The sequence below is a fragment of the Punica granatum genome, chromosome 1 (assembly GCF_007655135.1).
Source record: "Punica granatum isolate Tunisia-2019 chromosome 1, ASM765513v2, whole genome shotgun sequence".
NCBI classification, from domain to species: domain Eukaryota; kingdom Viridiplantae; phylum Streptophyta; class Magnoliopsida; order Myrtales; family Lythraceae; genus Punica; species Punica granatum.
This window is the reverse complement of record NC_045127.1, coordinates 2509180-2645094: the sequence shown is the minus strand read 5'-3', so window position 1 is coordinate 2645094 and position 135915 is coordinate 2509180. Positions and strand designations below refer to the sequence as shown.

General features: G+C 39.9%; 21 protein-coding genes and 3 pseudogenes across 32 annotated transcripts in view; 12 read left to right on the top strand and 12 right to left on the bottom strand.

Annotated features, from left to right (window-relative positions):
• Window positions 1-1824, top strand: part of LOC116211076 (transmembrane 9 superfamily member 12-like) — a 3028-nt gene extending 1204 nt beyond the window's left edge. For both annotated transcript variants that reach the window (XM_031545287.1, XM_031545279.1), the window contains exon 2: window positions 1-1824. This exon is cut by the window's left edge. In XM_031545287.1, the coding sequence (XP_031401147.1) occupies window positions 1-1652 (1652 nt within the window). In that variant the 3' untranslated portion in view covers window positions 1653-1824.
• A 151-nt stretch (window positions 1825-1975) lies between these two features.
• On the top strand, window positions 1976-4689 carry LOC116211084 (probable serine/threonine-protein kinase PIX13). The gene is made up of 6 exons (XM_031545297.1): window positions 1976-2892; window positions 2982-3298; window positions 3391-3538; window positions 3653-3816; window positions 3998-4106; window positions 4234-4689. The coding sequence occupies exons 1-6, from the start codon at window positions 2706-2708 to the stop codon at window positions 4560-4562; spliced, it is 1254 nt and encodes a 417-aa protein (XP_031401157.1). The 5' UTR covers window positions 1976-2705; the 3' UTR covers window positions 4563-4689.
• A 7370-nt stretch (window positions 4690-12059) lies between these two features.
• LOC116193193 (probable 2-oxoglutarate-dependent dioxygenase ANS) lies at window positions 12060-14250 on the bottom strand. 2 transcript variants are annotated; one of them, XM_031521988.1, is made up of 3 exons: window positions 13700-14249; window positions 12726-13047; window positions 12060-12535 (listed from the first exon to the last, which is right to left on the bottom strand). In XM_031521988.1, the coding sequence occupies exons 1-3, from the start codon at window positions 14203-14205 to the stop codon at window positions 12293-12295; spliced, it is 1071 nt and encodes a 356-aa protein (XP_031377848.1). In that variant the 5' UTR covers window positions 14206-14249; the 3' UTR covers window positions 12060-12292. The 2 variants fall into 2 exon arrangements, with proteins under 2 accessions (XP_031377848.1, XP_031377850.1); XM_031521990.1 differs by having other exon boundaries at window positions 12432-12512; window positions 13700-14250.
• A 119-nt stretch (window positions 14251-14369) lies between these two features.
• Window positions 14370-16838, top strand: LOC116193192 (protein GRAVITROPIC IN THE LIGHT 1). Of its 3 annotated transcripts, none has more exons than XM_031521985.1 (2): window positions 14370-14469; window positions 15312-16838. In XM_031521985.1, the coding sequence occupies exon 2, from the start codon at window positions 15349-15351 to the stop codon at window positions 16618-16620; it is 1272 nt and encodes a 423-aa protein (XP_031377845.1). In that variant the 5' UTR covers window positions 14370-14469; window positions 15312-15348; the 3' UTR covers window positions 16621-16838. The 3 variants fall into 3 exon arrangements, with proteins under 3 accessions (XP_031377845.1, XP_031377846.1, XP_031377847.1); XM_031521986.1 differs by lacking the exon at window positions 14370-14469 and adding an exon at window positions 14499-14674; XM_031521987.1 differs by lacking the exon at window positions 14370-14469 and adding an exon at window positions 14983-15007.
• A 77-nt stretch (window positions 16839-16915) lies between these two features.
• Window positions 16916-19322, bottom strand: LOC116193190 (ATPase WRNIP1). The gene is made up of 2 exons (XM_031521984.1): window positions 18986-19322; window positions 16916-18874 (listed from the first exon to the last, which is right to left on the bottom strand). Exon 2 carries the CDS (start codon window positions 18839-18841, stop codon window positions 17132-17134), a length of 1710 nt encoding a protein of 569 aa, XP_031377844.1. The 5' UTR covers window positions 18842-18874; window positions 18986-19322; the 3' UTR covers window positions 16916-17131.
• A 4036-nt stretch (window positions 19323-23358) lies between these two features.
• Window positions 23359-25400, top strand: LOC116188780 (zinc transporter 5-like). Its single transcript, XM_031518274.1, has 3 exons — window positions 23359-24176; window positions 24281-24430; window positions 24707-25400. The coding sequence occupies exons 1-3, from the start codon at window positions 23550-23552 to the stop codon at window positions 25010-25012; spliced, it is 1083 nt and encodes a 360-aa protein (XP_031374134.1). The 5' UTR covers window positions 23359-23549; the 3' UTR covers window positions 25013-25400.
• A 1039-nt stretch (window positions 25401-26439) lies between these two features.
• Window positions 26440-27977, bottom strand: LOC116188861 (leucine-rich repeat extensin-like protein 3). The gene is made up of 4 exons (XM_031518347.1): window positions 27829-27977; window positions 27634-27736; window positions 26888-27535; window positions 26440-26762 (listed from the first exon to the last, which is right to left on the bottom strand). Exons 1-4 carry the CDS (start codon window positions 27880-27882, stop codon window positions 26731-26733), a joined length of 837 nt encoding a protein of 278 aa, XP_031374207.1. The 5' UTR covers window positions 27883-27977; the 3' UTR covers window positions 26440-26730.
• A 1226-nt stretch (window positions 27978-29203) lies between these two features.
• LOC116187281 lies at window positions 29204-30261 on the top strand. The gene is made up of 2 exons (XM_031515937.1): window positions 29204-29712; window positions 29897-30261. The coding sequence occupies exons 1-2, from the start codon at window positions 29296-29298 to the stop codon at window positions 30005-30007; spliced, it is 528 nt and encodes a 175-aa protein (XP_031371797.1). The 5' UTR covers window positions 29204-29295; the 3' UTR covers window positions 30008-30261.
• A 970-nt stretch (window positions 30262-31231) lies between these two features.
• LOC116187272 (anthocyanidin 3-O-glucosyltransferase 2-like) lies at window positions 31232-33303 on the top strand. The gene is made up of 2 exons (XM_031515928.1): window positions 31232-31738; window positions 31897-33303. The coding sequence occupies exons 1-2, from the start codon at window positions 31285-31287 to the stop codon at window positions 33096-33098; spliced, it is 1656 nt and encodes a 551-aa protein (XP_031371788.1). The 5' UTR covers window positions 31232-31284; the 3' UTR covers window positions 33099-33303.
• A 1543-nt stretch (window positions 33304-34846) lies between these two features.
• Window positions 34847-36696, top strand: LOC116214894 (anthocyanidin 3-O-glucosyltransferase 2-like). Its single transcript, XM_031550388.1, has one exon. It carries the CDS (start codon window positions 34967-34969, stop codon window positions 36425-36427), a length of 1461 nt encoding a protein of 486 aa, XP_031406248.1. The 5' UTR covers window positions 34847-34966; the 3' UTR covers window positions 36428-36696.
• A 161-nt stretch (window positions 36697-36857) lies between these two features.
• On the top strand, window positions 36858-39933 carry LOC116193295 (annotated as a pseudogene).
• A 4997-nt stretch (window positions 39934-44930) lies between these two features.
• LOC116193293 lies at window positions 44931-46608 on the top strand (annotated as a pseudogene).
• Window positions 46609-49122: 2514 nt separating this feature from the next.
• Window positions 49123-51809, bottom strand: LOC116192595 (zinc transporter 5-like). Its single transcript, XM_031521183.1, has 3 exons — window positions 50841-51809; window positions 50122-50271; window positions 49123-49709 (listed from the first exon to the last, which is right to left on the bottom strand). Exons 1-3 carry the CDS (start codon window positions 51462-51464, stop codon window positions 49404-49406), a joined length of 1080 nt encoding a protein of 359 aa, XP_031377043.1. The 5' UTR covers window positions 51465-51809; the 3' UTR covers window positions 49123-49403.
• Window positions 51810-56105: 4296 nt separating this feature from the next.
• On the bottom strand, window positions 56106-58962 carry LOC116192217 (zinc transporter 8-like). Of its 2 annotated transcripts, XM_031520696.1 has the most exons (3): window positions 58010-58962; window positions 57419-57916; window positions 56106-56776 (listed from the first exon to the last, which is right to left on the bottom strand). In XM_031520696.1, exons 1-2 carry the CDS (start codon window positions 58592-58594, stop codon window positions 57461-57463), a joined length of 1041 nt encoding a protein of 346 aa, XP_031376556.1. In that variant the 5' UTR covers window positions 58595-58962; the 3' UTR covers window positions 56106-56776; window positions 57419-57460. The 2 variants fall into 2 exon arrangements, with proteins under 2 accessions (XP_031376556.1, XP_031376555.1); XM_031520695.1 differs by lacking the exon at window positions 56106-56776 and having other exon boundaries at window positions 57186-57916; window positions 58010-58961.
• Window positions 58963-66753: 7791 nt separating this feature from the next.
• Window positions 66754-70862, bottom strand: LOC116192216 (zinc transporter 8-like). Its single transcript, XM_031520694.1, has 2 exons — window positions 70100-70862; window positions 66754-67519 (listed from the first exon to the last, which is right to left on the bottom strand). The coding sequence occupies exons 1-2, from the start codon at window positions 70721-70723 to the stop codon at window positions 67064-67066; spliced, it is 1080 nt and encodes a 359-aa protein (XP_031376554.1). The 5' UTR covers window positions 70724-70862; the 3' UTR covers window positions 66754-67063.
• Window positions 70863-75945: 5083 nt separating this feature from the next.
• LOC116192668 (choline-phosphate cytidylyltransferase 1-like) lies at window positions 75946-78975 on the bottom strand. Of its 2 annotated transcripts, none has more exons than XM_031521277.1 (8): window positions 78697-78975; window positions 78064-78177; window positions 77630-77725; window positions 77342-77384; window positions 77103-77258; window positions 76924-77004; window positions 76529-76639; window positions 75946-76456 (listed from the first exon to the last, which is right to left on the bottom strand). In XM_031521277.1, the coding sequence occupies exons 1-8, from the start codon at window positions 78834-78836 to the stop codon at window positions 76238-76240; spliced, it is 960 nt and encodes a 319-aa protein (XP_031377137.1). In that variant the 5' UTR covers window positions 78837-78975; the 3' UTR covers window positions 75946-76237. The 2 variants fall into 2 exon arrangements, with proteins under 2 accessions (XP_031377137.1, XP_031377138.1); XM_031521278.1 differs by having other exon boundaries at window positions 76936-77004.
• Window positions 78976-80326: 1351 nt separating this feature from the next.
• LOC116193292 lies at window positions 80327-81648 on the bottom strand (annotated as a pseudogene).
• A 620-nt stretch (window positions 81649-82268) lies between these two features.
• Window positions 82269-90700, top strand: LOC116212186 (Fanconi anemia group D2 protein homolog). Of its 5 annotated transcripts, none has more exons than XM_031546762.1 (30): window positions 82270-82699; window positions 82801-83251; window positions 83389-83646; window positions 83718-83930; window positions 84035-84166; window positions 84249-84378; window positions 84479-84627; window positions 84755-84856; window positions 84983-85125; window positions 85205-85299; window positions 85399-85477; window positions 85563-85611; window positions 85696-85776; window positions 85914-86009; window positions 86114-86217; window positions 86455-86929; window positions 87138-87173; window positions 87335-87524; window positions 87608-87741; window positions 87858-88038; window positions 88166-88365; window positions 88498-88593; window positions 88866-88952; window positions 89040-89072; window positions 89166-89297; window positions 89479-89539; window positions 89620-89675; window positions 89762-89818; window positions 89913-90033; window positions 90171-90700. In XM_031546762.1, the coding sequence occupies exons 1-30, from the start codon at window positions 82344-82346 to the stop codon at window positions 90326-90328; spliced, it is 4455 nt and encodes a 1484-aa protein (XP_031402622.1). In that variant the 5' UTR covers window positions 82270-82343; the 3' UTR covers window positions 90329-90700. The 5 variants fall into 5 exon arrangements, 4 of the variants coding, with proteins under 4 accessions (XP_031402622.1, XP_031402628.1, XP_031402633.1 ...); XM_031546758.1 differs by having other exon boundaries at window positions 82271-82699; window positions 88136-88365; XM_031546768.1 differs by lacking the exon at window positions 87138-87173 and having other exon boundaries at window positions 88136-88365.
• A 67-nt stretch (window positions 90701-90767) lies between these two features.
• Window positions 90768-93366, bottom strand: LOC116212209 (pentatricopeptide repeat-containing protein At2g35030, mitochondrial-like). Its single transcript, XM_031546780.1, has one exon. It carries the CDS (start codon window positions 93073-93075, stop codon window positions 90862-90864), a length of 2214 nt encoding a protein of 737 aa, XP_031402640.1. The 5' UTR covers window positions 93076-93366; the 3' UTR covers window positions 90768-90861.
• Window positions 93367-93630: 264 nt separating this feature from the next.
• Window positions 93631-95091, bottom strand: LOC116193286 (UDP-glycosyltransferase 74F2-like). The gene is made up of 3 exons (XM_031522106.1): window positions 94939-95091; window positions 94789-94846; window positions 93631-93983 (listed from the first exon to the last, which is right to left on the bottom strand). The coding sequence occupies exons 1-3, from the start codon at window positions 95089-95091 to the stop codon at window positions 93631-93633; spliced, it is 564 nt and encodes a 187-aa protein (XP_031377966.1).
• Window positions 95092-96620: 1529 nt separating this feature from the next.
• LOC116193751 (UDP-glycosyltransferase 82A1) lies at window positions 96621-101460 on the bottom strand. 2 transcript variants are annotated; one of them, XR_004154332.1, is made up of 3 exons: window positions 100503-101460; window positions 97085-98128; window positions 96621-96988 (listed from the first exon to the last, which is right to left on the bottom strand). XR_004154332.1 is itself a non-coding variant. In XM_031522500.1 (2 exons), exons 1-2 carry the CDS (start codon window positions 100975-100977, stop codon window positions 97170-97172), a joined length of 1434 nt encoding a protein of 477 aa, XP_031378360.1. In that variant the 5' UTR covers window positions 100978-101460; the 3' UTR covers window positions 97051-97169. The 2 variants fall into 2 exon arrangements, 1 of the variants encoding a protein (XP_031378360.1); XM_031522500.1 differs by lacking the exon at window positions 96621-96988 and having other exon boundaries at window positions 97051-98128.
• A 5783-nt stretch (window positions 101461-107243) lies between these two features.
• On the top strand, window positions 107244-108677 carry LOC116192927 (cysteine-rich and transmembrane domain-containing protein WIH2). Its single transcript, XM_031521633.1, has 3 exons — window positions 107244-107499; window positions 107910-108057; window positions 108433-108677. Exons 1-3 carry the CDS (start codon window positions 107460-107462, stop codon window positions 108476-108478), a joined length of 234 nt encoding a protein of 77 aa, XP_031377493.1. The 5' UTR covers window positions 107244-107459; the 3' UTR covers window positions 108479-108677.
• A 4809-nt stretch (window positions 108678-113486) lies between these two features.
• On the top strand, window positions 113487-115532 carry LOC116192682 (scarecrow-like protein 23). The gene has a single exon (XM_031521295.1). It carries the CDS (start codon window positions 113792-113794, stop codon window positions 115154-115156), a length of 1365 nt encoding a protein of 454 aa, XP_031377155.1. The 5' UTR covers window positions 113487-113791; the 3' UTR covers window positions 115157-115532.
• Window positions 115533-123097: 7565 nt separating this feature from the next.
• On the bottom strand, window positions 123098-131674 carry LOC116193199 (myosin-9). Its single transcript, XM_031522000.1, has 6 exons — window positions 131491-131674; window positions 127908-128024; window positions 124535-127789; window positions 124206-124442; window positions 123856-124017; window positions 123098-123748 (listed from the first exon to the last, which is right to left on the bottom strand). The coding sequence occupies exons 2-6, from the start codon at window positions 127971-127973 to the stop codon at window positions 123506-123508; spliced, it is 3963 nt and encodes a 1320-aa protein (XP_031377860.1). The 5' UTR covers window positions 127974-128024; window positions 131491-131674; the 3' UTR covers window positions 123098-123505.
• Window positions 131675-135915: the final 4241 nt, after the last annotated feature.

The following is a 135915-nucleotide window of genomic DNA, read 5'->3' as shown; positions in this document are numbered from 1 at the left end:
ACCAAGTCAACATTCTTCTTGATACTTTGCCCGTGCGAAGGTATTTAAACCAGCACGGTATGAGTTTCCGGTGGAATAGATTCCCAGTGGGCTATTACTTCTCTTCGATTGGCGAGGACAGTTTTTTTTACTCGTTTTCAATTGGCGAGGGCAGTTATTACATCGTTAATCACCTTAAGTTCCGTGTCTTGATCCACAAACACGAACCTTTTGAAAAGGGGCAAGCTACTGCATTCGAGATTGTCGGCTTCGAAGTGAGCCCGTGCAGCATCAAACACGACCTGAAAAGGGTGGAAAAGGCTTTGGTGTACTCCAATGATATTGGTCCTATAACTTGTCCTGTCGGCGTCGAGCTTGAGAAGGCGCAGATTATAGAGGAGGGACAAAAGGTGTCCTTCAGTTATGAGGTCGAGTTTGTGAAGAGCGATCTCCGGTGGTCTTCATGGTGGGATCCTTATCTGAAGATGGAAGGCTCTGAGGTCCACTCGTATTCGATAATTAACTCAGCAATCACAGTCCTTTTCCTGATGGGTGTCATCTCTAGAATATTTATTAGGAACATGAGGGAGCGTGCAGGTTACCAAACTGTGAATTCGGACAAAGAGGCTCAACCTGCAAAGCTGAGCGATGAGATTCTCACCTCAAAGATAGGCTATAGCAATTCGTTTAATGGACCGAGACTCGAGAAGCTTCTGTGTGTGATGGTTGGTAGTGGGATTCAAATCATGGGAACGGCGATCATTACTGTAACATTTGCAGCTCTTGGTTTCATTTCACCAGCTTCCCGAGGATCACTACTTGTGGGAATCATAACCTTCTATCTCTTCCTTGGAATCCTTGGTGGGTTTGTCGGTGTCTATCTGTGGAAGGTCATAAAGGGAACTTCTGAAGGTTGGAAGTCCATTTCCTGGTCTATCGCGTCAGGCTTCCCTGGGATCGTTATTGCCATTCATTCCGTGCTGAATTACGTACTCTGGCACCAGAACAGCACAGGCGCTATTCCCCTTTTTGTCCACCTTGAGATCTTCTCCTTGTGGCTGGGCATATTAGTCCCACTCACTCTCCTAGGAGGATACCTGGGAGCTCAGGCTGAGGATCTTAAGTGTCCTAATGTTGTTCAATGGATCCCCAAAAAAGCTGGTGCCAGTACACTCCTAGTATGGTTCCTTGCCCTTGGTGTCGGAACCCTGCCCTTTGGGACGATCTTCATTGAGCTCTTCTACATCCTCTCAAGCCTCTTCCTTGGGAGGTACTATTACTCCTACGGGTTCCTCCTGATGGTTCTATTGCTGTTGATAATCATCTGTGTCCTAGCCTCGATGATCGTCACCTACATGAGCCTCCGAGCTGAGGACTCCGGGTGGTGGTGGAAGGCTTTCTGGGCATCTGGGTCAGTTGGCGCTTACGTGTTCCTCTACTGTGCCAGTTACTTGATTTACGATCTCCAGGGACTGAGCGGACCCGAGTCAGTTGTCATATATCTTGGCTACTCCGTCATCCTAGCAACGTTGACCATACTTGCAGGGGGAAGCGTTGGATTCCTCGGTTCCTTTTACTGGGTTAAAGTCCTCTCCACTTCCAAGGAGATCATTAGTTTTTCAAAGACCTTCAACGAGTTGATTCCTCGGTGCATAAGAAGTTCTGCTGCTTAACTAGATGCATATATGTAATGTGTGTTTGCGTGCGCTTCTAAAACATAGTAAAATGCACTGACTGCACGATGTGGTGTCTGTTTTTCCTCCACTTTCACACCAAAATCTTTGCAGATTGCGTGAGCATGTCATGTGTCAGTGCATAATATATATGGTGTCTATTGTTATTAAAGAGATTACGTTTTTGAATAATCTCAGCATTTACAGTGACTGGCCAAACTTTATCTGTAACATAAAAATTGAAAACTCATTGAAAGTACTTTATCATTAATATATATTGTGCCTATTGTTATTAAAGAGATTACGTGTTTGAATAATGTCAGCATTTACAGCGATTGGCCAAACTTTATCTATAACATTAAAATTGAAAACTCATTAAAAGTACTTTATCATTGAATCAAAGCTGACAATCTCTAATTAGTTGTATTGAATTTTCATTGGGCTTAAACGGGCTTGAGCCCATTTTTACTGAAAAGCTCAAGCTAATAAATGGTCGTACCCAAGTTTCACATAAACCAATGGATATCCATTTATTTTTTCATGTGGAATTAAACAAGTTGCAGCTAATAAGTTGGGAAGTCTTTATTACCGAGTGAAACAAAGGTTGAGGTTTCTTTTAAAAAAAAAAAGGAAAGGAAAAGCTCAATTTTGGTCATCAAACTTTACAGTTTTGTTCGATTTTATCCTACACGTATTTTTCAGCAAGAATATGTCCTCAACTTTATCGTATAGGATTAGTTTTAGTCCTTCCATTTCCATCCAAAATTCTCAGTTGTACGATGTTAGAACCATATTGCGTACTTTCTCAGTCAACTTAATTAGCAAAATTATGCTCACGAGGGTTTACGAGGGGCATCATCAGCATTTGAAAACATTATAGGGGTGAGACTTGAACTATTATCGAAATTCAGGGGCAACACCGACATGTAAATTGACTGCACTCACCATGGAAGGAAGTTTACTCGGGAGAGTCGTTGGGAGTCGTTGGAGAAATGTCGTCTAATAACAATGTCATTTCATAGAAACAAACGTGAAACTTTGAATTGTGCATAGATGGATTCCAGCCTTGTCGGTGAACCCTGTCACCAGATACTTTCTCCAGCCTTATGGCTTCGTAGGGATGATTCAGAAGAACTGATTAATGATACCAACTTCTCATTGAGACGAGGTAGAGAGATGGGAATCTGTTGGGGTTCTACCGATTTCCCGACTCCAAGCTCCCGCCCAGCTTTTCATCACGGTAAATGCCTAGTATTGATCACTCTTCCTCTGCTACTTCATTCACGCACGCGCACACATTGAATTGTGTGGGAAACCGCATGTTGTCAGGGAACGATCTGATGCTGAGCAGCACAATCAGCGCCGCAGCATCCTCTGCTGTGGTCTCTAATAACACATTCTCGGCTGCTCTCTCTGGAAACTCCCAATCCCAGGCCCAGGGCACTACTGTGACTACCCTAGTAGATCCGGTCCATGAGCTGAAGGTATTTGAGTATGGGGAGCTCGAGGTCTTGACCAAGAATTTCGCCCATCAAATTTCTGATTGCTGGGAGGGAGTTTACAGGGGCTGGCTCGATGGGAAGAAGTCGGAGATAGCCGTCCATTTGTTGGGGTTGCCAAGTGGATCCTCTCAGCTGCCAAGCTTGGTAAGTGATGGAGGATAGGGAAAGAGGAGAGGGAAGAGGAAATGAATAATGAATGTCTACTGATCTATTCGTTGAATACTTTTGATCAATAGATAATGGTAGCCAAGATTCAACTGTTTGGCAGCTTATCCCATCCCAACCTCATACCGTTGTTGGGATACTGCTTGAACCACAGTGAAATGCTCCTTGTTTACGAGTTTTCAGAAAGCTACACCAGTTTGGAATATCACCTGTTCAACAGTAAGACGAGCATGCATTAATATTTGAACACAAAAAGAGGAGAAAGGATAATTCTCAAGGTGCACATTCCGACACGTCAAGCTCACTCGAGAGTGTCTTCCTAAACATGTGTAGGTCCACTTGACACACGAGACAAGAAAAAAGACGCACTTCCACCACTTTCGTGGGACAAAAGACTTAAAATAGCAGTCGAAGCAGCTCGAGGCCTAGACTTCTTGCATTTGATGGATGTTGTGTTTCTGAGATACTTTCAGGCCTCTTCTATACTTCTTGACAAGGTTCTGTTGTCCCTCTCTCTCTCTTTCTCTCTCTCATAATTGTTTCATCAAATTATAGAATTTCTACGAGTTTCTTTCATTCTAATACTTGTTTTAAGCACACCAAAGCATATGTGAAAAGCTTTTTAGCGTATGCACAACATACGTGAAACGTGTACTATCCTTTCCTGATTGACTGCAGTCTTTTGGGGTCAAGATAGCTGGCTTTAACTTTCTCATAACTGATTCGGAAGCTAATCAAAAAACAGCAAAAGAGAACGTTGCAGATTTCGAGGATATGAAGGCAGCAGGTAATCTTGTGCAGTGAAAGCATTATTTTCAGTCCTTAAAAGGGCTTTGGACAGAACGAAGAGCCACTTTCCTCGTCCCGATAGTATATCGTTCATAACTCCAATGAATCTGTTTTGATTGTGACAGAGCATCAGAGGCAGCAAGACGTGTACGACTTTGGAGTTGTCTTGCTGGAGTTGCTGACAGGTCTACCACTTGGAAGGAGTAGGCAGCAACCACAGTACAGTGTGAGGGTTGAGTGGATCAAACAGCGCATATTGAGTCGAGACGGGATATACATTTTGATGGACTCACGGTTGAAGGTCTCTCGTGATGCTGCATTTCCAGTAGCTCGAGTTGCCCTGTGCTGCCTGGAATTGAATCCCCTACATCGCCCACATATTGGACAAGTCTTGCAGACACTAAATCGGATTAAAGAGTTGCAAGAATCCAGCCAATTCTGCACCAATTCTTGATTCATGTGGCAGGGGACACTAAATAAAATAAATCAAAAAACTGATCGTTTGATCTGTTTAGCAATGGGTTACTGTAAATAATCAACTCGTTATCCAACATGATATCTTCCTTGTGCATTTTCTGGGACATGTTTTCTGCCCACTTTCATCTTCCGTGAAAGCTTTAGGCACAGCTGCTCTACCGGACAAACTAAGCGGTGAATTCACAGGTTCAACGAGACAGACACAGATGCAAGTGGGGGCAGTGGAATCCTTCCCTGGCTATGGCATCATCATGTGAAATTACTTGACATTCATCGACCGTGTTATATTCATCCACCTTTCTGAATGGAAAGAGACCAAGAGAGGAAAACCAGCAACACTGATTTACTGGGCAATACTATAGCACAGTGTAATAAAGCTTTATAAACAAAGAGATTCCCACCGGCTACATATATTTAATCAATTTGATTAATAAAATCCGCCATTAAGTCTAATAAAGAGTATTGCTTACGGATTAAAGAAAATGTCCGATTCTACTGTCTCACTTGTCTCCTAGTCCAAGTGATTAGTCTGATGCATGGCATCAAAGTCAACCCTTGTCCCACCCTCCCCTAGACCGATGCGTGATAATTTGATCACACCCTTTTAATCTTACTACTTGGTAGTCTTACAGTCGGATTGGTTAATTTATAATGCCTGTAAAGTAAATAACAGTCCATAAATTCTACAAACGCGCGCATCAAGCATCTTATCAATGACAGCACAATCGAAATCCCGTCGAGAACCGAAGAGTGGACATATTCATAAACTAGAATTTCTTGCACTCAGGTTCCTTGGATTTGGGGTTTATTCCTGTCATTGCGGTTTAATGATAGGGGAACGCATCCTATTCGTTCAGCAAACTTGTGAAGCTATGTACACCACGAATCCGAATGTAGACTTTAAGTAGTTGAAGCATGTTTTCCTTGTTCTTTGCCAGGGGCCGAAGTTAAGTGCAGGACTAAAGATCATATCACTATGTGCACCACGAATCAGAATGTCAACTTTAAGTAGTTGAAGCATGTGTCTTTGTTCTTTGCCAAGTGCCGAAGTTAAGTATATGATGAATAAGATCATCGTGCTTTACACTGGATTTTTATTCGCGACAAAAGTTTATATATTTTACTATTTAAATGTGTCTTCAAAATATTAAATAGTTTATGATTGTAAAAATAACTCTTTAATAATCATCCAGTTAAAGATGAACAAAAATATTAAAGTCACCATATTGAGTTAGTTCTATTAAGTGCTATTTCATTTACTGAAAAAGCATTGATTTATATATTTTATAAATAAGCTTACTAAAATCAAATAAATAAAATTATTTGAATCAAAGTGAAGGATATTGATGAAAATCTTTTAATTTATAAAACAAACTTTTAATTTTTTTTAATATTGAAATGGTAGAAGATACTTCAATTTTGTTAATTTTACATCTTTTCTACAAAAATAAATCACTCTTTAAATTTAATTATTTCAACTTAAAATCATAAAAGTTTATCTTATACATTGTGCCATTTACTTAATGTTTTTACTAATGTAACTAGTTTTGAAAACCTGAATATATAATTGTATTTATTAATTCTCTTGTGGCATTTTGTCTTTTATTTATTTACTAATATTTTTATTTTTATTCAAGCAAAGCATTTTGATCAAATTATTACAGATTCAATGATAAAACTTATAAATTATAGATAGCAGTTCAATTTATTTTCAAATTTAAATTATGATATTTTGCTAGGAATCTGATTCTACATGTTATTAATGACCCATCAAATAAATTTTATCTCTCGAGTTTGAGCCTTGTGAATGGAAAAAATCTATGATGAAAGAGATCTATCTCTTAGTAGACCGATCCGGATCGAACAAGATTAATCAGGGCCTATTGAGCTTATGTATACCATTATTGGCATGCGAAATTTTTTTCATCTCACTAAGAATTAACAAAATTCGGACTTGTATAATCAAATCTAAGATAAATTAAAGGGTTAATGACCCAAAAAAGTATGAACTTTGTGTCATTTTTCAATTTTGGCATGAACTTTATTTTTTGACAAGAAAAGGCACGAAATTTGATTTTCTTGTCACATTAGGCATCTTTGTCATTTTCCATCCATTTTGCTAATGTGATGAAAAATGGTGCGTAAGTGGCGAACGATGTCATGCCATGTTAGCAAAAAATAATAAAAAATTATAAACGAAAAAATAGAAATGCATTGGGATCGCCGGTGACCCCAGAGGGCGCCGGCGACCCCAACTGAGGTTGGAGGAAGGGGTTAGGATCAAGGCCTCACCCACTAGAATCGGGAGAACCTCTAATTCTAGCGATCCCAATCGGGAGGCAGTGGTCAGCGGTGGGCGGCCGGGGCTCCTATCCTTTCTCTGAACAAAGTCTATCTTTTTTTAAAAAAAAATTTGTAAAAAAATATTTTTTTTTCTCTCGTGGCATGACGCCATTTACGCACTGTTTTTCGCCACGTCAGCAAAATGGTTGGAAAATGGCAAAAATGCCTAATGTGACAAGACAATTAAAGTTTGTGCCTTTCCTTGCCAAAAAATAAAGTTCGTGCCAAAATTGTAAAAGGGCACAAAATTCATGTTTTTTTTATTAACCGTAAATTAAGCTCAATAAAATTACAGTACCTTTTAAATATTATATACTTCATTCTGAGGTACTTATTTTTTATTTTTAATGAAAATTATTAGTTTTCTTTTGTTAGGAAAATGCATTTAAAATGTAATATTTTCGTATAATTAGTGGATGTTAATGGTTACGAATGCCCGATGAGATTCTATTTCGTCGAATGGAAAAAAGTGGCCAAGTCTATGGCATTGTTCTAGGGATTATGTATTATACATAGATGTATAAATTTACTACAAGTATTTCTTTTACCAATGTAGTTTGGTTCGGGGTTTGTTCCCCATATATAAGGTCTTGCGTATAAGTCTTGTGAATGAAGAAAATCCATACTGCAAGAATTTTTTACGCCTTAATGGGCCGACTCAGTAACTGAATTAGTGGCCCCAATAATTCCGGATACCAAGGGGCACATCGGAGGCAAAAAAATAAAAATAAGTAAATTTTCATTTAAATTATCTCATACGAAGGGAGTGACTGATTTACTGCTGTAAGAAGATGAATCGTCGCAAAAGTAGTCACTGCAACTAGTATAAATACCCTTCCCCACACAGTGCTCGCGCACACGCCATCATCACTTACAAATTAATAGATAGATTGTCCTGGCTACTGGTTACTCATTTTTCAGCCCGACAGAGCAGAAAAGAATGGCCACGTTCAGCAAGAGATGGTCGGGGCCTCTGCTCGACCGCACCAATTATCCCTACTGGAAGAAGCGGATAGCGGTTTTCGTTCAGGCGCTGGACTACGAATTGTGGAGTGTAATCACAGAAGGAAAACCCTCAGAAAGTAGTTGCAAGCTGGGTGCATTGGATCAGACAGATGCCCAGCTGAAAGCTAGGGCCCTGAACTTGCTGTATAGCACGATCGGTGAGGATGTGTTTAAGGATATGTTCAGTTGCACAACAGCTAAAGAGATATGGGACCTGCTCGAGTCAAAGTATAAGCGTTTAGAGGATGAAGCGTATAAATTTTCATTGAAAAACAAGCTTTAGCGCATGCGTTCTTCTTATATGTTCTCCAATTACCAGCTGCCGATCTTTCATTCTATCTTCTGCATATGCTTGGTTATATATGTCCTTGGAGATTCCTGATATATGTTCTTTTAATTTCAATGATCAATTTGCAACAAATGATTCTAGTTGAAACTCAAATCTATGCTCCACGCAGGATTTAAGCAAATCAATCATTCTCTTGTCCAGAAATTTTTAAGGAGCACGCTGGTGTTTGGTCAGTCTCGAAAAATATCTGAAAACAATGTAATAACTTCACATGATCAATGTCTTTTCCATTATGATTAGACTATGACAATGATATTTTGACCTCAAAGTACATAAATTTTGATACTCAAATAATGTGAAAATACCATGATTTTTCTTTATAGGTGGTAAAAAATATCATGATAACGGATGGAGATGTTTATACTTAGTTTTATTTCAATAAACTTGCTACGTCAACTTCCTGATCCTGAGACAGACAGATGAGAGAGTTCTTTTCGTGTTTTCTGAGTTTTTTTTTTTTTTAGGAAGTGAGATGAGTCGGATATTCTTCCGATTTTATTTGATATCTTATCTTTAGGTAATTTAGGTAGGTTAGGTAGTCAATTTCTCTTTTAATTAAGATCTTCATATCGCGTTTTATAGGCATATCTGATTTTGATAGATCTCTTAGGGTTTCATGTAACACCTATAAATACGTGATTCAGAGCCCCTTCTGCACATCAATCAATTAAACTTGCACTTTTCCGATTTTTCGTTTATTGCACTTTCAATTATTCATAGTTTCGTTTATTGCACCTTCCAATACTCGCATCTTTCAATATCCTCACTTTCAATTCCCTTACCTCTACCTTTAGCCGATTGCTCGTGAATCAAATCTATCATAGTTTTTGGAGCTTTCGGGCACCAAGGCGAGATCCTATCATCCTTCGACACCACTTGCCGAAGCTTGCTCAAGGTTCGGGTTCACTTGTATGAGTGAATTTGTTCCGTCTTCGTCTCAGCTTCCTGAGACTGAGTTTTTGGCCGAATTTTATCAAGCCGGCTCCACAGCCGCTTGGTGGTTTCGAACTCTCGTTTGAGTTTATTTAGGTGAAGAACCCTAAACGGCTAAATCCCCTAGCCGTGAATCGTCCGAGGTGCACTTCGACTTTAAATTTAAAATCTAGCCGCCGTTCAATCCCATGGACTTCTAAAGTCGTGTTACGATACTTTGCATCGGTGGAGCCAGCTAGTGACACGTCAATTCTTGGAACTGCTTCGTGGTACGCCTGCAATCACCACAAGCATGGCCAAATTTGTGTTTGACGTGATAAACACCCGCCAACATCGTCTTGTATCAGAAGTGTGACTGCCCCCATGTCTGACTGTGCTTGAAGACCTAGACTAAGGTTGGGTTGAGGGCGTGGCGGGTAAAAGCTATGATGGTTATGTTCTGTTAGAATTCTCCAACGGGTCCTCTATGAACGCAATGAGAAGTCCTAAGAGCAAGTCCAATGGTGGGCTCTCGTTTGGATGCACAAATTATAGGAAGTCCTAAACTCTCCGAGATGAGCTCCAACAGCTTATGAGCCAGCAAACCCATCTGATCACTGTATCCTGCCACCACTTTGGCTACCGAGACATTCATCACGAGTTACAATCCATCACTTTTGCACTTCCCAGCAAAACTCCCGACTAGTTGAAACAGCTACTGTAACAGACAAACTTCGCTATAAAACATTTTAAGCCCGATGATCAGGTCAGGCTTTATCGAGCTGTTTCTCCGTTTTTTGTATGATTTATTTGTTACAATTAAATCTTTCATTCCTATATTACTTAAACTTATCATCTATTTTAAACGCATATGAAAATTGTAAAAAAAAAAATACCATGCAATACGCGGGATCCCTTTTTGATAATACTTAGTTTAAGTTTTATTCTATGTTTTTATTTATTTTATTCTTAATGGAATTGTAATATCTAATCTAATATTATCTTTAAAATCCGCAAATGAGAATTAATCATTTTAAAATGAAAGTTTTTTTCAATTCATGAATGTAATAAAAGTTCTCCGAAAAAATTTAAAATTATATCACCTAAATAATTTCTCCTATCCGGACAACGCGCGGGTCTGTTCGTTCGGGGTCCTTGGACGTGGTGTTTGTTCCGGTCGTTGTGGTTTAATGATAGGGCAATGCTTCCTATTTGTTCAGCAAATTTGTGAAGCTATGCGCACCACGAATCCGATCGACTTTAAGTAGAGCCTGCTATTACCTTGTACTTTGCCAAGTGCAGAAGCAAAGTATATGACGAATAAGATCATATATATCTTTCTTGATATTATTTACTTTTAGAAATCATTAATTGTTTCACCTACATGTTGCACAGGATTATTGTTCACGACAAAGTTTGTACATTTTATTATTTAACTGTGTCTTTAAAATTTTTTATTTATGAGCTTTTTAAAATATTAAATAATTTATTATTGTAAAAATAACTCTTTAATCACACCCTCCTGATAATACTACTTGCTAATCTTATATAATTCGAAAGGTTTCAAAAAAAAAATTGGTCAAAAAGGAGGCCTACGCATTTAATAAAAGGATAGGAATCCAATTTACCTGTTCCATGAACTTGTAAGGTGTTTATATGAACCGTTGGATTAGTTAGGCGAAGCTGAATCCCCTCGTTATATAAGAATAATAATAAAGAAAAATAAAGTGAGTACATAAATTCCACTCGGGACCTTGTGCCACTACAGTCTAAAGACCCCCTTCCTCGATTTCAAATGCTTTTTAACACCCGCGAAAGCCGGATAACCTATATTCTGTATCAAGCATCTGAAAAGTCGAGGAGTCCAAGCAATTTTTCCGGTGCAGACCGTTTAAATGCCAGATAATTGGGACATTCATCTACGTCTACTTGGGAGTCACTTACCACTTAATCCAATACTAACTAATGACAGTAGAAAAAAAGTCCCACCGTTTAATTTAATGCCATATTTAACGTTTTCAGGAAGGAGAGGAGAGGCCAGTCAAAAGTCGAAGAGTCGAATTGTTCATCACTTGGCCATCAGTGGGAGTGTCTACCGCTAAAATAAATGTCCTTCCCCATGCACCCCTTTGTAAGTTCAGATCGGTTTGGTTCTTCTTCGTCTTCGATGGCCATGTTCAGCGAGAGATGACCATAGCCTCTGCTGGACGGCTCCAATTACTCCTACTGGAAGGCACGGATCAGGGTATTCGTCCAGGCGCTGGACTATGATCAGTGGAGCATAATCTCAGAAGGGAAACCCTCCAGCAGCAGTACAGCGGCCATGAACTTCGCTGTGTCAAGCCAGACCGAAAACCAGCGGATGCAGAGCACGAGCGCCATGAACTTGCTGTACCGCTCGATTGATGAGAGCGTCTTTAGGATGGTATACGCTTGCAAGACAGCTGAAGAGTTATGGGACAGGCTCAGTTTCTTATATGGCAGCACAGAGGAGAAGAAAACCATTTTGATGTGCGAGTATGAATCCTTCAGCAGGAGCACGGGTGAGTTACTGGGAGATGCGGTTGACCGGTGCTCTCTGTTCGTAAATAACCTAGAGTCCTTGGCGTGCAGATCCCCGATGGTGATAAGGTGAAGAAGGTGATGGAACGCTTGCCAGCAGTTTTGAAGGAAAGAATTGAGAAAAATGAAAAATACCGAAGTGGGGTAACCTTTGATGAGTTTCTTAGACTGCTGCGTCTTTATGGTATAGCACTGAGGGCGTAGAGGGCTGTTGCATTCCATGAAAATATGAATCTAAGCTGCATGCCCATTTCACCAAACTTCTTTAAATCGTTTGCACCATCTTTACTTCTGTTAACGAGCTGAGAGAATATTATCGACTTGATTGGCAGACTTAAATACAGAAGTTTGAAATTTACATGGAAAAACAGAAAAACACCATCTACCAATGGAAATGTTTGTGCTTTCGGTTTTATTTAAATGATCTTGTGATATCAAACACCCCGAGACAGAGACAACAGATAAGTTCCTTTCATTCGTGTGCTGCCTGTGTTAAGACCAGACCAGACCAGACCAGACCAGGAAGGGTGTAGGAATTAGAGGAGAAGCCCATCTAAATTCCGTTTTCCCTTGGGGCCCTTTGTGTACCATGAAGAAACATAGTCCCCGTAAACAACATCACGATAGCGGGGAGGGGAAGATCCGCTCGCAAGCCCAGAAGCTGGGGATATTCTCTTGGACTTTGCAGGGTCGTGGAATGTAGCCACTGAGAGCCTCGCTCTGCTACCGTTTGTTATGGCCCGATGTTCTGCACTCCTGTATGCTCCATTGGTTATGATCTGAAAAACAAATTCTCCAACTCAATTGGAACAGGACTATCCGTTTATTTTTGAAGTGAATAGCTTCGTAACCAACACAGGTAACAGCAAATTATAACAAACGACCAAAACAACAAAAATTTCAGCCTATTATGTCAGTGGCTCTTGCATCGTGTCCTTACAACAACTCCAAGAATTTGTCTGAAAATACCTCGGTCTGGTCAGCTAGAATGACAACAATTGCATCGGTTACAGGCTGCACCATAACCCATTCGCCGTCCTTCAAGACCTGGAGCCCACCAACATCGTCTTGTATCAGAAGTGTGACTGCTCCCATGTCTGAATGTGCTTGAAGACCCAGCGTAAGGTCGGGTTGAGGGCACGGCGGGTAAAAGCTAATGGTAATGTTCTGGTAGAATTCTCCGACAGAATCCTCAATGCACGAAGTGGGAAGTCCTAAACTCTCCGAGATGAGACCCAACAGCTTCGAAGCCAGCAAAGCCATCTGGTCGCTATACTCTGCCACGACTTGCCTACGGACAATCATCACAACCAATCACTTGTCTTGCATTTACATCAAAACTCCCAACTAGTTATTACGTGACACAGGTACCATAACAAAAGAACCCCAACACAAAACCTCCCCAGCTTGATGCTCGGGAGGTATCGAGCTGTTTCATCATGTAAATTCCGTCGTATTATAAAATTATCAGTATATATCTATACTCTGAACCAGACACTAGCACATCAAAATTTGACGGATTTTTCCCCCAAAAGAATTGCATTTCGATCACTTCATTTCATTTGGCACAGGCGTGACTCGACTAATAATTCAATTTAACAAGCTAACTGATCGAATTAAGCTTAGTTTGCGTCTACATACACTTCAATCAACAATAAAAAAGAAGGCATTTGGGGAACTGTTACTTTTAATTCGGTATTCCTACACGAACTATGGCTGGCTCTACCAACATTCATACTACTGAAGAACAGTCTCGTCTTTAACCTCGAATCCTAGTTCCGAGTTCCACCACTGCGATTCGAGCGAACCGAACTTTCTAAGTTCATTCTTTTCAGGCAAAATATTACAGATATTCCAACAAGAAGACAAGTACGATTAGCAGAACCAGTATCATTAAAAATCTCATCTTTGGACCAAAAACAAGCAAAGACAAAGGATCACACCGGTAGTCCGGAGGGTGGTGAGGCCACCGAGATGGGTTCCGGCGGCTGAGGGGCAAACTGTGGTGGTCGAAGTAGTCTCTCCAGTCGAGCACCACGTCGTCGTTTTCCAGCATCCTGCTCCCGTACCCCTCCGTGGCCGCCGAGCTTGCGTCGCACGCGTACTTGACCTTCTCCTCCATCGGGAACTCCTCGAAGAAGGCCCTCCCCACGGCCCTCACCCGCTCCAGTAGCGCCGGCGGCACGCCATGGCCGATGACGTGGAACGCCCCCCAGTCCCTGCAGGCGGGCCCGATCTCCTCTCGAACCCTGTCCCTGCTGGCCGGGTTGAACTCCGAGAGGTCGACCGAGGGGATGTTGTCGAAGCCGGGGGCGCGATTGCCGGGCCGGGTCTGGACGGGCTGCACGTACTGGGGAGGTACCCGGGATTGACCCGATTGGGAAATGCTTTGCACTCTCATGGCGGCGCCGGCAGTGGAGCCGGCCGCTGCTGCTGCCACTTCCGCCATGGATTCCGATCTAACCTCCCTTGAATTCTCTCTGAGGTCCAACCATAACATTAACATTTATTTATCTCGGTTCGAGCTCGACCCGGTAACTGAAACGGGTCGGACCATCGCGGAGAACAGTCCAATGGGCCTGTCGGCCCGTAGACGCGCCCGACCAATAGAGGAAAGAGAAATTAGGGCACAATAAAGTAGACAGACGATGGCATCTGAAAATGGAAGGCTCTTCCTTGTCTTCCTCTGAGCTCGCTCGCAGGGAAGCGAAAGGTACTGTCTTTCTCGCTCTGTAACTGTCTTTACCTTCCATAGATCGCAGATTGAGCTTCGATCTCCTCATTGGGATCGGTTCTTCCGGCGATTTAGATTCTTCGCACTATTTTTAGAAATCGGCGCCGTTTGGTGGATTATGAAATAGTTGGTCTCTGTGAATGACAATTCCTACTTTTCCGGCTTAGCTGAAGGAACTAGTGTGGTAAAGTCTGCTGCATTGTGTGTGTCGAGAGTTACTTCATGTTTGTCCAACTGCTTAAATTCTGCATTTCCATGGCGGTAGCTGGGCATTCTTGATTTTATGTTTACAATTTCGCTCATTTACTATGTATTACTTGACCTTTTCTTTTAAATTGAAATGCAAAAGTGTGACCTAGGACCCAGATTTCTTCTTGTTGCTAAAACCAAAAGTTTCTTCTTTACCGTAAAAAAGAAAGGTTCTGTTCTTCGCAGTTTAGCTTTAATTTGTTTGAAGGAATGCGTTGTAGAGTTCGGGGTGTATTGTTATGCAATTGAAGATCTGCTGTAAAATCAGGCGAGCCTTTTGCTTATTTCTTGTAAATACTGGTGTTTTATTATTGAAGTCGTGTTTCCATTGATGGATTTGGAGTAGAATTCCGGTAGTTTATGATTTACTTCAGTTGATGTTCTATGTTACATCAGAGTCCTGTCTATGTCATCGAGAGTAGAATTGCAAGAATGCAAGCTTATACTTCTGGAAAGTGAACTTCATTCCCATTTTCTATCATTTATTTCTTTCTAATGAAATTTTTTAAATAATATTTCATAAGAAGTAAAGTGATGTTAAAATTGATTTTTTACTGATTTTTCTTCTGAAGGAGACCCAGCTGAACTCCTTCTCCTTTGGAAGTAGCTATGCTACCCACTGGAGCTAAAGATAGTCAATCCCGAGAGAACAACAATCAAAAGGTCCACCCCCAACCCATGGAAGAGGCCAGGAATCAGAACCCAGAAGCCGTGGAATCCCTTATCTCCAATATCTTCACGAATATTTCTTCCTTGAAATCAGCTTATATCCAGCTCCAGTCTGCTCACACTCCCTACGACCCTGATAAAATCCAGGCAGCTGATAAGCTTGTGGTCTCCGAGCTTAAGAACCTCTCTGAACTTAAGCACGCTTACAGGGAGAACAACCCGAAACCACTCTGTGTCTCTCCCCAGGACTCTCGCTTGGCTGCTGAAATCCAAGAACAGCAGAGCCTTCTGAAAACCTATGAGGTCATGGTGAAGAAGTTCCAGTCTGAGATTCAGAATAAAGACTCAGAGATTCTCCAGCTGCAGCAGCAGATTGAGGAAGCAAATGTGAAGAAGGCGAAGCTCGAAAAGAACCTCAAGCTCAGGGGCCTGTCGAGCAAAGAATCGGATGCTCCGGGCCATGTAAATGGGTTCTTTCCTGTGGATCTAACCCCTGATCTCTTTCTCTCAGCTGTTGAAGCTGCTTCCAAAGCCATTCATGATTTTTCCAAACCACTGATCAATATGATGAAAGCGGCGGGCTGGGACCTTGATGCTGCAGCGAATTCTATCGAACCGAATGTTATCTATGCAAAGAGAGCTCACAAGAAGTATGCATTTGAGTCGCACATATGCCAGAGAATGTTCAGCAGTTTCCAGCAGGAAAGTTATGGGATCGACTCAGATGCCCATTTGGTCGATAAGGAGAGCTTCTTCCACCAATTTCTTGCCTTGAGGGAGATGGATCCACTGGATGTTCTTGGGCAGAGCCCAGATTCAAATTTTGGGAAGTTTTGCAGAAGCAAGTACCTCTTGGTGGTACATCCAAAGATGGAGGCTTCATTCTTCGGAAACTTGGATCAGAGGAATTTCGTGACTGGCGGGGGCCACCCTAGGACTCCCTTCTATCAGGCCTTCTTGAAACTGGCCAAATCAATCTGGCTCTTGCACAGGCTGGCCTATTCCTTTGATCCAAATGTCGTGGTCTTCCAGGTGAAGAGCGGGAGCGAGTTCTCAGAAGTTTACATGGAGAGTGTGGTGAAGAATCTGGTAATGGATGAAACTGATGAGAGGCCAAAGGTGGGCCTGATGATTATGCCTGGTTTCTCAATTGGGGGAAATGTGATTCAGAGTCAGGTTTACCTCTCAGGCGTGAGGTTTCTGAATGAGTGAGGTGTTCGCCCTACATGGTGACATTGTGCATATTGTATGTTTTCCTTGAATGTTGTCTGTTATGATATAAAATGTCTTATGTAATTGCTATATCAGCTCATTTTCTATTTAATGCGGGTTCACGGGGTTGCAGGACAGGTTTATGGATCCACTCTCTGTAATTGAACCTGTTGTTTGAGATTGTGCAGTAAGATACATTATATTAGTCTTGGCATCAATATGCCTTGATTCATGTCTATCTATCGCAAATATCTCCTGTTCGTAGTCTAATGCACATAAAATAGAGAAAAGTGGATGAGAGAAACCAGCATATATATTCGATACCTTGTCATCAAAATTTCAGAACGAACCAACTATGCATAATCTCACATCCTACATATGCACCTGTTTCTTTTGAGCTCATAATTTTCAATAGAGGAGCCTCGGGACGAACATCTAACCCCCCCAAAATCGCACACAAAAAGAAGCGAACGATCAAAGCCAGAGACTCCTGCAGAAACCGAACTGCGCCTCATCTACCATTGTTCTTATTCTCTGGCCAGTCGAGGAACTTGTACCCCTGAATTGATGGAGGCAGAAAACTCTGTGCTGCAGAGGGATCATCGGGTGTATAAATATACCCTTTTCCATAATCGAGCTCCTTCATCAGCTTCGTGGGTGCATTTCTAAGATGAAGTGGGACCCCCTCGTTCTGCCCAACAGAGTCTCTCACCACCTTCTGGGCACCCCCAATCGCCCGGTATACAGCAATTGATTTCGGAGCCAGAGCAAGGTAGGCTACACACTGGGCAAGAATCACGTTGCACTCGGGCATTCCTATAAAGTGGCAAGCTTGATAGCACGAGACTGCCTGGGTCAGTGCAGCAGGGTCTGCTAACCCGACATCTTCACTTGCAAACCGGACCAGCCTCCGAGCGATGTACAGTGGCTCTTCCCCTCCTTCCAGCATTCTCGCGAGCCAATAAATAGCAGCATCAGGATTGCTTCCTCTCATAGATTTGTGAAGAGCGCTGATCAAGTTATAGTGCTCTTCCCCAGCTTTATCGTATGCAATATGCTTGCACTGAAGCGCCTCCTTCACATCATCTGTCGTCACGGTTGCTCCTTCCTCCAGAGAATCACTGTCAGACAGCTCAATGGAAACGTCCGGCTCCCTCAACAAGACCCGGGCAGCTGCAGTAGTGGCAGAAATCTCCAGGGCATTCAAAGCCACCCGGGCATCCCCGTCACAGTTATTGGCCAGAAATTCGATTGCATCCTCATTGACTTTAACATTTACATCGATGGTCCTCAATAAGCCTCTCTCCAGATCATCAATTGCCCGTTTAAGGAGTGTGCAGACTTGATCCGGCTTCAGTGGATTAAGAGTGAGAACCCGACACCGGGATAATAAGGGCGTGATCAAATGGAAGGATGGGTTCTCTGTTGTGGCTCCGATAAAGACAATACTCCCATCCTCGATCACGGGCAAGAACGAGTCCTGCTGTGACTTATTAAACCTGTGGACCTCATCAATGAACAAGACAGTCCTCTTACTGCTCTTCGCCCTCATCTTCCTCGCATCATCGACTGCGTCCCTAACATCCTTAACCCCAGAGGTGACAGCAGAGAGGGAGACAAACCGATACAAGGCACGCTGTGTTGAGGAGCTAACTATGGCCTTTGCAATGGAGGTCTTGCCAGTCCCCGGGGGACCCCACAGCACAATCGAAGGGAGGCGGTTGCACTCGATGGCCGAGCGGAGGAGGGACTTGTGGGCGAGGAGATGGTCCTGCCCCACCACGTCGTCTATGGTGCGTGGCCGCATCCGCTCTGATAAGGGCTCGTGAGGGGGCCTCCGTTCTCCGTCCCTCCCAGACGAAATCGAGAGAGTGGATTGCGAGTTCTGCGAGGAAATGAGCATCCTGGGACGCTTAGGAAGAGGCGGCGTCGGAAAGTGAACATCCTTTTCGTGCTCTTCTTGCTGCTGCTGCTGTTCTTGTTCTTGATTATGGAGTTTGGGGGCAGAGGGATTCGACCGGAATTGGAAGAACCGGTCGAGCTTGGGCTGGTGTGGGGATTGACTCAGGTTAGGGTTAGGGTTAGGATTAGGATTTGGGGAGGAGCGGTGGGTGAGGATCCATTCCGTGGCTTCCAGGGTGGACTTGCCGCCGGTAGCGGCCAAGGCCTCGGCGGCGAGCTCGTTGGAGAATCCCATGCTGAGCAGCTGCTCCATCTCCATTTCTTCTCCCCGCCCGACCACTGCTAGTGAAACCTAACTCCGATCAACCAAACAAAATCGTCACTTTTTCGGATCAATCCACGGAAATTACACCGACAAATTCTGGGTTCGATTCGATTTCGACTGCAGAACATGAAACGTTACCTGGGCAATGGAAGGGCTCTGTGCTCTGTGATCTTCACAACAGCTACGGCTGCATCACAGCAGACCCAAGAACCAATGTCCTCAAATGGAACACCGCAAGGGGATTGATTCGCTCAATCCGATGGTTCAATTCTTGAACTGGGGACTAGCGAAGCTCTGTCTGTTGTCGTCTGAGGGTGCGTAACAGCAAATATTTCGATCTCGCCGATGTATTTCCCTCCATTTTTGTATTGTCGTTTTGGTAATTCGGTCGTATTTTCCCTCCTAAAGGCGACACTTTCCACTCGTTCCCTCCAAACCTCTGGAAGTGGAAGTCCCTGATTGAGAATTTCGTGTTATGCGTCCCTTTTTTTGGAACTTAATTATCCTTAGCCATTTTTAAGGAATTTATCGATTGATAATTCATTAAAATACTTGTAAATTGACTCAATTCTTATTTTATTAATTATTATTCAATCAAAATATATTTTAAAATTAAAAGTACTTGACCTTTAAGAAGTTAAGGTTAAATCGTTCGATAAATATTTTAACTAAATTAAAGCTACTTCTAGTGATGGAGTTTTGTTTAAGTTTTTGAAAATTTGCATTATTTAATTTTAATGTTATATTTTAAGAGTCATATTTTTAAATAATATTACGAAAAATTATTTTAGAAACTCATAAATTTAAGATTTGTTAATAATTTATGAGTAATCCCTGCTTGTCACTTCGTTTTTTAGAGCCCTTGCATGCATTGAGTTATTCAATTAAAATCAAAATCTAAGAATATCTTTTATACGTTAAATAAAAGAATAGACATATACGAGGCTGGAATACGATATTATTTTAACATTTCCATTAAGATAAGTAAAAATGCGTATAGAAAATCTTCTCTTCATTAGAAAAATCACATCCAAACGGTGTTATTTTTTATTAGCTCTCTCAACATATTATAATACATTTAAAACATAAAAATAAATTAAATGTAAGTATATCAAGCATTTGTTAGTCTCAGAAAAAACAAGTATAAAGAAATTACTTTCAAATCATGAGTGAGTCGGTCATGCTGTGTACTTTCTATTTGTAATGAAGTGATAAACCCAGTTAATGAATCATACAAAATACTTTGTCGATACTATATCATATATATATATATCAAAATATTATTCAAATTTAAAATTTGAAAATTAAACTTAAAAAAATCTTCCAAATAATTGTACATTTGGCAAATTTGAGGTTGGCCGATTCACCAGTGATCATAATTTTATATTCATTTGATTTAGGAGGATCGAATCATACTTCCCGTGAGCATCAATAGCAACTTATCCATGCCCGTATAAAGTTATGATTCTCACCACTTATAATTTCTTAATTTAATCCCAAAATATCTTTCGTGAAATTCGATAGTGTGTTTGGTTTTACAGTTAAGTTGAGTTGAGTTTTGATTTTAATTGGGTTGTCATGATTGTGTTGTTGATTATAAGAAAAAGTGTGACAAAATAATGAATAATGAATAATTAAGGAAATTTAGTATTAAAAATTGAATTGAGTATAATGGAGTTGTATGTGGGTTTATGTATGGGGCTCACTTTTTTTACTTTAAAGAGTTGATTTTTGTTGTGTAGTGAGTATAGTTAAAGTTAAAATTAAAATCTTAAAATATAATTGAGAAACCAAACGGAGTATTTAAAAATCGAAAGTTTTTTGCGTCAAGAGTTCTAGTTCGATAAAAATGATTACAGCTGAGAAAAGTCACTCTGAAACTTAAAAAGATTAGTATATACAAAATATAGGGATGGACTCAGATTCGAACCGTGAGAGCAGGTACTTTGAGGGGACGAATAGGATGGTAATTTTTCTCGTCAAAGAGGACGAACATAAGAAACTTCACGAAAAATTGAACAATTATATAAATTATCTTTAAACGTCAACATTTTAGGGGGACGACTGTCTTTCTCAGCCCTGGGTCCATCCCGGTATGCAAAGTGAAATCGTCAGCTTGATATCTGTCCATATATATTTGTTTATACTCAACAACGCTAAAAACATTGAGCGTGGCGTAGGGTAGAAATAACAATAGGTCGTCTTGGAAAAATACTAAATGAGATATACATTACTTTTATCTGCGTAATTATTAATTGACCCAATCGGAAATTTGCAGAGTTTAATTATAATTATTTCATTTATTTATTTCACCTTACAGTTATTTTCCTTTTGCCCTTGCTAGTTGTAAACATGAAGTGTCTAATTAAATCGCCCATCTTTTTCTGATAACTATTGTAATAGCACGTGCGTTGCACATGTGTTCTTTGTGCTTGTTCATTGTTGGTAATATCATAGCTATATTAAATAGTATGAAATTTAAGTCATATATATATTTGTATTTATATATAAATATAGACCATCAGTATATATAATTGTCTTTTGGTGAATTGAGGTCCTTTCATGCTATTCAATGTCAGTAAATATGATTAGATATTATCAAATATGATATGAAGCCAACTATTCTTTGATCGTCTCACTTTTGTATTCCAAATTTTACTCTTTACAACAAATCATCCTTAGATACTATGCAAAAATGAGAGAATACCTACGATAGCCTAGACCGTGAAATCTCAAAAGATGAATCACTGAGGAAAGATCGAAATGCACCAAAGAGCACACGATAATGCAAAGAATGCCAACAAACAAACGAAAGAAACAAGGTGATGAGCATAATATGACTTCTATATCAATCCGTCAATCACATATTCTCAAAGCAGCTCTTATCTCGAATCAGGTAGGTTGCATTGTTTCCTAGCGTTTATAAGCTAGCAAATTCAACCTTAGGAATTACCTCGTTTTCATGGAATATCGAACAACAGGATAGGTCGGAACACAATGCTCATTGTACTCTTGAGATGCGAAAGAAAATACGGAAACCTTAACAAGATTTATCCTATGTTCTCTTTCGAGATCGCAGGGACCACCCCATCAATGATCCCTTTCTCTCAATGGTCTCTTTATCTCTCTATCTGCGTAACCATCAAACCAGAAAAATAGCATCATTCCCTGCAATAAGGCCACCTCGTCCGGTATCTACATCCACTGGTGCCAGGAATTCCCCCTTTAGTCGATACTTCTGATCAACTTCTGAGTTTCATCCGCCAGATCACATTGATCCGTTGCATCATGCAAGTCTGCAAGTATCGCATAAAAAGTCTAATATGTCTGGTCGGCCTCTATACCTCGCCTTGCCATATCTTCCCCTAAAGGCACGTTCTAGTACAACTTCCATGCATTGAGCAATTTCCTGTAAATTGTCCCATCTTGCCTTAAAAGCATTACCCTTAATCAGCTCTTTGGCTTCCTCTAATTGCACAGCGCCAAAAAGATCAAAACGTAGTGCTCAAGCTCCGTCTCCATATTATGTGTTTTGGTAAATGAATGGAAGAACTCGAGATTGAGATCGACCAAACCACCGCGACTGCAGGCAGAGAGAATGACAAGAAGATAATTATCGGGATTTACTCCAGGCAGCCTTATGTCTTCGAAAGTAGAGAGTGCGGAGGAGACAAACCAATTCAATGCCAGTCCCAAGATTAACACATTCCATGAGGCAACATTTGGGCTCGGGGTATGTCCTCAAAGGCCTTGTAGGCATCGTCAATAGATTTGCATTTCCCATGTAAATTGACCAGCCGAGTTCAGACTGAAACTGGCGAGGCTTATACAAGAACACACAGAATATACACGGAAAAATGAAGGGAAAAAAAGAAATCCAGTGGCAAAAGGCACGGTACATTTCCATCGCTAAACAAAGCAACTTTGTGCCTGGAATAACAAACAGTTGGGAGACCAGTTTGGCCGCCAGACACTCACATATTTCATCCCCTTTATTAAGATAAGAAAAATGTGCCCCCACAAACCACGACCCCTCCCAAATCTATTTTCGTATCAACACCAAAATGTTTCAAATTAAATTAGTCGGAGTCCACTAGACTTCCGAATAGAGGGTGCATACAGAAAAAAAAATTAAAAATCAGACGAAAGGCACATTTTTGGATGGGGATCGCATGGAATCTCATTGAATATGACCAATGCAATATTCTTCTTCTGAGGTTTGGCTCTGAAAACACGGTTTTCCTTTTTTAAGCCGTGAGCACAGAAGGTGAAAAATTAAGGGAGGCCGGGGATAGACTTTGATTCTCCCAATCGATCAATTAAGGCAATCGTCTATATATAAATATAATGTCGACATTTCTTCAACATCTTCTTGATTTCAACCCGTCCTAAAATTCCAGCTATGCTTCCGATTAGAAACCTGCTAGCTGCTGCTTACACAATTGTTTTACCATTTATAAAATAATGCATATATAGTCTCGAGGGAATGACCTCATCTTCATCTCCGCACATATTCATAATTTAATATGATACAGTGAGCTTCTCATATAAAGAAGAGAGCAGAGCGCGCAGTCCCCCGCCCTCCCTCTGTACACCATACACAAAACAGCTATAGCTACCTAGCTGACCTGAGCTTTTCCAAAACAATTTTTCGCGTTAATCTTCTCATTTGATTTGTACGTCCCAATCGGCAGATCAAGAAATGAGTCTCCCACGCGACCGCCAGGCCCTCCTTGGTCTCTCCCTTTGCTTCCTCCTCCTGCCGGTATTGGCCTTCGGGGACTGCACCTGTGAGGGAGACAGCCCCGACCAGGAAAACAGCCACGGCGCCCTCAGTTATAAGCTCGGTGCGATCGCTTGCATCCTCATTGGTGGCACTCTTGGCGTATGTCTTCCCATACTGGGAAAGGCTGTGCCTGCTCTCAGCCCGGGAAGCGACCTGTTCTTTATGGTGAAGGCTTTTGCTGCCGGGGTCATCCTAGCCACGGGATACATTCATGTCTTCCCGGACGCATATGAGAGTTTAACGTCCCCCTGCCTAACTTCCGAAGTGTGGGGGAGCTTTCCCTTTGCCGGTTTCATCGCGATGATGGCAGCAATCGCAACGCTTCAAGTCGATATGATCGCAACCTCGCACTACACCAGGAGACAATTGAAGGAGGCCGCCAGCTTGGGAGGAGCCAAAAACAAGGACACCGAGGCAGGTGGTGCCAATGCCGCAGACAACGACGTTAAGCTCTCGATCCACCACGTCCACGGCCCAGCTGCTGCTCCACCGGACTCCTCTGCGTCCTCTTTGGAAATTCTCCGGCACAAAGTCGTCTCTCAGGTAAACTATTATTTCTTTTAGGGAAGTTTTTTATCTTTTTATTTTCTTTCTTGGATCCACAGTATCGATTTACTGACTGATTGCTTTGTGGTGATCGACCACAGGTGTTAGAGGTGGGGATCGTGGTGCACTCAGTCATTATCGGTATTTCTCTCGGGGCCTCGCAGAGTACCAGTACAATTAGGCCCCTCATAGCTGCCCTAACGTTTCATCAGTTCTTCGAGGGAATGGGCCTGGGCGGTTGCATCACTCAGGTAACTCTTTTAATTTGTTCGTGAGCTTGATTTTAATAAATTAAACATCTCGAGTTAAGCGCACTCGGACAATGCCTTCGGCCACAATTCTCATCCTATATAGTATGTATATATGGGATGCAGTTCTCCTTCCTTTGCTTAATCTATCACCAATTGAGTCATTATCAGAAAAAAAAAACATGTACATTAATTGTGTATATATGATATGATGATCATCACTTGATGGTACGTATATATAATCATGTCCACTGCTGTCCTTTCCGCTCGATCTCACAGGCAAACTTTAAGTCCCGTGCAGTAATCGTGATGGCCTTGTTCTTCTCCCTAACAACACCAGTGGGGATCGGCATTGGAATTGGCGTATCCAACACCTACAATGAGAACAGCCCCACTGCGTTGATCATCCAGGGGATCCTCAATTCTGCTTCAGCGGGGATTCTCGTGTACATGGCGCTGGTCGACCTGTTGGCTGCTGACTTCATGAGCCCCAGGATGCTGAATAGCGGGAAGTTGCAAGTGTTGGCCAACGCGTCTCTCCTCATAGGGGCGGGTTTCATGTCCCTCTTGGCCAAATGGGCTTGAATTATTTAGGGAGATCAGATGAGACCAGGCGGAACTCCCACAGAAGCAATCAGAAAAGTACATGTTTCGTACTCCTCTCTCTTTTTCTCATTTTTTAGCTTCACCAAAAACAGGGAACTTCTCTTTCACTCTCGTCGATCTCGTGATATCGTGATATTAAAACTGTCAATGGTGGAGTGGAGTGGCGTGGCGTAGTGTTGATATACCTTACTTATGTCAATCTTATATAAAATCGAGTAAGAAGAAGAAAGAAGATATATGTAGCCTCTATAGTCGTTGGGTGATTTATTTATTTTTCCCGCCGGTTAGACATTTGAGTGATAATTTAATGACTTTCATCATCAAACAAGTTCCTCCCCTGCTCATGGAATATATTTTTCTTGAAGCATCACAATTAAAACGCCCAACCGCTCGATGAGACGAACAGCTATCCCTCCACCGATGCCTCCGTACTCCTTTCACTCATCTGCCTCACCTTCTGCTTCTTCTCCTCGTGCTCCACCCCATTCCATCACAGATGCATTGAACTGCTGTGTTGCTCCATGTACGTACATCAGGCAGTCGGGGTGGAGACTTTCCACCCACGGTGCGTTATGGAGCTGCCGACCGACTGGTGGGCCGGCACCTCTAGCTGTGGTGGAGCCCATATCCAATCCAATCACTTTACCCTTCCAGGAGGTCCTTCCGAGGAACCCCTCGATATGCTCCTGCATTTACCCAAGTTGGCCATGCATAACATGTTATGTATGCATTGGAGTCTTTTTTTTTTTTTCCCCTCATCGTTCGGAAAATTCTGTTCACGACGGCCGCGATCCTGCTGAGTAATATCCTGAAATCTGCGATCGCGATTAATTCCTTGGACCCAAGTCGACCCCTAATGTCTTGCTGGTGGGTCACTCCTGTAAGGGTACGTAGTTATTATTAAATTTTCATTGGACTTACACGGGCTTGGGCCCATATCCACTTAAAAACTCAAGTTGATAAGTGGTGATATCTAAATCTCATATAAATTAATAAATTTTGATTCATCTTTTCTATGTGGGATTAATATCCTCAACAGTTATGTCTGTCAAACGTGCTATAAAAATCTCAACGTGTGACTGTTCACTGATCCCAAACTTCCTATTTTCTCAAAAGAAAAAAAAATGAAATTAAATTGAGAGAATTTTATCGGGGACAATACTTTTTTAATCTTTTGGCAACAGTTGATCAAGCTTTAGTTCTGCCCATCAAATATATTGAGAATTAGAGCTGGGATTTTTAGGCCCGACGCACTGGCAGTACAAAATCACCATGGTCGGGCATGGAGGTCGGACTGTCCTTCGGACTTCATTCAACTCGAATCCCTTCTAAAGATTCTTGAGTCGTAAATTTTTGTCCATGCCATGCCATGGCTGTTCTTGCATATTAGCAGAAATGATAGGGGGGGAAAAAAAAGCATATGCATACGTTATTCATCCGTCTCAAATTTTTAAACAGCAGAAACCCTCCCTATGCAACCAAGGGAAATCTAAACACGAACATTTAGTATCAAGTATGGGTTGAACTACTTTTCATCGTACATACAAAAGGACGAAACAGTAATCTAGATCTTATAGTTACAGCATACCGATGTATCCTTCTTAAGATCCATACGACTAACGAGCTAATCATTCGAGGAACTCACGCAAAATTTGACTTCCTCTCTGTGATTGTGGCGCTTTTGATGGAGAGGGGCCTCAATTGAAGGTGAAATGGCATTCATTGAAACCTGTAAGATAGAGAGTATCAGTGACATGAAAATGAGAGATTATGGTTGAGGAATAAGACATGTATACGATTAGGCACTTAGGGGAAGAAGAGGTCACGGAATATCATAGTTCGAATTACGCTTACTTGGATCAACTGTGACAAGCATTGCCGCCCCTCCGAATTCACAAGTTCCTCCGCGGGCCTTCTTGTTCTGGAAGTAGCTGTTGAAGGCAAACGAGGCGTGGGCGAGCAGGGTGTTAGGCTGAAAGCAAGGCCCATTGGGTTGAATAGGCTTGCAATCGGCCCCTGCCCCGCATGCATAGTCCATGGCTCCCTGCATTATGGGGTCGGGCACTGTTGGTTTCGCAACACACCACACCGCATACACCGGTGACTTGTGTTGCTGCGGAGGAGGGGATGGTGGCGGGAAAACCATGGGTGGCAGTTGAATTGGTGGGCTCAGGGCATGCTTCGGTGGACTAGGCGTCTGCTTTGGCGGGCTTGCGCCAAACTCAGGTGGACTCGGGCTCTGTGTTAACTTAGGTGGGCTAGGACTTGCTGGAGGCAGAAGGTTTGGCGTTGGGTGGACCACGGGTGCTGGTGCGGCAAACGACGGTGGACCCGGAGGAAAGGCATAGACAGGTGGTATGGTTTGAGCAGGCATAGGAAGGGGCGATATCGACTCGAAGGGTGGGAGCGAAACATCAGGCGTCCTTATACCATATGGTTCCGTATTTTGGGTATGCAGTACTGAGCTTATTGTCGTCAACATGTTTAGGGTGATTCTCGCATCTGCGTGAAAGAATCAACACTAGTTAAAGAATTGCAAAGGGAAAGCTAACAACGAAAATTTAAGCCAGATGATAAAGAATAACAATGCATCTACCTACCGCAGATTGCGAAATGGATTGGGCCTAGGACGAGGAAGACGATTAGTCTCGATCCTCTGACTCTAATTCTTGATCCCGTCATGGTAATGATCCGGCCTTGTGTCTGAAGTTGAGAAAACCCGGATGCGTTGAGTCAATGATCGATGTTTCTATATATGGTACTTTGAAAAGAGAAGCAAACATATTTATACTCACTTGCAGAGGCACTGCTAGTAAAGGGAAGTGCAGATGTTGAGAGACAAAAAGCATGAAAGTTCTTGCTCATGCAGCTTCTGAAGTGAGAATCGACTCGATGTAGATTGTCGGATGCTGTAGGGTCCACGATATTAGACAGCAGGAACCAAGGAAGCTAGGATTCTTTATATTACTTCTTAGGAATGTTGATGTCGGGAAGAATGTTCGGGAAGTAGCTAGTGTAGGAGTTCGTCGACGTAATCAGGGTTAGATTAGCTCTCTTTGTCTTGTCCTTTCTTATTTTTTATTTTTTATTTTTTATTTCCCTCCTAAGATTGTGTTCCTGCTGGAATATATGCTTGCTTGGGAGCTGAGGAAAATGAGAACCAAAGTCTTTCTGCACTTTTCTTTTGCTTGCTTTACACTCAAAACATAACTCTTCATCTGCAATCTCCAGCTTCCACATTATCCGAACATGGATCCTCAGTCGACAAAATTAGCAAGACACTCAAAACGTAACTCTTCATCGGCAATCTCCAGCTTCCACATTATCCGAACATGGATCCTCAGTCGACAAAATTAGCAAGACTACATATTCGACTAAACTTACGTATCTTCCTCGTCTTTGCAGCAATTCATTTCACAACGCACAGGTACATCGGTCGAAGGAGATACGTGAACAAACATATATTCCCCTGAAGAGAATGAAAATGATACACCTGAACACAGTGAACTCAGATGATGATGCTCAAGCCCGTGTGAAAAGCAAACACGGACCTAAGTTAGAGGCCCAAACTTTAAATCAAGTGCCTGCATTCAATAGTACCAACAAGCCCAATGGGCTGCTGGCCCAAAATTCAGATCTTCATTCCGATTTTCCGACCAGGTGGACTTAACCAAACGAGCGAAGGCCCGTATTTTCCGATGGACAGACCATCCGGGGGGGTCTGAGACCATCTATAGAAGGGGACAACTACCCCTCCTACAGCCATATCGAAGGGACCTCCTGGGCGGTCCGGCCGTAAAATTTGCACCAATGATTTCATGATGTGATTTTAGAATCATAATTTTGATTTTAACTCTACCCACTATACAACAAAAACACACATTTCCCAAGTCAAATTTATAATACCATCTCATTTGTCAATCAAAATCAAACTTAATTTAACTCTAAAACCAAACGCCCCCTTAAGATCTCAGCTTCCAATGTGCAATAAATGGTGGGGATGACCGGAAATCAAGCCTGAAAAGACATCCGGAATTGTCTTTCCAGGAATTAAAAATATCCGACAGAAATTTGTCCAAACACGGGAAGTCGTACCCACTACAGATCCAGAAAAAGCCCATCCAATTCCAACGGTAACTTTTCCCATTCAATTCCTTCCTCTCCCCTCACATTAGTCATCCGTCTCTGTTCCCTCAACCGTTTAAAATCCTTTCCCCCACCCTCAGACACCAAATCTCAACTTCAGCCATAGCCCACCGGAAATGGAGGCTGTCGACGGGGAAGTGGAGAGGCTCATTGCGACGGCAAAAGTCGTGGAGTACTTAGAGCCTGTGATGTCGAGGGACCTCCTCTTCAAGTTCCCTGACAACTCGGCCTTCGGTTTCGACTACTCCCAGAGCTCCATCTGGTCTCCGCTGATCCCCCGAGCTCACGTTCCTATGGACTCGGGTGGCCCAGTCACACCGAAGAAGCTCTCTTATGGGTCCGGGGCCAAATACAAGCTGCGCAGCGCCGGGAAGAAGATCGCCGCATCTTCTTTCAAGCTCAGTATTCGGGTTATGCAGAGCAATAGAAAGAAGAAGATGAAGATGAAGACGAACAAGAAACCAAAGTCGAAAGGGCTCGACTTCTCTCCGGCTCTTATGAAGGGCGGTGCTTGCGTCCCACTTGCCGCAAAGGTAACTAATCGAAAAGTACCACTGGTTTCCTCTGAATTAATCACTCCATCTAATTTCCATTACTGATGAACTTACCTGCTATTCTGATGTACACTGATTCGTTAAAGGTATCGGTCGATTTCGACATTATTCAGGATGCATCGTATACATTTTGTAGTCATCAGGTGTGCTTTTGGTATTGTAGGGTTGGAATAAGGTCCTGAAAGCTGCCTCTAAGCAATTCAAGAAGAAGAGGAGGAGGGATCCGATGGCCCATGTGAAGCTCTCTAACTACTTGGAAGCTGACAACATTTGATACCATATCGAACTTCTGCCGGTCCATCCAATAGCTGGTTCTGCCTTGCGACGAAGAAACCGAGATTCCCCAGCAAATTTATTGGAAGGATGCATTCAATGGCACATATAGTACCGATTATGTGGACTTACCAAATGTTTTTGAATGTTATGGCAGATGTATTTTACTGTTAATATCCACTTGTTTTCCATATGTATGTCATGTTCTCCGTTGTTGTCTTCTTCAAAGGATCCAAATTCCACGTCAGAACGACACAAAAGTGGGCACAAGGGCACACAGAATTTGACCATTTCTTTTTAAGGGCCTCCATTGTCGTCCATAAATCGTCAGATCAACTTTTTATAATGTTAATTATATCATAAAATTTTAATCAAATGGTATACGGGAACCATGAACCATCTCTTGAAGGTCAGTACACGGGGGCTCAAGGTTGTTGTCGTCACCTACAACCACATAATTAACGGAATTGCATCATTAAGTGACTATATACAGGTACAGCATAGCTTCCAAATCCATCACAGTCCAATTCTCACTTCACAGCCAAACTCAACAGTCTTCCACTTTCTGCCAGGGCTTGAGTTCAATATGAGTGGTAGAGCACAGCTGGTGTTCATTTCTTCCAGGGCATCAGTCACCATGTGCACGCGGAGGAGTTCGCGAGGGTCGATCATAGACAGGGATAGCCCGGCGGTTGGTACCTGTGCTAGTCATGAAGTTAACTGATGAATCCCGTTTTCAAAACCATCAACGTACTTCTCCAATTCCCCTTCTCCACAGCACGGATACGTCATCGAGCTGCCCCAGACCTACTTTCGAATCAGTCCAGGTTTCACCTAACCATCATCTTATCAAATTTACTCGTTCAAAAAGAAGAAACAAAATTATCCAACTATTCTTAGAGATTTTTCCTCGAAATAATAGTAAACTACATAGTATTTATGCTTTACTACACGTAATAGACGGGAGACGTGGATCAACACTATCCATTGTTCCTTCTAATAATTAAAACAAACACTGCACTGATGCGTAGCCAGCACGTATCAACTACTACTAATCAGCTTTACTAGAATATAATAATATCACCTGACAGGCACCTCGATTATATCGAAATCTCGGCATTAGAGATTTAAAAGTAGTTTTATGTTTGTTTGTGGAATGTTGTACAAAACTAATGTGCGTAGACATTTTTTTTTTTGTTTATTTTCTTTTTTTTTTTACTGGAATTCATTGAGACTACACACGACATCTCTATCTCAACTCTGACATATCTCGTGCCAATGTCGGACGAAACGAAAGCGATGACGTATATATATATGGATCTTCCATGCTTCTTCCCATCTGCCTTGTCTGCTTGCCCGACAAGATTCCTCTTGACTATATCTATTTCTCCAACTCAATCACAACAGTTCAATTCTGACTTTTATAGTTCACGGAGAAACCCAAGGTCGCCAATCGTCATTCTCTCCACCTTAATTACTTTCAGGCTTCAGCTCAGAATGAGTGGCAAAGCAGAGCTGGTGTTTATCCCCGGCCCGGGCGTGGGCCATCTCTTGTCTGCAGTGGAGATGGCTAAGCTCCTCGTCGGCCGGGATGAAGGGCTCTCGGTGACGGTGCTCGTGATGAAGCTAACCGATAGCTCTGACATGAACTCCATCGCCGACTCTGTATCAGCTTCCTCTTCCACTGGGCGCATCCGGTTTATCGAGCTGCCTCGGGCAGAGTTGCAGAACGGTTCGGGTCCTACCAAGCTACTTACCTATATTGTCATTTCCATTAGTATCCTAGTATGATTCCAATTGGTATATATACCCGTTGCAGCATGGAAACTGTTGCACACGTGACGGATTTCTGATCTTGTGATATATACGTGTTTCATTCGATTGGTACAGGCTCTCCGAGTCTAGTTAGTTTCCTTAATGCTGTTGAAGCCTACAAATCCCATGTTCGAGACGTAGTTCGTGGACTGGCTGACAGCGGTTCAGGATCTGCCTCACCACGGCTCGCCGGTTTCGTAGTTGATATGTTCTGTGCGCCGATGATAGATGTGGCTAATGAGTTTAGCGTCCCTAGCTATCTCTTCTTCACGTCTAGTGCCACCTTTCTCGGCGCCATGCTCCATCTCCAAGCCTTACAGGACGACTGCCAGCAGGACATAGGTGCGTTGGTCGACTCCGAAGCGACCGTAGATTACCCAGGCTTGGCGAATCCGCTCAACATCAAGCTCTATATGCCCTCTGAGTTGCGGAAGAAAGATATCTCCTCTTTGTTCCTCGGCTTGGCGAAGAGGTTCAGGGAGACCAAGGGTATTGTGGTGAATACGTTTGAGGAGCTCGAGCAGCGCGCAGTAGAGGCCGTATTCGATGATAAGCTCCCACTGTTGTATCCGGTTGGTCCCATACTGACCCTGAAGGGTGGCAGTGACGACAAGTTGGGGTCAGGCGACATAGTCAAGTGGCTCGATGATCAACCACCGGAGTCAGTGTTGTTCTTGTGCTTCGGGAGCATGGGAAGCTTCCGCGAGGACCAGGTGAGGCAGATCGCCCACGCGCTAGAGCGGAGTGTCCACCGGTTCCTGTGGTCCTTGCGCCGGCCCCCTCCAGGGGGCAAGTTTGATGTCCCGCAGAGTTACGATGACCCCAACGAGGTCCTTCCGGAAGGGTTCCTAGAGCGGACAGCAGGGCAAGGCAAGGTGATCGGGTGGGCCCCACAGGTCGAAGTGCTGGCCCACCCAGCGGTCGGAGGATTCGTGTCGCACTGCGGGTGGAACTCCACCCTGGAGAGCATATGGTTCGGGGTGCCAGTGGCTGCCTGGCCCATGTATGCAGAGCAGCACTTCAACGCGTACGCGCTGGTGGAGGAGCTGGGCGTGGCGGTCGAGATCCGAATGGACTACAGGAAGGGTGACGAGGTAACCGTCACGGCGGAGGAGATAGAGAGGGGGATAAGGCGGCTGATGGAGACTGAAAGGGAAGATAAGAAGGAGAAAGTGAGGCTGATGAGCGAGAAGAGTCGGAGGGCGTTAATGGAAGGGGGTTCATCTCACTCGAACCTGGGACGGTTCATTAAGGATGTTTATAACAATATCCCGTGAATAATTATCGCATATATATTTGCCAAGCTCGAACTTATACCGTACCTTTTTTTTTTTTTCAATCCAATGGTGACAGGGACTTAAAGTGCGTAGATTAATTTTCCTAACGAAATATATATATATATATATATGGAAGTTGGGTGCATTCGAATTAATTTTCTCCAATAATCGAGCTTCGCTACCGTAATTACTTCGGTTCACTTAATATGGCAGCTAGCACATACAGTCTTTGGCTTTTCAGTAAAGAAACTTTGACTGGAAGCAGTCAAATGTTGTTAGCTTCAATGATTTATGCTTAATTGGGTCAAAGAGGATGCGAAGAAGTAACGTATACGCTCGTCGGGTTATAGAGTTAATATTGAGTTGGATTACTCATATCATTTTATTAGTTATTAAAATATATAATTTATTATTTTAAATTTTTCTTGTAATCGAAAAAAAAAAGAGTGGTCCTTTGAACTTCTCATCGAAAAGTTGCGGTTCACATGATTGCTACGTAAACATATAATAATAATAATAATAATAATAATAATAATATTAACAACTTCATAACTGGTCAAGGGATAAGATTATGCTTTACTATATACTAGGTAATGCACCCGCACGACACCGTGGGTGAAAATGTTTTTGATAAATTTATTAATTTATTATAGTAATTTGTGTAATAATTAATATATAATTAATGAAATTAATGATAAAACTGCTTATGTGAAAAAAATATGAACATTCAGTTGATAATAAATGATCTAATTTTTTCAAATGATTATATTAACTAATATTTCATATAATATAAAAGCTAATATTTCTTTAATATTAATTTGAATCGTCAATATTTATAATTACAATATCATGATCCCAATACAATAGGCTCTAATGGTGCGCTTATTTTAGTTTGACGAATTGTCCTGTTGTAAGTTTTATATTTATTAAAAGTAGATTGTAGGCAAAGTAACTTAATACCTAAATAAGAATTAGTGTATGTCAATATGTAATCTAAGCATTGCATTTCATCGTAAAAATGTGAATATTTCTTACGTCACAAATTAAAAGATATTAATTAAATTGGTGATAAATTATAATATTTTTTTTATCAATGTTGATTGGTTTTACGTTAGTTGGCGCTTGTTATCCTTAGATAAGGTTTCAAGCGTGCGTCTTGTGATTAGAGAAAATTTACGATCGGATGAGGTTTATTCCTTAGTGGTTCGACCTTACTCAAATTTAGATTAATTGGGCTTTGTGGACTTCCAAATATAAGTGCTACACATCGGAAAAATCACATTTAGAAATAGACTACTTAAATTGATGATGAATTAAAATATGTATTTTAAATAAATGAGAGTTGATTTTAAATTTGTTGATACTTGTTATTCTTAGGTTAAATTAACGACGAATTGAAATAGGTTTTTTTAAATAAATGTGATTTGATTTTAAATGTGCCGGTGCTTGTTATTCTTAACTAAGACATTGAACGCGAGTGTTATAATTGATTATCTAGTAAAATACGAGGATACATGACACCATATGGTCCGTGCGGATCCGTTTTAATGTTTTAGCGAATGATAAGAATGCCGACGCACGCACATGGTCGGTCCCGCAAGGAACAACGTAGCGGTCATTTCCACCATCGTACTAATCAATCGGACTCCCAATCCGTAAGCCATGACGTTACCTCCATTCCTGGATAGATGAATTTTCAGACGTTTGCTTGATAACCCCAAAAAAAAAAAATTGAGGAAATCCGAAAGCGTATAAGAAAAGCATGAGATCCATCATCACAGTTCCAATTATCAAATGAGACAAGATTTAAGGAAACAGGATCAAATTAGTTTATCCCAAGTTCAATAAAATCCGCCTCTCAAGTCTCAATGGTCGCGACACGAGCGCAACTGATATGGATCCCGTCTTCGGGAGTAGGCCACTTGGTGTCGGCGGTGGAGATCGCGAAGCTCCTCGTCGAACGGGATGATCGCCTATCCATCACCTTGCTTGTGTTGAACCCGCCACGCGCCTCCAAGTCCAACCCGTTTGCGGAACTCCTTGCCTCCGTCTCCTCCTCCACCGCCTCCGCTGCAAAGTCACAGATCCGCTTCCAAGAGCTGCCCTACGAAGATGATCCTTCTGGCCTCGGTGCCAAGTCCAACATGAGCCTAGCTGAACGTCACAAGCCCCAGGTGCGAGCAGCCGTGGCTGAACTCACCCGTGCCCTCGACTCTCCCCCTCTTGCCGGGTTCATTATCGACATGTTCTGCACCCCGATGATCGACGTCGCTAATGAGTTTGGAGTCCCCAGCTACATGTTCTTCACTTGTAGTGCCGCTTTCTTAGGCTTCATGTTCCATGTCCTGGCCTTACAGGACGACGAGGGGAAGGACTTATCTGAGTTTAAGGACTCGGATGCCAAGCTGGACATCCCGACTCTCGTAAACCCACTTCCCGCCAAGGTTTTCCCGACTGTTGTGCTAGATGAAGAACATCGGGTTTGGTTTCTTGGTGCTGCTAGGAGGTTCCGGGAAACCAAGGGCATCGTGATAAATTCGTTCGAGAAGCTTGAACCAAACGCATTGAAATCCCTCCTGGGAGATGACAAGATCCCGCCGGTTTACCCTGTCGGTCCGATACTGAACCTCGAGGTAACTGGCCGGTCCGACAAGAGTTCGGAAATACTCAGCTGGCTCGATGCCCAGCCTAGTTCATCAGTGGTGTTCCTATGCTTCGGGAGCGTCGGGAGTTTCCACGATGACCAGGTGAATCAGATTGCCCATGGACTCGAGAAGAGCGGGCATCGCTTCCTGTTGTCCCTGCGCAGACCCCCGCCCACGGGCATGCTCAGGGCATACCCAGAGGAATACGAAAACCTGGCCAAAGTTCTCCCTGAGGGATTCCTGGAACGGACCTCCGAGAGGGGTAAAGTGATCGGATGGGCCCCGCAGGTAGAGGTGCTGGCCCACCCGTCGGTTGGTGGGTTCGTGACGCATTGCGGGTGGAACTCAACCCTGGAAAGCCTGTGGTTTGGCGTCCCCATCGCAGCCTGGCCTCTGTATGCGGAGCAGCAGTTCAATGCATTCATGATGGTGGTGGAGCACGGGATGGCGGTAGAGGTGAAGATGGACTACAGGAACGACTTAGGAATGGAGACCAAGGAGATCGTGGACTCCGAAGTGATCGAGAAAGCGGTGCAGAAGCTGATGAAGGCCGACGGCCATGACGAGAAGAAGGAGAAAGTGAGGCAAATGAGTGAAAGGAGTAGGGAGGCACTAGCAGAAGGCGATTCATCTCATTTAGCGATAGGGCGTTTTATCGGTGATGTCTTCAAGAACATCCCGTGAGCAAGCTGAATGAGCGGCAATATGAAGCAAGGCACTGGAGTATATCCGTTTATCACACACAAACAAGGGCAATTTCTGACTAGAGGCTAATATACATATCTTCTTCTTCGTTTTTCTCCAAAATCAATCGACATAGGTATGTCCATGCCAATATCAACGGCTTTAGACTTAGCAGTTTCGAGTATAAACGATTATATGTAACAAATGTTGTCCAAGCTGATTCATAGTTTCAAAAGATAGTGTAGCGTAGTGGCACACGTTCTCACTTATTGATCTAAAAGTCACAAGCTCAATACCTAGTAAGATTACTGTGTCCATTTTATTTATAACCGAACAGTTTCAATTATTTTTCTCAGAAATGAGCTTGACCAAAATATCAATAAAAATTGCCATATCCAGAAGGATAAATTTCTCAATTAAAATATGTGTGAACTGAGAGCAAATTGTGATAATCTTAAGTAAACAGAGTTGAGATAAAATTTTCTATGAGAAAATAAAAAGGTCGTACATTCCCCCAAACAAAAAAAAAAAAGTGGAATAAAAAAGCACATCACAAATGATCGGGAAAATTTAGTAGCACAAGGTTTGGTGATGGTCCGGAGTTCTCCCAATGACACAACGGTTCGAGGCAGACCATTAATACGTAAATCGATCAATTCACACCATCTGTATTTTGTTACGCTGGAAGGAACAATTGACCAACAAGTATCTCGCAGGTTGGGTTAAAAGATCAGCATATACAGGCATCTATTGGGCCTGGGCTTTGATATCGATTGGAACAGTAGCCGAGTTCCCCGAACTGTCCGCCGGCATCGCCGAGGCGGTGGCCAAACTCTGCGGCCGGATTTTCTTTCTGAAAACTACTGCTCATGTGACAGAAAAAAGCCGTGTCGTTTAGGTAAGTCCCTCAATGCTTTCCTGTCCTTGCGTGCCTTCTCTCAATAGACCACTTAAGCCTGCAAAAGCCTTCCAGAGTCCCTATCCTCATCTCTCTGTCTCCCAACTCAATCCTCATACTCCAATCCCCTTCCCGCAGGTCTTCTGGGTTCCTTTTAGGCTGCTCCAATATGGCTGGTGGAGCAGAGCTGGTGTTCGTCCCTTTCATGGAGGTCGGCCACCTCGTGTCGGCAGTGCAGATGGCGAAGGTCCTTGTCGAGAGGGACAAAGGGCTTTTCGTGACTGTGCTCGTCATGAATCTAAGAAATGAGGCCACTCTCAAAGCCGTCGCTGGATCTCTCTCCGGCTCTACCACCTCTGCCACCCGCATCCGGTTGATCGATCTACCTCCATACGAGCTTCAAGACCGACCCAGGTTCTACACTAGCAACTTATCTCGGTTTTTTTTTTTTAAGCCTTCTAACCTGCATCCCAAGTAGTTATATCCCATGCTCCTAATTTCGCAACTATGGAATTATTATTAAGAACAAGTTGGTCCCATGTCATATTATTTGGGTTATATAAAGATGTGTGCGTACATCAGTACATGCACTAACAACGTTGGCTGACATTACCCGAATATGTCAATCAGTACAAAAGCTTATCTATTCTTTTGAATTCTTCAATTTTGGTCCAGCTTGCTGTAGTTGAAGGCTACAAAGACCATATTCGAGAAGTTGTCATTGGGCTCACAAAGAGGGTTTGGGGGTCCGACTCACCATGACTTTCTGGGCTCGCGATCGACATGTTGTGCACAACAGTAATAGATGTCGCAAACGAGTTTGGCCTCCCTAGCTATATCTTCTTCACGTGTGGTGCAACCTTTCTCTATTCTATGTTTCCTCTCCAAGCCTTGCAAGATGACTGCCAGGAGGACTTAAGAAAGCCAATGGATTTGGACACGAGTATCAATTAACCGGGTTTCGTGAATCCACTTCCTCCCAGGCTCTTGCCTGCCGAATTGCTCACAAAAGACGCCTCGCCGCTGTTTCTCAATCTGGTGAAGAGATTCAGAGACACCAAAGGCATTATTGTGAATACACTCGAGGAGCTTTAACCCCGTGCAATAGAGTTGGTATTCGATGATAAACTACCGCCTATTTATCCCGTGGGGCCTGTATTAAACCTGAATGGCAGGGGCAACAGCGCGGAGTCACGCGATACAATCAAGTGGCTCGATGATTGATGGATTCCCAATTCGTACCTCAAACACTAATTGATCTTCACGCTCCTCAGTCTTCAATCAATTATGCTCCGTACCTACGAACAAGGGAGATCAGGGTGTCCCCGATTCCCCTCCAATGCTTAAGTCAGACTCTGCTAAGGAGAGCATAATATTGTCTGGAATTAAATAACGTACTTGGGATTTATATAGGAGGGGGTGTAAAGTGATAAAATCCTGAAATACTTGGGATATTTGATATATTTTGAAGATATTTGGTATGATCTTCTCCGAGATATATTAAGAAAGTATATATTATAAGAGATAGATATTGCATCTCACTTGGACAAGGTGCATTGACCTTATTTAATCAAGAGTGGACGCGTGCCTTGTTGGGCCTGATTAGTGGGCTACTAGGGCGGAGTCCATCAATGATCAAACTCCGGCATCGGTGGTGTTCCTTTGCTTCAAGAGCATGGGATGCTTCAGTGAGGACCAGGAGAGACAGATCGCCCATGCACTTGAGTAGAGCGGTCACCAGTTCCTATGTTCCCTGCGCCAACCCCAGCCAGCAGGTAAGTTTGATTCCCCGTGCAATTATGAGAACCTGGAGGAGGTCCTGCCTGAAGGATTCCTGGACTGCACGGCTAGGACAGGTAGGTGGAAGTGCTGGCTCCCTCCGCGATTGGGAGGTTCGTGTCCCATTGTGGACGGAACTCCACCCTGGAGAGCATGTGGTTTGGGGTGCCGGTGGCGGCATGGCCCATGTATGCAGAGCACCATTTTAATGCTTTTGCGCTAGTGGTGGAAATGGGCATTGCAGTTGAGATCTGTATGGACTATAAGAGGAACTTAATGGGAGACGACAAGGTGATCGTGATGGCAGAGGAGATCGAGAGAGGAATAAGCCATCTGAAGGAGGCTGAAGGTGAAGGGAGGAAGGAGAAGGTGAAGCTGATGAGTGAAAGGAGTAGAAGGGCATTACCAGGAGGAGGTTCATCCTACTAGAACCAGAGGCGGTTCATCAAGGATGTCTATGGCAACATGACATGAATAACTGTTGCGTATGTAATCTGTGTTCGTACCGGACTACTGATCGAACTGTGTTTTCCCCGATATATACCGTGAAAGCATGTAAATTAATCTCTTGGTTCAATTCCAATGACTGTGATGTGCTTGCTAGCACTCATATGTCAACCATAGAGTATCGAACAAGAATTTTTTGGCAAGTATTAGAAGATAGAACTCTTCATGGGGTGAATTCTTCAGCAGTTCTTGTTGCTGCTGCTGCTGCCGTTAATTCTCTACTGCAAGTCTAATTGCCGTTTTAGCGGGTTCAATTTGCCGTTTTAGCGGTTTCACGATCGCACTATAAGGCTATACATGTCCTCTATTATTGGATGGCTAATTTATTTTCGTCCAAGAATATTTTGAAGAACATATGTTATTGTGAACGTGGCTTGATCAGTAAGTTCTATTTTTCAAAATTAATTGAGAATTAATTTAAAAAATCTAGTCATGGGAAGGAAGTTGAACTGAGAGCAGGGGAGTAACCTGGCAATTTCGTACCTAACTTATGCAAATCACGTCAATCGGGTCATTGAAAAAAAAGTTACATCAATTTTGTTCATGATCACATCAATTTCGTCTCAGATCATATTAATTTAGTTTTTAGTCACATCAATTTCGTTCTGACAATTTAGTCATTGGTCATATCAATTTCGTTCTTGATCACATTAATTTGGTCATTGGTCACATCAATTTGATCCTTCCAGTTAGTCACATCAATTCAGACCTTCCTTGGTCATATTATTTTAGTCCTTATCAATTTCAATTTTTTACCTAAAAAAGGTCCATTTGGTCTTTTCCCTCATTTTTATTACTCTTGTCTCCAAGCCAATTTTAGAGCATTCGTTCTCATTGCTTGGACCTTCGATTCTCATGTTCATTGTGGCTATGGAAAGCTTATAAAGTACTACAGTAGGATTGAGTTTCAAGTAAAAAAGCAAAGAAACAAGTTAGAAATGCGCGGTTGAAATTTAATTTTCCCTCATAAGGCAGAAATTTCGGAGAGTGATATCTCTCAAACCGTGTAACGAAATTATGAGCCGTCAAGTGTTGTAGCTTCCTTAGGATATGAGGAATCTCTCTATATCAATTTTTTGGACTAGTATTGATTCTATAAGAATTTATTCCCATGTTTTAAAGAGAAAAATCTTTATGTGTCATTAACGGTAAATTCTTACAGAGTCAATATTGGTCCAAAAATTTATATAGACAAATTCCTCATATCATAAGGAAGCTACATCACTTGACAGCTCGTAATTTTGTTACACGGTTTGAGAAATATCGCATTTTGAAATTTTTGCTTTGTGAGTGAAAATTGAATTTCAGCGGCATTTTTCTAACTTATTTCTTTGCTTTTTGTCTCAAAACTTGATCCGAAATAGTAGTGCTATGTGTAAACTTTCTATAGCCACTAAAAACACAAGAATCGGAGGTCCGAGCAATGAGAACGAATGCTCTAAAATTGGCTCGGAGACAATAGTAGTAAAAATAAGGGAGAAGACCCGAGGTGCTAGTTCCACGGGGCGCAACGGAAGCGAAAAAGGAACAGAAATTCAAAATTTCCTACCCGTGAAACTAATTCCAAGACCTACTAGAAGAATAAGAGTAAATAAAAACGTACCTGGAATATTTAAAGTTGTCGACCGAGCGTCCCACGCGTGACGCCTCTACTGGAATCCACACCGACTTTGTCGACGAGTCTTCGAGATCGGCGGTGCTAGCGACCAACACTCGAAAGAAACACTGGTGCGACTCTCGAAATTTATTAGACTTAATTGGACCTAATGAGTTGAACAATTCAACTCAATTATGCCCATTTATATACATACATGTATATCTTATATATTTGTGTATGTAAACGTACACAAACACATGCATACATATATATCTCATCTATCTATATATATATATATTCTGTACCCTTTATATAACAAACAGGAAGGGAAGAAAATTCAAATCCCACCGATGTGGGATTAGAATTACATGGGCTCCCTACATGACATGTGTCTAGGTAAATGGCATCATTTAATTAGCCCATGTGTATGTATAAATGTAGACATATGTATGGCCCATGTGTCTAGGTAAATGGCATCATTTAATTAGCCCATGTGTATGTATAAATGTAGACATATGTATGGCCCATGTGTCACCGTATTAATCTTGCATCAATTTGGTCCATTTAATCTAATAAATCGAGTCTAATTAATCGACAAATTTAATCTCATTAAATATCCGATTAATTAGTCGCACCATAAATCATCTAATCTTTATTAGATGATTTTATTGTTTCAAAATATCTCGTCAATTTAGTCGTAGTATGTGACCCTGTAGGTTCCCAATTACGTTGACAGTAATATCAAAATCTCTATTTCAATATTACAAACAGTGAGTGGCATCTAGCAATGCATCACTGTTACTCAAGTAATCGGAAAGTCAATTTCTCGACGAACCTTGTGACCTCCATTACCGTGTAATATAATCCCTTTGTCCTCTATATCTCTATTGAGCCCAAGGCATGGTCGATGACATCCTTGTATGGCTCAATATCTCTTTTTCTTGGTTTACCGGGTAAGTCTATCAGAACAAATGAGCTCGATATCATTATATCGACTCATTTGGGTATGCATACACTTTTAGACTTAACCACCAAGTGGCCGTGAGATATCGCTCCCGTTTCGTAGGAGGGACAAATCCTATCTTGATCACTCACATTCCTCTCCATGCTCTGTGGTATACCCGATAACTGTCTTTATAACCATCCTGTTACAGTGGCGTTTGACAGTATCAAAGTATATGACATTACATGTAGGAATCTATGGTGACCTCAAGTCAAAGGACCATTACACTATAGTCACTTTGAGATATGCTAATGACAGTCACGTAACAACCCATGTAGCAATCTCATGGCGGATCAGTCCTATACACATTACTCTTAATGTATACATGTGGTGTGATTTGATATCTCCATATCCATGACCTATGAGATTTGATCATCAATCAACACTTACACTAATCTAACCGTATTATCGTTGTCCTAATTAACGATAATACTTTGACTATGGACCTACTATTCCAAGGACATTATTGTGTAAAATCATATTTAGCGCAATTTACACAATAACAGATATGCCTCGTAATATAATGAAATACATGTCATATTACAGAACTGATGATAGATTGCATCTAGGGCATACACCAATTCCCAACACGAGGGACCTTTTTTATATAAAGAATTAATGTTAACAAGAACTAAAATGATGTGATCAAAGAAAGACTAAATTGGTGCGACAAACCGGATGAACTAAATTGATATAACTAATGACTAAATTGATGTGATCAATAATCAAATTGATGTGTCGAATGACGAAATTGATGTGACCAATGACTAAATTAATGTAACCAGAAATGAAGTTGATGTGACTGTTGACTAAATTAATATGATTAGGGATCAAATTGATATGACTTTTTTTTTCTCAGGGATCTAATTAATGCAATTTACATAAGTCATGAATGAAATTGATCGTTTACTCAAGAGCGAGGAGAAACCCGAGCTTATATGAACTGAAGCTGGTGGAATTTATTTGTTCGAACATAAACTTATTGTGCCGGAGATAAGATGAAAACTTTCAAGGAAAACGGGATAAGAAAATTTCAAACTGAATAGCCTTGAAGAACCCATTCCATCGGGCTGGGAGAGACAAGTTCAATATTGAAAATTTCTTTTCGTACGGCTCCAGAAATTGGAAGTTAGAAAAAAACATGATATCTCCCTCCCCTTCACCCATTGTCGCCCCTAATGCGGCATTTATGAGATACTAATATGTACCGGTATAATGGCTAAAATATGTATGGAGATAATGTCTACAAATGCAAATTTAAAAAATATTAGTAGTATTAAAAAAATGCACTGATGTTACTAATATTTCAAAAAATTAAACGATCTCTCCCTCTCCATGGTCCACCGTCACCATATAAATTCACTTTCAATAAATTACTAATATTTCTAATTAAAATATTTGAGGTAACTATTTAATAAATTCGCGCAACGCGCGGGTCCAATGTCTAGTCCATAGAAATAGGGGAAATGATATAAGGAGGAAAAAGATAGAGAAGATGAGTGAATACGAAGTTATTTAAGTGAAATTACAAATTTGTCTTAAATTTAGTGACTATAATTAATTACAAGTAATGAGCTATGGGTAATACCTTAAAGCAAAAGGGAGACAAAAAATCTCACCTCTAGCTTTATATATTAGTATAAATAAATACGGTATTGGATTCAGAAAACCAAAAATACTGGAGAAATATTCTTTTAGCGGTAATATTCTCTTAAATCTATTTTCCCCATAAATATTGTATGATCTTCATCATAATTCTTTTGACACTCCCATAAATCCTCGTAAGCGCATACAAAGCGTCAATAGCCCATTTTGTAGGTTATTTGCGGGGTTGTTCGTGGGGAATTGAAATTCGATTTTGGTCTAACGAACTGAGGAGAGGAAAAATATTGAATGAAATTAAACATATAATTCTACGAAAATTTTGGATCATATACCCAGCATCTCTCCCGTGCTTTGTTGACGTGGGATTTGTGTGTGTGACACCCCCTTTCTCCATTATTGGACAATTTACGTTCGTCTTGCTATGTGATTAGTCTATAATAAGAATATATGCCGGTGCATGCATGGTCGAGCCAAGCAAGCATAAGAGCCGTCTCAACAATTCTTTCTGTTTAACTAGTGAAATAATCCGTCCATTGATAATACAAATTATTAAAAATAAATACATAAATATTGGAATAGTTGCATTAATTAGTATCTCTAGAAAGATTGTAAAAATCTCCTTGGGAACATATGATAAAATTGTAAATATGGAAAAAAAATGAAAAAAGTCTAAATTTATATTAATTGAGAGACTTGAAGAGACAAGTCACCCTAAGCTGAGGAGTACTAACAGAAGAATCTCTTGAATCCTTATATGCTTTTATGGAAAATCCTTTGCACGAATGGAAGAATTTCATAAAAGTAGACTAAATTAATACATACATCGATTAAATCACTCAAATTCCATAAACCGTAACATCATCCTCCAACGCGGGATTCTCAGGTTTCGTTTGCTTACCAATAATAAGCAAAAAAAAGTACAAAAACAACAAAAAGAAATGCTTGATGATGAACAAATTAAATCATGATTCATCCACCATTAGATGACTCGGACTTTCCATCTCTATATATACACTGTTCCAATGAACAATTAAGAAAGATTAATGATACGCACCAAAGGTTCTTAGAGGGCATCCAATTAGTTTATCCCAAGTTCAATTCGGTCCGACTTTCAATGGTCGCGACTCGAGCAGTCTCACAGCTCATATGGATCCCATCTGCAGGAGTAGGCCACTTGGTCTCGGTGGTGGAGATTGCGAAGCTCCCCGTCAGACGGGACGATCGCCTCTCCATCACCTTGCTCGTGATGAACCCGCCAAGCACCTCCAAGTCCAACCCGTTTGCAGAACTCCTTGCCTCGGTTTCCTCCTCTGCCGCAATGTCACGAATCTGCTTCCTAGAGTTGCCCTACGAAGAGAATCCTCCTGGCGCCAGTTCCAAGTCCACCAACGTCAACCTAGCTGAACGTCACTAGCCCCAGGTGCGAGCTGCTGTGGCCGAACTCATTTATGTCGCTGACTCTCCCCCACTGGCCGGGTTCATAATTGACATGTTCTGCACCCCAATGATGGATGTTGCTAATGAGCTTCAAGTCCCCACCTATACGTTCTTCACGTGTAGCGCGGCCTTCTTGGGCTTCATGTTCCATGTCCAGGCCCTGCAGGACGAGGGGAAGGACTTATTATCCGAGTTTAAGGGGTCAGTCAACGCCAAACTGGAGATCCCCACTCTCATAAATCCACTCCTTGCCAGGGTCTTCCCGGCCTTTGCTCTAAACGAAGAACCTCGGGTTTGGTTTCTTGACCTTGCCAGGAGGTTCCGGGAAACCAAGGGCATCATGATAAATTCGTTCAAGGAGCTCGAACCACACGCAGTGAAAGCCCTTCTGGAAGATGACAAGATCCGGTCAGTTTACCCCGTTGGTCCGATACTGAGCCTCAAGGGAAGAGGGTCCAACAATAGTTCGGAGATACTCAGCTGGCTCCACGCCCAGCCTAGTTCTTCGGTGGTGTTCCTATGCTTCGGGAGCGCTGGGAGCTTCAACGATGACCAGGTGAAGGAGATTGCCCATGGACTCGAGAAGAGCGGGAACCGCTTCCTATTGTCCCTGCGCCGACCCCTGTCCATGGGCATGCTCAGGGCATACCTGGAGGAATACGAAAACCTGGCCGAAGTTCTCCCCGAGGGTTCCTGGAACGCACTTCCGAAAGGGGTAGAGTGATTGGATGGGCCCCGCAGATAGAGGTGCTGGCCCACCCATCAGTTGGCGGGTTCGTGACGCACTGCGGGTGGAACTCAACCCTGGAAAGCCTATGGTTTGGCGTCCCAACTGCAGCCTGGCCTCTGTATGCAGAGCAGCAGTTCAATGCGTTCGTGATGGTGGTGGAGCAAGGGATGGCATTAGAGGTCAAGATGGACTACAGGAAGGACTTTGGAATGGAGACCAAGGAGGTCGTGGCCGCGGACGTGATCGAGAAGGCGGTGCGGTAGCTGATGGAGGCCGACGACCATGACAAGAAGAAGGAGAAGGTGAGGCAAATGAGTGAAAGGAGTAGGGAGGCACTGGCAGAAGGCGGTTCATCTCATTCAGCCAGCGGGCGTTTCATTGGTATCATCTTCAAGAACATCCCTTGATCGAGCAAGGTGGGAGGTTGCATGGATGGAATTTGTTCGAGGATGCGAGTCACTTCCGATTAAGGGCCATAAATATCTTCTTCATTTTTCTCCAAAATCGATTGACATAGGTGTATTTACGCCCCGATCAACGGTTTTATATTTAACAGTCTCAAGAGTATAAAACGATTATATGTCAACAGATGTACTAAACGCAGATGGATGTATTTTTCGGTGAAAGCTTATGCATATTCACTAAATACTAACTTATTAAATTGGCCTATCCAGAAGAATGAATTTCTCTATTCACGCATGTGCACGAGGAAATTGTGATAATCTTTTATAAACAGAGTTACAAAGAGAATTTTTAGGAGAAAGATGGTCCAACCAAAAAACAGTTTCACCAATAACAGGGGAAAATCTTAGTAGCACACGGTCTGGTAATGGTTCGGAGTCTTTCCAACCAATGTCACAACGGCTCGAGGCAAGATCGATTGATCACTTGCACCCATTTGTGCACTGCATAAGGAACAATTCACCAAGTTTTTTTGTGGGTTGGGCCAAAAGATCTGCAGAAACAGAGTCGTTTGTCTGCAGAAATATATACATGTGCCTAATAATCTAGCAAAAAAAAAATACATGTGCCTAATCTAAGCATTAGATTACAACTACGGTACAGGAAACGCCAAGGCCATCGCATTATACACAGAGCGTTGATGAGGGCAAGATCGATGATGCCACCCTCAGGCAGAAGCCAAGGCCATGGCCTTGATCCTCATGGCGGGTGCACTCTTGGCATTTGCCTCCCCATGCCTGGGAAGGCTAGTGCCTGTGCTCCGACCAGAGAGGAACGTCTTCTTCAAGGTAAAAAGCCTTCGCAGAGGGGGATGATCATATAAACGGGGTCCATCCATGTCTTCCCGGATGCATATGAGGGTATAACCTCTTCCGGCCTAACCAGCTTAGCCTTGTGAGGTAGGGGTGAAGTGAGGCAGAGGCTCTCTTAAGCATCCGGGGAAACGTGGATGAAGAAGACGTGACTCCTCGGGCAGTGCACAGGGACCGCCTCTCCGAGCATGGGGAGGTAGTCACTGGGGGGCCTTTTGATGAGGATCGAGGCCATGGCTTGAGCTTGTAAAGGAAGCAATCAAAAAGTGTTCCGGAATGGAAGTCCGTATGTCTATCCCCTCCCATCCCTTTCACATTCATTAATTGGGCGTGAAGGGGGGGAGAAAGAATTGTTATGGAAGTTCATTGAATAAGTTGCAATGCCATATGTTTGATTTCCCTCCAAAAATGTGCAGTAAACTTGGAGGATTCATGTGAACGAAAATTCAACATTTAACAAGAAATTTCACATTCGATTCTCATTAAATGATAGTCGTGCCCCTTTATTATTATTAGTTATTAGAATTTTTATTTTATTATACTAGACTTATAAATCTTTTTTGTAAGCGAAAAATAAAAAAAAATCCATATTTAATTTTTTCCTATAATTGAATATCAACTATATAGTTTGAGAAAAAAAATATCAACTCAATTCCATATAATACGCCAAACATTATTTATTTATTTTTAAAATGCCCCTATGAAAGACCTTCATCTCATCTATTGGAATGCGCCTCATGGGCTCATTGTGTAGTTTTTATTGCCCGGCCCAAAAATGTCTTATTATCTTTGTTAAAGCCATATAAATGGGAAGATTATGATGTAATTAATTGTATGATGCATTCAACTTTTTACCATTAGATGATCAAAAAATTATAATAATTTATTCATCAATAATCGCAAGCCAACAATTCAAAAAGTGATCACATAAAAAGATAATGGCATTATAGCATTTTCCCATTTATATCCAAACATTTCATTCCGTAAAGATTTATGATGCAATCACTTTTTTGATATAATTATTTTTCGGTAGAATGGTGTAATTATTTTTTGAACCGTTGAATCACAATCATTAATGAATTAAAAATAAAAAATTTATCTTCCAATGATGGAAAATGTGATTGCATCATACAATAATTGCACACTAAACTTCCCATAAGAGGACTGAAAAAAATGAATAAATTAAAATATTCAGTGAGTATTACTCAGCCACTTGATTATCTAATATCCAATTAGAAATAGGAAATTAATCCCATAATAAGCTCATATATTCTCCCTTATAGATATTGTGATTGGTCGTTAAGAGTAAAGTAATTTTATTTTATTTTTTTAAGAAAAGGTGTAGGCATAGACTGAAAGCAACCACTAAAAGTCATTGGAACTGAAGTCAAACCTCTACCCTTTTCTTCTTTCTAATGAATGAAGTCAAAATTCAAAGGATGGCGTGATCCCCGGACTCAACTATTGATATAGGATGGACCCACACGTGGACAAAATCGATAATAAAAGACTAGGGCTCTATAATTTGCCTGCCTTAATCTTAATTTCCTCTAGAGCATCATGGACATGTATAGCCCGTGTGATAATTTCTCCATACGTGGACGTTCGTTTGCAACTCCAACAATGGCTAACCTAATACCATTGCAAACACGAATATGTGATGTACTTAGCAAAATGCTTTCCGCGTGGATGGTCAAAACTCACCAAAAAGATGTCGTGATCGAGATTAAATTGATTATTCAATATTTAAAATCAGTTAATTAATAGATTGATGTTATCTTGTAATCTAATAAAAAAATTATATATCATTTAGTTAGAAAAGCAATCACTTAGGATATGGGTCACATATATATTTATAAATAAAATGAAACAATTATTTGACTATATTTTGTCTTCTTTTTAACAAAACACAAGGAGAACCAGTCCATCCACTCAGAGGAAAAAACAATAAGAGACATATATTAAGCACACCAAGAAAAAAAAAGAGAATAAATGCGAGAATCTGAATGAATGTAAATATAATATATTTTCACAGCCATATATGCCTAATCTTTTTTTTTTTCCGGTGGGAATATATGCCTAATCTGAATACTGTGCAGATCATTTATTTTAGCAAAATTTTCACGGCGATATTATATGCCCAATGTCAGGCCCATTTGGCCAGGAGGGACATGCAGCCCGCCCCCATAAGGAGAGAAACGTTGGCCCACAGCTGCAGCCTACCGTTCTTCTGCATCCTCGGGCTCATGAAATCGGCCGCGCACAGGTCCACTAGTGCCATGTAGATTAGGATACCCGCTGAAGCAGCATTGAAGATCCCCTCGATGATCAGCGCTGTCGGGCTGTTCTCATTGTACGTGTTGGATATGCCGATCCCGATGGCGATCCCGATTGGGGTTGTGAGAGAGAAGAACACCGCCATGACAACCACTGCCCGGGACGTAAACTTTGCCTGCAAGGACATAAATGGAGAGGGGCATTAATTACTAGTGTGATGTGATAAAGAACCGATAAAAAGGCTCTAATTCTAGCCCATTGTTTGTTTTGATATATAATGTATGTATATCTTGTTGACAATGACTAGGTGACAGATTAAAAAAAAAAAAAAAAGGAGCATTAGAAACGTACGATGAAAGCGATAGAGAGGCAAAATTCAAAAAGGCATCTCTGATGGACCGATGGGATGAACACATTCTATAAACTTCGTATATCAATAGGGCCCTAATTTTTTTAACTCCCATGCATCACTATAGGAATTCCCGTTGCCGAGTGCAATTAAGTTCAACTGTCTAAACTTATTAAAACAAACTCGTTTCTGAATTTCGCTATGGCTTGAGTAATCGATTAACTCCACGAAAGGGTACCTGAGTGATGCAGCCGCCGAGGCCCATGCCCTCAAAGAACTGGTGAAAGGTCAGGGCAGCCAAGAGTGGCCTAATGGTCTTTGGACTCTCCGAGGCCCCGAGCGAGATGCCTATTATCACCGAGTGCACCACGATCCCCACCTCCAACACCTGCCACCAGAAACCAATGAGTCAATCGACTTATATCATAGTTGATGTACAACTGCTCTTATTATACTATGGTTGAATCTGTTTTATTTTTTTAATTTAGTGCCCACACCGCATGCAGGAATTCACTAATAGAGCAATGTGTAAATTGCAAAAATTTTCAGATGAGTAACGCATAGAATTCAAATCTAAACAAGAGGACAAGGAAACTTTGATGCAACCGCTTTGACTTGAGAACCCGGTTTGGTTCGAGTGTAAGTCGATGTCTAATGAGAATTAATCTAAATCATCTAGTGATTACAACAGATAAAATATATCGTTTGATTTGGCTCGTTACTGCAAGTAAATTATGATTTGATTTGACAAGATGAATCGGAGCTCGGAGTAGCGACGCCCGTCCTCGACCGACAAAAGACTTTCGTGATCTTGCCAAATCATAATGAGACAAATCGACTGATCAGAGACTATATGCATATGAGAAAGCCTAAAAAAGATCAGTTTTATAGACTATCTTATCTATTATTAGACGGGAACCTCGAGTTAATTCTGCAGAAAAATCAGTAATTACCTACCTGCGATATGACTTTGTGCCGGAGAAGTTCCGCCGAGAATGCGGAGTCGTCCGGTGGAGCAGGGCCGTGAGAGTGGCCGTGGTTGGCGTGCGTGTGGAGGTGGACGTGCTCTGCATGGCTCCCACCGGCCTCCTTGTCCTCGCTACTGGGCTCTCCCTCCGGGCTGGCCTTGTTGAAGTGCCTCCTCGTGTAGTACGACGTTGCTAGCATGTCAATCTGCAGCGTCCCGATCGCCGCCACCATGGCCACGAACCCCGCGAACGGGAAGCTTCCCCACGCCTCGCCGGTGAGGCAGGGCGAGGTGAGGCTCTCGTACGCGTCCGGGAAGACGTGAATGAACCCCGTGGAAAGGATCACCCCCGCCGCGAACGCCTTCACGACGAAGAAGAAGTCCCTGTCGGGTCGGAGGGCGGGAACCACCTTCCCGAGCATGGGGAGGCAGACGCCGAGCGCGCCCGCCACGAGGATGGAGGCGATGGCCCCGATCTTGTACCTGAGGGCTGTGGTCTTGTCCCGGTCGAGGCTCTCCTCGTCGCAGGTGCACTCGCCGAAGGCCAATGTCGGCAGGACGAGGAAGCACACGGAGAGGCCGAGGAGGGCCTGACGGTGGCGGGCGAGGCTCATCTCTTTGATCGACCGGATGATCGGAGGAAGAACAGATCAGGGTTAAGGTTAAGGAGGACGATGAAACGTTTAAGGAGCAGCTGGGTGTTAGGGAACGTGGGGGAGTCTGTTCTTTATATATAAAGTGGCGGTCTTGCAGAAGGTTTATGTTTCACTGCACTAACTGTATGAGGAGAGGATCCCTCCGTACTATCAGTATTAGGGAGAGCGATAGAAAAGAGCCCCTAAGAAATTGTCTAACACGGTCGACGAGAACTGTCTTCCATGTCAGATAATTTCGAAGGGGGGATCCTAGACGAGCCGACCCACGACCTAGTTTACCACGACCAGGAATGTGATGGTGAGCTAATGCAGAGGCTGTAGCAGGACAAATATATATTGTATCATGGCTGTTGTTTTGCTTCTAAGACAATTAGTAAAGGACATAATGGCGACATTTTTTTTTCTTAGGTTAATTAAATTAGGGTAATTAACTTAATCGGTGTAATTAAGCAGCAAACAGCTACAGTTGGAAAGGTCTTAGTTTTACTTTTTTCTTTTTTTGGTCTAAGGGGGTATTAGAAATTTTAAGGAGGTGCTGAGGAAAACATAGTGTGGCAACAATGTCGACATAGTTTGCCTTAATTGATTGGGAGTCAAAGGCCGTTCCTTTCCCTTCACATTCAATGCTCTCAGTACGCATAAGCGGCGATAAAATAGAACTGTTTCAAAGTCAAACCTCAGAAAGAAAATCAATTTTATGAGTTGTATGATCGCCACAGATTTGTTTCACATATATATATATATATATATATATATATATTAGTGGTGGAGTCTGTGCATAGTACGAAATAATTCTACCAATCTCAAAATAAAAAACATTTTGAGAAGTCAAAGATGCAAATTAAAACATGTAAACCTTTCGGAATTTTAATTAAGAATAAAATAAAAAAGGTTTAACAAAAAAACAGTTTGAACTCGCAAAAAGAAACAAGAAAAAAATATAATATATTTTTTATAATTTCAAAAGATTTTAAAATCGAAAATAATTTGATCATATTGTCTTTAATTGGAGATCACCGTAATATCAAAAAGATTCTTTGGTATCTTCGATTTTTTAAAATGAAATATTATAACCGAAAATAATTTCGAAAGATTTTGTTGATAATAATCGAAAATAATTTGATCATATTATCTTCAATTGATGTCACCGTAATATCTACAAGATTCTTTATATTTTCAATTTTTAAAATAGGATATTATATCCGAAAATAATTTTAGAAGATTTATTGATAATTTTATAATAAAAAATAATTCAAAAAAAGAGAAAATTTTATTTAAAAATCGAGCTTTTTGAGGTCATCTGTTTGGGCTCACCTCGTCCTTATTCATATATATATATATATATATATAATATTTTTATTCGATCCCATCATTGCCTAAATATTTTGTGCGTATGAGATTGCTCTCGAGAATACATGGAATATTACTTTTTTTTTGGCTATATTCTCTGAATCTGTTTGATGACCTTTTTTTGGGTTATATTCTTTGCCATTTCAAAAAATTGAACCGTGAAAAGATTATATTTTTTAAATGAGTGCTCGTTGCAAGTGCATTCTCCGAGGGCCAATTGCGGCAGAAGGAGTAAAGGAGGGCCAAGCGGTGGCAGGTTACGACTGTGCTTCCATCGATTAGACGAGTATTTGTCAGCAATAAATCAAATTAACAAAAGGGCGGTGGGAATTTTTTCCTTTATAGAATTTTACGTATGTAAGAAAATTTAATTAATTCAGTGAAATCCGCCACAATGACAAAATGAATAGCTTTCTTATTATATGATAGATCATAAATAATAATAAAAATAAATAAATCATATCAAATTCATAACACTTGATTTTGAAAATTGGTGAATAAACTAAATATTAGTAATTCGATATTGTAAATGTCAAGTCTTTATTTGTTTGTTTCACCTTCTCCCGAAAAGATTTTCCATTATTATTATTATTTTACATATGTCTAGATTTTGTGGTTGTGGGGATTCCCTTAATTGTCAAACTCTTAAATTGTGCTTAAAACAAAAGGTTGCTTATCCAAAATTTACCTATTTTTTCCCCTTAAAAGTTTTATAAAATTTTTATGCATGGTCCCTGGCCCTATGATTGACCTTTCTAGTTCTGTAGAAGCTTCTTTCGAAGTAGAATGTGTTTTCTGAACTCAAGCAACTACTAAGAATCTAAAATTGAACTCACGGAAAAAAAAATCTAAAATTGATTTTATATTTGTAAAAATAAAATAATGGATGGGAGTGATATTATATCATCCATCGTCCCAGCACTACAACGTAAATAGATTTCAAGGCACAAAAGAAAAAAATCAACCTTTATTACATGCCATGCTTTTGCCTCTGTTAGGATTTGAGGCAACAATAGACCTTCCATGAATATTGCCGCTTGCGACCGCATTTTTTTAAGCAAATATAAGGCAGGTGAATATATATCACTAATTTGATATTAAGCAACCAATAATATTGCTTCTAAAAAACGGGTTTAAGTGGCAAATATTTTGCCTTTAGATAATTTAAGGGAAGCATATATATGCCTCTATTGATCCTATATTGAGGTAATATTTTTATCCCTAATTTTACTTTGGGGCAAAAATAAATTTAGGCAATTAGCTATAGGAACTATTAAATTTTCCTCTAATAATTATATTAGAAGCATTTATAGTTGCCTTAATTTATGACAAAGAAGTTTAGTATATACGCCTTGTGTGATGTTAATTTTTCTTTTGTCTGTTACAATAAAATGAAATATAAATCTTAATAACTAATAAAGGAGCACTACAAAAATCAAACTTATAATCTTTTGGTTGACAGACAAGAGCATGCGCTGATGCATTATACCGTCTTGCTCAATGTGTGATGTTATTTAGAGGCAACAAGTAACTTTTAAATAATTAATTTATAGATTCGAATCCTTATTTTTATAATTTCCACATTTTTGGATTCATTTTCAACATAATCCCAATTTCTACTGTTACAAATAATAATATTAATAAAATAATAAGAAATGACAAATTGAAATAAAAGTAATCGTAAGTACCATCGGAAATGACATATATGATTACTCACCATCAATATCAGAAAATGCATCGAATTCAAATCGACATAAGACGATTCCGGCACTGGAAATCCCAAAGGAATATGTCAACATCAATTGTGCTGGTTCAGTAAAAGGACCAGGGAGGCATTGGTTGAGGGGGTTGATTGATGTCTTCAAGAATATCCTTTGTGAACAAAGTAGGAGGAATAAGTTTGAGGGTGAAAGTTAAATTATTATTATAAAGACAAAAGGCATATATATCCCGTTTACTTCTTCATTTTCCTCCGAAATCTGCACTGTATATCTACCACAACGCCACAGTAGAATTTTTACGCGCATATTCGAGTATATAAAAGATTATATGTCAGCAAGAAATACCAAGCCAACACAATTCGTCAAATACTAACTTATATTTGTTATTTTTCTTAGTAATCAATTTAATTTTGATGGTCTCAGAATACTTTATTTACTCAATAAATTTTCTAGAACTTTTGTAATTTTTCCAATTTTCCCTAATTTTTTGCTCATTTGAATTTTGGAGTTTTCAATATTTTATATTTTATGAGAAGATTTGGTTATGCATATAGATGATTGTGTTGGGTTGTGGATTTTCGGAATTTAAGTCTTCGGCATTTTCTTTTTAATTGTTGCTACAGTCAATGCTTCAAAATAAAGTCACATGTACAAAAAAGAGGTAGAGCTGCACACTAAACAAAATCTCTCAAAATGTCGTTGGAAAAAATCTCACAATATCAGTAAAGAAATAAAAGCCAATAGAGAGAGAAAATTTAGAACAATGACACAAGTCGCCGTCCGAAACTATAAAACATCATGTTCAATCCTTGACTTTCGTACTCCTTTATTTAGATATTTACTAGGCTGTAAGCCTCTTTTATAACTGGAAAAAAAAATAATTAAAAGCCAATGATATTTTCGGGTTTGAGTCTTAAACTGCATATATATAAATATATGGATATACACACACATATAAATATAATGGGGAAAATGGCACTAATAATCCTAAAAGTTTGTCAATTTTTGACATTGAGAGCTAAAAGTTTAATTTAGGGAAATCAAGTCCTAAAACGTTTGAAAAAGTGGTAACAATGGTCATTTCCGTCACTGCCCTTCACGGAGCTGCCAGATAACAGTGTTAAGTGCGTCAGATGGCCGTTAAATTGCTGACATGACACGTGAGGAGTGGACCCGAGTGGAAGACCTGATTTTTCAAGACTCGACTCCCTCCCAAAATTCGGTCGGTTCGAGTCCGAATGTCTCCTTCTTCACCCGACTCGCTCCTAATCTGATTCCCTCAAGGGCCAAGTTATCGGCCGACGCAGCATCTTCTCTGCGCCTCTTGGACTCGATGCTCACCCTGCGTTCAAGCAAGGGCGCAGAGAGCGCGAGCAACGTAAGACAACATCCAGGGCAAAAGGTAACATGAACTGAGATTCTGTATCGACGAACAATCTGGTAATGGCACATTATAATGCAACGACAGGGTATTGAGATCCTAATTCAGTTCTATTGAATGTGAACAAGAATTTGAGAAGCTTGACAATTAGACGAACAGGGGATTGCACATTCCTTCATCTCAGAGAAGCAATCAGATTCACAACCCATGAAAAGCAGCCCACATCACAAAATCTCATTCAAGAACAGTGAAGGAAGTTTGTTCCTGGGTGACCTGAGAAACCAAAGCCGAAGCAGAAACCTAAAACCCTAAAAGCCCTCCATCAGAAACCGAAGCAGAACGAGGATTCGAGTTCGGCATGGAATTAGAATTTGGGACAATAGTTGCCGGTCTACTCCTTTCTCTCCACACCCTTCTCTGATTCCCGCCATTATTACCCAAGTTGTGGTGAGTCACCGGCCTAGCCTCATAAACTAATGCTAGGATATCTTCATCCCGCGATATTACAAGCTCGACCAAAAGCCTCAACAGCCCGACGGGCAGCAGAACCGCGACAAGATCATAAAAAGCCATGGCAATAGGCAGAACCCAAGTGGTCCGCTGGGTTGCGTGGAGAAGAGGAGCCGCGCTAGGGTTTCGAGCATGGAGAGGGAGTCGGGTGAAGAAGGAGACATCCCGACCCGAACCGACCCGATTCTAAGATGGAGCCGAGTCTTGAAAAATCGGGTCTTCCACTCGGGTCCACTCCTCACGTGTCACGTCGGCAATTTAACGGCCATCCGAACGCAGTTAAAGTCGTTATCTCCATGCTGGCAGCTCTGTGAAAGGCAGTGAAGGAAAGGACCATTGCTGTCACTTTTCTAAACGTTTTAGGATTTAATTTCTCGAAGTTAAACATTTAAGACTCAATATAAAAAAAAGATAAACTTTTAGGACTACTAGTGTCAATTTCCCATATATAATGTCCAAGTCCAGCAAGGTTGAATGAGACTGTCTAGTTTTCTCATCCTCTCCAATGACTGATAACATAATGAAATGAAGTTCCATATCATATGGGACAACATTACTTAACAATGACATTATCTTTTTTTTCCTTTTTTTTTTTTTTTGCCAAAGGGTACTCTTAATATTGTGAATTTTTCCATTCAAAAAATTTCATTTAAGGATAATAGACGCGAAACCACCTTAATCAATCTACGTAATACGAATGACATATTGCGCACTTTCTTTGATCTAACGAAAAAAAATATATGTATATAATATAATACAAAGAATTCTTTATTATTTATTGCTACTCCAGACAATAATGCACGGCTCTACGTCTTGTTGGGGATATAATCCATCATGTTTTCTTTTTACTATAACTGACTTACCTATTCGTATTTTCATATCGTAAGAGGATCTATAAGATAGAAATATATATATATATATATATACACACACACACAGAGATCACGTACATCATCAATGTTTGCTAACACCCGTGCGTGCATCTTATGACCTTAGGCCCAATAGGCGAGCACGGACATGCAACCCGCCCCTGCGAGTAGAGACGCATTGACCCACAGTTGCAGCCTCCCATTCTTTTGCATCTTCGGGCTCATGAAGTCGGCCGCGCATAGGTCCACCAGTGCCATGTAGATGAGGATCCCCGCCGAAGCAGCGTTGAAGATCCCCTCGACAATCAGTGCCTTGGAGGTGCTCTCATTGTACGTGTTGGATATGCCGATCCCGATGGCGATCCCGACAGGGGTTGTGAGGGCGAAGAATAACGCCATGATGACCACTGCTCGGGACCTGAACTTTGCCTGAGCGATGCAACCACCGAGGCCCATGCCCTCGAAGAACTGGTGAAAGGTTAGCGCACCCACGAGTGGCCTAATGATCTTTGGACTTTGTGAGGCCCCGAGCGAGATCCCTATAATCACCGAGTGCGTGATTATCCCCACCTCTAGTACCTGCCAGGCCACCGCGCGTGAACAACCAAGTTAAACGACATGTATTATAAATGGTCAGTGACAAATCAAATTAGCGATTAATTAATTAATTACCTGTGATATGACTTTGTGCCGGAGAAGGTCCACCGAGAATGCAGAATCGTCCGGTGGAACGGGGCCGTGAGAGTGGCCATGGCTGGCGTGCGTGTGGAGGTGGACGTCCTCTGCATGGACCCCACCCGCCTCCTCGTGCCTCCTCGTGTAGTACGACGTCGCGAGCATGTCAATCTGCAGCGTCCCGATCGCCGCCACCATGGCCACGAACCCCGCGAAGGGGAAGCTCCCCCATGGCTCATCGGCAAGGCAGGGCGACGTGAGGTTCTCGTACGCGTCCGGGAAGACATGGATGAACCCCGTGGAGAGGATCACCCCTGCCGCGAATGCCTTCACAACGAAGAAGAAGTCCCTGTCGGGTCGGAGCGTGGGGACCACCTTCCCGAGCATGGGGAGGCAGACGCCGAGCGCGCCAGCCACGAGGATGGCGGCGATGGCCCCAATCTTGTACCTGAGGGCTGCGGTCTTGTCCCGGCTGTCAGGCCTGTCCTGGTCGCAGGTGCACTCTCCGAGAGCCAATGGCGGCAGGAGGAGGAAGCACATGGAGAGGTTGACGAGGGCCCGCTGGTGGCGGCTGAGTTTCATCTCTTCGATCGACCGGACAATAGGAGGAAGGAACAGAGGTTAAGGTTTAGACTTAAGACGGACGATGAAACGTTTAAGGAACAGATATGTTTTAGGGTACTTGGGGCCGGGAGTCTGTTCTTATAAGTGGCGGTCTTGCAGAAGGCTTATGCTTCTTTTTCTCTTTTGATGATAGGTAAATGAGGATAATAATGTTATTGCTACGAGTATGAAGGTACATCAACTATGCTTGTGGCTCTAGCATACACAAGAAATAAAAATTGACTTGAGACCAAATTGAATTGGCCCAAGTAATGATCTAGAGAATTATCTGAACGCGGAATCCCAAGTACACTTTCAGTCCCAAAAAGAAGAGACCACTCTAACAGTATCTCCCGAAGTAAAGTTCCTAACACCCTAAGGCGAGTTTAAGGAGTCTGTTCTAATCCGTACTTTCGTCCAACCAAGGCTGTCTTTCTGGAAGAGTATGAGCAGGACAAATGTATTTCATCATGGCTATTGTTTCTGAGACAATTAAAAGCACATAATGGAGATACTTTTTTCTTAAGGGAAATTAAATTTGGGTAATTAATTTGATGGGAAGCAGCAAACAGCTACAGTTGGAAAGGTCTTAGTTTTTTTTTTTTTTTCGGTGGATGTCTTAGTTGTTTTGTTTTGTTTTTTTTTCTTTTTTTAAATTAAGGGCTGAAAAAATTACAAATTGTTGCAACAATGTCGACATAGTTTGACGTAATTGATTGGGAGTCAAAAGGCCATCCCCTTCCATTCACATTCAATCCTCAGTATGCACAAGCCTATAATCAATCAATATCAATCATCAATATAAATATATAAAAATCAAGGAACGGAATGTGATTGCGCTATGTCATTGAATTTTAGATCCACATAAATTCTCTTTTCAATTCCAATTACATATATCTTTACTATATTTTAACTAAAGTAATACTCAACGAATTTTGAACAAATATCCATATTATTTGTAAGTGATAATATATAATAAAAGAAAATTTTGAAAAATTAAATACATTATCAATAAATGAAAACAACTCATTTATATGTTATTCTTTTTTAATTCAATGTATCATATATTTCTCTAAATAGAAGATAAAAAATTTCATTTTACACATCACGTATCCACCGAGTATGGTTTTTCTTATACCCTGCACCTACACACCATATGTTCCGCATATACATGTCACTATTTCTTAATATATATGATTTGCTCATAATATTAGAGTAAGTATCTACCCTCTTTTATTAATGCGAATGGTCTACCACAAAGAAATGGATTATTCCTAGTACTTTGCTACATGATGTACATATTTCAGATTGTGGACCTGGGCAAGTGTCTTTCCTACACTATTGAATGGAGAAGGAAAAACTGCCAATATTTTAATAAAGCCGATGATCAGTAACATCCAATAAACTTTGGTAAGACTTTTCAAGATCTATGCTTCATTGAATTTTGTGTGGCAAGGAATAATGGTTCCAGCACCGTGTCTTTCCACGAAAATAATTGACTCCCCACAACTTGTGTCGTGTCTTGCGATGGTCCTTTTCTTGAGGTGTTAGCCCTAAACATACGGGACCACGCGCATTCCGTGTCGTTTGCGCAGATCAAACTAATTAAATCTATCTACCGAAAACAAAAACAAAAAACCAATTAAATCTGGTGCGATTTGTCTGGAAGTTAAATCCACACAACGCTGAATGGATCGGTAAATGACAGTTGGTAACTTTTCTTGTTCTGGATTTAACGATCTCTTCCGAAGTGATGCAACTTGGGTCAAGTTTTTCCTACTCGGAAAAGATCAATAAAGAATGCTGATCCCTGGATAAAATGGTTTCTATATAATTCTATCGGGTGATACTGAGGGCCTAACATATATACATCAATTCGTCTACGAGTACGAGCCACTACATGAAGACGATCAACGCGCAAAAATAAATTACTTCATTGACTGGTCCAGCACTGATTCTGCAAGTATGAAACAAAGCATCCATATCCATCCATCGATCCAGTCGCTTTATCTTCCATGGAAGACTTTACTCAGCAAAGCATTCATGCCCATCCATCTATCCACGTCGATCAATCATCTCTATCGTGGAGGACTTGACTCAGTGACCTTACCTTACCTTGCCCCATTCATAGATTTGGTCCACAGATTAAAAAAACCGAACATTGGAAAATCTCATGGCATATATATCTTTCCAAAATGGAAAATATTTCATCACCTGTTATTTGGAAGCCTCATGAGCTCCGACTAATTCAGTATGAACCAGACCGACTTCTTAAGAAGTAAAGCTCTCTTAATGTGAATTTTCTTCGTTAACAAAACTCGAATCCGAGATCTTACTTAAGGGAACATTTATTAAACCGCTTGATAATTGCAAGTTTGATGAACAAATGCATGCGCCCGCAGTAGACAAGGTGTTGGGTTTCCAGAAAGAGTTTGAATCCTCTCTCGCACACGCATTTGTTAAAAAAAAAAAATCTTTCATAATTATCCATGAACAAATTAGAGTAAAGGTGCGTTCAACACATGGCCCTAAAAAAAAAATGTACATCGTAATCAGTTTCATCTATAAATTGATGATTAAAGAACAGTGGCAACATTTAGCGTGCAATGAAAATGTAATACCTTATAAAAAAAAAAGTACTGCCAGTAATAGTATTCCTGTTTTGCTTTTCATACGAATGTTCCTAGCAATCAATACGCGAGGTCTGCCAAAGAATATCCCGACTCATCCCAATATAATTTGAGTCGCAATTCTGCCGGCCTTGATAGTTCCGCCATCCAGCCGTATATAGGAATGATCTGAGCAGTTCCTGCTGTGATTCCATGCATTTTTCGTGATCAAATTGATCATGAGATCGATCGAGAACATCAAGATTTTGGGCGTCAATCCCTTACAGAAGAAGCACATCCTAATCCTAGAAGACTGCCCAAGCTTTACAAACACAAGCCAATTCATCCTCACCCCTTTGATATTATTTATACCAGCCTGTATGTGTGACTAATCTGAGTGATCAGGGTGATCTTAGCAAGCCTGATCAGACGACCTCACCGGAGGGCCCCCCCTCCATTCTCCCCCTTCCCTTCCCTTCCCTTCCCCCAGCTGGTTCCCCCACACCGAAAGAATAAAAGGAAAATAATAATATTAATAATATTAATAATTTATAGGAAACACCAAAAGGATGCGGTTTAGAAAATTTAACATTTTCGTTACAAGATTGTAATGAAGAGACTAAATAGTCTAAATTGGTGGATGGAATGGCAACCTTTAGGCTAAAGTGGTGGCGAAAATATTTCAGGGATAAAATTGATCATGGCAAACAAAAATTTCGAGAATCACAGTGATATTTAACTCGTTGAACCAACATATAAACTATAAACTTTCTTGGGAAGCTCTTACGAAAATTATAGGAAATTTTATGATGCAGTCATTGTATTATGTATGACAATATTCTAATATATGTTCCAAGTCTTCGCCAACTACATGTGTTACGAGAGAAGGTACTGTGTATAATAAGTATATTACGTGACGTTGTGTCATAAGAGAGATAAAAAAATATTTTTGTGAATGATAGATTTTTTTTGTGATTATTCTAAAAATCCTTACTAATTTATGAAATTCTAATTGACTTGTGACATATAATATATAATATATTAATTACATATAAAACTTTGTTGTCTTTTGTCTGGTTGAATTATCAACCATATGAATTAACCTAATCCTTGATTCGAGGTTTTAGCTATCCTTACGTACGGAAGCACTGCATGTCTTCAAATTTGAGGCCAAAAAATTAAAAGAGAAGAAGGGGATGGAACGGTGGACAACCGCAAACCCGGTAGACTTGTACATGTTCTAAAATCAAAGGACTTGTCGGTGTCTTTCGTGTGATATATGAAATTTCATTTGATCCGATCATTATCTAAATATTCAGTGCGTACGAGGTTACCGTTTGGTTTTGGAAAAATATTCTATTTCACTCAAATCTTCATTCAAGTTAACAACATAATCATTATTTTTTTATTTTTTCTCGCATTTAATAATAAATTATCACACTATTTTTTTCTAATCATTGTTACAATCAATTTTTTAACAATAAATTCCTCATTTACTTTTATATTCATATATACATAAGTTTTTATCTTTTTTTCAATTTAATAATAAATTCTCACACGAGTCACACCTATATGGGTGGAATAAAATGGAGTAAAATCTTACTCCAAAAAGCAATTGAACCCAAGATTGCTCACACAAATACGTGCGATATAAGATTTTTTTTTGGCTATATTCTCTTTCATGAAATTGTTCTTTTTTTTTCATATGGATTTTTTCCCTTTTTCTTTTATAAAAATTTACGTATATAAGAAAAAAATTAATTAGTTTACTGAAATCGGCCACAATTGCAAAATAAATACCTCTCTTATTATATAATAGATCATAAATAATAATAACAACAATAACAATAATCATAATAATAATAAATCATATTACATTCATAACGCTTGATTTTGAAAATAGTGAGTAAACTAAATATTAGTAATCTGATATTGTAACTGTCAATTCTTTATTAGTCCGCTTCACCTTCACCAAAAAATATTTTCGTCGTCGTCGTCATCATCATCATTTTACGTATGTCTAGACTATGCGGGGACATCCTCAATTGTCAGACTCTTTTGAATTGTGCTTAGCCAAAATAAACGAAAAGCTCGTCAAAAGTGAGGAAAGAGATTTTGCACTAGCACAAGTCATCGTCAGCATTATAAGTTCATAAATTCGATTCTTTTCAGGGGGACATTCGTATCTCTTTATTTAGATTTATTATTTTTATTCCTATATTAAATCATAAACATTCTTTATACAAAAATATTGCCAAAAGTTGCTTATCCAAATATTACCCCTTTTCTCATCCCCTTAGCCTTAAAAGAACTTTATAGAAAGTTTATGCTTTGGTCCCCGGCGGCTGGCGCTATGTTGACCTTTCCAGTTCCGTACAACCTCTTTTGAAATAGAATGTGCTTTCTGAGCTCATCAACTAAAAGTCTAAAATTGATTTTAATATTTGTAAAAATACAATAATGGATGAGGGTGATATTATATCATCAATTATGATCTCCCATAAGATCAAGATCCATCCATCCTCCCAACACTACAACTCAAATAGATTTCAAGGCACAACAAACTCAACCTTACTTTTTTCGTTTTGGGAGGAAACCTTTTACAATTTTTTTGTTTTGATAGATAATCAGCCTTTTACATGCCATGATTTTGTCTCTGTTAGGATTTGAGGCAAAAATACACCTTACATTAATATTGCAACCGTATTTTTTGAGTCAAACTTAAGGCAGATGAATACATATCCCTAATTTGATAATAAGCAACCAATGGCATTGCCTCTAAATAACGGGTCTAAGTGGCAAATATTTTGCCTCTAGATAATTTAAGGAAAGCATATAATTGCCTTTGTGATTGTTCAACTATGTCTCTTACATATGCCTCTACTGACCCATATATATGGAGGTAATAGTTTTATCCCTAATTTTATTTCAGGGCAAAAATAACTTTAGACAATTAGCTATAGGAACAATTAAAATTGCCTATAATAATTATATTAGAAACATCTATATTTGCCTTAATTTGTGACAAAAAAAAAAGTTAAGAATATACGCCTATGGCTACAATGTTATTTCTCCCTCTCTCTTTTTTTTTGTTACAATATAATAAAATACAAATCCTAAATAATTAATAATGAGGCATGCATAACCCCACTACGAGAATCGAACATGTAACCTTTTGGTTGACAAGCGAGAGTGTGCGCTACTGCATGATATCCTCTTTCTCAATGTCTCCATGTCCCGCCATTGTATCTTTTAGTTTTTCTATTATTTAAGCTTCAGCCTCTCTTTACTTACAGAAAATAATAACTAATTTATAGTTTCAAATTCTTATTTTTGTAATTTCCACAAATTTGGATTCACTTTTAATATAATCCCAATTTTTGCTATTACAAAATATAATATCAATAACAATGATAAGAAATTGACAAACGGAATTAAAAATAATCGCAAGTACCCTCGAAAATGATATGTAAACATAAGACTATTCCGGCACCGGAAAACCCAAAAGAATATGTCAACATCAATTATGCTGGTTCAGTGAAAGGACTAGGGAAGCATTGGTTGAGGGGACTGATATCTTCAAGAATATCCTTTGTGAACAAAAGGAGGGTAGGGAGGAATACGTTTGAGGGTGAAAGTTTTATTATTATAAAAGAGGGGGGCGATTTACAGCTAGCCAGCAAGGGCAAAAAGAAAATAATTATTAGGTAACTATCAAATAAAAAATAAAATAATTATAAGCTGAAATAAACGAAACAAAGTGCAAAGAGGCATATATATGTCTCATAATTAATGACAAGTTGTATTTTTTCCGATTAATAAAGGCAAAAGGCATATATGTCTCATTTACTTCTTCATTTTTCTCCAGAATTTTCACTGTGTATCCACACAATGCCTCACTTGAATTTTTATTCAAATTGGAGTATAAACGATTATATGTCAGCAATAAATATCAAGCCAATACAATTCGTCAAATACTAACTTAAATTTATTATATTTCCTAGTAATCAATTTAATTCCGATGCTCTCAATAAAGTTGCTATAACTTTTGTAATTTTTTCAATTTATTTATAGTTCTTTCGCTCATTTTAATTATGGAGTTTTCAAGTTTTGATATTTTCTGAGAAGATTTAGTTATGCGTATAAAGGATTTTGTTGGGTTGTGGTTTTTTGGGATTTAAGTATTCTGCATTTTTTTTAAAATTGTTGTTGCTACTATTAATGCTTCAAAATAAAGTCATATTATTTTTAAAAAAATAGAGCTGCACACTAAACAAAATCTCCCAATTTCTCGTTGGAAAAAAATCTCTCAATTTCAGAATACTAGAGTTATACCCGTGCTACATATAGAAAATTACAATATAATTAAAATTATGTAAATTATGTATATAGAAATACAATAAAGTTCGATTATCCCCGCTCGAGATACTTTTGGTTTAATCAATTTCTTTTATAATAGTTAATTGGATATATTGTATGAAGAATCATAAAATTATACCAAAAAGAAGAAAAAATGAGAATGTCGTTTATATGAGAGAGATATGGAAGAGAGGGAGGGAGTGGTGGAGAAAAAATAGCAGTAGTTTTTCTTGCTCAGTTGCAAAACAAAAAGAATTTCTCCCTTTATAAGTTATATCAGAATAATAGAAAAAGATAACTTTTGAATAATATGACAGTTAACAAAATCATCTTTCCTTTTAAAAAATAAAGCCAACAATATTCTTTTTCCTTTTTTTGGTAAGGGAATGGGCAAGAACCTAAATAAAAAATTAAAGCATATAGAAGTGGGTACAGAAGTCCCAATGATATCACATAATATAAAATGACCAGGGCCGTTAAGAACCGAATCAAGATAACATACTTCAAGAGAAAAAGAGAAAGCTCTTCGTGCATGCCAATCGAGCTATTACCCGAGTTCGAGTCTTAAAATGCATATATATAATGCCCAATTCCAACACATTTGAATGAGACTGTCTAGTTTTCTCTTCCTCTCCAGTGACTCGTGGCATAATGAAATTACTGGCTTATTTGGTTTCATAGTAAAATTTTAAAATCCTACTTTAACTTAATTTTACTCACAACAAAACAAAATAACTTATACAAAATCAAAGGGTGAGCCCCATTTATACCACTATTTTTCAATAACAAAATAAAATAACTCATACAAAGTCAAATGGTGGACCCAATTTATATTACTTTTTTTCAAAATCAAAATCTGATTTTAAAATCTTACTTTTAAACCAAACGCAGCATACATATCCTATGGGCCAATACTTCTTAAAGAATGACTTCTTTTTCTTCTTTTTTTTTAAGTGTCGCGTAACATCCGAAAGTTCAAATGAGTGCCTACTAATTCATATTCAAGTCTTACGGATTCACTAAAGGGTAAAATTTTGTTTAGTTTAGTTTTTTTTTTCTTGTGGTCAAAGGGTAAAACTCCTTTAATTGTGTAATTTATGCATTCACTAAATTTGAATTCGAAACTTCACTTAAGTATAATAGACACCGAACCACCTCAATCAATCCGCATAAGGAAGAAAGACATATTGTGCATTTTCTTTAATCTAATGAAGAGAAATTCATATAACATAATATAGAGACTTCTTTATTATTTAACGCTGCTCTAGACAATGCACGACTCCATGACTAAGTTTGGGATGTAATCCACCATGTTTTCTTTATACTTCATCGGACTTATGCATACGGATTTTCATATCCTAATAAGATCTATAAGATAGAAATATATATATATATATACAGAGAGAGAGAGAGAGAGAGAGAGAGAGAGATAACGCACATCATCAATCTTTGCTAACAACCGTGCATCTTATAATTAACCTTAAGCCCATCTGGCGAGCAGGGACATGCAACCCGCCCCTGCAAGGAGAGACGCATTGACCCACAGTTGCAGCCTCCCATTCTTTTGCATCTTCGGGCTCATGAAGTCGGCGGCGCATAGGTCCACCAGTGCCATGTAAATGAGGATCCCCGCCGAAGCAGCATTGAATATCCCCTCGACGATCAGTGCCGTGGGGCTATTCTCATTGTACATGTTGGATACGCCAATCCCAACGGCGATCCCGACAGGGGTTGTGAGGGAGAAGAATAACGCCATGACGACCACTGCACGGGACCTGAACTTTGCCTGAGCGATGCAACCACCGAGGCCCATGCCCTCGAAGAATTGGTGAAAGGTTAGCGCACCCACGAGTGGCCTAATGATCTTTGGACTTTGTGAGGCCCCGAGCGATATCCCTATAATCACCGAGTGCGTGATTATCCCCACCTCTAGGACCTGCCAGGCCCCCACGAACAACCAAGTTAATCGACATGTACTCATAGATGGCAAGTAACAAATCAAATTAACAAAAGGGAAGGGAATTGGACCCTAGCTAATGATTGATTACACAGATCGATCTAGGGACTGGATGAATGTTTCTCAGAAAAGATGAATCAATACGTGCATAATTGATTTTCTCAGTTTTTGCTTTTTCTTAACCCACATTTATAATTTATTCAATAAACCAATTAGTATGTATAAAAGGATATTCAACTTTCGGGCATGCAGTCAGAAGACTTTATCGAATCAATAATCTTTGCGTGAATTTTGTGCCACTACCCTGAATCATTCTCATAGTAATTTTGATTATAATATTTCGAACTGGATTTTTCTAGATGACAAATTTCTGTACCTTTTTTATTTCATTTTCCTTTTTTTATATGCACCATCTGATATCTAGAAATCTAATAAATATCGTTTACTCCAAGTTTAAACCGAATCGATTCATTAAAGGGTAAAACTCTCATAACATTAAATTTTCTCTATGAAGAAAATTTGAATTTACCCATGTATAATTATTATGTTGGTTTTTACTATTGTAATATATTAATAAAAATTAGTTATTATTTTGAAATTTATTATTTTTATATGTCAATAAGACATCGTTATTGACCTCAGTGATGCTCGGGTCCTGGATCCGCTCCTGTAGTCATCTCTCCTTCTTTTACTATGTTTAATTGATGATTATAGCTTTTCTTTTAACCGAAAAAGTATATATAGTATGTATAATATACTTTTTTGCTAGGTGTATGTATAACATTCTGGACATGAATGAACGGTGCGTTTGGTTTCAGAGTTAAAGTAACTTTATAATATTCTGGACATGAACGGTGTGTTTGGTTTCAGATTTAAAATAATTTTTAGTTTTATTTTTATTTTGATTGTGAAAAATGACAAAAGAGATGAGAGTATAAATATGACTTGAAAAACGTATATTTTTATTATATAGTGTATTGATTTAGAGTTAAAAGTTAAAAATTTTAATTTAAAAAATATATATTTTTATTGTGTAGTGTATTGAGTTAAAGTTACTTTACAATTCAAACATAGCGGGAGTCCCTCAGGGTCTTCACTTCTGCTCTGACACACGTGGTCTAGTAGAATTTAGGGCCCATGCTAAGGGGTGTTGAATGGAAAGCCAAGAAGAGAAAAGATGCCGGAGAACCATTTTCTAAGGCAATTATTAAAAGAGATATAGTAAATAAATATTTGCACCAGAATTCCAAAGGACGACTGACGACCGGTCTTCCAACATCGTGCCAGATAAAGATAAGCTAATTCCCAACCAATTAATCAGAGACTTATGTATACAAAAAGGAACCTATGAATATCGATTTGTAAGACTATCTATTATCGGAGAACAAGTTGAAATTACTGCACTACTCTGATATTTATTAGTGATTTGGAGTCGCAATTGCGCCAGATAATGATGATTCGATGACCATTAACAACAATAAATGTCCTAAAAAAAAAAGGGCGGTAACTCGTGCCAAATTTGTACATGAACTTGGGCAGGTATATAAGGTCAAACGCAATCTACATGATCATTGCAATATTAATACGATTAAAAATATAGAGATAATATATATCGTTTTACTTAATGATTAGAATATAATAAATTTAATTTAAAAGAAATATATCTATTTAAAATTGGTACTTAAATTAATTTTTTAGATATATTCATAGTACGTAGAAGGATGATTGCATTAACATATAAGAAAAGAATTTACTCGATTAAATACAAATTCTAATAGTACATATAAAAAGAAATAGTGTTCATATATATATATATACACCCACTTATATATTCATATGAAAAATATATCAAGTATTTAATTTTATTGTATTTAATTCATGAATGATAACTCCATTTATAACTCTTTTTAGTACGTAAATAATTAAATTAAATTTTATAATAAAACTTTCATATTTCAAAATGAGATTTACAATTATCATGTAAACTTTTCATTGTACATTTATAATAAAGATCTTAATAAGTAATTAATATGTATCCATAACATGAACTAATTAGAGATAATTAGTTGAATATAATTCATTCGAAAAATGCGTTGAAATACATTTAATCTAAGCAAAGTGAAATTATAAAGACATGTATACATATATTAATTCAAACTACTCTCACGAGATTGTTCCGTTCGTGTAACGAGAGCTTTCCATATTGACTCATGAAATTCTTCTATTTGTGTCCCTCAACTCGTTGTCAGTTGTCTCTTCGAGTCTCCCCAATAAAATTTTTACAATTTATATATTTCGAATTAAATTTTTACAATTTATTTACAAATATCAAATTAATATCACTATTTTCAAATTTTTATTTATTTCTAATTTTTTACACATTATAAAATTAGTAATATTAATAATGTCAACAAATTCCCGTGCATGGCGCTAGTTATATGGCTAGTTCATTATGAAGTTAAGAGTTTGCTGATCTCTCTTAAATGACGCATTCATATTCCGCTCTTTGATTTTTATGTAATATAATTGATTGATTAGTTTGACGTAAAAATTAATTACCTGTGAGATGACTTTGTGCCGGAGAAGTTCCAAAGTGGCAGAGTCGTCCTGTGGAACCGGGCCGTGGGCGTGGCCATGGTTGGCATGGGTGTGGAGGTGGACTTGCCCTGCAAGGGCACCGCCCGCCTCCTTGTCCTCATCATTGACTTCATGGGGGCCGCCGGCCTTATAGAAGTGCCTCCTCGTGTAGTACGATGTTGCAAGCATGTCAATCTGCAGCGTCCCTATCGCCGCCAGCATTGCCACGAAACTGGCGAAGGGGAAGCTCCCCCACACATCGCCAGGGAGGCAGGGCGAGGTGAGGCTCTCGTACGCATCGGGTAAGACATGGATGAACCCCGTGGATAGGATCACCCCCGCAGCGAAGGCCTTCACTATGAAGAAGACGTCCCCCTTGCGGAGCACAGGGACCACCTTTCCTAGCATGGGGAGACAGACGCCGAGCGCGCCCGCCATGAGGATCGAGACGATGGCCGCGAGCTTGTAGCTGAGGGCGGCAGTCTTGTCCCGGTCGTGGCTCTCCTTTTCGCAAGTGCACTCCCCAAGGGCCAATGGAACCGGCAGGAGGAGTAAGCAAATGGAGGTCGGCCCGAGGAGGGCCACATGGTGGTGGGTTCGGGTCATGCTTCGATCGATTGGACAAACAATTCGAAGAAGATGGGAGGGGAGTACGTCGGGGAGTCTGCTCTTAAGTAAGTGCCATTGGTACAGTGTACAGTGGAGAGAAGATGAATTGATGAAGACGTCCCTCGAGACTTTTGGGGGGGACAGCACACCAAAGCAACACCCAGCCTCCCAGGGGCATCGAAGTGCAATACAAGGACACAGTTTTTTGTCTTTTCTGTCTGCGCTTCACGTTAAGAGTTTGATTTATTTTTTTTTATTCGAAAAATCAACTGGTCCGGACAAATTTAAATTAAATCGATCTGCTCATCCAGGGATAGAACCCTCGTAATCGTGAATTTTCTTTATTTACAAAACTCGATGCAAGACAATAATTTGAAAAAACGAATGGTGAAACTTTTAGATTAACCCACACTGAAATAGTTTTTATCTTCGTTCAATTTAAAATTAAGTGAAATTCAAATTCAATTCTTGAAACTTATGTATTGCACTCTACATGGTAATTTGAGCCTAGCGTCTGCTACGGCAGGGATAGTAAAAGTTTCAAGGTCATTATGACTCGTGTGAAACTTGCCTACGCACTACTCGCGGAGTAAACGGAGAAAAATAAAAAAAAGGATGTAGTGCATCGAAAAAAAAAAGAATATACATATATAAATGATGTAGGTTAGGTCCCACAAGAGATGTCCGTCATTATGACTCGTGTGAAGCTTGCCTACGCACTACTGACCGAGTAAACGGAGAAAAAAAATAAAAAAAAAAAAAGGATGTAGTGCATCGAAAAAAAAAAGAATATACATATATAAATGATGGAGGTTATGTCCCACAAGAGATGTCCGACATGGGAGGGCGGGAAATTACGCCATGTCAAAAGATTTCGAAGGGTCCTATGTGACGAGACAACCCACTACATGGTTTTTATCAGGAGCAGGTGATGTCATGTAACTGAGCTAAACCAGAAGCTGCTCTTACGTAGAGAAATAATCATCAGTGGTGATATATCATAAGATCAACATCGATCTTCCCGAGTACTATGAATATCACCCCAATCCCATGAATGGCATTGTTTTGACCAAAAAAAAAACAGAGAGAGAGAGAGAGAGAATGGCATTGTAGGCAGTCCTCTATGTAAGAATTTTGGGCATATTCTTAACCTTGATGGACCATCATTGACTTCCCATCATAATATACAAATAAACTTTTTCACATAAACAACCAATTAATATAATTTACATGTCATCAAATCATTTATAGATACATATAAATTATGCATTTAATATGCATTAAATGTATCAATTTAAATATTTAATATTATTTTCTACAAAGATTCATAAAATTTCTTTTATGTTTTAGGATATACTTCATATAAAAGTATCTTGTGACTTTTCTGTCTCGAATAATATATCTTTTCATTATAGAAGTTCATGCTTTGAAAATTTATAAATATATATTGTAGATAGATTTTTTACTCTTATTTTAGAATTGCTATAATTTAAGTATATTTACTTAACACATCAATAATGTTACTAATGAAGAATTTCTTGTGTATTAAAAATTTATTTATTTATATATTTTAATTCACATTGTAGAGAAAAAATAAGACATTAGTAGTTCCATTATAATCATCGAGTCTTAAATTTCTAGAAAAATATATATACGTCAAAATTATATAAACATCGATGGAAGAAGTTTGTTTCAAAAATACTTATTATGTATATCTATATATTATTTGATCTAAATGAAATGGATAAATTTATTTTCATATTTTTATCTATATTTTTGTACAAGATGAAAACCACTTACTTAAACTCTAACAATTTTTTTTATAAAATTTTAAATTTTTGTTCATAGTAATCTATTTAAGATAAGTCTAATGGCATCATACAAGTAATTCATTCATACTAACAAATAAAAGATTTTATTTCAAAAAGGATTTAAATGAAACAATTTTAAAAGATAAGGACTGAAATAATAATTGAGAAAATAACATAAGTCTATTTTGAGGAAGTCTACTGTGGGAATTAATTTTGAAAAGAAGTCTTTACTTTGGTGTAAAGCTCGATCTAAAGAGTGATAGAACTATACCATGTATGCAAAATCAATTAGGGTTAATAACAAAAAAAACACAAATTTTTCACATTTTAATGATTCTAACACGAACTTTTTTCCTTAACTTAAAAATACATAAACTTTTGATAATATAATAATTCTAGCACGGTGTCAAATTTTCGTTAATTTAAACGGAATCGAGACCACATAGGGCGCCGGCAACTCCAATCGAGGAGGAGAGTGCCGGCGTCCTCCCTCTCTCCCCGATTGGGGTCGTCGGCGCCCTCTCTGACCCCGATTCCATCTAAATTAACTGAAAATTTGACGTCGTGCTAGAATTATTATCAAATCGAAAGTTTGTGCATTTTTAAGTTAAGGAAAAAAATTGTACTATAATTGATAAAATGTGAAAAGTTTGTGTTTTTTTTTGTTACCCAATAAATTATTAAGAATTGGAATAAAGATTGCTCAAAAATATTTTTTGAGTAAGTTATATCTATTTTTTTGTCACAAGGGAAGCACATGTGCCTAGAGTAATGAAACAAAAATCTTTATACTAATAAAAGGATACAAATAGGCCCACCAAGTAACGAACTTGGAACCTCTTAGTTATCAAGTAGGGGCACGAGCCATTGCACTATACCATTTTTTGATAAGCTATATGTATTTTAAATAATACCATCGTGAGTTAATTCAAGTAATTCGATATTTGCTTCCCTTAAGTAAAGTTTCAAATTTGAGTTTTGCAAATAGAGAAAATCCACGCTGTGAAAGTTTTACCCAGTAGTGGACCAGCGGGGTTCAAACTGGATTAGTCGAAACCTCCTAAACTTTCATATACATTGATGCTTACTGAAAAATAATTGGATTGAATTATCGAAATTCCTTGTAAATTACTTACAATTAAAGTAAATGGTACAAATTTAAAAAATAAAAAGTCTTTTACTTGAATCATTATTTAATTATACTGATTTTGAGTAAAATTCATTTTAATTTTTTTAAGTAAAACACTTGATTGAATCATAATCACTATTTTGGTGATTGCACTGTAGAATTAATAAAACATATAAAGCCAGTCCCTCCGCAAACTGAGGCTAACAACTATCGACCTGACTTTTTTTTTTACGTCTTTCTGTGTTTTTTTAATAACAAATTGCTTTAAAAAAAGAATCGAGACAAAAATGCAAGAAGAATACATTGGCTCAACGCTCAAGTGATAAGGTGATGGGTGTCTAGACTTGACTTTTCCAGTTCAAAACCCCTCAGCTTCATTAACATGAGTTGGTTCAAGCGGTTCAATACTTGTTCCGCTTAAGGAAGATTTCAAGTTCAAGTACTTGTGAATACAGAAAATCCACGCTGTAAGAGTTTTACCTCTTAGTGGGCCGACTTGGTTTGATCGGATTAAAATTGAACTTCCGGATAGTAGGATTCACACCAAAAGAAATCCCTCAGCTTCATATGCCCTTTGTTTCTTTTTACTTCATTTTTCTGTTTTTTTTCTTTTTTCTTTCTGTAAAATGATTATTAAGTATATAATTATATACATATATTTATATTGTACAAGGGCTTCTTTTTACTTCATTTATCTTCTTTTTCCTTTTTTTCTTCATTTTTTGCTTTTGTTCTTTTTTCTTTCTGTAAAACGATTATTATGTATATAATTATATACATATATTTATAAATGTACAAGGGCTTGCCGTAATACACATGATTAGGTATTCAAATTAAACTTGAATTATATTAGTCATTATTGACTCAAAATTAAAGAATCAATTGATAAAATTTGAAGAATCTCAACATTATATTACACGCATATGTATACATATGTATTACAAGTAATATGTATATGAATATAACAAAAATTTCATAATCTAAACAATAATCATACTACTCTTAAATATAAACAAGAAATTTAAAATTTGTTAAATTACAAAAATAGAATTTTTTAACCTATATGATTAAATTTAATAAGGGACGTGGGAAAATATGAAAGAATAATGACAAAGTTAAATAATTCCGTCTGACATAATTTGATAATATTTGTTTTTTATAAAATTAAACAATTGGCTCAAGTTATATAACGTGAGGGACTGTGAATGCTTATATTGTATATTATTTTTAGCAGTTAAGTTATTCTTAATTGTACTTAATAGTACAATTAGGTAAATGTTTTTAAAATAAAATTATATATATAAATTAATAATTCTGCTTGCAATATCATTATTAGTGACGACAACAAAGGGGATTCAATTTCACTTCAACTTGATTCAATTTTATAGAATATTCAATTTCATCTATAATCAGTTTATAATATAGGTTGAGTAATTTTTTTTCTAATTTTAATAAATAAATTCAAATGTATATATAATTGGTACTAATTGAATACATAACACATGTCTCGGATAGAACATAGATATGCTCTAAATGATGTGTCTTAAAATATAATTTGAAATTTTAAAATTCAAGAAATATATTCAAGTGCATTTCTTTTTCTAAGAAACAAATCAGAACGAATATATATTATAAAAGAATTTAAGAAATGAAAGTTTGAGGGAGATAGAATGGAAAGAGACAAACAAAGAGTACAAGAGCAATAGAAAAAAAGAAAAAGATATTCGTTCTCTTTTTTTTGTTCTTGCAGATTTAGTTTTAAATACTAACGTACTCAAATGTTACGTACACAAATTTAATCCTTGTCAATATTTTAATAATGCACTTTTTATATATATGCAAGTCATATGCGTTGGTCTCTATTACTATATATCATGCTTTTAATCAAAATTCATTTTATCAATATCTGCTTAAAATTCATGAGTATATCACATTATTTTGGATTGTAATAAATTTTTAGAACTAGATGAAATTCTCGGGACCGTTTGGATTCAAAGTTAAAGTTATTTTGATTTTGATTTTGATTTTAATTGTAGAAAAGAACAAATAATATGTGATTATAAATTTAACTTGGGAAACGTGTGTTTTTGTTGTGTAGTGTGTTGAGTTAAAGTTAAAATTAAAATTTTTGAATTGGGAAATGTGTATTTTTATTATGTAGTATGTTGAGTTAAAATTAAAGTTAAAATTATTGAACTCGGAATCCAAACGGGCCCTCATGTCTTGTTATTCGCTAAACGATGCATTTTCTTAGTTTGTACATTGTTACACAAAGCAAGAAACAAGAAACCAAGGAGTTTACTCGGGCTGGATACAAGATTAACTTAAGACAATGCCGGCTTTAGGAAGTCCAGAGGCATATGCCAAAATCAATAACTCATTCTATAACTAAAGAAACAGAACAAATATATATGCGTCTTGCATGTACGTAAACCAAACCACACACTTTTGACTCCCCTGCAACGACTGTATTATCACTCACACTCCACAAACTCGGACAAAATTAGTATACTTAACCAGGTGCGGCGATACTAGTACCCAAAATCTACATATGATTCCGACTTAGAGAGCCTATCGTTTCTTCTCGGTCTCCTCTTTCGCATCATCATGCTCCTCATCGTAGTATTCCTCATCATCGTCATCATCAAAGTACTCTTCATACTCTTCATAGTACTCTTCATCTTCATCGTCATCCATATCGAGCCCGTCCTTCCCATTCTCCAGCAGGTACCCATCTCTCATCTGTTGGCCCCTCAGGCGCTCCTGAATCCGATCTCTGATTGCTGTGCCCTGGTAACAGCAATCCAAAACAGTAAATTGCTGCTTTCAAGCTATTTATGCCCAAATAAAGAAAATGCTTACCATCTTATGGCAACCTTCTTCAAACATCTCCAGAAATCCAGCAACCCAACGATCAGCATTCTCAACCCACTCGTTACGAGTCATGCTTGCAGTCTTTGCCACTGTTTGAATCTTAAGAAATAAGGGAGATTCCATATTAACATAACTCCCCAAGATTCAGAAATAATATAAATACGAATCAGAAAGCATAGTTGGTCTTCTTGGTCTTGGCAATATGTATCAGAACAAGAACAAGAAACTACATTGTACCTTCCTTGGCCAAAACCAAAAATAGTAAGGCATGAACGCCCAAAGAATTTATTATTATAACATGCTAAGAAGACCAGCAAACATTAGAACCAGAAATACATATCAATGACTACCCCATAGTATGTATTTCAAAAGAGCAAACAAACCTTTTCGCCTACCCTTTCTTGCTGCTCCTTCACTTTCTCCTGTAGTTTCTTCAACCTCATGTTCACCCTCAATCGCTTCTCCTGTTTGTATAGGCAAAATAAAAGAGAAGTCATTCCCTCCTAGAAGTATAGCCAAAAAGATCACTAACGAACTCTACTTCAGCCAAACAAAAGCATGCCTTGACATAGCTGACACCGAGTTCTTTCCTTGAATATCCGCGGTCCAAGTTCCTCATCACATATTGGTTATAATCCTTGACAATTCGCATTATGATGTCTGACGTGGAAATCCCTTCCGTACGCTTCGTCTCCTTAAACCTCCCAACAGCTTTGACCTGGAAAGAAACTGGTTTAGATGAAAGGGGAACAACCAAAAAGAAGAGCAAATCTGAGGAAAGCGGAGCGTGAATAGACTCACGAATTCGTAGACATCATTTCCTGCTCCACTGACATCAGCATAACTGTAATGATTCATGACAAAGTACATCAATTACAATGACCCTTGTAATTATAATAGTAGAAAAAGATTCAATCAAGCGTGAAATCAACTTATAAGGATCGGAAAAACTTCTTTTGACGTATGAATTTACTATCAAGTAGATTATACTATGAATTGATAGCTTTATCATTGAGAAAGAAAATGCCAAGGCTTTAAGGTAAAGCAACACAAGAGAGGGAGAGAGATAATTGGATAAGCAATCCTTACGGAAGAGAGTCGTGGGCCACAAAATCGATCTTGTGCTTGTCCAGAAATTCTTGATTGATTACCCATGGTGCATCAGGAATGACCTCATCCACCCACCTGAGAAACAGATCACAAACAAAAATAAACAAACAATCCTCTGAGCAACAAAAATGATCCGTGGATAAATGTGGATCTCAGGACTAAGATCTCATACCGTAGCATGGACAAAAATTATAAACCGCAAAAATAGGCAAACTATAATTGCTAAAGCTTTATCCAATTCCCCCATTTACAAGTTTACCTTGTCTATATGCAGCATTATTAGTGGTAAAAAGGGCGAAATATTTGGCATGCTGAGTTGATGAATCTTCGAGATGTATATATTAAAGCATATCATGATTACCCAAAAATAAAAAAATAAAGAACCAAATGTTGGAAGAAATCAAAGAACATACTTGCAGTGGCGAAGTGATTCATAGCGCTCATCCTCTGTCATGACAGTTTTGCCTTTGTACTTGTGGGTGATTTCATCATTGCAACATCCGACCAACAAATAAGTATTGGGGAACCTGAATCCAGAAATTTACAATGGTCATTTAACCATGTAGCATAGACGAACTATCATCAGAAATCACGAACATCATATATAAAGCAAAAGGGTAGTCGTAAAACTGATTAGCATAATGCTATGAGTACCAAGCGAACCGGTTATTCCACAACCTCAAGGTTGTAACCTTAAGAAGAAGTTCGATCCACGAAGGAATCAAGCAAACGTAAGAGCTACCAATAGCTAGCTGCATCTACGAATGACATATATCACAGGACAATTAACTAAGAATTTCGTGTTTCCGGCTTCCGGCCCGCGTCTATTACCGGAAAGAAGAAAAATTGAGAACTCGAACTCGAGCTCAAGTGCCCGCCCGCAAGAGGCAAAATTCAGGAAAGTAGCAAAGGAAACTTCAAGATGAAGAATGCCCGGAATCTGAATCTACTGGAAACAACGAAAAAATTCGAGCTTGCAGCAGAGCCAGGCAGTTTCAGTAATGGAGAGAAACAGGGGAAGGAAGAGAGAGAGCGGGGGAACGTACGATTTCTTGGCCTGTTCGAGAGCGCGGGCGTGGCCGAAGTGGAAGAGATCGTAGATCCCGTCGGCGTAGACGCGGACGGGCCGGTCAGAAGGCACCGGATAGGAGCCACCGGCGGGAGCGGCTGTATGGTGGTTGTCCATCTCTGACTATTGGAGGAGTCGGTTTGAAAAGATCAGCAGCAGCAGCACTGCCGGTCTCCCATTCCGGAAAACAAACAGAGCGCCCCCCCACCTCCCTCTTGAACCCCCGTGGCGTTTAGCGAATATGCGATCCTTGTGCCCCCCCTTGGCCGAGCCCCTACTCTATTTTTTACCCCCACCCAAAAAGAAAAAAAAATAATTTATTATTGGATGCTATTTTAAAGCTAAAAGCTAATTATACTTATTCGCTAATTATTATTTCTAGAAAATCAAAATCATTAATTAATGTTTATGTTGACTAAAAACTTCCCAGTCCACGCATCCATGTGACCAAGTTTAGACTTTTATGTGGATCGTGGAAGACGGTAATTGATTAGATATGGCACCGATCCTAAAATTCTTGAGGGATCTATTTTGTCGGCAATGAGTACCTGAGGTGTCCGATGATTTAGGATCTGTTTGGTTTCAAGATAGTATTTTAGAATCACAATTCTAACTTAATTCTACTTATTACAAAACAAAATAACTCATAGAAAGTCAAAGAGTGGGCCCCATTTATACCACTTTTTTCCACAACAAAACAACATAACACATACAAAGTCAAATGGTGGGCCCCATTTATACCACTCAAAATCAAAATCAAAATCTGATTTTAAAATCCTATTATGAAACCAAACGCAACCTAAAAACATTGATCGTCCAATATTATTCCTCAAGGCTGAAGACTCTATGGCCCGTTTGTTTTCAGGGTTAAAATCACAAAAATTTTAACTTTAACTTTAATTCAACACACTACACAACATTTGTCTTTTTTCACAATTAAAATCAAAACCAAACGCACCGTATATGTTATTGAAGGCTGACTATAGGAGAAATTCTTGTCTTTAACTGATATATTAATGTCACAAGCCAATCATGATTTGCCATTTCGCCTTTTCGTATTGTCACAAAAATTTAAGAAAATATTGTTGATGAAAATAAATGTTTTTATGTGTGTTATAACGTAATGTCGCGTGGTATACTCATTACACACAAGATATTCTTCGACTATAGTGTATCTTTCACCAGTACAATATTGCCACGTGACACTATATATATGCACTTACTTCTTTTTCTATGATTTTTTTTATAAGCATCTTTTTATAATTATTATATTTTGTTTATTTGATTATTATTATATATTTTTATGGCATTTGATTAATAATTACTAACTGGAAATGCTATTTTCTCCATTTCTGGGTCTTACTACATTGGACAAATTCGTCATTCTTGTCCAGAGCACAGCTGAATTAGGAAAACGAACGGTATATTATGACAGTGCAGCATTATTATTATTATTATTATTAGCCTCTTATAAAAGCAGTCGGACGCATCTTCCTATATGTTACCGGAAATCGGAGATCCCGTGCTAAGATCGATGGAATTTATCTTTGTTCTTACAATAAATCGAGAGCTGGATCTTACACAATCAATACTACAAAAGAATTTTGACAACGCTCAGGTTAATATCACGTTAAGGAAAACATTAGCCCTTGGAACTTCTTTATATCGTACATGGTGAAAGATTGCGTGCCCATTTAACAGGAGATAGGCGTAAAGGAGTTCGTTCCAAGTGTCTGGAACTCCTGGGAGGCACCAGTGGCTGCAATCTTCTGGGGCATCCACCGGAATCCCCAGCTCTCGGTGGTTTGATGGATGCGCATCCTTCCAGAATTTTAATAGAATGTAATGTTTAAGAAGTGAACATTCTGATACGCCTCTCATATCTTCTATTGCTGCAGAAATGTAACAGTTGGAGTCTGGTTAGGGTTGCACTTTCGTGTAGGGCGTATCGGGTTCTGTAAATTCACTACATTGTCCACCTTCATTCCATGAGCCGTTCTTATAATGCGTAGAAGAAAAGCTCCGGAAAAATGCTCGGCATCTTTCGAGGTCTAAGTTCCTAACTGCCCATGATTTCCGTGCTAGAAGTGACTTCCGGAATGCTTCTGGCACATTCATTGTCATATTTAGCTGCCCTTTCTCCTGGAAGAAGCGTTTCATGTTTACAGTCTTGTCCCGGTTCCACCAGTGCCCGGCATTGAACACTAGAGCATCGGCACCCGCCCATTTCCTTGGAGTACGGGTGTATTTCATCAACCCTTACGGTACTTTTGACATGACCCAGAGAATTTACCGGAGGTCGTCCGACCATCACCAGGAAAGGCGCCCTGTAGTATTCGACCGTGAGATTGCAGTCCCGGAAACGGATGGAGAGGTAGCCCTTGTGCTTTGTTATGGGACTTCCATTCTCCTCATATATAGTGGACAGGTCGGAAACTCCCTTTGAAAGCATGCATAACAATGACTCCCATTGATTCCTGCCAATCGAATCCCCAGCGAACGCTATTCTCTGGTTGCGGCTACTTTCTAGGAGCCTTCCCGGCATTAAATCTCGGAAGATCACATCCACTTGGCTGCCATCTCCGCTTCAGGTAATCCGAATCCTTTCGGCTGTTCTGAAGTCACCGAATCCCAGGTCGAGAAAGGGGCAGTTCTCATTGTAAAATCTCGAATATTCATTCTCATCCCTTATCCACTGCCCTATAGAGTAATCGCCCCTTAGTTCCGGTACCTCTGGTGCAGGCAAGATTGTCGATGAGAAACTGAACTTAAACAGTGAATCCCGATCAAAAGGGCTTCGGAGACCGAAGAGGAGGATCGAAGATACCAATAGGATAAAGAAGGATAATGCATATCTGAATTCTCTCTTGACCGTGAATTGAAAACAATGGAATTGGAGCATAGAGGCTGTTTGTGGCTGAAGATCCATAAAAAGAGGGAGAGAAAAAGCAAAATACTACTTTGAAAACTTCTATTTCTTTGGCCTCTGAAGAATAGCCGAGCAGGAAAAACTAAGTTGGTGAAAGTCACTCATTCACATTTTATTATCGTCATACGGATCGGTGTCGTTGATCAATGGTTGTAATTAACTGATTAGATAAGGTTCGGTTTTTTTTTTTTTTTTTTTATATTTCATCACCGAGCTACCGATTCTAGATGAAGTTGGATCAGAAATGTATTGAATTACTACATTGTCATAACTGGTAAGGAAAATTTTCACAAAATGGAGGATAATGCAGTAATTTACCCCTTCGCCTTAGATCAAGAGTTCAGTGGCTCGATTCTCGTTGATACGATTTCCCGTGTCGATTTATTTCCTTTCTATTAATCACTTAGGAGGCCCGTAAACTTGCGTTGTAATCGAAAAGTTCAAAATTTTCAGGCATTTCGATTCTTTTTTCTTTTTCCCTTTTGTATTTTTTCCCTTAAAATGGAACAAGAAAATTTGGAAAAGTGGGCCGTCGATAGATGGGCCGACCCACTAATTTATGGGCCAATTGGCCTACATTTCAGCCCACTTTTTCCTCAAAATTTGGCGCCTTCACTCTCCTCTCTTCATCTCCCTCCGTCGTCGTCTTCCCTCTCAAGCTTACGCAGCACAGAGCTTTTGCTCTCTCTCTGACAATGGTGTTTCTGCGCCAACAAGGGTCTTCAAAAAAACGGCAGTCCTCCTTCACCTCTCCCTTTCCTCCACCGAAGGTCCCCAAACCCACCGCCGCCGCCTCAGCCGCCTGCGAGCGGCCGTTACCGCTTCAACAGCCACCGGATGGAGCTCCTGAGGCCTCTGCGGTGGAAAAAGCTGTGGCAATCTTGGCAGATGCAGGCTGCACTCTCATAAACCCCGCGGGCCCACCATGCCTTCCCTCCGATCACCATAAGTTCCGCGCCCATCTCCAGCAGACGTTCACTGCCACTTCACTCCGCTCAGACTTCCTCGCTGGCTTCTCGGCTCACATTGAGTCCCCGGAGAACCTACACAGGCAAGCATTTCCAGCTTTCTGTTCGCGAATATATGATTCTGAACTTCGATCATCGAGGCAAGCTATGTTATAATTGAGCCATTTTGTTTCCCATTATTCAGGGCCCTTGCCCCATCAAATCCAGACGGCTATTACATGCCGAGAAGCGACAGCTTAGTTCGGAACCTGTTATTGGTCCCTTCGATTCAATTAGACATTCAAAACATGCTTCTTGAGAAACTTCCCGAGTATTTTGAAGTAAATTCTGGAGCCTCTGGGACTTGTCTGTCACTCGGGAATGACATTGCTAGGCTTATAATCAATCACTTCCGATGGCTCGATTTTATCATTGACTCCGATGGGTTTAATGATAAGCTGATGCAAGTCCTTTCTATTTGCCCTTTACACCTGAAGAAGGAGATCATCGGTTCGTTGCCTGAGATAATTGGTGATCAGAACCACAAGGTTGTGGTGGATTCTCTTGAACAGATGCTTCAGGAAGATTCAGCTATCATTGTGCCCGTGCTCGACTCTCTTTCAAATCTTCATCTGGATGATGAGTTGAAAGAACAGGTATTGTACTGTTGATTTGTACTTTGCTCATTTATCTATAGTTAGACTTCACTTAGGCTTCTCCATACGATGCTGGTGTCACTGCATCAAGGAAAGTTGATATAATGTTGATATTGTTCTTTTCTGATTCTTTGTAGGTTATCACAATAGCATTATCTTGCATTAGAACCGTTGATGGGGAGCACATACCTTATCTACTAAGGTTTTTATTGCTATCTGCCACACCTGCAAATTCTCGAAGAATAATCTCGCGAATTCGTGAGCAGTTGAAGTTCATCGGAGTTTCTAACCATTGTGCATCACAAAACAAAAATAAATTGAAGGGAAAGTGTCTTGTGGGGAACACAGATGCTTCTGTCCTGGACACACTGAGATCAGGTCTACGCTTTAAGAACGTAAGTTGTTTATCTTTTGGTCCTTTAAGGTGCTTGTTGTTACTTGATTTAATTGTTGTCTTCCATTGCAGATTCTCTGTCAAGAAATTGTAAAAGAACTTAGCTGCCTCAATAGGCCACAGGATCACAAAGTTATTGATATTTGGCTTCTGGTTCTCATCTACATGAATGGTGAGAGTTCCAAAAAGAGTATAGAGAATATCTTCAAGAAGAAAATTATTGATAATTGCATTCAGGAAGTTATGATTGATCAGTGCATCCATGGGAATGCAAACCTAATGCAGGTGTTTAGCCGTTCTGTTTTTCTAGCAATGGGATTTTCTTTCTGGAACCTGCTGCGCTAATGATTATTAGTAGTTTCATCTAAATGGTCTATTGTTTTTTCTAGGATTATTTTCCTACATTTCTCTCTATAACGGAGTATTTATTGACTTGCAAAGAGCCAAGGGTGAGGCAGTTTGGGATTCATATGTACACCAGTTTGTTTGAAGAATTTGTTGATACTTTTGCAAGACAGGAAGTAAGCATCTTTAATCATATAATTCCCATTTGACAGTAAAACTTGTGCAAAGGCTTGAAATCTCTGTTGGGTCATTGTGCAGATTCTCGGAGCATTAGTAACCCATGTAGGATCTGGTGTTAGATTTGAAGTGACTGCTGCTTTGGAGACCTTGAAATTGCTGGTTTCCAAGTATTCCATGGACTTGATCCCACTTTCTTCACATATAAATGGTGTCAACCTTTGAAACCAAATAGGCTATATCCCTTATACGTTTCTTTGCTGAGAATGCCTGGATATATTCTTTAATATACCAATTCATTTTTGCTGTAGGTATTTTGGATTATCTGGAAGCATTTAGCATTGAAAATCTCCAGAAGGTTTATGAGGTTTTTAGCCAGTTAGCCCTGTCAGCTAATTCGAGAGCAAATTCTTTTGGATCCTCCGTGGCCAATGAGCTTATGATGATAGTCCGCAAGCAGGTATTGCATAACCATTGCCATTGTTTTACTTGTTTATTTAAATGGGGTTTAGTAGTCAGTACTTGGGAGTATGCTGCAATTGTATTTATATTTAGTAGAAAATGACTGGCTATTCCCAATTGGACAGTTGAACCACAGTGATGTGGCTTACAAGAGGATGGGTTTGATTGGAACTTTGAAAATCGTATCCTGCTTGGGTGATACAAACCACGTTGGTTGTTCAGAACAGGTAAGGTGCATTATCAATTTGCTTATATTCGTTTAATTTTTGTTCCTCTCTTCAGACCCAACTTTTTTGGGTTGACTCTGCGGTTGCCAAACCTTGTCCTATCATGTTACAATGTTCTCTTTGAAGAAATCCAATATCAAGGAGGCCCTGGAACTTTTGCAAACTTCCTTGGACTCCAGTAAAGGAATGGTTCCACTGCTGATCCTGTTTTATGATGAGATGACTATCATGTTGGATAGGAGAGATCTTCATTCATCAATATTAGAATGGTAATGTTATGTTAATTGAGCTTCCAAACTGTTAATGATTATTACCAGCGTTAACTGTTTACTTATTCTTATGCTGCAGGATTGGTAAACACATAGGAGAGTTTGAATCAATCTTTCTGTTCGATCTCGAAGGTGGGCAGCTGCCTTCTAAAGATTCACATGGCGGTTTAGAAGGTGGGTTAAGATTGTTGCGTTCCTTTGGGCATAATTTTGCTTAAAATAATATGCAAAAAATGTGAGCAGAGATTTACGTTTCTTTATCACTCTTTGTAGGGGAATTATGGATGAACTTGGATGGTGATATATCTCCCATTTGCGTTAACATTTTTCCCTTAGTTTTCTCATCATTCCAGTTAAGTGAACAGTATATTTTAATTATATATCCGGCTTAACTTTTATCATACTATGGTCTCTGAATAAATGTGTCACCTATACAGTCCATCTTTGACAGAAATTCTACCAGCCAACTTTCGTCTGCTAACCACAGTAAGTGCACGAGCCTATGTTGCCTATGTTCAACGTGAAGGGTTTTCTTCCCATTACCTATGCAATGCTTTCTTTACTTGCCAGATTGAGAGATTAACTAATCAAGGATCTCTCGGTGGGATAGATGCTCTCCTTGGATGCCCTTTACACCTTCCTTCTCCTAAGGTGATGCTAAAGAAACTGTTCTTCGATAGTTGGACTTACCTTACCGCTATATTTTCTCAGTTGCCTAAAGTGAGCTTTCCCATCCCAATGGATGACCAAATCCTTTCCAATTATGACATTTTCTGTTGAAATGCCAGTATTTCTCAAGAGCTGCATGGGAGTCTCTTACAGGGAAGGAAAAGCATATGGCGTGTCTTTCTCTATATTATGCTGCCAATTGGATACGGGAACTGGTAACTAAGATTTGGTGGTTTCCCTTGACTACTGTTGATTGAGCAAGATTTCTTCAGGTTGGGTTTTGCACCTCTATATTATGAAATGTTTTACACTCATGTAGCTCAACGCCTTCTGTACTCAAGTTGCTGGAAAATTTGAGTGCACAAGTCAGACTACAAAGGAAGATATAATTACAAAGCTGCTGAAGCGTCTGAGAAACCTAGTGTACATCCATGTGCTCTCACCTCCTTCATACTTTCATCTTATTTTCAGTTACCATTCTTTAAGTTTTCCAACAAGAGTTACGTTTGTAGACCTACCCATTGTTATTATCTTCGAATAAAGGGAAGAAATATTATTGTCACTAGCATTTTATATTCTATAATGGTTGGAACTGGCATTATCAAGTCGGGATGCTAATGATGCAGAATAATGATTTTCACCCTTTCCATGATGATGCAGATTTCTCGAGAGCTTATTAAATAATTTGCTGAAGTCTTGTCCAATATCACTGCCTGAGCTCCACCACTGCCATTTGGAGCATTCAGGACCTTCTTCTATAAAGCATACTTATGCATTTGAATGTCTGGAAAAGAATGCGACAAAGAAAATACATGACACTAGCTCATCGAAAATAAGGAAAAATAAAAGGATGGCTAAGTCTCAAACGAGCTCTGGTACTGATGGGAAACTGAGGCAGCCTTCTATATTGGACATGTTTAAAAAGGCAGGAGCTGTGACTAGCCAAGAATTGCCAAATGAGGATTCTGCAAGTCCTTCCTCAAAAACAGGGACCTCAGAATCAGCAGATCAGAATCCTTCTGACTACAACGAGACTGAACTAGATGTTTCTGCAGCTACCAAAACTTTTGATTTGCAAAGATTCAAGTTCCGGCCCTTGCATCTTCACTGTTACTCCATTTTGACGTTTTCAAAGGTGGATTTATCTGATGAGAATAAAGTTGAAAACCTTCTCCCTTGCCATATTTACAATTATGGTCTATAAAGTAGTCTATTTAAAATCTTTTCAATATTATTGTAGGATGTCTTTCAATGGCGTCCAGTATCTTGCCTTAGATGACAGTACGTTTTTGGTTGTGCTATAATGAGTGGCGTGCAATAATTATAATGCCTTTCTTTTGCAGAACCAAGATTCGTGTTGTTCAGACCCTGTGGCAGAGGTTCCCTGAACTCTCTTTTTTAGATATGAATATTGGCCAACTACTTATATTTGAAAGAAGAAGAATATTAGCCTAATTTCTTGTTTCTTTCCACTGCCGTCTAAGCATTTGGGAAAATAAATTCAGTTCTTAATTTGCAAACTGATTCTATTCTGTGCCAGCTTCCCCTATATCTTTACCTCCTGAGAGATCTTCAGTACAAGCTCGATATTTTCACCATCTCGGGCAAAGAGTCTATCGCAGCCCCTGATTATGCTGGCACAACATTGCACGAATTTTTCAAGACAATTAAGCCGCTCTTTCCAACTCTGAAGAAGCATCTCGACAATGCCATTCGTATTCTCAGAGAAGGTTTATAATCACCAGTGAGAGTTATTGAAATGCTTGCCTTTCTGCTTCCATGTTATTAACAGCTTTCTAAAAATGATTTGCAGGTGATGAAAGCTGTCAAGCACATTGGGAAATGCAGTCTGTTGCTGCAGGAAATCCTTCTTTTCCCAGCGCCATTCTCTCGAAGACTTCATCATCTTCTTCATTCATTAAGGAAGCGCTTCATCTCTTCTTCAAAGTAAGTGCTTTACATAGCTTTTCCTCGGTGAATAATGAGCTTTGTCACCACCTCTTATGTCCCTTATTCTGAATTATTTAGTACCATTAGCTGATCATGCCTTCAATTTGTTACAGATGTTGAACCTCCCCAATATTCAAACAGATGCAAACCTCCTGTCAGATCTGTTGAGTGCATTTCAGCCCAACGTAGTACCAGATAATGCTTTTTCAGGAGTGGAGCCCTGTCCCTTGCCTAATAGCATTGAATATCTATATCATGGTGCCTATTCATATCTTGAGAACTTTCTGGACATGGGTAAGAGAATCTTCATCTGATGTGGTATATGCTTATGCTAGTGGATATGCATCATTTTTCAAATTTTCTTAGTATATACTATCTTTGGCATCTGCAGAATATTCTCTCTGTTTTATGGTGACCTCAGAAGCTCTTCTTACTCTGGAATCACTCTCAAGCTTGCCCCAGAAACTCACACGCAAACCGGGGGAAAATGGTAAAAACTTGAAGTTAGGATTTCCAGAAAGTGTACTTCTGAACTTGCGCAGGAGGCTTGGAGTTTCTGCTGAGAAGCTTCTGAAAAGTCATTGGGATGCCAAGAACACTGAGGATGGTTTGAAGAGCAAAGTGAGACAATCTACTTTATGATAACTCATGCACATTCTTATTTAATTTTAGTATGAAGAAAGACAATTTTAATACTTAACGGAGTTTTGGTGTCACGCCAATGTTTTGACCTCTTAACTATGATTTTCTCAGGGAGAAAGATTACAGAAGATTCTGCATATCTACTTGGAGAATAGTGACTCCACTTTGAATTTGCTAAACGATGTTGCCTGCTCTATCTTGCCTCAGGTGTACAGCCTTTCCCTCAAGTATCACCTTTCAGATAAATTACTTATTTTAAAGCTTTTCGATTTTGCTAAAATTTGGCATTTCACATGTAAGCAACATTTATCTTTTGATTGGGAAACAAAAGTGGGATATAGGGAGCTAAAACTGATTCTGTTGGAAAAGAAACTGCATATAATCCTTCTTGCCATCTCGGGAGTTCTGATTTTAACAAGAGAGTCTTGTGAGCATTAGTATGGCCTTTAAGAATGTTGAAAAACTTGTCTCTGCACTAGGCTTCATACGGAACAGCCGATGAAGAGGTTCATCATGGCTTCGCAACTTTATGTCCTGCTACTTATCTTGTGTGGTACCGGGTATTGGTAAGACATTTTCTCCTGACTATCTGTGAATCTTCTTCTACAAACTTCTCTTCTGCGAGGATGGTGACAGAATTTACTTTCATGCAGCATGAAGTTAATCTTGCCATACTTAATACTTTGGTGAGCTTTTCTCTTAGCATTAAGGCAAAAAACCGTGTAGATTATGTCTTCTCATTTATGGTTGAACTGATTACGTCCTCTCTCATAGTTCAGGTCAAAGATGTTCTGTCCGGTAAACCAATAGCTACTATAGGAAGTGAATCCACTAAAGAACTTCTCTTGAAGCTACAGCTATCTGTAAATGTCATGGTATCCTTAGTCAATATGTGCCGAACCCATGACAAGGTAACAAAATCTCCTTATGGTGAAGAGACTAATGAGATTTTAACTCAAATCTAAATCAGGGTTGTATTTGCAGAAGAGGAAAACAACTCTTTGCATTTGAAACTGCAAAAAGAGTAATTGTGATGTTTTGTTGTTATATTATTATAGCATATAAGTTTTGAAATGGATGCTGGATTTATAGGTAACTCTGCATGCGATGGCTGTTAAGTATGGAGGAAAGTTCATAGAATCCTTTCTGAAAGGTACATATGTGTGACTCTTTTGATCGTGTAATCTGTCAAATTTCACCTTCTCATATTGCTGAATTCTATTGTCCTAGCAGTCTTCGACTTCTTACAGGCCCATTTCCGAGTCCATAATGAACTTGTGATCCAATTAGTAAGATCCATACGCCAATATATTTTGCTACTTGCTCCTCCTGAACTTGCAAAACAATAAAAGATTGCAAAATTCTGCCTGTGTAGGTGAAAGAACTTCAGAAAGCCACAAGAACACTACAGACCCTCTGCTCTGAGGCAAAGGTAAGCACATAATACCTGATCTTGTGGAAGCATTTTGTCTCTCTCTGATGAACACCATTTTCAAATTTATTTTTTTGGGGGGTTTCTCTGGAAGGGCTTGAAACAAATGGCTATCACCAGCAAAGTTCCTGCGACAAAGAGATCGTTGGAGCGCTTTGTTTTTCGAGTCAAAGCTCTTCTCCTTGCATCAGCAAGTGGATGCACCTTCTGGATGGGTATGCAGTGGTCTAAACATTTCTTTCCTAAGAAAATTTTATATGTATTTAAGATCTACAGAATACTTATTCCAGTACGACTCCAATTTGAGGTCTCCTCTTTCTTTTCTTGCATATTTACGTGTCGTTTTTCACAGGCAATTTGAAGCACAAAGACCTAACAGGTCAGGTGGTTAGTTCCCAGGCTTATTTAGATGAGCAAAGTGGAAATGCTGATGAAGAAGATTCAAGGGAAGTTGCTGAGGATGATGAAAATTCTATCCCAAACAACGACGATGATAAAGAAACAGAATAAATGAAGAATTTAGTCCGGAATGATGAAATTTCTATCCTGAATGAAGAGGGTGGAGTTTCTAAGCCCCAAGAAGGGCTCCCGAAAAACCGGTCAACACCAAGTAAGAGTTCAGTTGCCTTGCTTTATGTGCTCTATAGACGAAAGTTCAAGCAACTGCAAGTAATATTATAGCATCCACCTGCCATTCTTTACCTAAGTTGAGTACCTCTTGAACTAATTAGTACTTGAACTGTTTCGATATGCCCCATGTTCTCGATAATGTATATAGCTGCCCCTTCTTTCTTATACCTAATGGTTTGAAATGTAAATACTACTGCAAAGTCATGTGTATATGGACGAATCTGAAGCTTATATATAGTTATTTACTGTTCATTGCCCGAGTTCTTCAAAAAACCCCCCGCCCCGCCCTCCTGCGGCGGCTCATTTTCTACTCTTTTCCTTAACACGGAATTGGAATGATTTTATTAAGGTTCATTATGCACTGGACATGATGTAGCAGCCCCTGATCAAGAGTAAAGCTGAGATGAAAAGTTCTAACTACAGCATATAATTTCATGTTCAGTTAAAGACTTAAGTATTCCACAAATCTCTCCTGTTCTGGGCTGTGTCCGATCATCAGAAAGAAAAGCATGCACTTGATTTCCGATTTCAATCCAGCTACACCCCTTTTGCTTGTCCGCTCCTCTTCCTTCTATGGCCTCCCTTACCTTCTCGGCTTCATCCCAGTTGCACATCTCGGAATTTATATTCGAAAGGAGAACTAAGTCGGAAGCTTTATGAGGTTCAAGTTCTGAGAGCTTCTGAGATGAAGATCTACCGAGCTTGAGGTTCCGATGAACTCGACAAGCTCCGAGCAAAGAACCCCACATCCCAACATTCTCCTCGCTCTTTGCATTTCGGGCTATCTCGAATGCCTCTTCCAATCTCCCTGCCCGGGCAAACAGATCAACTAAGCAAGAATAATGCTCCGGCAGAGGCTCGACACTGAAATCTTCAGTCACTGTCAGGCACTTGAAGAGCTCTATTCCTTGATCGGTGAGCCCACCATGACTGCAAGCAGATAAGACTCCGAGGAGTGTCACCTGATCCGGGCACACTCCTTTGCCTATCATCTCCTCAAAGAGCTTCACAGCCTCCATTCCATAACCATTCAAAGCATACCCAGCAACCAATGAATTCCATGAGACGATGTCTCTGCTGCCCATTTCTCCAAACAAGATTTCGGCACTTCTGATCTCGCCGCATTTAGCGTACAATGTAATCAATGAATTTCCTACAAACAAATCACTTGCATAGCCAATTTTGGCAGCATATTGGTGGAGCTGCTTTCCTGCTCGCAGTGCAGCCATATTTGCACAGGCACTGAGGCCACAGGCGAAAGTCGATTCATCGGGTTTAATCTCTTCTCGTCCCATTGAGACAAAACAGTTGAGAGCGTTGAAGTATGACTTGTTCTGAAGGAAACCTGCCATCAAAGAGTTCCATGAGATTGAGTTCCGCTGCCCCATCTCCTCAAATAATCTAAGCGCTTTGTCCATCTCTCCAGCCTGGGCATACCCTGCGATCATAGTATTCCACGAAACTGAGTCTTTCCTCATCATTCTTTTGAAAACGTTCAGCGCCTTTTCCATCCTCCCACTCTGGGTGTACCCTGCAATCATTGCGTTACAACAAACTACATCACCGGTTCCAATTCGATCAAAGATTTGGCTGGCTTCTTCCATCTTCCCCTTCTGCAAGTACCCAGAAATCAATGCCGCATGAGCCCCGTTACTCTTGAAAGGCATCTGATTTAGTAAAGCTTTTGCTTCTTCGAGCTCACCAACCCGAACATAACCATTGATCACTGTAGTCCACGTCACCGAATCCCTTTCCGGCATTTCCTGAAAGAGCCTCATTGCCTCATCGATCTGGCCATTCTGGGAATATCCTCCGATCATCGCATTCCATGAAACAATATTCCTCACGGGCATCTGATCAAAAAGCCCCCTAGCCTCAACAAGCCGGCCATTCCGCACAAACCCGCTTAACATCGTGACATATGATATCACATTTGGGTCTGGGATCCTATTGAAGGTCTCCCAAGCAGAGTCCAAGTCCCCTAACTCGACATACCCATCCACCATCAGATTCCATGAAACCACATCTCGCTCTGCCATCCCATCAAAGAAGAGCGACGCCGAACGCATCGCCCCATTCCGTGTGTAAGCAGCGAGCATCGAATTCCAGGAAACCAAATTCTTGACCGGCATTTCATCGAAGAATCTTTTGGCTTCATCGATCTTGCCCTTCTTCGCATACCCTGTTATCATAGCACCCCATAGAACTGGGTCTCGCTTGTCCAGAACTGAATCGAATATCCCTCTCGCCTTCTCAAGGTCCCCTATTCGAGTAAAGTAGGACAACATCAGCGCCCATGAGTAGCCATCCCGAGCGGGCATGCTGTCAAAGAGCTGGTGGGCTTCCTGGAGACTGTCATTGCGAAGATACCCAGCAATCATGGTGTTCCAAGAAACCACGTTCCTGTCAGGCATTCTGTCAAACAGCTTCCTGGCATCGCCGAGCTTGCCGTTCTTGGTGTAGGCAGAGAGCATGGAGTTGTAGGTAACAGTGTTCTTCCGATCCATAGATGAGAAAACCTTCACAGCTTCCGCGATCCGACCCGACTTTCCCAGTTGGGTAATCTTTGAATTCTGCTGGAACAAGCGGCTTCCTTGTCGCCCAATGACTTTGAGTCTCTCTTTCATTTTTCATGATTATTTAAGACGAAGACGCCCGAATGCCGATTTCGTGGTGGTCCAGGACTTTTCTTGCTAATGGTCACGGACCATCATCATCATCAGCTCAGTTCGAACGACTCGAAACCGTTCGATCAGGACTAGCCCTGGCCCCGGTAATCGGGACTTCAGAACTTTGGGAATAATAAATGACAAGACAGACGTCGACCTTTATGTGCCAAGACTTAGACCTATATGTGCCAACACTAGGCAATCTCATTCGGGCATCAAAGAGGAATAAAACCTCGTATAATACGTCTCGGGAAAAGTTTGTAACATCTCTGTCGACACGTCCAAATATCAAGTATGATATCATCATATTCGACTGTAAATTCAGATTTGATGTACAGTTCCATATCGAATCGATTAAATTTAGACGAGAGTTTTCTGATGACATTTTCTTTAGATAATCGATGAAAGCTTGTTAGGTTCTTTGCACAAGCCTCCTCCCCCATTGTTCTCTCCCAAAGCTCCCTCACTCTTCTTGCCATCTCATTGTCTTCCATGGCCTTCCTCAATCATTCTTCAATCTCTTTCTCCGCGGATCCTCACTTCAATCTTCGACACCTCCACAATGTACTTGCAGTTCACAAACTGGTCCCCGGCCACCGGGAAGCACACTAGTCTCTTCTTGCACTGGATTGCATCCATTGTCGAGCTCCACCCGCAGTGCGTCATGAAGCACCCGACCTCTTCATTTTGCAGGATCTCCAGCTCTGGGGCCCACGGATCGACACCGGTCCATTGCTCGGCTCCAGAAGTCGAACCTTCCTTCCTAGAGGACTTAGATCCGATCAACCCTGGCAGGTCTTCGGTCGTAAGAGTCGGTTGATTCGGAAAGCAAACTGGTAGTAGGGCTCCTTCATGCAGTGGTATTCCTGTAAAATCCCAACAATGAAAAATTAACATACGACATGGCCTGACTCTTATTTCTTTTTTCTTTTTTATGGAAGCAATTATCACATGAACACGATTGTTTATTGCAAGTTGCAACAGAATAGATTTTTCTGTATTATATTTTTATGGACTTCAAATATTTTATCAAGACGAAATCGTCTTCTGTGTAAGTCTTTTTCAATTTCCCTTTCATGATCGAGATATCCGATCAGAACTTTAGATCGACCTTTCTATATTCTTGATCTCCCCTTCAACAGCCAGGGAGCAAATTATTCATAGACGTACATAGAACTTAATTATATTTTATCTTTGATAGCTGATCAGTATCCTAGTCAATATTATGGTACATTGTCATCCCAAGATTTATCGGATAGCTAAAAACTGCAGAAATATTTATTCCTTAATTTGCACGGCAAAAAAGATTTTTAAAAAATATCTGATGAAGAAATTTTCCAGTATTCTGTCTCGTTCACGTAATTTGAAAAAATACTAATAAAATTACAACAAATAAGAAATATTAGTTATACACAACTTATTGACTGATACCTCAAGTACCTTTCTTTTACATGCATGCATATAATTGTAGCATCTCGGTCATTAATCATGTTTGTTGATTATACTTCCAGATAAGATTGGTATAAATTAAGTTTAGGTGGTGTTCGTTTAGACTTAACTTTTAAGTGTTAAAAATTAAGTGCTGAAAATTTAAAATTTTAATGGAATGAGTGCTTAATTGATAGAGCGAATTCATATGTAAACGATTACCCAAACATATGGACGCCAGACCTGAATGAGACATCACCCCCTCTCTGACCATGTTCGGGATATCGATGGCCGTGACCACCTGGCATGTGGCGAGCATGGCGATCCAAAAGCCCGCTATGGGCACTCTGCACCGGTGGAAGCCCACCTCGATGGCCCATGATGCCAACACACCAGCACCATCAGCGCCACGCCGTTGCCATACTTGCCGTCATCAAACTTGCTCACAAGCCACTCCAGCTGGGTCTCCATGGCCGCTTCTATGTCGAAGAAGTCCTGTGCTCCGTCTGGCTCCAGCCCATCCCGCAATAAGACGCATTTGACCATGCAAGCAGCTCAGCCCATGCGTTCAATCTCCGAAGCAACCTTCCGATGGATGTGCTCAAGCACGACCAGGACTGGCTCGAACCCTCTTGAAATGAGGGCAGCAGCAAGCTGCAGCATCGGGGTGACGTGCCTCTGAGCCGGGTAAGGAACCAAAATCACCTTCATGGATTTTGGCTAGCTAGCTAGCTTGCTCTCCTACGGATGATGTGTTTTGTGGATTTTGAGCCGTACAAAATCACAAAGGCACAAACCCCTTATATATATATATATACACGCAAATGACACATGACACGCGTATATACTTATAAAAAGAAATATACACATAATTTTTATATTTTAACATTAGTTGTACAATGAAAAGAAAGAGTTGTGAGAAATGGGATGTAATGCAGTGGTTAACACCCTCATCTAATAACTTAGAGGTTCCAAGTTCGATTCTCACCAGTGGGACGACCCGTACCCCTTTATTTAGATTCATTTCCATTTCCTTGTACTAGGCCATGAGCCTCCTATTGTAACCGAAAAGAAAGAGTAGTGCATGGATATCGAGAGAGAGAGAGCATATGGCTTTATATTATTACTAGAAAAGTGGCTACATCATATCGCGGTCCCCAAAAAAGTTCTCTATCAATAATGTTTTCATACAGTAGAAGTGTAAAAAATGATATTAGTAATATTGGAAAGTATAAAATATTAACAAATTATTATCGCGTGATTTATAAAAAGATCAAATAAATATTTAGTTAGGAGAAATTCATGTCTACATGAATGCGGGAGAAAAAGATCAAAATTCATCTTAATATTATATGTAATGCATACAAAAAGGACACAAATGCAGAAATAAATAGAAGTTTAGTGGGAAGAAATTCTTGTTTGAATTAGCTTAAAAATTTATTGAGGTCCCTGTTAATTTTAAGTGGTCTTCGAAATCAAATAAAGTATTTTGACCACGACTAATCCAAGCGAGAATTGTCAATAGACTGGAGTAACCTTGCATTTCACCAAAAAAATTGAAGTCACGATAAAAACTACTTAAATTGGTGACGACTTGAAATAGAACTTTTATATTTAGGTAAATAAATTAATAAAAATATAAAAATTATATATATATATATGGGTTAATAGAAAATTTTATAAACTATTACTAATAAAATATATATGGATTGATAAAAAAATATAAAATTAATATAAGTCTTAATGAGATTATAAACTAATATGAAAAAATCTAGATTAAAAAAAAGGCAAAATTTGATAGCTCGACATGTGTCCATGTGAAACAAGAGTTTAGTTTGATTTATGGATTATGGTCCAATTATATCAGTCTCATAACCACGTAGAGTTTATGTGAGCAAATTTTATTCGCCGTCAGAAAAAAAAAAAGAAGAAGAAAAAAGAAGAAGAAGAAGAAGAAGAAGAAGGAAGAAGAATTAATAGCTTCATGGGCTGGTCTTCTTTTTCCAAATAATTAATTAGGAGGATGATTAATTTCATCAAATCTTAAGCATAACATCAAAAGAAATTGCACTTACAAACTAATTACGTACTCGTGCACGTTTCAACAAATTTTGTATCGTAATGGACAAAGCATAACATCAGAAGAAATTAACCGATCAAGTTCCTCTGAGGCATGCAGTTTCTATCGAACAGATTCTAGCATCGCTAATCCTGCCATTCTAGCTCTCGGTGTAGGCGGAGAGCATGGCGTAACAGTGTCCTACGTTCTAGCCTCGATCGCTTCCTCAACCAGACCCTTTCCAGCACTTGGGAATATGGAGAATATGATGGATGGTAAGATGCATCTGGACATGCATTTTTCAAGTAAATAACGTGCCATAAGTTAGCCTTGCTTCGCCGCTCTCACTGGACATCGCGTCTAGGACAACAAACCGCTTAGCCTCTGCATGGAAGATTAATAATTATGTGTATGGATAAAAACTTTAAGACATCGATCTATATATATGTTAAAGCACCCAAATATAAATTACGTTCATACCATTACGTTAGAAGACTATCTGATTGGATGCACAAATTTCATATCAAATCAAACCGATAAACTAATCTTAATTAGCTATGCTTAATTAAGAATCTTCCGCGATGATTTTATGTAGGTCATCGGTGAAACCTCTGAGGCTCTTTACAAGCCTTAGACGAGCCTCCTCTCCCATGGTCCTCTCGCAGAGCTCCCTCACTCTTCTTCCCATCTCCTTGTCCTCCATGGCCTCCCTCAAGCATTCTTCGATCTCTTTCTCCTCGAAACCGTCGATCCTCACTCCAATCTTCCACACCTCCACAATGTACTTGCAGTTCACGAACTGGTCTCCGGCCACCGGGTAGCACACCAGTCTCTTCTTGCACTGGATGGCCTCCATTGTCGAGTTCCACCCGCAGTGCGTCACGAAGCACCCGACTGCATCGTTCTGCAGTATCTCCAGCTGTGGGGCCCAAGGGACGACCTTACCCCGGTTGGCCACCCTTTCGATGTACCCATTGGGTAACCCGTCACGCCAGGTCGGGCTCAAGGCCCATATGAATGGTCGGCCCGAGGCCTCCAGTGAAAGCGCGAGGCTTCTCATGTTGTCTTCCCCGATCGGGCTCACCCAGCTCCCGAATGAGACGTAGATCACGGACCCGGGGTCTTGCTGGTCGAGCCAGTCCAGGCAGGTCCGCTCTTCCTCCCAGAAGCTAGGGTTCCTTGCAGTCGGTGCAACTGCTAGCTTGCTCAGGGGCCCGACTGGGAAAACCATGGGATAGTAGTCGTCTTCGTTGTCATTATTATTCTTAGTATTAACATGCGGGCGATTATCCACCACATATTCATTTAGTTCAATATTGTTATAAGCTGTGCAGTGCTCCTCAGGGAAGGAGTTCACTAGGAGCCACCTAAGGGACCGACACCGGTCCATTGTTCGGGTCCAGAACTTGAACCGTCCTTTCCTACAGGATGTAGATCCGATCAGCCATGGCAGGTCTTCGGCTGTAAGAGTTGGTTGATTCGGGACAAGGCAAGGCAGCTTGGTTTCTTTGTGCCGTGGTGTTCCTGTAAAAATCCGCAAGAATAGAAAAAAAATATCAACATGTGGTATGGTCTGACTCTAATTCTTAATTTTCCAGAAGCAATTATCACATGATCACCGTTTTTTCATTGCACCAAGATAATAAATATATTCTTCTTCTATGAAATGCGACTTATTCCACATATGATTCATAACACGACTTTTTTTTCCCTCTCTACTAAATATTCTTTTTCCTTTTCTTTTTTCAGTTATATATATTATTTTCCTTTCATAAACGAGAATATCATAATAGAGAGGCCTCTTTCTTCGTCGGGGAAGACATTCGATAAAATTCATCGCCAATCTACCATTTCTTTTTGTTCACCAACGACCTATTTTCATTTTCCACAGCTAGCTAGCTAGCTAACACATTATTCATATATAAAAAAGAAGGATCTTATCGACCACTAGATAAACAATAAAATATCCATCTGCTTGATCCGATGCATTAAATTTAATATAAGTACTAAATAAAAAGAAATAATCAAGGAAAAATAATTATTTTATTGGCCTTTTGGTGCGGCATGCATGTAGATATACAAAAATCCTGGTCAATGTTACCATCGGGTAGACTAACCATAAGATATATTATCGTAGGCGCGCAATCTTCTATACTTTTAAAATAATGAAGAATGGAATGTGTATATATTAATCACCAAAAGACGCATTATTGAAGGTAACATGTTAAATGGTGAATGGAAGAGAGAGTTTACATATTTATTTTTCGGTAGTAGAGTTCATATATATTTGTATATGTAGGTCCTAAGTTAAAAAATTTTACTTTCATATATATACATGTATGTATTCAATTGATAAGATGAATAATACACATGCATATGCTGAACTATCACCAAATATACATATATATACATATATATATATATATATTTTCTATAAATTATATAACGCAGTCAACTCACATGGTTTTGCAAGAAAAGCGGAAAAGAATTGTTTTGGAATTATCGGGCCTTCAATAAATTAAGTTATGTGTACCCACTTAAGCTCAATTTTTTTGGTGTGCACTATGATATCAAAATGTTCAATTGAATCCCGACTAATTCAGTCAAGTCGGATCGGTTCATTAAGGGGTAAAGCTCTTCCATCATATATTTTTTCCATTTTTAAAACTCAAACTGGAAACCTTGTTTAAGAGAAATAAACATCAAACCGCTCGAACCAATTCGGGTTGTTACTTAGCTCAATTGTTGATTCGCATATGAAGGGTCCACACTTTCCATTTTGACACGTATATATGTATTAACTATAAATGTAATTAGTAAAATGGGGTCAAATTTTCCATATGTTAAAATAAGAGGTATTATTATTTAGTGAACATGACCAAGCTACATTAATCATTTATCCACTTGGGTTTTTTTTTAATGGCATTATTTTTTCTTTTTAAAAGAATCAAAAGACAACATGAATGGGTATCGGTGCAATGACATAAAGTGCCGATTTGAAACCAAGAGGTTTTGGATTCGAACATCACCATTGACTGCCTCTTAATTATTTTAAAAAAAATCCAAAAGACCAACTAGTTAAGTGAGAAGGCTGCTTTTTTTGAGTAAATTTCCTTCTATGATTTAGTAAATAGCCAACGACATCTCCTCATTTCAAAATTAGCTATACACCACCCATCATTATGCAAACATGGCACCAAGAGTGTTTAATCGTCGCCACGTGGATGCTACGTCACTGTGCTCCATAAATTAACTTGATATATCCGACTTTATGGAGCACGGTGACACAACATCTATGTTGTGACGATTAAGCGCTCTTGGTGCCATATTTGCGAAAGAAAGAGTGGTGTGTGACTAATTTTGAAAGGATGGGTGTTATTGACTATTTACTAAATTATAAAGGGTGTCATCGAAATTTACCTTTTTTTTTTTTATGGCGAACAGCAGGAAGGCTTTTCCATCCGGCCATCCCCATAAGTGTAAGGGACGTTGTGATCTATGAAGAGATGGATCATGGACCTGCGTATATCGATACTATGAGCCGTAAATTTATACTTATATACATGTATACGGGGTTCTTTTTTTCAGATACTCGAGCAATATATATAATCTAGCAGAGTAACTGATTTCCAGATGATGTACATATATATAAAGATATAGGTAATGTACATATATGGTTGCGTGGAACACTTCGAAACTTATAAATATTGAGTTAATTATTCCGAAAAGATAGAATATAATTATAAGATGTTTTCGGAACCAGATGCATTACCTCCCTTCCAACTCACCCATTAAATTTTGCTTCTCTCTGGGTTTTTTTTTTTTTGGGTAGTAATATTGTTGCGCTGATGATCCAAAAAAATTGAGGAGAGTTTTGAGAAGACTATGGAGGGCTGACCTGAATAAGAGATCACCCCGTGTCGAACCAGGTCGGGGATTGCGGCAACAACCTGGTACGTGGCGATCATGGCGACCCAAAAACCCGCCGTTGGGACTCCACACCGGTGGCCCACCTCCATCGCCCACGACGCCAGCACATCCACCACCATTAGCACCACGCCTTCCCCATTCTCGCAGTCATCCAGCTTGCTCACCAGCCGCTCCAGCTGGACCGCCATGGACCCATCCTCCATAGCGGCTTCTATGGCGAAGAAGTCCCGTGCCCCACCGGACTCCAGCCCGTCCTGCAGTACGACGCACTTGACCATGCTAGCAACGTGGCCCATCTGTTCAATATCTGGCTTGATCCGGCGATGGATGTGCTCTAGCGTGACCAGGACCGGCTCGAACCCACTTGGGAGGAGTGCCACAGCAAGCTGCAGCATTGGAGTGACGTGACCCTGCGCCGGGTATGGAACCAAAATCACCTTCATGGCAATTTCCCAAAGCCAGCTATCTAGCTCCCCAATGGATGATAATGATATGCTCTTTGTGGGCTTTGAGTCTGCAAGTCACAAACCCTATATATACACACGCAATATAAATATATGCGTGTCTACAAGTAAATATTTTATATATATATATATATATATATATATTATCAAGTTGCATACATATATATATTAAAGAAACGAGTGGCGCATGGGTCGGAAAAGAGAAAGATCGAGAGAGAGGGAGCCGACTCCCGACTAATTAAAGAGCTTGTGGCATAGCATATATATGCATATATGTATGTATATATATAATTGTGAACTAGCTGATCTTATCATTACCCGACAAACATCTCAAGATTAATGATAATTTCATTAATCTTTGAGAAAAAATTTTACGATTTGGCTGCTAACCAGATCGTCTAAGGGTACCGTAGATCAGCACGGATCCAGGTGAAGAGCGGTCCTCAGCGGGTGATCGCTGCAGTGATGGTGCCATCGCAGAGCATGATGTGGAAAATTCCGGTGAGGGAACTCCGGAGAAAGAGAACGCATTAGAGATGCAAGAGAGTGTGGGAGACTAAGTTAATCTAGAATATCGATCGATAATGAAAGTAGAACGGGATAAGCGATGACGTGGTTCGGTGTTCGGTGTTCGGTGTTAAATTGAGTCAATTCTTGGAGCGAGTGAATTGAGTCAAGCATTTTAGTGCCGCTAGTTGGGCGCATAGCATCGTGTCTTTTGGGGTTATGCTATCCAATCATCCCAAACTGTTGATATATTAAGGTTCGCAGATGCTAATGATGAACGGTCCGATTATTGAACTAAATACTTCTTTTTTCCTCGGATAAGTTTCCCCTTCAATTCATTGAAGCGTAGTTGAAACTACAGATAAACTGAGAGCCAAGGTTCAATATATACACGTAGGACAGAAAGGGATTGATATTAGAAGATGCAATATCTTTTGTCACTATATATATTTCTTTCTTCCTTGTTTTTGTTTATAAATCGCATGATGATATACTATGTCAGTTTCTTGGCTTACGAGGAAGGCCCTTGGACTTTCTCTTTTTTATAGGAAAGGATGCCATTATTAATAGGATAATGACTAAAGTACATATAGATCAGGATAACCTTCGAGGGTAAAAAGGTCTTGAAAATCAGACTTAAGGTTGTATTGACTTAAGTTGTGAGCCACAGAGTTATCAATACGTGAAATCCAATAACATTTCCACTCCGTAAAGCGACTAAAGAGACTAATAATATCCGAAATAGTACTCCTAATTTTTCAAGGGAGGCATTTGGATCTAATATAATGAAATAAAAATCTTAAATATCTAATAGAAGGACATGACAAGGGCATCTACTGTTGGTCTACACCATGTTTGATATACTATGTCAGTTTCTGATCAGACATATGATGGACTTGTATCATAAAAAGACAACCATATCACTTTCTATTATAATATATATTTATATATATATATGTATGTATTCCACTATTTTCCCCAATGGAAGAACTCTTTTGTAAATTAGTTTGATGATGCATGCATGCTCATCAAATCCAACTATGTATATATGAATTATAAGATAATAATGGGGGCATCGTGTGGGATCCTGAGTTTCTGTCTATGTCACCCCATCATTAAATAAAAAACCTAAAAGTAGTTAATAAGCTTCTTTTTTTTTATCTTCCTTTTTTTTTTGTGGAAGTAACATTTATGTTCACATCAGTCTAAAGTGGATCATTGATTTGTCGTGTATATATAAAATATGTAATTCGTAGTTAGGACAATTAGAAGACGAGCTAATTGAGCTCTTTATTTTTGTCGATCAACTTCATGTTTAATTACTATATGGATATGGATATGGGGATTATAATGTTTGGTAGTTCAAAGAGCACATCAAGCTTTAATGTATTAATTGCTGCGCACATGTATATATATACACATATATATATGGGCATCAATATATGTACAGTAATGGAAATCTCTCAGTGAGTCACTTTCCTCTCTCTTATGGTCCTCTCAATAAAGAGAACGTTAGGTTTATGTGCACACATGAGCTGTATTATTAAATTAGTGTACACATTTCCCACGTGTGTGACGGACATCAATAATACATTGATCATCTTTCTTTTTGCAGACGAGCTTATACCTCGTATCGTAATGCCGCGACTTGATGAATTTTCAGTGCCGACATGCCATTAATACAATACACATGTTACACATGCTTGCTTAATTGGCTTTTGAGGAAGACTTCCATGTTCCTTTACGATCAAGTGCTCACAACAAAGGAAAAAAGAAAATGATCATTAATTATTTTATTTTCCGTATATATATATATATATATATTATTGCCAACAAAAACATATAACAACAATAATACAACTAAGGATTTATCAATAACTCTTTTTTTAAAATTACAAAAGAGGTTTATGAGAGTTTAGTATGACAGAAAATAGAAAGAAAAGCTAAGCAAATGACATAAATATCACTCTTTGACTAGAACCGAATTCATGACTCTTTAATTATCAAGCGAAAGTATTGCCACTGCATTATACTCCTTTCTTATTATCATCTAACTAGATGAAATGGTGAGATGTGTAAAAGTTACGAGAATTTACCATCTATTTTGGCAATAATCGAAGAAAAAGTTTAGACTTTGGAAACTTTTCAAGTAATATATACAGGAAAAGGTGTGTATATATGTACCTTTTAAATCGAAAAACACTTATTACCCAAAAAAAAAAAAGAAAAAGTTAAATATGTTGGTTTCTTCATAACAAAGCATACGTGCATTAAACAAAGTGCATCACATGTATTGTCAGCATATTTGAGGAAATACAAAGTAAAGCTGCAGTCGTGGTATATACATACACATGGACAATGAAAACTCTTCTGCTAATTGCATCATGCAGTACATCATCAATATACTCAATTATACTGTGTACAGATCATCATGATCAAAAGTTTGGACATTGCCTTCACTGCCTCAGCCTCTCCCAGCTGTACATTTTTCGGTATGAACCATGGTATGTGGAAGACCAATTGGGCTCAAACTAATTCAGTCGAGCCGGGTCGGCCAACTAAGAAGTAAAACTCTCAAAGCGTGGATTTTCTGCATTCATAAGGACTCGAACCTGAGACTTTGCTTAAGCGTAACAAGTACCGAACCACTTGAATCAACTCACGTTACTTTCTCAGCAGTACCTTAATTAAATATAATAACAGCATGACATGACATCCATATATAGAAAAATGCGCATGTAATTTGAATTAATTTAATCACGTGCTTATAGAGGACTGGGGCCACATGTATAACAGTGATATATAATTTGCTGTTACTGAGGATTACTGCGATGAAACTTATAAGCAGAAAATGATAGGCTAGGCTTTCTATCTCTCAACCTTAACACGTACGACCGGGCCAGACAGAAATTGTTTCCAAATTTTCACACTCATCGTCCCTGCCTAATGGTCGGGCTCAAATTAATTTTCAAGTCCATCATTTAAAAGTGAAGAAAGAAAATATTAAAAGTTTTCATAGAAAGAAATTGGAAATTTAACAATCCAGTTGGGTTTATTTTGGCTCGACAAACACTCAATGACGGGTTTGAATAACTATAGTTTGGTAGAAAATTAGTTACTTATATGATACGATGTGATAGGATACGATACAATAACCAGGTCAAAGAATTTGGATCGACCCCTAGAAACGTTCGGCTTCGACATAAGCACAATTAAAAGAGTAGCCCACGCCTTAGGCCTCAAATTGGCCCAGCCCAAACTTAAGCCCAAAATCCCAAAAATTTACCTACTCCTCCTTAGTCCTTAATTCTATTATACTCGCGAAAATGAAAAACAATGTTAACATCAGTCAATAGGCTGAGATATTCCTACTAAAAAAAAGGCATCCACAATGTTAAATTGAAAAACTAAAAGGAAAAGGAAATTTCACCCATTTGCGAATTAATATTTTTCTTTTTCAGAATATCATTTACTTTTATTTTTTTTTAATTTTTGAAAGACGCAAGAGGATTCCTTACATCTCATCTTTGCTAACTTTTCTATTTCTTTGATATAAGTTGAAACGTTCACATCTCGATCCCAAAACCTTGGAGGGTCTATCGGTTATTATACACGACCCTATAATTTAACGAATGATTCACGTTATAAAAATAACGGTGGAGTAAAAGTGAGTATCATAAAAAGAACATATGACTTTCACATGAATTCTCAACTATATAATTCTCGTGATACATTCTGAGTTAAAATCGTTGAATAAAATTTACGAATTCCCACCTCGTGTTCTTAATGAACTACGCATGGCGCCTTTTTGCATGATCTCGGAGTTTTTCAACATTCAATTGAAGTCTGATGAAAATTATTTCTTCCTTCTAATTGCCTTTTTGGATATATAATAAAATAAAATCATCCTCAGTTTCAAAGCATCTGATTCCGTCCTCTAGAGGCTTACGCAATCAATCCAGATGTTTCAAATATTCGATCTATTTTATAGTTTCTTCTTTACAGCAAAAAGAAATTATTTATTTCTAAAATCAGTGTTAATTTAATTAAAGAAAATTTCAATTATTGAACCATCAAAAACTAATGTTTTTCGCATGTGACTGAATTGACCGTCATCTGGCCTGTTTGGCCACCTAATCGGACTCAAAGTCTATATTCAACGGATGATGGCTCTGAAATGGTAATATATATATATATATATAAAGTCGGGGCTTAAACAAATTCTTTATAAGTAAGATGAGGTAATTGCCAGTTGCCACTTATCCTCATGATCGGCAAGTTATCCCTAAATTTCTCTCTTTTTAAATAAGTTCAAATAAATATAAATACATTCAAATGGTTTCGGCGATCGTCTACTTTAAATAAGTTATCATATTTAAGTATTGTAAATGACGAAAATTCACATGATGAGAGTTTTGACCTTAATAGATCGATCTGGTTCGAGCTTGATTAATTAGTCGATCCAATAAACTTTCGAATACCATGATACAAACTAAAAAAAAAAAAAAAAGAAAAAAGATTTTTCTTTTTTATTTTATCTTAAAGAGCAAGATGAGACCTACAAAGAATATTATAGAAAACATTTTTCAAGATTCTCATCTATTTGTGATCCCGTAGAAGCATCCATTATTAAGAATCGATGTAGATATATCATAAAAAGAAAAGAGTCGATATAAAGAAAATCCTGACTGAGACTTGAGGGTGGAAAAGTTTGTGATTACGTTGTGACACGGATGTTCACGATCACCCGTGTATAACCTTCCATTCGATTAGTTCTTCGAAGACATTAATGTTTCTCATACGGTTGAACAATCCCAGAAATGTAAGAGTCAAATTTCAACAAAGATATTTTGTAATCAGAAATAAGTCGACGTTTAACTGAAATGAATCTTAACTAATAAGTTATGAATAAACAACAAAACGCCGGAAATAGAAGCATCTCTACATATACGCGGAGAAGGAACTTCAAGTTCGTTCATTCAAGTCCTGCGCGCCAAAACAAAATACACAAAAAAAAAGACAGGAAAACATGACGTGTGGCTCTTCGTGAGGAAAGATCTTACCCTTGGAGCTAAGGAAAACAAGAAACTAATTAATAACACACACATATTGGAGAAAGAAACGAATTCGTATGCGCGTGTACTGTCGGGGATGGAACACCGACCTCAAAGGTTTCATCCCAAGGAAATAGGAAGCATAGATAGCTACATTTATTTCCAAATTATACTTCCTCACAACCTAAATATACTAGATAAAATGACTAGACCTATTAGACTAAAAAAAATGATCGGACGGGTTTGTTTATCGAGTGAAAAAAAATAAAACAAGTCGCTGACAATCAATGAATTTCGAACGAAGTTCATGGAATTGGTATGTTATGGTGGCGGTCGTCGGAAAGAAGACATCGAAGGAATGTCTTATAACGCTATTATTTGGGGCCAAAGAGCGTCAAAAACGGCCTTCCGGCCGGCCCGGTGCCATCGTGGTACCGTTACCCATCGGAGTGCTCAATGCGCAAGGGACCATTTCCGTGCACCGTGGCGCACGAGAGCCCAACAACCTGATGTGAGGCCCTCTTGGATCACCGTTGGTTGGGCCTACGTGCTCCGGGAGCACAGAATTGTTTTCTTGTTTTTGCTTTTTTTTTTCTCCCTTAATTAATTAATATATTAAAAGAGCAGAGCCCCACGCGGTGACGCCGCCGTCATCGTAATCTCCGTCTCCTTCTAAGCAACTTCTCCCTCCACATCTTACATTACATAGCATAAACCACTGCACCCAAGCCCCCTCCTCCTTCCTCCCCTTCTATATATAATCGTCACCGGAATTCTCCAAATCCCATCATCTCATCATCAGTCTTTCTCTCGTCTGGAAATCTTACCTCCGATCGATCGATCGATATCGCCTTCTTCATCAGTCATCTTAAATCCGTTCAGAAAGCTAGCTAATTCAAGATGAACCAATCTCAGTACAACTACCAGAACCAGCCCCCAGGTAATCATCCAGTTATACTTCTATATAATTTGTATATGTGTCGTTTTTGGCCTGAACCTTATCTATGATCATATGAATGTTCAGCCATGGATTGGTAACCGGGTGTTCGATCTAAATCTATCGTTACAACATACATACACACCGTCCTGACGATGTTATTAATAATGATGCGTTTATACTTTACCAGAGATGCACTTAGCAAGGATCAATTTTTATTTTACCAAAACAAGTCATATTTTGATGTTTAGCGCTGTAGAATTTAACGGTAATTATCGCAAGCAGGAATTTTTATCACGGTTTGTGATTATTGCTGTGTGTGTGGATGATCTGATGATCATGTAAATCCTTGCGCGTCTTTGCTGCAACTTATAAAGAAAAGTTATTGACTTTTTGATGGGGGATGATTGCAGTTTCATACCCTCCGCCTGGAGCATCTGCTCAGGGACCATACGTGGCTCCGCCACCGGCAGGGTACCCCACCAGAGACGGCCAACCGCAGCCTCAGCAAACCGGCCCAGTCGAGACCAAGTCCAGGGGCGATGGCTTCTGGAAGGGATGGTAAGTTACAACCATATACATAACTCTTTCTCAGTACCAGCTCGACTCAAAATGACTATTCCTTGAGAAGTTTAGAATTGAGTTAGTCGACCATAACGGATAAACTCTCATAGCCGAGAATTCCGAGTCTCCTTAGAAGGGATTAATTGGTATGGCTAGCCTTGCAACACCCACAGGGAAAACCGTTCATACGCAACTCTGACCCCTTTTTTATCCACGAGCTAGCTAGGAATCTTTTGGCTTGTTTGATACCGTGCGAGCGATGAAGGAGTACATGGAAGCCTGGAAACAGAATCGCTCTTGATCGAAATTCTTTATCTTATTCATGAATCCCCAATTGCTCCCCCATAATAACTCCGTTGATGCGTTTTGCAGTTGTGCCGCTCTCTGCTGCTGCTGCGTCCTGGATGCTTGCTTCTAGTGATGAGGGATGGTCTTCGGGCGGCCCGCAGGCCGGACATATAGTCTCTTTTATCTTGTGTATTTAGTTTTTTATGTTTGTACACCTCTGTGAGTTTTATTGTTGAGGGGATATTGTTGCCATTAGATGGCGTTGGTATTATTTCTTTTTATTATCAGATTGGATTTCTAATAAATTCTTATTTCATTCTTCAGCTTCATGATGTTCTTAATTATTACATATTTTGCTGTTGGTGATTGGGATTGTTGAACCAATGGGAATGCACACTGTATTATATGTTGGCTTTCGTTGATTTTGGTAAGATCTTATTGGAGGGGTTGCGTAAATGTTGGGATCAAATCAATATATGTATCATCATCATGAAAATTATTGAAATTAACTGTCAATGACATTGACCGACCAACAATGATTTGACTAATTGAAATCATAAATTTCCAAGAGAAGGAAATTTGATACCACAATTGCATGATCCCGTTATATAACAGATGTTTATATATTATTTTTCCGTCATAAGAGGAGCCATAAATTTTGTATAAGAAAATTGAAAGTTAAATACAGGGGTATAAGTGCTTTTATTAGCTAGAATTGAAGATAAAATCCCTTCATTCCAGAAGAGATCATCTTGTCGTGCGATGATTACTAGACACGCATAACTCGGGCGGGCCTAGCTAGATTACTTATTAGCTGGTGGCAGGATCCATAGGATGGCGGTAAATTTAAGCAAATCAAACATGGACGGGAAAACTCGAACTTCAGCTTCAATACTTGCAAGATATTTGATCGAAGTTTTGCAAGCGCAGCTAGCATCGTAAAGTCCGGCCAGGTGGGATGGGAGACTTGCGACAACGAATGTATGCTTTATTCCATTGTATATAGGCCCTCATGGAAACATCAAATACACTAGTTCTTTAAGCATCACTGTTGATTAATTGATGCTCATGTCATCATTAAGTGATCAATAATTGATTTGATTTTCTCTTCAACAAAAAGGCAATGGAATATATACAAGTTGGAGTTATCATAATGAAATTACTATTACCAAAAATAAAACTCTCCTAATTATGGATTATCTACATTTACGAGACTTAAATATGATAGATTACTTAAGGAGAGGAGATGTGAAATCACCCGGATCAATCCATTTGGTTTTTTTTTTTTTTAACACAATGTGTCCTTTGCTAATTATTTGGCTGAGAAGAGCTGCACCTAGTAAAGGACATTATCAAAGGATCGAAACCAAGGAAATTAACTAGGAAAAGTCAAAAAACCATCTGGATCAAGAGACCGGAACGTAACTCCAAGGAGTTTGGCTTGATGATAAGGATGAGTATATATATATCCACTCCGTTCCAAATTCGAATCCCCTTGAGGCCAACCTACATGGCATTTGGCCGATTTACCCTGTTTTGTGCCCTTGTAGGCATGTGTCCAGGATCGTAGGGACTAGGGATTAGTCGAGCGAAACCCAGATACCCGCGATAGGAGAAGAGAGGGAGATATATATATATATATATGCTTACGGGAACGTGTCTTTTGACAAATCAAAGCAATTTTATTGAGGAGACCTGATTGATAATAAAGGTACCAAGTTAATAAAACTAAGACTATTCATAGAAATCGATTTTTCTTTTTTCTTTTATTTATTTATTTATTTACAATTTCCTTGTTCTTGGTCTTCCAAAATCAACGCATAAGCACATAACTTCCCTTATTAATGGCTCATCATCGTTTAACGTCCTTCCCCAAAGCTTCATCTCTTCTCTGAGTTTCGATCCTTTTAGCAAAACTTGCATTGCTCCGAGCCGATATCATCTCTCCCATCCTCCTCGTTCCGTATAGAACTATAATGGGAAGGTTAATATTCCAAGAGCAAGATGTCATCGAGGATATGATGCCTAGCAGCATCGGCCACCTCAGAAACGCAAGCTTGAAGTCTCTTGAGATTTCAGCTCTAAAAATTGCACTTGCCCTGTCCGCTGTAATGTCGATTATGCTCTTCGTAGAATGGATATACCTAGCCCTTGTCATCTCGTAAAAATTATTCAAGAAGAAGTACGTGACCAAGCACAAGCTGGAACAAGACCTTGAACTTAATAATAAGCTAATTCACAATAGCTACCCCATAGTGTTCATTCAAATTCCCATATATAATGAGAAGGAGGTACTTATTAAATAAAACTTATTATGGTTAATTAAAATTAATCTATAATGCATAGCAATGATTTATATATAAATGTATCGATTTCTCGTTTGCCCTCTTCAGGTGTACAAGCTTTCCATTGGGGCAGCATGCGCACTCTCATGGCCGTCCGATTGACTTATGGTACAAGTCCTTGATGACTCCACAAATGAGACCTTAAGGGTACGTAGCGATACATTTATATCATTCATTCGTGAAATGTATTTCAATTCAGCATTTCGATGAAGAACTTACCATATCGCAAACCTTGCAGATCGACACTCAGTTCATAAGAATTTCAGAGAACTATTGAACTGAACTTTATGGTTCTTTTTTTCCTTTCAGGCATTGGTGGAGATGGAATGCATAAAATGGATGGAGAAAGGAATTAACGTGAAGAATGAGAACAGAAACCACAGAAATGGATACAAGGCCGGCGCTCTTAGAGACGGCTTGCTGAAGCAGTATGTGAGCAAGCGTGAGTTCGTGGCCATCTTTGACCCTGACTTTCAACCAGATGAGGAATTCCTTCTGAGGAAAATGCCTTACTTGATCGAAAATCCGGAGTTAGCTTTGGTTCAGGCAAGATGGAAATTCAGTATGCACAATCACATACACGCTAATGAAGAGACCAGTACGCACAATGTTGAACAAAGAAATGAATGAAGTAGCGATCGTGATGGCCTTTTTTATTTTAATCTCATGCAGTGAATTCAGATGAATGTCTCATGACCAGACTCCAGGAGATGTGCCTCGACTATCACTTCAGCATGGAGCAAGAAGTCGGGAACACGGTGAAGCAAATCAAGAAAGTATCAAATAAACCGGGCTTTTGACTCAGAGAAAGGTTGAGCATTCGGATCAATTGCCTTGAGTTCGAGTCGCTGAGATTAATAAAAAGTCTAATTTCTTTGTGGGGATTCAATTGAAAACACAGGGTCCATGTGATGGAGCTGATCATGGGAACATTCTCGCTGTATTGTGCAACCTATGACTTCCGACATAGGAAGGATCATTTCTTCATTTATATGTTCCTTCAGTCCGCTGCCTTTTTTGTTATGGGATTCGGGTACGTAGGAGCATTCATCCCAAGTTAGTCGAGGAGCGATGCAATGAATGTACGATCATCTGAACAGTTTCGACCAATTAATTTGGATCATGTAATTATTCCATAGGGAGAAATGTTGATTTCTTTCTTTGTAGAGTTATACATTTTTTGCAGCCCGACAACATAGATGTCAGAAAAATTTGTTCATTTTCATTGGAGTGAAAATGAATAATAAAATACCCATATTTTCAATTTTCTTCTTTTTCTTTTTCTGCTTTTTAATTGTGGACCAGTTCGTGGCCCATTTACACACTAAAGCCCATAGTCCAGCCCAATTCCCAAGCCCAAACTTTATCAGTCTCTTGTTGATTGAATATGCCACGTCGGAAACGTTTCTACGTGACCTTGCCATAAAATGCATTCTCCGATGACATCGTGTCTCCCATCATCCAACAAAGTTGAGGAAAATGCTTTTTTGTCGATCGACAAGCACCGCGGCCTTTAGCATCATTCTTAGAAAGAGCTCAAATCAACATACTCCAATGATTCGCGTTGAAAATAGGAAAGTTTCTTTTCACGTCATCGAATAGTCATCCAGTCCCGCATGAGTGCACCATGGTATGAACCTATGGTCGTGAAACTTCAAATCATGAAATCGCCATGCCGATTTAGTTACGAAATTAACGATAGGTTTTGCTTGTTTGGAATAAGAGTTGAGTTTAACTCATCTCTCCTCTAACTACATATATATATATATATATATATATATATATATTTAATTATATTGTAATGATTGTGTTGTTGAATTATGAGAAAAAGTGTGAAAAAATAATGAATAATTGAGAGAATTTAATATTAAAAATTGAATTGGATTGTTAATAAATAAATAAATAACGAAAAAATAATAATTGTGTTATGAAAATAAGTAAAATAGAATTGAAATTCAAACATGTCACTATTTGTAATTTGCGGGCGCGTTCATTTGCTATGCGAAAGATAAGATTGAGAACACTATTTGGGGGGCACCTGCTGGCGCCATCTTAGTCACAAAGTTGGCTTTGTATTGTAGATTGATCAATAACACTCGCAATATCACATAAATTATTTAATCACTTTCCCCAAACTAATACATATATATATATATATATATATTTATTACATTACGTATATCGACTATATAATAAGACACATCAAAATCCCAATAAAGAGACAAAACCATTGATGTCGTTTTTCTTTATATTTTTTTTCTTAAATAGGACCATCCATATTAGAATCCAATGACCTTTGCAATTACAGGAATACAAATCAAAACTCTTCTCCTGCGAGTCATGAATTTTTTAAAATTTTTTTGGGGAAAAAAAGAACACTGCTGTATCTCGTGATTAATGTAAGTCCATTCTTTTCCGATAAAGTTAAGTGATGATTTCAGTTTATTGATTAAAGAAATTCAATTTTTTAATGCGTGGAAAGTGGATTAGAAAAAACTGGAAGACTTTTTTCTCGTAATCAAACAGGCATTGCCCTTTTGGGATGAGCAGACGTGAATTTGATAAAAAAAAAATAATAATAATAAGTTGAATATTAATATCAGAAAATAGATTTCGTTAATCATATTATTATCATTAATTAATGAGGATTAGATGTTTTGTTTAATGGGGGGGGGGGGAAATATGTAAGTAATTAAGAAAATAATGAGGTGTTAATAATCCGACAAAAGCTAGCACAAGAACCTCGACGTAACGAACGGACATAACGACACCCGAACGGAGTACCTAACAAGGAAGATAACAAATCCTCGCCACTCATCTGCCCCCCTCTCTCTCTCTCTCTCTCTCTCTTCTGTAATTAACTCTCTCTCTCTCTCTCTAACTTCATCTTCTTCCTCATCATGATGTTCATGATCTTCATTCATTCATGTTCACGTTGGTCTTGACTGAACCTGACACTCATCTCCCTCTCACTGCGCTCTGCTCTGCTCTGCTTTCTCCCTGTCAGAGATTTTGTTCCTTTTCACTTAAAATTTTCCTTCCTCTTTCCGATTCTCTCTCTCTCTCTCTCTTCCGAGCTTTCTCTGTATACCTCGATCATGCTTCATAGCTCCTCTCTTGTCCCCATCACCTCTGCTCCTAACCTCCAGTCCTCATCCTCTTCCACCATGAAGTCCAAGCGCCCCGCCGAACGCGACTTCCCGCGCTCCGGCGATTCGTCCGGCGACGACCCCTCCTCCAAGCGCCCCAACATCTCCGGCGACGCCAGCGTGTCCGGTGAGAAGGCAGCCGACGACCATGACCAGGAGGCTGCCGAGCCCGACTCGGAGGCGGCGGAGGCTGAGGGCGAGTCGACCGGGCTTCGGCTCCTCGGCCTCCTCCTGCAATGCGCCGAGTGCGTGGCAATGGACAATCTCGAGGACGCCACCGACCTACTCCCGGAGATATCCGTCCTGTCTTCGCCGTTCGGGTCGTCGCCGGAGCGGGTGGCGGCATACTTTGCGCACGCGCTGCAGGCCCGCGTGGTGAGCTCGTGCCTCGGCACCTACTCCCCGCTGGCCACCAGGGACCTGACCCTGACGCAGTCGCAGAAGATCTTCACGGCCTTGCAGTCCTACAACTCCATCTGCCCTCTCATCAAGTTCACCCATTTCACGGCCAATCAGGCCATCTTCCAGGCCCTCGAAGGCGAGGACCGTGTCCACGTTGTCGACCTCGACATCATGCAGGGCCTCCAATGGCCGGGATTGTTCCAAATCCTCTCCTCCCGGTCCCGGAAGATCCGGTCCATGCGTGTCACCGGGTTCGGCCCCTCCTTGGAGCTGCTAGAATCCACGGGCCGGCAGCTCGCCGACTTCGCGGGCTCCTTCGGCCTGCCCTTCGAGTTCAACCCCATCGAAGGCAAGATTGGGAACCTGGCCGACCTGGCCCAGCTTGGGGTGCGGCCGGGCGAGGCCACGGTGGTGCACTGGATGCACCACTGCCTGTATGACATCACGGGGAGCGACCTCGGGGCGCTGAGGCTGCTGGGCCAGGCCAGGCCCAAGCTGATCACGATCGTCGAGCAGGACCTCAGCCACGGGGGCAGCTTCCTCGGCCGTTTTGTGGAGGCCCTCCACTACTACAGCGCGCTGTTCGATGCGCTCGGGGACGGGCTCGAGGCCCACAGCGTGGAGCGGCATGCGGTGGAGCAGCAGCTGTTCGGGAGCGAGATCAGGAACATTGTGGCCGTGGGCGGGCCCAAGCGGACGGGCGAGGTCAAGGTCGAGCGGTGGGGGGAGGAGCTGGGCCGCGTCGGGTTCAGGCCCGTATCGCTCGGCGGCAGCCCCGCTGCCCAGGCGAGCCTGCTGCTGGGGATGTTCCCGTGGAAGGGCTACACGCTGGTGGAGGAGAGCGGGGGCTTGAAGCTGGGATGGAAGGACTTGTCTCTGTTGACGGCCTCGGCGTGGGAACCGTCCGATTGAATGACTTAGACTGGGAGGGTCGGGTCGGGTCCAACCCGATCAGTTTGACTTGAAGCGGACTTGGGTGCCGTCCGGTCGGGGAGAACATTGACTTGAACGAACGGCTGAGATCGGCCGTTGAGGTGGGGGGCCGGAAGTGTAGAGGATGGAGGGTCACGGGGCAGGTGATGAAATTGATGATGATGTGAGGATGGAACGGTGATCCCGAAGTGGGGAATCCTTCGTTCACTTCGTCCTTTTTTTTCCTAATTAATTATAATTTTTTTTAGTGTAATTCTTTTTGGGAAGAAAGTAATTTGTATTTATTAAGTGGCAAAAATAAAAAAAGGAACAATTCTGGGAAGGAACGGAATAATAATAATAATTTAGGTGGAAATTATGTAGAATTATTTTGATTAATTCTTTGTCCTTGATGATCCGGCCGGACCCCGTTGATAGTCCAATCTTGCCAAGTCGGTTTTCTTATGACGAAGGTAATAGACTATCAAACTCGAAGTAGCCAAGTCGGTGTTCGTTAGATTGAACTGAAAACATTGCTCGGATATGTGCAGGTAAATAACGTATTAAGTTGAGATTATGAAAAGATATAAGAGGTTGGTCTCTCCGTCGCTATGCCCAATTTTAAGCTACACCTAGCATGCACCAAGTTCATGATTATCCTGGTGCATGTCTTCCATATCGTAGTCCTTGTAGACCATTGTTTAATTTCATGTACCATTGTTTGAGATTGCATAGTTTTTATCGTGTATTCTTGAACTATTTGGTTTGAGTATTGTTCGATCACAAAAAACATGAAAATTACACGCAGAAAAAATTTAAGCCGTTTGTTGTGTTTTGTAAATATATTGAATTATTAGGAATTTGGGTAATAATAAAGTATACGGTTTAATTTTACATAGATAAAATGTAAGTCCATAATTATAATATCGTTGTAATATGAGAATTTTTTGCGTTTTGAAAGTAAAGTCTTTACCAATTTTGCAGGTGAAATTTGAACTCAAAGAAGTTATTACGGTGATTAATTTTACAATTAAGAGCTGAAAAGTACTATGCAAGTTTCGAATTTTTTTTCCTCTAAAACTCAAACTTCGCATCCAATCAAATGCTCTCTCAGCACAAGGTGGTAAAACTCTATACCAATTACACTGATATGGTCGAGACAATGTTATGACGTTACTCACCAGCATTTTTACTTCGTACCGTGACCATTTAATTGTCAAGGCAAATGGTACGGGAGATTAACTTATTACAACTAACAAGGAGATGGGGCCGGGAACGGATGTTGGAGGAGTAATTTTTTTTTTTTTTTTGGGTAAAAGGGGGCAAATACTCGTCTTAGCTTCACCCATTTGGTCTAACAGAAGAAAATCAAGAACCCCAATGGGGGGGGGGAGTGTCAAAGTAGACAAACAGCTTCACGCGTGTGTAAGTCATCACGAGCCATCCGAGCAATGAAATCTGTAACTGTGTTGGCCTCCCAAAAAGTATGTTGGATTCAAAAGTTAGTGAAGGAGCGTGCTAGGGACTTGCAATCCGAAATGATTGGGCATTAGTAGAAGATTATCACAATAGTTTCCCAAGGAAAGGTCAACTACTACCTTGGCATCCAACGTAGAGATTGGATCGCCTAAATCCCTTGGGAATGCAAAATGGGCTCACCCTTCCGAACGTGGTCCCAATATGAACTTTTGCTCAGTTCCTTGTGACCACTCTGCCAAGTTGCCAACAAACAATGTAATCGACTCTTCTGCATGCCTTCAGAGCAATGCGCCGACTAATTACATTATATGCATTGAACAACCGCATAACTGTTGGGGGTTAGGGATGTACTCAACCAAACAATAACGCAGCGATTAATCTTCCTCCCCTTCTAGTGTAATCGAGATAGGAACTAATCAAATCAACCAACAAGCAGTAAAGTAAAACAACACCAAGAATTTTACGTGGAAAACCCCAATGTGGGGAAAAACCACGGGACCAACTCCGAATCAACGATCCACTATGAAGGTTATACAAAGTCTTTCATCAAGGGTAAACCCTTGGATCACCAAACTCAAGAGAAACACTCTCTTGGATCACCCAAATACTAAATTCGTCACCCACACCGGGTGGTTCACAAAATCAGCTGAAACAGCACCTACAGAGCTCGAATAGAAATTCTGACCGTTCAGAAGTTAGCCCCACGTGTTGTGAAGCTGCTGTCAAAATTTCGTCCCAATCGGAGTTCGTTTGATGTCCCGATCGAGGTTTGATCTCCAGCTGCGCGCTGCCCCTGTTGAGCAGAATTCTCCTCTGCTCTTCCTCTGTTCTGCTGTCTGCTGTCTGCTTGCGGCTGCCCCTTTTCTGCTGTCTGCAGCTTCTTTCTTCTACAGCCTTCTCCTGTATTCTTTTCTGCCGCTGCTGCTATATATATATATATATATATATGTCGCCTAACAAATATAAACCCTAACTAAAATGGGTCTTGGGCTTATTAAGGCCCGATAAAAGCCCAATACAATTTGAGTCCAACTTCCTCCAAATTGGAGGGATACCCAACAAACTCCCCCTCCCGACTATTTGGAGGCTTCAAGCATACCGGCTATACTTCGGCAAACATGAAGTTTCTCCCTAGCGAGAGGTTTTGTCATCATATCAGCTCCATTCTCATCGGTGTGCACTTTGTCTAGCTTCACCAGCTTGGACTCCAGCACATCTCTAATCCAATGAAACTTGATATCGATATGCTTCGACCTCGAATGGAAAGTGGGATTCTTGCAAAGATGAATGGCGCTTTGACTATCACAGTGTAGAACATACCTTTCTTGCTTCAAGCTCAACTCCTGCAAAAACTTTTGCAACCACAACATCTCCTTGCAACCTTCGGTCACCGCAATGTATTCGGCTTCCGTTGTAGACAAAGCGATGCACTTTTAAAGCCTTGACTGCCATGAGATAGCTCCCCCTGCAAAAGTCATCAAGTATCCCGAAGTGGATTTCCGGGAATCAATATCTCCTGCCATATCCGCATCCGTATAGCCCACTAACTCCGGCTTACCAGTGCCAAAGTGTAAACACACCTTGGATGTTCCTCTGAGATACCTCAGGATCCATTTAACCGCATTCCAATGCTCTTTCCCCGGATTGGAGAGAAAACGACTAACCACACCAACAGAATGAGCGATATCTGGTCTTGTACAGACCATGGCATACATCAAACTTCCTACAGCTGATGAGTAAGGAACTTTCTTCATCTCTTCTTTCTCCTTCTCACTTGTAGGACATTGCTTCGAGCTAAGTTTGAAATGAGAAGCAAGTGGTGATGAAACTGGTTTAGCATTACCCATGTTGAACCGATCCAAAATCTTCTCGATGTACTTCTCTTGAGAAAGCCAAAGTTTTCCACTTGATCTGTCACGAGAAATATGCATCCCAAGGATCTGCTTTGCCGGTCCCAAATCCTTCATGGCAAAGGACTTGTTGAGCTCCTTCTTCAACTCTGTAATCTTGCTCATATCATGACCAACAAGTAGCATATCATCCACATATAACAGTAAAATGATAAAATCACCATTCGAGAATTGTTTCACGAACACACAATGATCTGAAGTTGTCCGTGTGTAGCCATGGCTCAACATGAAAGAGTCAAACTTTTTATACCACTGCCGAGGTGCTTGCTTAAGCCCATACAAGCTCTTCCTCAGCCTGCACACCAAATGCTCCTTACCTTTAACTCGGAATCCTTCAGGCTGCTCCATATATATTTCTTCCTCCAAGTCACCATGCAGGAAAGCTGTTTTTACATCGAGCTGTTCGATCTCCAAGTTCAGACTAGCTGCCAGTGCGAGAACAACTCGGATCGATGACATCTTGACAACGGGCGAGAAGATCTCCTCGAAGTCAACTCCTTTCTTCTGGTTGAAACCTTTCACTACCAGTCGAGCTTTGTATCGAGGTCGCGAGTTCTCTGTCTTCAACCTGTAGACCCATTTGTTCTTCAATGCTCTCTTACCTTGCGGTAGCTTCACTAGGTCATACGTGTGATTTTCAGACAAGGAGTTCATCTCCTCATTCATCGCCTTCAACCAGTGCTCCTTGTACTCATGTGCCACAGCTTCATCATAGCACTCAGGTTCTCCCCCGTCAGTCAGTAGCACATATTCATGAGGCGGATATCTTGTAGATGATCGTCTTATTCTATCAGATTGTCTAGGTAGATCTGCAGGCTCTAACTGTAACTGCGAGCCTGTATCATCCGTAGTCACATCATCATCTACCTGAGGAATCTCACCCCCAGTCGTGGTTTCTTCATACTCACCAGGTACCTCTTCCATTGGATGCTCTACATCAACCGGTACAGGAATAGAGATCTCGTGAGGATTGCCTACACTGGCCTTCTCTAACTTTTGCAAATCCTCGATTGTCTGGTCCTCAAAGAAGACAACATCCCTGCTCCTGATGATCTTCTTGCTATCAGGGTCCCAAAGCCTGTACCCGAACTCTTCATGTGCATAACCCAAGAAGATGCACTGTTTTGCCTTGGCATCAAGTTTTGATCTTTCATCTCGAGGAATGTGAACAGATGCCCTGCACCCGAATACTCTGAGATGCTTGTATGATACTTTCTTGCTGGTCCACACCTGCTGGGGTACATCTCCATCAAGTGCAACTGACGGTGTAAGATTAATAAGATCAACCGCTGACCTCATTGCCTCGCCCCAGAAGGGCTTAGACAGTTTCGCTTGAGAAAGCATACAACGAACTCTCTCAACAATTGTGCGGTTCATTCTCTCTGCAAGCCCGTTCTGTTGTGGTGTCTTCGGTACCGTCTTCTCAAGTTTGATACCGTGAGTCCTGCAATAGTTCTCGAAAGGACCTCTATACTCACCACCATTATCAGCTCTGACACATTTCAGCTTCATGCCTGTTTCTCTTTCCACTGCTACATGAAAGTTCTTGAAAATCTCAGTCACCTGATCTTTAGTTCTCATAGGGTAAGCCCAAACTTTCCTGGTGTGATCATCTATAAATGTCACAAAATAGAGAGCACCACCAAGAGATCTATCCGACATAAAACAAACATCAGTATGCACAAGGTCAAGTATATTATCGCATCTAGAGGGACGACTTCTAACAAAAGAAACTCTCCTCTGCTTACCAGCTAAACAGTGATCACAAGTGCTCAAGTGCATACCTTTAACGGGCAAAGACTGCTTTCTAGCAAGAATTTAAATACCTTTCTCGCTGATATGTCCGAGTCTCCTGTGCCATAGCTCGATAGGATAATCCTCAGCAACATTAATTTGACCGGAATTGTGTTTGGCACGCAGCCTGTAGAGAGTGTCGGTCTTCTGACCCCGTGCCACAATCAACGAACCCTTGGAGAGCTTCCATCTCCCATTGCTGAATTCATTACTGTAGCCTTCATCATCAAGTTGACCCGTCGAGATTAGGTTAAGGCGAATTTCTGGAACATGCCTCACCTTCTCCAAAAACAACTTGCAGCCAAGCTCGGTCTCTAGACAGACATCACCAATACCGACAATCTTGCATGATTGTCCATTCCCCATTCTCACATAACCATAGTCCCCGGTAGTGTAAGATGAAAAGAAATCCCGATGAGGAGTGACATGAAACGAGGCACCTGTATCTGCAACCCAGGTAGAGTCCTGACATGTGAAATTCACATAAGCTTCATCACAAATGATGTAGGTCTCTCCATCACATGCCACTGCTGTAGTGCCTTCTTCCTTCTTGCTCTCACCGTTGCCATTCTGATTTTTCTTCAGAGCTCTACACTCCCTTTTGTAGTGTCCCTCTTTTCCACAGTGATAGCAAGTGACCACTTTCCTCGTCTTCGACTTTGATCTGCCCCTCGATTTGCCACGTGAGTTACTATGCTTGGAAGAGAAATTTCTGCTTTGACTTCTCCCCCGTTGTTCAGTAACCAAAGCTTCAGACTGAATGGAAATTCCCGTGCCTTTCCTTCTAGTCTCCTCATTAAATAAACTGTCTGTCACCGTAGCCAACGATAGCTTCCCGTTTGGCGCAGAATTGCTTAATGCAACCACAAGTGTGTCCCAATTATCCGGTAGAGTCCCTAAAAGTAGACAGGCCTGCAACTCATCGGGTAATATTATCTCCAGGTTCGTCAACTGGTTAATAATATCCTGGAAATTACTCATGTGCGCAGCCATATCACCTCCATCCTGGAAACGAAGATGAACCAGCTTTTTCACGAGGAATGCCTTATTTTGTGGTGTCTTCCTCGCATAGAGATTTGTCAATTTATCCCACAAAGCTTTCGCATTTGTCTCCTGAGCAACATGATGATAAATACTATTGTCTATCCACTGCCGAATCAAACCAATAGTCTTCCGATTTGTGCGTTCCCAAGCCTTGTCATCCTTATCTTTGGGTTTCGCGGAATCCCCTTCAATAGGATCGTACAAATCCCTGCAAAATAGAAGATCCTCCATCCGAGACTTCCATATAGAGTAGTTGGTTGCATTCAACTTGAACATAGATCCTGTAGATTCCTCCATCTCGAAAACACCGAAAAAACTCAAACTTCTCTAACCCGAAGCTTTGATACCACTTGTTGGGGGTTAGGGATGTACTCAACCAAACAATAACGCAGCGATTAATCTTCCTCCCCTTCTAGTGTAATCGAGATAGGAACTAATCAAATCAACCAACAAGCAGTAAAGTAAAACAACACCAAGAATTTTACGTGGAAAACCCCAATGTGGGGAAAAACCACGGGACCAACTCCGAATCAACGATCCACTATGAAGGTTATACAAAGTCTTTCATCAAGGGTAAACCCTTGGATCACCAAACTCAAGAGAAACACTCTCTTGGATCACCCAAATACTAAATTCGTCACCCACACCGGGTGATTCACAAAATCAGCTGAAACAGCACCTACAGAGCTCGAATAGAAATTCTGACCGTTCAGAAGTTAGCCCCACGTGTTGTGAAGCTGCTGTCAAAATTTCGTCCCAATCGGAGTTCGTTTGATATCCCGATCGAGGTTTGATCTCCAGCTGCGCGCTGCCCCTGTTGAGCAGAATTCTCCTCTGCTCTTCCTCTGTTCTGCTGTCTGCTGTCTGCTTGCGGCTGCCCCTTTTCTGCTGTCTGCAGCTTCTTTCTTCTACAGCCTTCTCCTGTATTCTTTTCTGCCGCTGCTGCTATATATATATATATATATATATATATATATATATATATATGTCGCCTAACAAATATAAACCCTAACTAAAATGGGTCTTGGGCTTATTAAGGCCCGATAAAAGCCCAATACAATTTGAGCCCAACTTCCTCCAAATTGGAGGGATACCCAACACCGCATAACTCGAACGGATTAAATCAACATCGAATCGTGACAAAGAAATATGGCACGAATATCCACTTATAACTTAACAGGTCCGAGTCTTTCCCTCCTCGTACAGCGCTGAAAGTGTTAATAGGCATTTAGCATTTCCGAGTAAAATGTTGCGGTTGGAGTGTAAACATCAGCTTAGCCAACCCACACTGTCGTTTAGTTGGTTGCCCAAATATCAATTTTATCCCCCTCTGCGTCCCACAATCCCTTATTGGAGGCCATTGTTGTCTGTCGCTCCGCTTTCTTTAGAATCTGTCGTTACAGCTTTTGGGCGAACCATATTCAGAAGCAAAAAATAACCTAAATTATCGATGCAACGACGTATGTTTGTCTTCTAAACTAACTATCTGCAACATTTGGCTCCTTAACTGTATTCTAGGATTGACGTACCCCAAAGCAAACGGTCCGGTCCCGCCCCGATCGTTTAGAGGGCTGAAGGATATTTCTCCCTATTTTGAATTTCGATCCCGAATTTTCCATGGTTTATGTTTTGATCCAACGGGAGCCACTCCTCCAGTCCACAGGGCTGGACTCTCCGGAGGCTCCACGACCATAAAATTCCCGAATCCATAAAGAGAAGCAAATATATTTTACCACTTACATTATATAAAAAGAACATAATGATAGGAAATCACTCAAAATCCGCATCCCAGATGAATGATGAAGTTATAATACAACCCACAATTGTACACCAATCCAATGATTTTGTCACCCATTTTCCATCCTCAGAGGTAACGGAAAAAGGAAGTAAAAAAAAAAACTGATTTCCCTGACCCAAAAAAAAAACTATATAACGACTACAAGCTCCAAACAAACTATAAGGCCTTTCTTCTTCTCAACATCCTGTGCAAACAGAAGGTCGAATGGCTAGGGGACAAAGAAAGAAAGAGAGAAGAAGAAAGAAGAAAGAAAATGGAATTCATATTCGGAAACATAAAATGACCAGGGCTAAATGAAGGTTCTGTTTTGATCACGGCCCAAAACTAATATTTCTTGCCGAGAATGATGCCCACAATGATGGACACGACGGCAACCCCCAAGATGAACTTAAAAGGCATGGCTACAGAACCCTCACTGCTGGTTTGAAGTTTGGTGGAACCTGAAGGGGTTGAGGCTTGAGGATGTGCTGAGGTTTCGGTCTTTTTCTTGCTCTTCCGCTTTGATGGGGTGGACCCAATGTCTCCAACATCCCGGGACTTGATCTCGCCTTGACTAGCAGCCGCTTCCTGAGATAGAATACAATTTCAGGCAATTCATAAGAAAAAGCTAAGACTGACAGATGGCCTATTCTTTTAACATTGAGAATTGTCGAACTTTCTCTAGTAGAACCGACCTGCTCTAATAGTTTAGCATCAGCAGACTGCAATTTCTTCTCGAGTTCTTTGAGTTGTTTTTCGAGAACTGCGACTTGCTTGCTCTTCTCCCCAAGCTTTTCTAGGGACTGCTTCAGTTCTGCTTCACGCTCCAACTCCTTCTCAGGAACCGCAGCTTCTCTCTGTGTGGGTAAGAAAATGAATAAATTTACACATTAGCAGTCATATCCAAATTTCAGATATATGAAATTCTCTCGACAGAGCAGTACTTCGTCACGAGTCCATTTTAAGAATCAGAACTTAACATATCTGTGACAAGAAAGGAAAAAAGAATTTCTATGATCAGATATTAAATAGAATATCGCCTCACCTCCTTAGCCACTATGTTTTGAGAAAATTTCTCCTCAAGTTCCCGAATATGAGTTTCCAGTTTTGACTTCTCAACAATCTCAGCTTTGAGACTTTCAACTTCAGATATCAGAGCACCTTCGCTTGCTTGCTGCTCCTTCAGCTGTTCTTCAAGCCGATCTATTAGGGATTGAAGTTCTCTCTTGGAATTGTCGTGAGTCTCCTTCATCAGGTTGTTCTCTTCCACAATCGAGCTTATCTATTACAGAGTAGAAATACATAAATATCAAAACTTAAATAACAACGATAAATTGGTATTCTAAATTGTAATGATAGCAAGCAAAAGCAAACCTGAGATTTTAGTGCGTGCCCTTCAGCGGCAAGCTGCTCTGACAGCTCATCCGCAGATCTCTTTGATAAGTTAAGCTGTTCCAATATTTCATCCTTCTCAGCAAGAGCGACAGATAAGCTTGTTTGTAGATCACTCAACTTCGACTCATACGCGGCTACTTCTTCAGTGAGCTTCAAGTTTGCCTCTGCTAACCCTTCATTTTCCTTCTGAGAGAGACCCAACTTGGCGTTCACCTCTTCGAGGACACTCTCCAAATGCTTCAATTGATAAAGGGTCTCTTCCAACTCGATCTTCTGCTTTTCAGCAATTGCAGAAGCTTCGTGGGCTCGTTCTTCGTATACCCTTATTTGGCTTTCTAACCCAAAGAGCTTCTCATTCAAGTCCTTAGCTTTTGCATCTTTCTCAATAAACTTCCCCATTGCTTCTTCCAATTGCTTTTCTGCGTCAAGGATGCGAGCTTCAGTTGCAGATTTGAGCTCAAGAACTCTAGAGTGCTGCTCCTGCAACTCGGTGATAGTTGTTATGTGAGAAGCTAATTTCTCAGTAGTGGCTTCCTTCTCGGAAGCAACAGAGTTTAGCAGCTCTTGAAGTTCATCAACCCGGAGTTTGAGTTGTACATTTGTCTCGACTAGAAGTTCATTGTCTGAAAGGGCTTGTGAAGCCTTATTCTCTGCTTCGACAATTTTCTGTTTAAGCTCCTCAACAGTGGTCTCCAGGGAAGCCACTTTGGCCAAACTTTGGTCCAATTCTTCCTTCAAAGATGCAGATTTTCCAGAAGCTTCAGCAACCTGACCTTCAAAATTCTTGTTTTGATCCTCAAGATTCTTCAGCTTTTCCAAAAGAGATTTGGCCTCCGAGTCTTTATCCGAGAAGCTCGTCATTGACTCTTTGAGTTTAAGCTCGAAATCCCTATACAATGATTCGTGCGATGCCCGAATCTCTGACTCTTTTGCTGCCGCTTCTTCTAAAGCTCTCACATGTTGCTCTATTTGTTCCTCAGCATACTTGAGCTTCTCTGAGACCTCACTTTCTTTCACCCCAGTAGCCTTAAGCTCGTTCTCGAGGCTCTCCAACCTCTGTTGTGCTAGACTCAAGTCCTCTTTCACGAGTTCAAGCAGACTTTCTGTCTCAGCGAGCTTCAGACTTGAATTGTTTGTTTTATCTTCCAACCTCTTCTTTTCCTGAGTGGCCACATTGAGGGATTCTGTCAACTCCTTTTCTTTCTCGCTCGCACTTTGCAGAGCGGTTTCAAGGTTGGAGGATCTTGCTTGAAAAGCCTCGAGTTCAGAAGCCAGCTCAGCTGCCTTGCTCGAGAACTTCTCAGTCTCTGCTTCTGCTTCAGCACACCTCTTCTCGAGGGAACTAATCTGTTCTTCAAGCTCCTGGATCCTATATTTCTCTGCTTCAAGTAGCAACTCCATCTCACTCGCTTTTTTGCCAGCATCCCCTGCTTTGGACTGAGACATCTGGATCAGGTCTTCCAGCTCGAGACTGCGCTGATGGTTCATATTTGCTCGGTCCTCATGTTCAGCACATTTACCTGAAACATTCTTTAGTTCTCCCTCCAGCTCAGAATTCTGAAGCGCCAACTGGCTTAGGGAAGCTTCCAGCTGGCTTATCTTCTCCTCGTTTTCCTTCACAAGACTACCGAGTTGGTTCTTCTCACCCTCCACTTCACTCAGCATGGCACTGAGTTCCGACACCTTGTCGGAGAATTCTTTTACTTGCCTCTCAGCCTCTCCACTCTTCAGTAACACCAAATTTAACTCTTGATCTAGCTCAACGTTCTTCTGCTCTGCTGCTATGAGACGGGTCTCGAGCTCTCTCATTTGTGATTTTGCCTCTTCTGCTGCGCTAGTTGAAGTTTGGACTAAGCTCTCAAGCTCAAAGTTCCTCTGCGTGACCGTTGCTGCTGCAGCACCAGATGCACCATGGAGCTCTTCAAGAGATTTCAGCTTCTGTTCAAGTTCTTCATTTTTGGAAAGAGCTTGAGACAGAAGAGAATCTGCTTTGCAGAAATTATCATCCGAAAGCTTCAATTTGCTCTCTAGATCAGCGCGCAGTTCCTTCATCTGTGCTGCACTGGTGTTGAGATCTGCCACAGTTGCCTCGAGAGTTCCTTTCTCTGCAATTACTTCTGCTAATTTCTCTTGAATAGCAGTAAACTCAGCTTCCCGGGTTGTGAATTGCCCTTCAAATGTCGCTTTAAAGTTCATCTCGTCCTGTAGCTTCAATTTGATCTCTTCCAACTCTTTTGCCTTTTCTTGAAGATCCTCCTTAGTTGAAGCCAAAATGCCTTCAAGGGCAGAGATATCTCCCTTCATCTGAGATTCAGATGCTTTTCTCAGCTCCATTTCCTGGGTAAGTTCATTCAGGAGAGCTTCTTTTGAGGAGAGACTTTCCTCAAGATTCACTAGCAGTGATTTTGAAAGCGTCAACTCATCTTGGACAGAAGCAAGTTCTCCTGTGGTTTTCTCAAGAGCTTCTTCCACCTTTTTGTTCTCTGCAACCTTCTCAAAAAGTCCCTTGACCTCCTCATTGAGGGAAGCCATCTGATCTTCCGCTTCTTTCGTGCTAGCTTTCGCAGCTTCAAGCAACCTCTCAAACTCCAAAGCCTTCTCTGTCTGAGTCTCAGCATGTAAACCGCTTTCCCGGTGCAATTCCTCATATCTTCGAGCCTCACTTGCTGAGTGTTGGAGCTCATGCTCCAACTCCTGCATCCTCTTCCTCGAGCTTTCTAGCTCAAGGTTAAGACCGTCGAAAGCCTCTTTGACACTGATCAGGTCCTTGTGTTTCACTTCTTGTGCTTGGAGTGCCTCTTGCAATGCCTCAAGTTCTGATCTGTATCTCTCCTCAGCTTCAATGACCTGCTCTTGTAATTTCTTGTGGCTGAGCTCGAGCTCTTCGTACTTTTTCGCACCAAGCTCCAACTTCTCCTGAGCATGCGAGAGCTCCTCCTTCAACTGAACATTATCAGACTCAGTATTCTTCACTACCCCGACGACTCTCTCCAGTTCAACTTCAAGTTCTTTCATCTTCTCTTGAGCCTCTAGCAATTCTCGGCTAGAATTGCTTGAAGTCCTGTCGATCACAGATTGTTCCTTGTGTCCTACAGAAGTGGGCTCTGCAACATGGGAACTCTCCTTCATTTCAAAAGACTCCTTCTCCACTTTTATGAACTCTCCATCCAAGGTCGTTTCCTCCTCTTCTTTCCTTCCTTCCTTAGCAACAGGAGGCAACTCTCCTTTGACAGCCTGCCAATAGATAAAACCATATTCAGGATTTTAAGACGCATCAATAAAACAAAATACACAGAAGTTTCTTTGAGTGAGCTAAAACACATCTGATTTACATAGCGGAAATAGAGGTTACCTCAATAGGATCAGCAACGGCCTTGGTTACAGAAACTTCAGAAATAACTCGCGTCTCTTCTTCCATGTCGAAGTAAGTTGCACTTGCAAAAATAAGGTTTATTTGTTATTAAAGAGCCTGCACAAGAAGTTCAGCCTAGGTGATGTAACATCCTCTGTTAAAAAATTCCTTTCTGCATTGAGCTTCTTGGACAAATAATTAGTCTTAATTGCACTCAACGAGCAGAAAACGAGTTCCAAAAAAAGGATTAACATTACCAACAAATGGAAAAGGTGAAAGCCGCAGTCTTAAATACAGATTATAGAGAACATGTAATGGACAAAATCATTCAACTCTGAAGCAGATTGATCGGCAATACTAAATGGAAAAGGAGTAGTAAGACTTGGTAGGATGTAACTCTCACAACCTCTGATGAGTCATGACACAAACTGAGTACCTACAACCACAACGTGGGGACCACAAACGGCCCCAATCACTACATATCAAAGTAGAAATTCTTTTGCTACTCTTCTGTCAGATTGCTGGGGAGTGCAATCCCAAACTCCAACTTAGATTTACCCCTCAAGCATATTACATGTTACACTTAGAAACACAACTTAGGAGAAAATTCAGAGTTTTTTTTAACAACATAAGAAAGAGAAATGTAAAGCCACCGAAAATAAGATAAGAAGAAATGAAACATATCTTCTTCTTTTTTTCTCCACGATCATCGTGTGAATATAAAAGTAAAAATTTTCATTTTGGTGGGGTGGCACCGTGGAATGCCCCGTCTATTAAAAAGGAATGAAAAAGTACTTTTTTTACCATTCAATTCAATTTTTAATACTAACTTCTCTCAACTATTCATTACTTTTTCATACTTTTTCTCATAATTCAACACAATTATTACAACCCAATTAAAATCAAAACTCAACTCTACTTTAACTCTAAAACCAAACACACTGTAAGATTTCGAAGGTCCATCATTCACAAGGGCCTCCCTTTCTAGTGCGTGGGGGTTCTCCAAATCAATAATCAACAAATACACACACATATATATACAAATAAATGTCCACCAAACAAATAAATACATAAATGAATTAATTAACATATTTTAATGAAAATAAGTAGAAGATATTTTTTTATTTTTTATTTTTTGCTCGATAACAATAAGTAGAAGATAGAAGAGTGCATCTACGTGTTACTTTCACAATATTAATAACCAAAAGGTGAATCATGTAAGACCTGCATATTAACTGTGGCTTCTGGCACTTATTAATATATGAAGAAACTATATATATATGATATTTTTATGAGCACACATATATATATATATATATATATAGTATTCAATTGGTTTGATATGCTGTCTGCGAAGTTAATAATCCCCAAAAGAAAACCTCTTCTTTATACTTAGATACCATGGGAGGCAGTAATATTATTTCTTATATGATTAATTTAATTATTGCATCTTAAGTAAGATCGTGGTCTTTTCAATTATGATTTGACCAGCAAACTAGAATTATACCTCAGGACTTCATATCCATGATCCAACATATACATCAATACACAAAATGTCGTGCTTATCCTTCATAATTTCAACAATATTTTACTGCTCGGTAATTGGCGTACATTCCCCAAACAGACATAGTCAAGACTGATTTGACCAAGCATTTTATTTTATTTTAATATATAAATAAATAAACCGATCGAAAGCTGACTGCAAAATAACGTGCAAACGAGAAACATAAATCTGAGAAAAAAAGAAAAGGGAAACATAAATCTGTTTAACCTTTATTAGATCGGATCACGTCAAAGGAATAAATCGAGAGTAGTATAGACCGTATGGGCTCCCAGATAAAACCAAAGAAAGCATAGTGGGTGGAGCCCACAGATAGGAAGTAGCCGCCCCTTTTTTAAGGTTGCATATGATTTTAGATGTGGTTTAATAATTGAGTTGAGTTTTGATTTTAATTAATTTGTAACGATTATGTTATTAAATTATAAGAAAAATATGAAAAATAATGAATAGTTAAGAGAAAGTAATGATTGTGTTGTTGAATTATGAAAAAAATAATGCATAATTAAGAGAATTTTGTATTAAAATTTGAATTGAATAATAATAAAAATTAAAAGAAAAAATGAAAAAGTAATAATTGTGTTATTGTATTGAAAATAAGTAGAGTTAAAGGGAAATAAAGATGTGCAGAGTTAAAAAAAAAAAATTCTTTTATCAACATGCTTTAAGCTTTTCATCATCGTTCATTTAATGACTTTAATTTAACTTTATTAATCCGCGTGGACAGCTCAATAATAATAATATGCATCATTTCGTTTTACCAGACCTCTATTATTTTATCCCTTGGAAAGATTAGGCATGAGATGAACCGGTCAAGAAATGAGAATATTAGATGGAAATGTTTTTTTTTCTGGGTATATTAGATGGAAATGTTTCATATACTTTTTCGAGAGAATCAACTCATCATTTGAGTTAATTGGCTTTTATTTTCCATAAGATCACGAGATGTACAACAGAGCTAAATTTTTATTCGGTTTATGGCTACCACGAGATGCCTAACTGGTAATTTTAGACTGGCCGGAGACGGATAGATGAGGTGGTAAAGGAAAAGGAAGTATTGCCTATGGGCTCCCCGTTAAAATATCGTCGCTGGAATTTCAGCTTTAAAGAGAAAGTAATAAAAATAGAAAAAAAAAATGTAATAAAAAACGGGACAAAGAGAAAAAGAGAAAGCGGTCTAATGGAGAAATTTTTGCCAAAGGGAAAGCTCAAGTGTCCACTTTACACTTGGCTTACCATCCGACGCGGTAAGGACGAAGAAGATCAAAGCTGGTTCTAGCTAGGCTTATTGAAGATCTGAAAAAAGTAAAGCAAGTGCCAAAAGATTTCATATATGATCAGATCAAAGGATCGCGAATTTGTTCGACGAGAGATGTCAAAGTATTCGAAGAAAATCATCAATCAAATTCATCTTCCAAAAAGATAGCAGGTTTATACAGACCTTCAATCGATGAAAGCTGAAACTGACGAGAGCTTGCGGAAATCAAAACTGAAATAGCGAAAACCGACTCCGATCATTTGATGTTAGTGTAACCTACATTCGTGAATCGCCAACACAGGCTTATCGGAGCGACTCGGTGTTCATCAACAGTGAAATGTTGAAGCAAGCCTTACAGCATGAAAGTAAGTGAAATCATCTGATCAAACGGAATACCGATGGAGCAAGTGTACCATCGCGAAAACAGAGATCAGTCAACCAGTAGAGAATGAAAAGTTACACTTGAACCGTAATCGATTCAGTGGAGAATCGGAAATCGCAGAGAACAGGAAAACCAGAGCTCAAACTCATAGTGAGCAAGTCCAGGAATAAGAGTTGAAGCAGGCATTAGCGCATGAAGAAGAGGAAACAGAATCATTTGATCCGAGCAAAATCCAATCAACGCATGTGAATCTTCACCATAACCGAATCAATCCAATCAAGCAGGCATCGCAGAATCGAAGCTCAACAGATACTCACACTGATCCAGAAAAGCAAAACGGGGGGGGGGAGTGGACGATGACAACAGCAGACGAAGAATCACTCACCTTGGGAAAACAAAGCGAGAGACGACGGCGCGATGCTTCGCTTTCCTTCTTCTGCGTCTGAGAAACGATTTCCCCGGCTGATTTGATTTTTCCTCTGGTTTTCAGGCGATGGTGATGATGATGAAGAAAGAGATGGAAATGTGTTGAAAATATTATAGAAGAAGGAAAGGGAATTGAATTGGGTCGGGGAGAGATTTCTTTCCTATATAAGGCAGCAGTAGAAGACGGGAGTGGGAGTCCACTTTTGGTGTGGGTCCCACCCGCGGGGCCCGTTACCGCCAAGCTGACAAAAGTTCGGCCTGTAACGCTGCCACTCTGTATTAACTTCCACTTTTGCCCCTGGCCTCCCGTATCTTTTTGCTCTCCTCCCCTCACCGGGATTTGCCGGCGGTAAATAAATTCTGATTGGGAGGACCGCCGTCAAAGTCAGAAATAAGTTTGACTTTGAAATCTCGACCTTCTATTTTGGTTCCCGCTTCAATTTTCCCTGTAGTTTTAATTGTGTGTCATTTTACCCTTTGTGTTCTTCTGTGAAACTATTTCTATATCCAAGGGATCTATCCCTTTTCTACTTTTTTTTTTTTTGAAAAATTTCTTTTTGTCATATATGAGTCGTTCTTGCTTATTGATTAAGGTCTAGTTTGTGAGTATTGTTGCCAAAACAAAAGTATCAAAATATAGTTGTTGAAAAATAAGTAAAAGTGTTGTGGAAGTAATAATTGGAAACTGCTAAGATTAAAATTAAGGGAAAAAGACAAAACCCCCTTGTGGTTTGGGATCGAGACAAATCGTACCTTGTTTTTCTGTTTGGAACAATTAGCCCCATGTGCTTTGTTCCGTTAGACATAGGGGTTACGACGTTAATTTTTTTTATTTTCAGTCCTCAATCTTTAGTCTTTTAATTATTTTGGTTCTAAATCTTTTTCTTTTATCAGTCCTATCCTTAACTTTTCATTTTAGTCCTATAAAGAAAATCGAAAAGGGAAGGAGGGCTTGGGGCCGCCAATCAGCGATCATGACCCCTCTACCGAGGTCACCGGCAGTATCGGCCCCAACCCCGAATCAATCGGTGACCTCCGACTCGGAGTTCTCAGTCGATTCGGCGACCCGACCCCCCTTCCTTTTCGATTTTCTTTATAGGACTAAAATGAAAAGTTGGTGATAATAATGATAAAAGAAAAAAATTTAAAACCAAAATGATTAAAATGCTAAAGATTGACGACTGAAAATGAAAAAAAAAAACGCCATAACCCCTATGTCTAACAGAGCAAATCACATGGGGGCTAATTGTCCCAAACAAAAAAATATTGTGTGATTTGTCCCGACCACAAACTATAAGGAGATTTTTGTCTTTTTCCCTAAAATTAATTTTTGAAATAGAAGAAGAAGCAGAAGTAGTTTTAATAAACATATTAACTTAAAATCATATTTTCAACTTCTAAAATCAACCAAACTGTAATTTTGAGATAGTTCACCATACACTACTTCTACTTAAAAATCGAGAAAAAAATCACTTATATAATCACTGCTACACTCTCAAATGAAGTCTAAAGACAAATTTTTGCTTGATACTAACTTGTCTTAATTACAAAACGTCTTTGGTGAATTTCAAAACCATATTGTGTAGGTAAAGTTTGTTTACTATTACATTTTTTCAACTAAATTTCTTCAAAAATGCAATAATGTGAATAAAGAGAAATTTGTTTAACTAGATATACCACATATCTTACCAAAAAGTCCATTAAGGAAGGTTTCTAGAATACCACTAAATATATTTGTCCTTACTGATTACTGGCTAATTTTCTAGTAGGTAAGTAATATGATTCCTTCAAGTCAACAAAATCATTCAGCACCAAAATGAAAAGACAGAGAGAGAGAGAGGAAATTAGATTAATGTTGAAATCAACACTTATTGCGCAGTTAGTGCAGATATCATTTTCCAAACCTGCTATTTATGTGAAGAGAGAAAATTTCTGAAAGTTGAAAATTGGTGGGGGCCGTTGAGGGCAAATTGGTAATTACAATTTAGAAAAGAAATGTCGGCTTTTTGGTCTCAAAGTGGCGGCATGGACGACCGACCAAACCGCCCTTTCTATGTGTGCGCAAGACGGACGGCTGTTTTTTCCTTATTTCAGCACATAGAATATACATATACATATATATATATATATACACACAACTCAATAGGCATGGCCATGGGGTCCAATGTCCAATTCTCTAATTAATAGTTTTTTGCTAGTAGATATATGAACGTAATGGCATTCCCTCCCCCCATATGTCATAATGCTATTAAGACGGATCATCCTTTGTACTCGATTCTAGCTATCGGGAAATGCACCTCGTGAATTATACATGGAGAAACTTTTTGAATTTATCAAATATTAAGTCGCATATAGGAAAAACTCAAATTAGTTTCTCATGACCGACGATGAAGTAAATGTTTTGTTGACTTGATCATGGCCATGGCCGGTTCGAGGTTGCTTCTAGGACATGTTGAGTAGTTGTTCTATGATATGAATGCTAGATCAAACCTAATTGCTTGGTTAATCAATCGCTATGAAATGAACACTTCCACGGCCCGGCTAGTAGGCCATCTTGAGTTACAATTAGGCATGTCGGGATTAAGTATTGGTTTGCATATACCACTTGAGAAGTTGCCCCATTGGTACTTGTCTTCGTTGCCATTTGCTTGTTATATCATCATTATATTCAAACCTAATTGCTTGGTCAATCGATCTCTATGAAATGAACACTTCCACGGCCCCGGCTAGTAGGCCATCCTGAGTTACAGTTGGACATGTTGTGATTTTTTTTTTGTGAACTATGGTATCTGGGAGCTCAATTGGGCCATGACTAATTCAGTTGAATCGAGTCAGACCACAAAAAACAAAGTTCTTTAAGTGTGGACTCTCTACATTCACAATGACTCGAACTGGAGACCTTACTTAAGCGGAATAAGTGTCGAACCGCATGAACTGACCACGTTGGTGGCATGTCATGATTAAGTATTGGTTTGTATATACCATTTGAAAAGTTGCCCTATCGGGCCATCGGTACTTGTCTTCCTTGCCATTTGCTTTGGCAGTTTATTTATACCTGAGCTATTTACAAAGATTGATTCGTAAGTTCTAAGATTCGATAAATTATTAGACCGGTCCTTTCATATAAAACACGTGGAACTTTAATCTACTCACATAAATTACTGTCGAAATCCCATAATTTTATTTTTTGGGGGGGCAAGAAATAAATGAAACACTGTGTTTCATAAAAGTTCTTGAAAATCAATTTTGGGAATCTGGTTACCACAACACATGCGTTTTCTTAATGTAGATGTATACGAAAGGACTGGTCCCACCATTGATTCAAACTCAAAGTTGGTTTCACGTGGTATGGTTTCAATTTTTGGAGAATATCACGTAACTATATAGAGGCAAAGCACATTGTAGTAATGCAATAACAATGTCCGTTCATTATTAACATTAGGAACTCGAAGTAAAACTTCAATTCCATACTATTAAATAATGTTATGTCACTGATAAATGATTCTGAATTGCATTGTAACATGAAAAATTCATCGAATTTGAAAATTTTGATGGGAAATTATCAGGTCATGTATTTTGTCTGGAAAGTGAAATCTCGTAATATTGAAAAACAGAAAGTCTCATGAACTTCAAAACAGTAGTTCGCGTCAAGTCGAGTTTATATATGAAAGTTGAATTCCCATATAACATAAATTAGACACACATACATATGTGTGGAGGGATATATATATATATATATATATATGTGTGTGTGTGTGTGTGTGAAAATGAAGGGAGGAGCCTTTTCGATGGAGATATTGGTTAGTTGGTGTGGGCTAGTAGTTGGAATGGAAACTCCTACATTAGTATAGAGCCAAGGCAATGATATCCATCCACTTGCAAAAATTTTCCTGTGGTGCAATTGGGATGGGTGGACGACTACAGAGACAAGACATACATAGCTCGTGCGGTCGCTCCAGCTAGTATTAACATTCGCAATGGAAATTTCTATTTTTTCACTCGAATGTACATATCACTAAAACGTTTAAACCCGTCGCCTAACTCAAAACATGCTCATCTACTAGAAAATTAAAAAGGTGCCACATGATATATAAGATCGAATTTGGCTTTCCTGCAATCCAATTTTTATATAGTTCATATGATTTGGTCACGCTGAATAAATATTGAGCCATATAAAAGGCAACGGTGGATTTCACGAGAAAAGTTTCAAACATTTTGCACAGACGAATATGAATGAACTAGTGTTTTTGGAATGAATTGAATCGGATCATTCTTAATGGTGGTGACTGTTTCTTGCAATGCAAGTTGATCCCGTAAAATACCATCAGGGATGATGGCTCAGTAGTATCAAGCCCACTCCTATGTGATTTGGAAACTCTTAAGT

What these genes read in the sequence shown, in the direction of transcription:
- LOC116211084 (XM_031545297.1), top strand. Translation starts at nt 2,706, where the DNA reads ATGGATTCCAGCCTTGTCGGTGAACCCTGTCACCAGATACTTTCTCCA. An exon ending in CCGCCCAGCTTTTCATCACG is followed by an intron (nt 2,893 to 2,981) that starts GTAAATGCCTAG and finishes GCATGTTGTCAG; the next exon opens with GGAACGATCTGATGCTGAGC. An exon ending in CCTCTCAGCTGCCAAGCTTG is followed by an intron (nt 3,299 to 3,390) that starts GTAAGTGATGGA and finishes TTTGATCAATAG; the next exon opens with ATAATGGTAGCCAAGATTCA.
- LOC116193193 (XM_031521988.1), bottom strand. Translation starts at nt 14,205, where the DNA reads ATGGCGGAAGTGGCAGCAGCAGCGGCCGGCTCCACTGCCGGCGCCGCC. An exon ending in CACCACCCTCCGGACTACCG is followed by an intron (nt 13,048 to 13,699) that starts GTGTGATCCTTT and finishes GATTGTCCGTAG; the next exon opens with GCAAGTCGTGGCAGAGTATA. An exon ending in TTCTAGCTGACCAGACCGAG is followed by an intron (nt 12,536 to 12,725) that starts GTATTTTCAGAC and finishes TTTGTTTTTCAG; the next exon opens with ATCATAACCAATGGAGCATA.
- LOC116193192 (XM_031521985.1), top strand. Translation starts at nt 15,349, where the DNA reads ATGCTACCCACTGGAGCTAAAGATAGTCAATCCCGAGAGAACAACAAT.
- LOC116193190 (XM_031521984.1), bottom strand. Translation starts at nt 18,841, where the DNA reads ATGGAGATGGAGCAGCTGCTCAGCATGGGATTCTCCAACGAGCTCGCC.
- LOC116188780 (XM_031518274.1), top strand. Translation starts at nt 23,550, where the DNA reads ATGAGTCTCCCACGCGACCGCCAGGCCCTCCTTGGTCTCTCCCTTTGC. An exon ending in GGCACAAAGTCGTCTCTCAG is followed by an intron (nt 24,177 to 24,280) that starts GTAAACTATTAT and finishes GATCGACCACAG; the next exon opens with GTGTTAGAGGTGGGGATCGT. An exon ending in TGGGCGGTTGCATCACTCAG is followed by an intron (nt 24,431 to 24,706) that starts GTAACTCTTTTA and finishes TCGATCTCACAG; the next exon opens with GCAAACTTTAAGTCCCGTGC.
- LOC116188861 (XM_031518347.1), bottom strand. Translation starts at nt 27,882, where the DNA reads ATGCTTTTTGTCTCTCAACATCTGCACTTCCCTTTACTAGCAGTGCCT. An exon ending in AATCCATTTCGCAATCTGCG is followed by an intron (nt 27,536 to 27,633) that starts GTAGGTAGATGC and finishes TCTTTCACGCAG; the next exon opens with ATGCGAGAATCACCCTAAAC. An exon ending in GCTTGTCACAGTTGATCCAA is followed by an intron (nt 26,763 to 26,887) that starts GTAAGCGTAATT and finishes TCTATCTTACAG; the next exon opens with GTTTCAATGAATGCCATTTC.
- LOC116187281 (XM_031515937.1), top strand. Translation starts at nt 29,296, where the DNA reads ATGGAGGCTGTCGACGGGGAAGTGGAGAGGCTCATTGCGACGGCAAAA. An exon ending in GCGTCCCACTTGCCGCAAAG is followed by an intron (nt 29,713 to 29,896) that starts GTAACTAATCGA and finishes TTGGTATTGTAG; the next exon opens with GGTTGGAATAAGGTCCTGAA.
- LOC116187272 (XM_031515928.1), top strand. Translation starts at nt 31,285, where the DNA reads ATGTCGGACGAAACGAAAGCGATGACGTATATATATATGGATCTTCCA. An exon ending in TCGGGCAGAGTTGCAGAACG is followed by an intron (nt 31,739 to 31,896) that starts GTTCGGGTCCTA and finishes CGATTGGTACAG; the next exon opens with GCTCTCCGAGTCTAGTTAGT.
- LOC116214894 (XM_031550388.1), top strand. Translation starts at nt 34,967, where the DNA reads ATGGTCGCGACACGAGCGCAACTGATATGGATCCCGTCTTCGGGAGTA.
- LOC116192595 (XM_031521183.1), bottom strand. Translation starts at nt 51,464, where the DNA reads ATGAGCCTCGCCCGCCACCGTCAGGCCCTCCTCGGCCTCTCCGTGTGC. An exon ending in GGCACAAAGTCATATCGCAG is followed by an intron (nt 50,272 to 50,840) that starts GTAGGTAATTAC and finishes TTCTGGTGGCAG; the next exon opens with GTGTTGGAGGTGGGGATCGT. An exon ending in TCGGCGGCTGCATCACTCAG is followed by an intron (nt 49,710 to 50,121) that starts GTACCCTTTCGT and finishes ATGTCCTTGCAG; the next exon opens with GCAAAGTTTACGTCCCGGGC.
- LOC116192217 (XM_031520696.1), bottom strand. Translation starts at nt 58,594, where the DNA reads ATGAAACTCAGCCGCCACCAGCGGGCCCTCGTCAACCTCTCCATGTGC. An exon ending in GGCACAAAGTCATATCACAG is followed by an intron (nt 57,917 to 58,009) that starts GTAATTAATTAA and finishes GTGGCCTGGCAG; the next exon opens with GTACTAGAGGTGGGGATAAT.
- LOC116192216 (XM_031520694.1), bottom strand. Translation starts at nt 70,723, where the DNA reads ATGACCCGAACCCACCACCATGTGGCCCTCCTCGGGCCGACCTCCATT. An exon ending in GGCACAAAGTCATCTCACAG is followed by an intron (nt 67,520 to 70,099) that starts GTAATTAATTTT and finishes GGGGCCTGGCAG; the next exon opens with GTCCTAGAGGTGGGGATAAT.
- LOC116192668 (XM_031521277.1), bottom strand. Translation starts at nt 78,836, where the DNA reads ATGGACAACCACCATACAGCCGCTCCCGCCGGTGGCTCCTATCCGGTG. An exon ending in GAATCACTTCGCCACTGCAA is followed by an intron (nt 77,726 to 78,063) that starts GTATGTTCTTTG and finishes TCTGTTTCTCAG; the next exon opens with GTGGGTGGATGAGGTCATTC. An exon ending in GAAATGATGTCTACGAATTC is followed by an intron (nt 77,259 to 77,341) that starts GTGAGTCTATTC and finishes GTTTCTTTCCAG; the next exon opens with GTCAAAGCTGTTGGGAGGTT.
- LOC116212186 (XM_031546758.1), top strand. Translation starts at nt 82,344, where the DNA reads ATGGTGTTTCTGCGCCAACAAGGGTCTTCAAAAAAACGGCAGTCCTCC. An exon ending in ATACTTTTGCAAGACAGGAA is followed by an intron (nt 84,167 to 84,248) that starts GTAAGCATCTTT and finishes GTCATTGTGCAG; the next exon opens with ATTCTCGGAGCATTAGTAAC. An exon ending in GTTCAGACCCTGTGGCAGAG is followed by an intron (nt 87,174 to 87,334) that starts GTTCCCTGAACT and finishes ATTCTGTGCCAG; the next exon opens with CTTCCCCTATATCTTTACCT.
- LOC116212209 (XM_031546780.1), bottom strand. Translation starts at nt 93,075, where the DNA reads ATGAAAGAGAGACTCAAAGTCATTGGGCGACAAGGAAGCCGCTTGTTC.
- LOC116193286 (XM_031522106.1), bottom strand. Translation starts at nt 95,091, where the DNA reads ATGGTCAAATGCGTCTTATTGCGGGATGGGCTGGAGCCAGACGGAGCA. An exon ending in GCGTGGCGCTGATGGTGCTG is followed by an intron (nt 94,847 to 94,938) that starts GTGTGTTGGCAT and finishes GCCACATGCCAG; the next exon opens with GTGGTCACGGCCATCGATAT. An exon ending in GGGGGTGATGTCTCATTCAG is followed by an intron (nt 93,984 to 94,788) that starts GTCTGGCGTCCA and finishes GGGATTTTACAG; the next exon opens with GAATACCACTGCATGAAGGA.
- LOC116193751 (XM_031522500.1), bottom strand. Translation starts at nt 100,977, where the DNA reads ATGAAGGTGATTTTGGTTCCATACCCGGCGCAGGGTCACGTCACTCCA. An exon ending in CGGGGTGATCTCTTATTCAG is followed by an intron (nt 98,129 to 100,502) that starts GTCAGCCCTCCA and finishes GGATTTTTACAG; the next exon opens with GAACACCACGGCACAAAGAA.
- LOC116192927 (XM_031521633.1), top strand. Translation starts at nt 107,460, where the DNA reads ATGAACCAATCTCAGTACAACTACCAGAACCAGCCCCCAG. An exon ending in CTACCAGAACCAGCCCCCAG is followed by an intron (nt 107,500 to 107,909) that starts GTAATCATCCAG and finishes GGATGATTGCAG; the next exon opens with TTTCATACCCTCCGCCTGGA. An exon ending in GATGGCTTCTGGAAGGGATG is followed by an intron (nt 108,058 to 108,432) that starts GTAAGTTACAAC and finishes TGCGTTTTGCAG; the next exon opens with TTGTGCCGCTCTCTGCTGCT.
- LOC116192682 (XM_031521295.1), top strand. Translation starts at nt 113,792, where the DNA reads ATGCTTCATAGCTCCTCTCTTGTCCCCATCACCTCTGCTCCTAACCTC.
- LOC116193199 (XM_031522000.1), bottom strand. Translation starts at nt 127,973, where the DNA reads ATGGAAGAAGAGACGCGAGTTATTTCTGAAGTTTCTGTAACCAAGGCC. An exon ending in CCGTTGCTGATCCTATTGAG is followed by an intron (nt 127,790 to 127,907) that starts GTAACCTCTATT and finishes ATCTATTGGCAG; the next exon opens with GCTGTCAAAGGAGAGTTGCC. An exon ending in GGCACGCACTAAAATCTCAG is followed by an intron (nt 124,443 to 124,534) that starts GTTTGCTTTTGC and finishes ACTCTGTAATAG; the next exon opens with ATAAGCTCGATTGTGGAAGA.